Source organism: Odocoileus virginianus, chromosome 12, assembly GCF_023699985.2.
Source record: "Odocoileus virginianus isolate 20LAN1187 ecotype Illinois chromosome 12, Ovbor_1.2, whole genome shotgun sequence".
In the NCBI taxonomy this organism is placed as follows: domain Eukaryota; kingdom Metazoa; phylum Chordata; class Mammalia; order Artiodactyla; family Cervidae; genus Odocoileus; species Odocoileus virginianus.
In genome coordinates this window covers 41,099,110-41,243,288 of record NC_069685.1, presented here as the reverse complement: position 1 = coordinate 41,243,288, position 144,179 = coordinate 41,099,110, and the positions used below count along the sequence as shown (strand labels likewise).

Here is a 144,179-nt window from a genome sequence, read left to right as displayed (position 1 = left end):
GCTTCTTCGGGGTCAAAAACAATACCTGCCCACACTCTCCAGACACGGGCTTCCTGCTGCCTGGCCACTGAGGGTCATTTAGCTCAGGATAGCTCCCACCTTAGAGACAGAGGGAGAGGCATGGGACCCCATGTTCCCCTCCCACCCCCCACCCCCAGAGCTGCTCAGCCTCTGCTGGACATGGGGTGCTGTAACAGGAAAGATTCTTCCAAGTTAAGCAGTTTATCTGCAATAGATTAAGCTGCGGGGCCCAGTGTGGGTCGTACTTGAGCTGCTGGAGACAGCTGTTGAGGTTCTTGAGGGGTTCCTTGCTCACGGCGGGTGGGGGCCGCAACAGCTCCTCCAGCAGCGAGGCCGGGACAGGGCAGTCAGGGATTTTCACCGGTGTCACGGGGCTGGAAGAGCTGGCTTCTCCTTTTGGCTCCTTTCTCTGTTTTTCAAAGCACATGGCTAGTTTCCCACTTGGAGGCTTACCCCCCCACCCCTTCCCCAAGGGTCCCTGCCATCACACGGGGGGTTCAGGAAATGTCTGCTGAATAGAAAATCTTCCTAACCATGTAACAAATACTACAGTCCTGTTTCTTCAGGGACATGGACCTGACCGGAGGCCCCCTAATGACAGCTCACAGGTGGGGCTTTCCAGAGAGACCAAGGCCTTGACTCTGAGTTTCCCTGAGAAATTAAGTCAATTTTCCAACTCTAAGACTCCCCTTCCTTGGACTCCCAACTTTTTCCACAGATAACCAAACCATGCTAAATAAACCTCTGAATCTGTGAGTTCTTTGCACCAGCTAAGTATTTACATAGGTTGAGGAGAAAAACAAACTGTGAGTAAACAGATAATTTGAAAGAGCTCATGACAGCAGTTTCAGGGGTTCCTGGGCCCCCGAGCCTGTTCTGGCAGCTGTGTGTCCCAGCTGGGCTCACCTAGAAGGCCCGGGACTCTTGTTAACACAAGCAAACCATGCCCTCATTTGGTCTGTAAAGCATATTACAATAAAATGGCATCTGAATTCATAGAAAGAGGCCAACGTTCTGTTAGAAAAAGCACTAAATTAAAAAGATTTGGCCGGTGATCCAAAAAGAATATGCCATCATCATCTCACATGGTAGTAGCCCAACGCTGGTTAACTGTAACTTTATGACTGAATGCCTGCCAACCATCAGCCCACACATCTACCACGGCCTACTGATGGCCCGGGCGGTCTCATACCGTCTTAGCTGCTCCTCGCCGCAGGTCCAGCTTGAGCTGCTGGTTTTGCTGGAGCAGTGTCTTCATGTTGTTCTTCAGTTCTGACACTTTAGCTTGAAGCATAAATTTATCTTTCTGGGTCATGGACAGGTCTTCCCGCACCATCTCCAGCTCAGATTTAATATTCTAAAGAAAGTGGAGTCATAGATTTTCAAAAACTGAAAGATCTTAAGCACCCTGCACAAATCTAGTTTGTATGTCACAATTCTAAGGGGCTGGGACTACTAGCCTGGCTTTGTACACCAAAGCTTTCATGTGACACTCCCCTCCCACCAACACTCCTCTCTAGGAGTCTACACTGAAGAGAATCCAGTTACAATTCTGTCCTCAACGTTCCCATGCAAACTTCGGAGCTTCTGTCAAGGAACCAGTAACATTCCCACAACATTTGACAATGAACCCAATCCTTGTTTAAATTCCAAGGTCAGCTACTAGAATAAGCTTAACTATTCCCGGGACAGAAGACAAGGCAGTTCTGATGATTACTCAAGCTGTCTATCCACATGTAGGAATCTCAGAGTCATCCCCCAACCCCCTACCCCGATCCCATCCTCGAGCAGTCAAGAGTCTATGTACATAGGCTTCTTCTCAGAGCAGCTCATCACACACTGGTGAATGGCACTCTCATATACTGGACTCAATGAGATCTCGTTCCTGGGACAATTGCACAGCTCAGCCCAGGGGCTCTGGTCTCTGCTGGGTGTCCCTCAGCTGCCTGATCTGGGCTGCTTTCTGAAACATGAACGATCTGGTGAGAGGACTCAATCCATCAAAAATGCTTGCTGTGCATGTAGCATGGTGCTTGGCATGGTACTGGGAAGAGCTGGGGGAGTGCTACTGGGGCCCTGACACGACCTGTACCTGCAACGACTGCTGTATTCCATCCAACTCCTGTTTACTCTGGTGTTCGGTCAAGTCCAGCTGCTGCTTCAAGGACTGGATTTCTCTCTCTTTCTGATCCACCTCCCATTTGAGATTTTCCATCTAGAGACAGAAAAACATCACATGACCCAAAGAATTTTAAAATGGCTTTCTTGCATTATAAAATTGCTGTAACTCTATCTCTTTGTATCATTTAATACACTTAGGAAAAAAAAAATTTCCTTTCCAAGAAGACAGGGAATGAAATGAATGTGTCAAGCAGAGTCTTGTTCTGTAAGCCCTGTTAACTGGGGAGGGAAAGCTGCCCAGTGAGTCACCTCTTGGTTTCCTACGGGCTCTTTGCTCAGCTGCTCATCCAGCTGTTTCTGCAGCAGCTGGAGCTGGGTCCGGGCCTCTGCCAGCTCCGCCTGGAATTCTGCTATTTCCTGCGAGTGCTTCCCCTCCTGGATTCTAGCACAAAAAACAAGAAGGAGTAAAATTACACTGTTCTTCCAATGAACTTCCCACTCAAAAATGCTTTCAGTTGACTGTTAGATGTCCTAGGTGACATTCGTAAGGACAAAACTCGCATATCGCACCCTGGGTGGGGACTATTCTAGGAGTTGTGAATGCACTCACTCAACTAACGCTCACAACCCCTGGGAGGGCTTCTCCATGAGCGCCCAATCATAGATTACAACAGGAGGGAAAGTGTTGCAGAGTTCAATGCATGTGCACTGCCCAACACATGTGCGCTTACACATGTTCGAGCCGAGGCCCCCCAGTGGGAGCCCACAGTGAGCACCGGTGGTGGGCACAGCCCCCAGGGCTCTCTGTCCTCACAGAAGGACCAGCAAGGCACAGAGTGGGAGCACACAGCATCAGGGCCAAAGTCTCAGTGTTAAGCTGCAGGCATTCTGAGATAGCAATTGGATGCATTTCTCCTCCTTAGATCTACCTCCAGAGATCTGCCCAGCAATTTGCTCGAACATAGGGGACCCTGGTGTTCGAAGGTGCTAACTGGAGATGAGATGGTGGCGGCACCCACTCCCACTTACTGGAGCCCGTCGGCCTCTGCCTGTAGCCTCTGCACCTCCTGCTCCTTGGCCTGCAGCTCCTTCTTCACCTCGCTCAGCTCTAAGGTGGCAGCCTTAAAGTGGCGGCGGTTGTGGCCCGCTTCTGCCTTGGCTGCAGCAACCTAAAACAAAAAACATTAGCATTGTCAAGGACAGAGGCAGAACCTCGCAGCACGTTTGGAGGCAGTTGCCCCAACCGCCCACCTCCTAGCCGCTCTTGCAGGCCTTCTTTCCACAGCTTCTCAAGGTGCCTGTCAAGGATGAAAGTACTGAACACGCACCTGGCCTGAAAGCGTGCAACATGGCAGCAGCACCTGCTGAGCAAACAGTTAAGTTCAACTTTCTGGGCCTCAGTGGTTCTTACAGTCTTTTTCAAGTGTATCTGCTTATTTCTTGTTACTTTTGTTCATAATTCATGTATTGAGGAAGAATCTACCTTTCTATCAGCCCGTCTAAGTGTAATAATGCTACTGCTCATTTTCCTTTTAGGATGTAACTAGCTTTTTCATGGTTACCAACATTTTATCTCAAGGTTTCTGAGAAGATAAGCAAATTCTCAGAATATAACAACATTTTTCATTTGCCTTTCCAATATTTAAGTTTTCTTGTCTAACTACACTAGCAAGTACTTCATGTAAAAGAAGTTTAATAAAAATATTTATAGTATATGACAAATGAATATAGAAAGAACTCATATATACCCGGAAAAAACTCCAATAGAGGGTATTAGCAGTGGTTGTCACTAGGTAGAGATTCAAGATACTTTAATCTCCACACACACTAAAAATTTTTGCTAGTATGTACTGTTTTTACAATGAGGACTATCAGACCAAATGTACTTGGAAAAATAAATAGGCATCTTTTACAATTACTGCCCTTAAAAAAAGAAATCAGAATCAAATAAACATCATCCCCCCAGCACTTCCAGTTAAAAATTGCCTAGTTACAACTTCTTTAAGGTGAGAATAAAACTATTAAGTGATACCTGAGTACAGATCAAAAGACAGGAAGGTGAGGGACAGAAAAGAAGGGAGTGTTGCTGATTCAGTTTAGAACCACCAGATGTGCAGCAACTGCAAGCAAGGATTAAATATGGCAAACGAGATGCATGTGGAGTCAAGAAGAAGCTAATAATTGATCACATTACAATATTCTTAATGTATCTTAAAACTAGTACTACTTTAAAAGAATGTCTGGGGACTTCCTTGGCAATCCAATGGTTAAGACCCTGTACTTTCAATGCAGGTGGTGCGGGTTCAGATTCCTACTTGGGGAACTAGATCCCACATGCTGTGCAGTGCACCCAAAAAATATTTTATAAAATAATAAAAAAATAAATAAAGGAATGTCTTACTGTCTCACTCATGAAATAAAAAAAAACTATTTCCTTCTAGCTCCAGTACATTGTCATGGAGAAATGTAAAAAAGTGGCAAAGCCCAGGTGACATGCACCTACACACGCAGGAGTGTGCCCACAACAAACATGTTCTGCCACTTGTTCTGAGAAGGCCCTGGGGACACGATGGCCAACAAGCCAGACCCTGTCCCAGGATGCTGATGTTCTCATGAGGAAAGAGCTACACAGAAACCACAGACAATGGACCATGATGGTAAAACTTTAAGTCTACAGCCTGAGGTCCACTCTGCTTGTGGGGTGGCCGGGGCAGGCCTGTCTGTGGGTCGAGCCACCTGATGCACTGGTGAACATCTGAGCGTGAAAGGTGGCAGCCAGGAAAACTGCTCTAGATGTTGAGAATGGCACGGATCTCCAGAACCACTGTTCTTGGATGCTTCTTCAACACAAATGGGGTCATCATAGACTGTTCTTCAGTTTGCTTTTCAGCTCCACACCACATGCAGTGCATTTTTCCCAGCAAAGACACAGCTGTGGAGCTCTGTGCACACATCTTAGACTCGCACGACTGCTCCTTAGTTTAATCTAAGCCCTTTCTTCCACTGATGAGTACGGAGACTCCCTCCAGGCTCTGTCACCAACCTTATGACGACACCCAGTCCTTGGAGCCATTAGCCAAGGTATTCACAGAGAAGTTCCTGGAAGGGAACTGATGGGTCAAGGGTACTAATACTGAGTTTTTAGACATTTACAAGTTACATTCCAAAAGGCGCTGGGAGGTTGCAGTCTGATACCAGCTGGAAGTCACACACCTGCTCCTCGAGGCTGTGCACCATCATCTTTTCCTTCTGTAGTGCGGCCTGCAAGGCCTGGACAAGCTGCTTCATCTGGCGGTCCTCTTCTTCCTTGCGCTGCAAAACTGCCTGCACCTACAGCACATTCCAAGAGGGGTAAGGAAAGAAGGACATCAAATTTGCAAAGCCTGAAGAGCCCTGGGAGAAAGCACAGGCCACTCTGATCAGGGTCATGTGAGGGAATCAAGCATCATGTGGGAACAAGACATCATGACATGTTATCAACAAAGGTACAAGCCAGGAAAGGAGTGAGATTTCTACTTCTGGAGAACACTGTTCTCAAAACTGAAATCTCAGATCACATGAGCACAATCATATGATCATATTCAAACATAGGGTTAGGAGCCCAAAAGATGCATATTTAAATCAGGGGTTATCAATGCAGTTGTCTTCATGGCAAGGCAGGTAACTCAGATGGTGGGTACTAGCACACAGGAAAATCTGGAAGCTCTTTAAAGTCTGGATTATTCAAGGCAGGGGTGGGGCGGGGCTGGTAAAAAACCCAGAGGGGCTGCAGAGCTGAGGAACTGACAGTGGGGTCTGTAGGGTGACATCCACCAGGGTTCGAACCCCAGTGCTGAATCACAGGAGGCCCTCAGGTCGGAGCTAGTAAAGGGTCTCCTCTGCACCCCCAGGGAACCTTAGGGACTGAGTCTAGTTCCTTTACAGCTCAGCTCCCCTGCTCCACCCCCACCTCAGGACAGGCAGAAGGGCTGAGGCTCCAGCAGATCCTCTGGGCCTCTGACTCCACGCCTCTACTCTGCAGGTGTCTGTGATGAAGCACAGACGATGCAGCCAAGGCCCTGAGAGTTTGCCTGGCCTGCAGCAGGTCTCCTCCTGCTTCTGGCAAATGAGCTCCAATACCTGAAGGTTCAGCTGAACTAGGTCTGCTTCCCTCTTGGCTAATGCTGTCTCTAAGATGCTGTTGTGCTCCCTCAAGGCTGCATTGGACTGCCCAAGGCCCGTGAGCTTCCCTCTCTCGTGCTCCAGTTCCAAAGCTAGCTTCTTATTTGACTCCTCAAGGCGCTTTATCTTCCTCCTGAAGCCTCTGGACTCTTGAAGCTGAAACAAATCAAAGTTGCTGGTTTGTGGAGCCACTGCACTCCAGGCACAGAATGATTAATACCACAATGCAACAACACACAGATGAGCACCAGATGCAGCGGACCCTCGCTCCACAGCTGGCAAGGCTGCCGTGGCCAGCCTGCTTCTCTCCTAGACCCACAGCCGACAGCCAGTCCTCTCCTGTGGACTTCTGGAGAAGCACATCTAGGTTGGAGCCCAGGTGGGCCCAGAGCTGAGTGTGACAGAGATGACCATGAACTGTGCACGCAGCCTGCAGCTCCCGACAGTCACCTTGGGACTCTGTGCAGAACCCAGGGGACATTACCATGCTGCAGTGTGTGGTATCACCTGAAGCCACAACCATCTCTGAGCCTGAGGGTTACATGGAGATCTTCCAGGCTGGGTTTCTTATTGGCCACACTGGAGCGAGAGCAGGCACAGCAGGCCTCACTGAACTGCATGCAGGGTGTCCAGCAGTGCAGGTGGTCAGACCCAGGGGAGTGGCTGGACAGCCCCCAGAAGCACAGAGTGGAGGCCAAGCACTCAGGCTGGGCTGCGCCCCGATCCTGCACGTGGGGTGGCGCTCGTCCCTGGGCAGTGCAACAGCAGGGCTTGGCCTACCTCATCCTCCAGCTCCAGCACCTTCTCCCGCTGTTCCTCCAGCTCCTGGCCAGTCAGCGAGATGACCTCCTGCAGCTCCCTCTCCAGCATCATCTTGCTGTGGCCGACAGCCTGCAGCTCCGCCTCCAGCGCCTGGACCCGCTCCTGATAGCCGGGACGGAAGGTGTATTCGGTCAGGGTTTCACTAAAGACCCCCACATAGCCCAGCTTCCCACCAACGGCGTGAGCCTGCCAACCACATGAGACAAGCAATAGGCTCTCTATAGCGTTCCCTCTCCTTCAAGAGACGAAATCAAGTACCAGGTGTCACATAGTAATGACTCATAAACTAACTTTTTCAGTTAATGCTTTGAAAATACAGAAAAGTAACAGCTATAAATTATTGTCTTTGGCAAATAAGTGAGTAGATTAAACAGACAGATACTTTAAAACAAAAAAGAAACTGCAAGTAAGTTCTCCTGATACTGTATAAAGTAAGCATGTGAGAGGGAATACTGAATTTATGTATTTTGGCAAGAGAACACCACACTATGCTACAGTGTCCTCCAACTCAGGATTTTTCAATTTGAGAGACGAGAAAAACAAATATGAGAAAAAAAATACAATTACTAAGCTTAAGTGAAATGACTCAAATCTGTGGGTTATAAATGAAATGCAAATTAACTGAGGCAGAGTTTCATACCTACGAGCGGGTGTGAAGGGAGGTGGTAGGCTCCACATTGCTGGGATCTGGGGAACCAGGGCACTTGTGACTGACAGACTGACAGTGCAGCACCCAAGGGAAACCTGAGAGCCTTCACGTGTGAACACACCCCCTACACACACACACACACACACACACGCGCGCGCGCGACAAGCACACCTGCCCTGCTGCCCTGTCCTCCATCCTAAAGGCTCTCCCTCAGGACGCTGGAGTAGGAAGAGAGGTTCCAGACGACTCAGCCCTCGACCCTTGCTGTGTGCACATTCCCTGCTCCTTCTGACCCCAAGCGTTTCATAGCCACTTCCATCCACTATGCTGCACATGTTGTCTGTCCCATGGGCTTGTCTCCAGCACCACCCCCACCCCCATGCCCCTGGGGCTGGCCTCCACGAGGCCTCCCCATCAGCTCCTCCTGTTGCCATCCTGCCACCTCCACTCAGCTCCCAGCACCTCAGGTACCGTTATTACCCCTGCCCACCCCCGCCCTCACCTGGGACTTTCCAACAGGGCAGTGGTCAGGTCTCAGCCTGCTCTGTCTCACGTAAGAGAAAGTCCGAACTAGCCCTAGAGCCAGACACCCAGCCAGCCGCGTGCCCCCCAGACCCAGCGCACAGCACAGCCAGCACAGGAGCACCCCTCTGCTGAGATGCCCTTTCACTGAAGACGAGTTCAGATGTCACCTTTCCCAAAAGTTTTTCTGGACTCCCCAACCCTCATCCTGAACCCTCGCATGCTACACTCGTGTGCTCACAGAACTTCACCTACTTACAGAGCCTCTTCCCCACAATGAGGCAGAGGAGGACTGGAGTGAGCAGGGGGCACTCCACTCGCTTCATCAGGGTCCCTGGTCATTTCATGACCACGAGGTATTTTAGAAAAACACTGCCCACATGCTTGCCCCACACCACTTTTCTAGACCCTCTTAAGAGGGTTTCGGAGGGGAGTTGCCTATAAATGTCACGCCCCTACACCAAGTCTCTGCAAGTGGCCGAAGCAAATGAGTTACTCACATGCAAGGTGAGGTCGCTGCTGCCGGCGGCCGCCTGGGCTCTCAGCTGGCTGAGCTCGGCCTCGGCCGCCTCCTTGGCCGCGAGAGCCTCCTGCAGGCGGCGGCTGAGGATGCCCACCGCGCTCTCGTAGGCCTTGTGCTTGGTCTTCATCTCCTTCTGTGCGCTGGTCAGGTCCGAACCCAGGCGCTTCACCTTCTGCTTCTGCTCGGTGATGGCCCTGGGGCGGGCAGACGGAAGGAGGTTTCAGCTCACCTCAACTCACATGCCACACCAAGCAAGCACGAGCACATGTGCATCCAAGCCCCATGCCTCAGGGCTCTGCAGGGAGGCTGTCTCGGCTCCACCCTGTCCAGATCTGCCTCCCTAGGATGTGGTTGGTGGGTGCCCCTGAGGAGCCCAGCACTACATTTCAACTGCCCCGCTCCCCTTTTGGAGCTGTTTAAATGATTTGGTGGAGGCAGAAAGAGTCCTCTCCTACCAAAAAGAAAGGCTTCCAGTGATCCTCCTGATCAGCAAGAAACTCAACATTCAGGCTCACAGTAAAGCAGCGGCTGACCAGAGCAGAGCGCTGTGGGACACGCCTTGGGAGTGGAAGGGCCTGGCGTGGGCTGAGGGGGACCAACACAAGCGTCCACCCTGGGCAGGGAGCTGGGGCAGGAAGGGCACTGCAACAAGTTCTTGACACGGAAAAGTAACAAAAACAACAACAGACAGGAGTGTTTGTGAAAGGATATGTTAGCACATCCATGTGTAACTGTCAAGTCTGGACAGAATCACTTTTGCAGCTTTAAATCTGGACTCTGACATCTAGGCCTCCTGAGGTAGACCAGTAAGGACTGGACACAGGGTGCTGGGGTCCCCTGCATGGCTCATAACCCCGCCCGGCCTCCCCCACACGCCCCGCCCGCATACTTCGTGGCTTCTTGCTGCAGCTCTTCTATCTGTTTCTTGAGTACCTCATTGGCCTCCGTCAGAGCAACCATCTGCTCTTTATCAAACTGCAAAGACTTCAAAAAAAGACAGGAAAAGACAAAATGAGGAGCGTCAGGCCCTCGACCCGAAGCCCCAATATTGGGACCAGCTTCCTCGCAGGTAAATGGCGCCCTCTCAGGGCTGCCTTACAGGACACGGGTTTTAAGGAAGATTTGGACAGAGGGTCCTGAGGTAAGTGACCACTTTAACAAAGGTTAGGAGCACCCTGAGTTGCCTGTGCCAAGGAATGTGGTGGAAACAAGTGAGAAGAACTGGCCAGGGGGAAAACCTCTGGCCTCCACATCCCACCTGGGGGCCGCACCGGACTCCCTGACAGAGCCCCCGGGCCCCTCCCTGGTTTCTCCCAGCATTCTCGGAGTAGCCTTGTGCCCCCTCCTGGCCTCACCCACTGCCCTGTCTCCTCCTGTGCAGTGAGCACCAGCCCCCAGGCCCAGCTCAGCCCTCACAGACCGAGCCCCTCAGTGAGCCCCGTGCTCCCATAGCTCCCAGCCCTCTTGTCCTGCCTGCACCCTCACAGCTCTCAGCTGTGGCCTCCGGCCCACCTGCCCCCCTAGACCTTGCCTGGTCTGCTTGTGGGATTTCTGACGCATCACATGTAAGACAAAGCCCTTGGTCTGACTCCCTGCCACTGCTCTCCCCAAATCTACTGTCTGCCTCAGTTTCTCACACTTGACATGGTCCTCAGCTGCAGGAATCTGGCCTGAGGTCTCCCTCTCCCCGTCCCATTCCAGACACCCTCTCTGACACTGCCATCACCATCTCTCATTGGCTCCCGCCTCCACGCTTGCCTCCCCTCGACCACAGGGGCCTTCGGGCATGCACAGCAAATCCGGCTGCACCACACTTAAAACCCAGAGCACAAACCAGTGTATTCCTCACACACCCTGCCACACGCACAGAACTCTCTGCCATCCAGCAGCTCCCTGGCTTTCTGCTGACTCTTTAGCTCTCAGACGCTGGTTCCAGGCCTATCTCAGTAGCTCCCTCACAGCTGTATCTCTGCCTGGACCACCCCTCCCAACCCCCCAGCATCTGAGCTCCAGGAGGACTTTTTCCAGGCTACTTTTCTAAAAACCTGTCCACGTGTCCCTGCCCACCCACCACACAGACCCAGGCACGTTCAGCTGAACCCTCACACGTCAAAGACGCCCCAAACCTGTAACTGCGTCTCCATCTCATCACGCTCCCTCTGTGCGGACTGCAGGTGCCCTTCGAGATCCACCACCTGCTGCCGGACCTGCGACATCTCCTTCTGCAGGCGTGAGTGCTCCACCTCCACGGACTTCTTCTCCCCTTGAAGTTTCATCAACTCCTGCCGCAACTCCTTCACCTCCGAGTCCAGCCTCTTCTTTGTGGCCTTCAGCTCGCTGATGAGCTGGTCTTTGGAGGTGGCATCGCGGCGGTAGGCCTCCACCATCACCTGCCCAATGAGACAGAAGCTGCAGCCAGGGGGGTGGGGCTTCCAAACGGTGGAATGGCGTAAACAAGAACACTCACCGCTTACATCTACAACACTTTTGGGGAGCTAAAGATAATGTATTTCACAAAGTGCAAGATACCACCCACTGAGACGTCACAATTTTACACTCCTCAACAGGTCTGGGTGAGTCACATAGCAATTACGCCAGCCACTGGGGGTCCTGACCATGTCACCTTCTTGGGGGAATGTGGCCATTCCTTCTCCCTCTACTTGCTCTGCCTGACTTCTTAAGGCACCCCCGCTTGCATCTCAGTGATAAAACCCCCCACCACTTACAACATTCTCAGTCGCCCTTCCTCAGACCCTTGGTGACACTCTGTGTTCATTCCTCCAGAGCAGAACTGGCTTCACTAATGTGTAACACCTTATTTCAATGCTAGACTGTGGTGTGACTGTTATCAGACACGTTGAACAGGACGCTTGGGGCTCTGTGGAAGCAACATGTGCTCATGCTACATGATGGTAGGGTACACGATCCGTGAGATACAGATGCCAAGCCCACCCTGAAAATGCACCTGACTTCAGAGATATAAAAATGGGAGGGGTGAGATGTGTGTTTTAGAGTCAGTGAAGTGCCTTAAAAAACCTGGAGCCAAGATGTTACAGTCCTCTTGAGTGATTTCTTTCCAGTGAAAAGATTAAACATATAGGATTTTCTTCACACACTTGTTTCATGGCAAGAAAACTAACCATGCATTCTTACCTTTTGTTGAAGAAACTGTTCCTTTATTTTCTGTGTCTGCTTTTTCAGAGCGCCAGCTTCCTGCTGCAGGTGCTCCACCTGAGGGACACGAGGGCAGATGTTACACTGATGGCTCCAGGAGGGCCCTGTGTCTCAGGGAGACACATGTGCACAGAGGCATCAACAACTTGCCTCCGAGCATCCTGTCCTAGAAGGTAACAGTCAACCAGTGTCTGCACAAAAAGTGCACCTACTCCCTGGAGAGAAAACATGTCACTGACTTCCTTTTGATGCTCATCAAACAGGATTTGAAGACAACATTGTTCCCGACATTAATTCTGCTTCCTCCACACCCTACAGCTTTCTTGTTCGGTATTTGTTTACTGGTTGCTTGCATCACAGCATGGCAGCTCCCAGGTGTGGGACCGTCAGGCCATCTCCCCACCCTCGCCCACTCTTGTCGATGTGTCCTGGAGGTCACGCTAAAGTCAAGCAGCCAGGAAGGAAAAAAAATCAAAGTTCTATGTGGCTTTTCCCAAGTCTGAGCTCCTCATTGTAGATAGACTGAAACCAGCATTTCTTGGCAGATTACTTTCAAAGCCTCCAACAACTCAGTTTTCTAGATCTCAGCCATCTCCACACTCAGCCGCTGACCCAGGACTGGAAGCACCACACTAGAGGCTATGGACCCTTTCCCCACTGAGCCCACTGAGCCCTGGACCCTGCCCTGCAAGTGTTCCTCCATGTTTACAAAGCACGGTGTACCAAAACAGGACCAAACAAATAAAACGAATGGCCAGACAATGAGCATTACTTCTCGTATGCATGATTTCCATTCATAACAAACTGACAACAAACTGCATTACCTGGCTGGACTTGATGGCTAATTCTTGTCTCAACTGCTCTAAAGTGTCCAACGTGTCCTGGGCTCCTTCTTCCAGGCGCTTCACCCCTCTATCGAATTCCTCCCTGCTGCTCTGGGCTGCCTGCAGAGCCACCTCCAAGACGATCTTCTCGTTCTGCAGGGCCTGGATGGCATCTTCTCTGGAGGCAGCCTCCCCCTGCAGCTCGTCCAGCCTGGCCTGCAGCTCATCATAGCGCACCTGCAGGTCCCCAAGGGACTGCTCCCTGGTCTGCAGAGTCTCCTGCGTTGAGGTGAACTGCTTCAACAGGTCCAGGTGCTCCTGCTGCAAAGCCTCCAGCTGCTGGTCTCGCTGATGTAAAGTCAACTTCACCTGAAAAGGAACCAAAGTCAATGTGACTGCTCTTGAGCACACAAAAACACTGTGTGCTCCAAGAGTTTACTTTTTCTGTGCTCAGGTTTTAAACAATCTGGATGGATGCTCTGGAGGCAGCCTTCTGTGTAAAGAACATGAGTAGAAGATGGACAGACCAGCACAAACGAGCACCGTGAGGCTGGCCGTGGCACCGGGGCAGTGACGAGAGCCCCAGCGGGTGCTTGCCTGCTCCAGTTGCTGCTCCAGCACTGCTGCCGAGGCCACCATCTTTTGCAGCTGCTCCTTCTCATCTTCAAACTCCTCCAGCCTCCTCTGCAGGTCCTCCTCCACCATCGTCTTTGCCTCTTGAATCTGCACAAAGGCAGCTTCCTGGTCCAACATGTCAGCCTGGGCCCAGAAGAAAGAGCATTTCTTAAAAAGAAGGACTTGGACTTCCCTGGTGGTCCAGTGGTAAAGAATCCGCCTGCGAATGTAGGGGACATAGGTTTGATCTCTGGGCTGGGAAGATTCCATATGACTCAGAGCAACTGAGCCCGTGTCCCACAACTACTGAGGCTGTGCTCTAAAATCCAGGAACTGCAACTACTGAAGCCAGTGCACCCCAGGGCCCGTGCCTCACAACAAGAGAAGCCATGGCAACGAGAAGCTAGTGCACTGCAACAAAGAGCAGCCCCCATTTCCCGCAACTAGAGAAAGCCTACATGTACCAAGGAAAACCCAGCACGGTCAAAATAAAGAAGTATTTTTTAAAAAGCAAGATAACCTGATGGCTACAGATTCAGCAGACAAACCAACCACCCTGGAGAGAAGCCCTGGTCTCCATCACCAACCTGTCCATGACCCACAGACAGAGAGCCCAAAGGTGACAAGAGGGCAGAAAGCTGGTGCCCTCCACTGCCCACGAGACAGGCTAGCTGTTTACTCCTCTACCTACGATTCCCCTGCTGCCTCTTGCCCTGACCCGGCTGAAGAGAGAAGCAAGCAGTCCACCCGGTTTTAAGAACCAGGATAAAGTGATGAATAAAACCGCCACGACGACCACTTGTGTGAAGACAGGCTATACAGCACGTCCCCACTTTGGGGTGTGATACATGGCACACTTTCTTCCACAAGATTATTTCCTGATGCCACGTGGTAAAACTAGAGATCAGGGCCAATGAGGCAAATACGGCATTCATCATGACTATGCAGATAAGACTGCACACCTGGGTGTTTTCTTAGGGAAAAAAACATGAGCTTATAACTTAAAATCTTCTCAGTTCTTTGACACTGAGCCCTTGAAACATGTTTGACAATACATGACTGTCTTTTAACATCCACATCATCTGTGAGGACAAAGGAGCACGTGGGGAGACAGGGACCACCCTTGTCACAGGATGCCAACCTTCCACATGCTCCTAAAAGACCACTGACATTCTCGGCATAAAACTGCCCTGAATACATTACCGAGATGCCGTAGACCCTTGCTCTCCTTTACTTTTCCAACAAGCCTCTTAAGCAGGTATTATTATCCATATTTAATATAAAGAAAACAAAACCCAGAGAGGTTAAGATATTAAGTCCAGGGCCTCAGAGCTGACAAAGAGCATAGTTCAAAGCCTCTGCACCTCCTTCCCCGGGAATAATCCATGATGTCTGAACATGGTCCTAACTACTCCTCGTGGCTGCTGGAGGGTGAAATGTTAATGCAGGCTGAGGGCTGAACTAGGCTGGCCTGCATGGTGGCTCTGAGAAGGGCCACAGGTTACCACTAACAACTCAAGAGACAAGAGACAGATGGGCATAGAGCGAACATGAGGGACAGAATCCCAAAACCTTAGATCACTGCAGATGGTTCAAAAAGGACATTTTAAAAGATATACGGACATACATACATATATGGTACTAATGTTTACATATGTGTGCGTGTATTGTTTTATTTTCTTGATCAACATAAAGGAAAAATACCCAAACCCCAAGACAACACTGACCCAGAAGCAGCTTGGCCCACCTCAATGCCCTGGAGCTGGGCGGCAATGCGCTCCTTCTCCTTGATGGACCTCTGCTGGGTTTCCGTCAGCTGGTGGGACAGGGACACGTTCTCAAGCTTCAGGTGCTCCAGAAGGCCCGCCTGGCTCATCTGTCCAACCTTCAAAGAAAAACAACACAAAGTTTCAGGTTGCTAGATTCCAAACACAAGCCCAGCCTAGTCCGGCCCCTCACTCTGGTGGCCTCAGGGTCTCTGCACAGCGCTGGCACCCAGGAGGGCCGTTCCCCAGGGCCCCTCCATGCAGGGCCTCACTGCTGGCAGCCACTGTGACCCTTGGGCCATCCGGCTTCTGTGTGCTTTAAGAGGGGCTAGCTGGCAGCCCAGACTCAGTGCTCATCACCCCATGATGGTGCAGTCTGTTGCAAGACCTGCACAACTGTTTCCACTGAAGATGCATCCCTGAGCCCCTCAGGTGAGAGGCCTCATTGTGGCGGCAGGGACAGCCAGGAATCTACTCATCAAATGAACTGATCTATGGGGAGACACATCTTGGGCCCTGCCCTCTCAATGTCTGACTACCCTGGACATATCAGGCTGACCCTGGCCATTCCTAGGAAGAGGCACTGGCTATCCACTGTGTCTGACCCAGACCTTCAAGCACATCCCTTCCAGAGCCAACGTGAACACTCCAAGACTTGTAAGGTGCCAGGTGCGGCCAGACATTGTGAGCTTCAGGGTCTAAAATGGAAGGTGCCCAAAGCAAGGGAAAGCATCATTCGCCGGGATTTTATTTCAAGGTAACAAAAGAATAAAGACCACCCTGCATTCTCCTCTCGCCTGAGCATTCCTGGGACACATCTATGCTACTGGGAAAAGAGGGCAAAAACTTATTACACACCCTAATTAAGGAATACTGAATTTGGGTGCCAAAGGTATTTGAATAAAGCAGCTATGCTTCTCAAACTGCCATTCCCTTGGAATCTTCCTTTTTTGTCTTCCAAATGCCATTTCTGACTTATGTTAGGACACATAAATCTGGCTTTCAAAAATTTTTTTATGCATCAAAAAATCCACAATAGCTTCAAAATTGCATTGATTTGCAATGATTTATTTCCACCTACACTGTACGTAAACAAATGCTTATCTATATGGTCCTCTTTTAAACAGCACATGTTGAATCACATTCTGTGCTACTGTTTTATAATTGTTCTCATTTAGCAATATATTGTGATAACTTTTTCTGATTAAAAATTAATTTTTGTGTTAGAAAACTTATGAAAATAAAAATGACCCAAAAGGGTACTGCCAAAAAAACACAAATTTTAAAAAACTGGTTTTATATTTGTAGATTATAGATTTTTTTAAAAAGGAGTTTTTGGAGGAGTAAGTACTTCATATCCTCCACATAAGAAATAAAGTTTCAATGTTTTAAATATTTTAACAAGTTAAATTACAATATTTAATCTGGACCCCCCCAAAAAAGGGAGCCTATAAAACCCACAGCAAAATTCAAAGAGAAGACAGGCTGACCAAGGCACCATCAGCACCTTCACAATTGGTCCAAACCCTGAGATTTGGGGCAAAGTGTATTATAGCAATTTGCTACTACTCCCGAGTGCGTCCAGAGCACCTTGCAGACCTTGACCCACACCTGCTCCTACTGACACAGAATCAGGGGCCAACACGCTTGCACCCTAACAACATGGAAAGACAGAGTGGGAAGTGTTTCCTCTGGGGTCCAGGAAATGAATGTTTTCTGGAAGGATCTGGTGATCACGCAGTTGGAGGGAGGAGCAGCTCTGCTGGGAAGCAGCGTGTACCGTGTTCTCTGCACGAGAAACACGAGACAGGAGGTGGTGATAGGCGAGAGAGCCAGGGTATAAGAGGTCCAGGACCCCAGCAGGCATGGATTTGACAGCTGGGTTCAGACACCAGGCGCCCCCCAGAGAGGGGATGGGATGGACTAGTCAGAGCCAGGAACACAGGACGTCCCAGAAAGGGGGACTTTAGAATTTAAAATGTTCTAGCAGAAGCTGTGTCAGAAGATCACAGAAGGCAGTGACTACACGTCATGGGGTGTGAGCTAGATGGGTGGTCAACGGATTTTAACAAAACCTCTCTGTAAAATATAAACTCAGAAGTCTTTTCAATATGGAGGAAAAGCAAGTGTTCCACGTGAGTCAAGCAGTGTGGCCCTCTGGCCATGGTGGGGGCCGTACCTGGATGTGGGCCATCTCGCCCTGCAGCCTGACCCGGGCCTCCTGGGCCAGGGCGAGCTGCTGCTGGTACCACTGCCGGACACTCTGCAGGGACGCGATCTCGGCCTGGGACGCCTTCAGCTTGCTGGTGAGTGTGGCGCGCTCCAGCTGCACCTGCTGTAGCTGGCTCTGCAAGGCTGTCATCTGCTGCCGCAGGTCGTGCACTGAAACAGGCAAGCACAGTACTCAGGCCGCTGCATGGTCTGGGAAGCCCGGCCTTTGCAGAGAGCGGGGACCCGCTGGTTCTCCTCTTCAGCATCGACGTCTTAAGTGCAAGCGAGGGCACTTAACCCTGGAGCAGGGTGATCCAGGTTGGGGTCTGGTCACTTCTCATCAACTAATAACACAAAACCTTGTTTTACATGGGATTCTGTTGAAAGACAACTGACTTCACTTTCTGTGGATTCATTAACACTGAACTGACAGCCGACAGCACCCAACCTCTGCCTGGATGAAGCTTGTCTAACATAAGGATTTTCTCTGAAAAGCGCACCAAAACCATCCTGCACTTAGGAACACCAGACAGTGTTGGGGTTTATTGTAAATAGCAAAACCACCCCCAAAAGCACAAAAATGAAAAAACAAACAAACAAAAAATGGCACTAAATCGACCACAAAAGGGCACTTGGGGAACAAGAAGTGAACTGGGGAAACTGAGCCTTGTACATCAGGCAACCCCCATGGTTCTCTGCTCTGCACCTGTCTGTAAACAGCTGGAAAGAGCTCTGAGTAGATTAAATTCAGTGAGTCGGTGAATTCACAACTAGGGAATGTGCAAACAGGGAGAGCGACTGTGTGTCTGGGAGCTTTCTGGCTTGAGACTTTGGCCTGATGAAGTCTGTGAGTCATCAACAAACTCAGGAACGGTATCCACAAGAAACTCCACTGGTTTGCTGATACGGTCAACTCTTAACACGGATGATGGCAGGGAGAGCAGACAGGAAATCACAGCACAAACCCAAGTCATAGCCCGAACAAAACCAGTCAAATATTTACAAAATAAACTTCACCAAACATTTAAGAAAAAACTTACAATTTTAAATTCTAAAAATTTAAAATGAAACAAAAATAATGACAGGACTCGACCCCTAACCTTGGGAAATCCAACCTCTGCTCTTGAAATCCTTGGGAACGGATGTGCCTCAAAGTTCAGCATGGCAGGGCTTTAGGAAGGCAACTGGAGCACTCCCCCTGCACCCCAAATCTCCCACCCAGCTGGCGCTGCACTGGGTGCAGGTCACTGTTGACCTGCTCTGGTCAGGCCAGACCTTGCAACCCGAGCAATACAAAACTTTTTGAACATTATATTAATAATTTTCTTAAGGGATTGGGTATCAGAAAATGTCCAGAAACTAAGAACAGTCGGCTGTTATATTTCTCAGCTGGTGTTCCCCACCTCTCCCCTGCTCCCCCAGTATCAGGATAAAGCTCTTGTGACAGCAGTTTGTCACTCTTTATGTCATCAGATCTGAAACCTAGTCTCACAAGGCTTACGACCAAGACTCCACGTGGGCAGACCTGGTCCCTCACAGCCACCCCGCTGCACCACTCCCCATCCTTAGGCTCCCAGAGCTCAAGGATGAGGGTGTCATCTATCCAGGCTTCTGAACGACCAGGATCTGGGCTGACATGCCCCTGGGCTCTGAGTGACCTTCTCTGCATCCCCAACCCCTCACCCTTCTCCTGCCTGCAGTGCACAGGGAGATGTTGAGCCCACAGACCAGGTTCTTGGTGCCTGGACATGTGTGGCTCATGGACTCTGGGAATGGAGTGTGTGTCCCCAGGATGAGCAGAGAGCACGAGGGAAGGATCCCACAGTCCTTCACTTACCACTAGGCTCCCCAACTCCACTGTTTCATTTGTCTATCATTCCAAAGGGGGCTCCCCTAGGGACCCAGCTAGACCCAAAATCTGAACTTACGGAGGAAAAAGAAATATTTACTAGTCACTGGTCTCAGTGTTGCTTTTAAATATTCCAAACAGCATCCGCAATGCTGGAATAAGCAGGCAGATCTAGCCCCCTCAAGCAACAAACGACTGAGGAGGCAGAATGAGTGGAAACAATTACATCTAACCATCAAGGGTCCAAAGTCCATTTCTAAGACCTAAGCCACCCCTTGATGCACATGCAAAAACATGCAGAAGTCCACAAGTTCAACCAAAGATAACACTCCATTAGGCAAGTGGACACTTCATGTACAAATTAGAAGGGACAATAACCCCTCAGCACATTGATGTGACAGTAAGTCAGTCCCCAGAGCAGACAGGGAGAAGGGGATGACAGAGGATGAGATAGTTGGATGGCATCACCAACTCAATGGACATGAATGTGAGCAAGCTCTGGGAGATGGTGAAGGACAGGGAAGCCTGGCGTGCTACAGTCCATGGGGTCACAAAGAGTCAGACACCACTGAGCAACTTAACAACAACCAGAGCAGATGAGACGAAACCTCCAGTGGCAGAGCCCCTGGGCACCTGCATATAACTAAGGGGCAAACGCGGGACCGCTCACCTGTGTTGTCCTTACTGAGGATGCTTCTCTGCATCTCCTCCACTTTGGCCATTAGTCTCTGGTATTGCTCCTCTGCCACCCGCAGGTCACTGTTCGAGGACGCCAGGCTGGCATTTTTGGCTTCCAGCATGCTCTGCAGGTCGGTCATTGCCTGCTCGAGGTCCCAGCAGGACTGCTTCAAGGTGTCCACCTCTGAGCTGAGCGAGTCTTGCCTCTGCTGGCTGCTGTGGCTGTGCTCCAGCTGCGCCTGCAGCCGCGTGTGCAGAGCGGCCAGCTGCGCCTGCAGCTCGGCCTTTTCTTTAAGTGCCTGGAGAGACCCACAAGCAGCCACACTGACTCTCGGGAAAGTAAGTCGCTTCCGCCCTGCCTAATAAGACGGCTGCCAAAACTCAGCCAGTGAGACAAAGAAAGGTGTCCAACAGGTGGCCTTTACAGGAAAGCACCACATTGTACACAATATTCAGGAACTCCAGCATTACAGCTATCCCCAAAGAAGGGGTTTCTCCAACCAGGCCCAGCAGGCAGGTAGGTGGGATGAAGACAGAATGTGCTCATTTTCTGCATGGCAGCACCTGAGCAGGCCAGCATGGGGGGAAGGCTCCGCGATCACCTTCTCACCCACAAGGATATTGGAAAACATGTTTGTTCAAAAAAGAAGAAAGCGCACAAGCATATGTACACACACACACACACACACACACACACTCACAGAATACCTGAGAGCTGAGGGATCTCTAATAGATGAAGAGCAGCCAGATTCAACTTTGGGAAAAACCAAACCCACAGAACACATCAGCCAGGAAAGGGCACCATTACATGAGGCCTTGAGGGCTGTAGGCAGGGGCACAGAGCAGCCTGAGGCACCATCTGTGCTAGGTGGCAGGATCACAGGGACCCCTGTCTGATGGACACGGCAGGAAGTGACAGGAAAGGTGGGGCCAGCAGAAGGTCCAGGCGCCTGGAGCACCAGAGAAGAGACAGGGAGCAAAGGGCACAGTCCCTGCCCATCGGCATCTCTCACCCACCCTAAAGTCAGCCTATCAGAACGTGCATGTACAACAATTTCAAAATGCAAAAAGGAGCAAGACAGCTGTACATCAACATACAATACGAGAAAAACAACCTTGCCAAGACAAACAACAGATACAACAAACAGAAGAACAAATACCCAAAGAAAAGCTAACTGAGTAGATGCAGTAAGATTTTGTAGTAAAAGTATCATTAGTGTCTTCACAGAAATGCCAGCAAGTTTTGCACCCCTAACAATCCACAAAGATCTTGGCTTGGACACAGCCGAAGAGCAAATCAAATTCCAGAAGGATCAGTTCAGTTCAGTCGCTCAGTTGTGTCCAACTCTTTGTGACCCATGGACTATGGCACATGAGGCTTTCCTGTCCATCACCAACTTCCAAAGATTGCTCAAACTCATGTCCATTGAGTCGGTGATGCCATCCAACCATCTCATTCATCCTCTGTCATCCCCTTCTCCTCCTGCCTTCAATCTTTCCTAGCCTAAGGGTCTTACCCAGTGAGTCAGTTATTCACATCAGGTGGCCAAAATACTGGAGCTTCAGCTTCTGCATCAGTCCTTCCAATGAATATTCAGGACTGATCTCCTTTAGGATCGGTTGGTTTGATCTCCTTGTAGTCCAAGGTCCTCTCAAGAGTCTTCAACACAACAGTTCAAAAGCATCAATTCTTCAGCACTCAGCTTTCTTTATAGTCCAACTCTCACATCCATACATGACTACTGGAAAAACCATAGCTTTGACTAGATGGACCTTTGTTGGTAAATTAATGCCTCTGCTTTTTAATATACTGTCTAGGTTGGTCACAGCTTTTCTTCCAAGGAGCAAGTGTCTTTTAATTTCAAGGCTGCAGTCACCATCTGCAGTGATTTGGGAGTCCAAGAAAACAAAGTCTATCACTGTTACCATTGTTTTCCCATCTATTTGACATGACGTGATGGGACCGGATGCCATGATCTTCATTTTTTGAATGTTGAGGTTTAAGGCAGCTTTTTCACTCTCCTCTTTCACTTTCTTCAAGAGGCTCTTTAGTTCCTCTTCACTTTCTGCCATAAGGGTGGTGTCATCTGCATATTTGAGGTTACTGATATTTCTCCTGGCAATCTTGATTTCAGCTTGTGCTTCATCCAGCCCAGCATTTTGCATGATGTACTCTGCATATAAATTAAATAAAGAGGGTGACAATATACAGCCTTCAAGTACTCCTTTCCCAATTTGGAACCAGTCAGTTGTTCCATGTCCGGTTCTAACTGATGCTTCTTAACCTGCGTACAGATTTCTCAGGAGGCAGGTAAGGTGGTCTGGTATTCATTCCCATCTCTTGAAGAATTTTCCACAGTTTGTTGTGATCTACAGTCAAAGGCTTTGGCACAGTCAATAAAGCAGAAATAGATGTTTTTCTGGAACTCTCTTGCTTTTTCGATGATGCAACAGACGTTGACAATTTGATCTCTGGCTCATCTGCCTTTTCTAAATCCAGCTTGAACATACGGAAGTTCTCAATTCATGTACTGGTAAAGACTCACTTGGAGAATTTTGAGCATTACTTTGCTAGCATGTGAGATGAGTGCAATTGTGTGGTCGTTTGAACATTCTTTTGCATTGCTTTTCTTTGAGATTGGAATGAAAACTGACCTTTTCCAGTCCTGTGACCACTGCTGAGTTTTCCATATTTGCTGGCATATTGAGTGCAGCACTTTCACACCATCATCTTTAGGATTTGAAATAGCTCAACTGGAATTCCATCACCTCCACTAGCTTTGTTCATAGTGATGCTTCCTAAGGCCCACTTGACATCACTTTCCAGGATGTCTGACTCCAGGTGAGTGTCACACCATCATGGTTATCTGGGTCATAAAGATCTTTCTAATTTTCTTGAGACCTCTAGTCTTTCCCATTCTATTGTTTTCCTCTATTTCTTTGCATTGATCATTTAGGAAGGCCTTCTTATCTCTCCTTGCTATTCTTTGGAAGTCTGCATTCAAATGGGTGTATCTTTCCTTTTCTCCTTTGCCTTTAGCTTCTCTTTTCTCAGCTATGTGTAAGGCTTCCTCAGACAGAAATTTTGCCTTTTTGCATTTCTTTTTCTTGGGGATGCCCTTCATCACTGCTTCCTGTACAATGTCTCAAATCTCCATCCATAGCTCTTCAGACACTCTGTCGACTTGTCACTTGAATCTATTTGTCACTTCCACTGTATAATCATGAGGGATTTGAATGGTCTAGTGGTTTTCCCTACTTTCTTCAATTTAAGACTAAATTTTGCAATAAGGAGTTCATGATCTGAGCCACAGTCAGCTCCTAGTCTTGTTTTTGCTGACTATATAGAGTTTCTCCATCCTTGGCTGCAAAGAACATAATCAATCTGATTTTGGTATTGACCATCTGGTGATGTCCATGTGTAGAGTCTTCTCTTGTGTTGTTGAAAGAGGGTGTTTGCTATGACAAATGTGTTCTCTTGGCAAAACTCTGTTAGCCTTTGCCCTGCTTAATTTTGTACTCCAAGGCCAAACTTGCCTGTTACTCCAGGTATCACTTATGTTCCACAGGAGGACAAAGTGAAAACCATTTACAACCAAAAGGAACCTTGAAACCTCAGTAATCACCTCTTCAGTCTGGAGTTTATGCAGCAGAGCAAGCATTCTAGTGTGGGTGCCCTCCCCATATCCCCACAGCACAGGTTACTGAGGAGACAGCCCCCACCCCCTACCCCACTGCCTTGACCAGATACCTCCCCAGGCCCTTGCCATCTCCCTACCAAGTGCAGAGAGTCAAAGGCAGCTGAACTGATTTACTCTGATTGTTGATAGGAATGCTGAAAATTAAGGGATGGAAAATGATTTTTCAGGCATATGCTAACCAGATAAAGCAAAATTCATATCAAAAAAGCAAAAACTACTAAAGGGACAAAGATGACAATTTCACTGGGCCAGAAAAAGGTGAAATCCACTCCAAAGATTGAACTGTTATGGACTGTTGGATCTCTAATAGCAGATCTAGGAGGTATCCAAGGCAGATCCTGACAGAGATACAGGGAGAAATCCCACAGTCAGAGTGGGAAACTAGCATACTTCTTTCCAAAGCTGACAAATAGAATAGAGAAAAATAAATGGCTACAGAGGACAAGGCTGCTAATGATGATAAAGCTTCTTCTTAAAGACATGTGTAAAACTTGGTGTGTAGTGAACAGGAAATTGCACATTCTTTCCAAAGACATGGCACATTAATACATCCATCAAATTTCAATTACCTGACTAGCTTCTAATGACAAAGCTTCCAGCTGTCCTTCGAGTCTCATTTTTTCTTTAAGAACCTGCAACATTTCATCATGAGTTTCAGCAACAGAACTTCCCATGGACACACTAGAGGATAAAGACAAAAGGATCAGTTGGGAATATAACTGATCATTATCTTCCTTTATGCTGTCCATACACTCCAGATTTCACACCCCTCTGGCTACTCTTCCCTAATTAAAAAAACTTATTTTTCCTTGTGGTACAGGCTTCTCTCTAGTTGCAGCACTTGGGCTTAGCTGCCCCAAGGCATATGTGACCTTAGTTCCCTGCCAGGGATCAAACCTGTATCCCCTGCTTTGGAAGATGAATTCTTAACCATCTTTTCTAATTTTTAAAATTAGGTCAAGTCCTTAGGTTTAAGCCCTTTTCCTAATTTTTTTTAAAAACAGATAAATAAAAAGATTTAGGCAGACAGTTAAAGCTCAAACTCTTGCCCACAGTAGGGCCTTTACAGCCAGCACAGGGCCAGAACACCTTTATGGAGACATGAGTCCATATCACATCAATGCAACAAATCCTGGAAAGCAGATACCTTAACATTGCAAGTGAGCACTCATCAGACCCAGTTCCTTTTCTAACAAAGCAACAGAGAGCGTATAAATGAAATGTTAAGGACTGAGTGTGGAACTCTGAGGGGAAGCTGGTGTCTCGTGGGCTCCAGCGTCACCCACCTGCTGCAAATGCTATTGGTCCGGCTCCGCGTCTCCCCGTTGACCTCCTGCCTCTGCTCTTGGTGCTCGGCTGCTGCAGCCTGCAGGACATCTGAGATGGAGGGGAACTGGCCCAGGGCTCCAACAGCGATCTCCCTGCCGCTGACCACATAGGGGGCCTCACGCGCACCCCCCATGTTTGCTGGGATGCCTGGTGTCCCGCGGGTGGAGATGCTGCTGTAGGAGGAGCTATCGCTCTCCGTTCCGTCAGCCTCGGACACGTTGTCTCCAGTCAGGGATGCATTCTCCAGGCGGTCGTCGGCCTCGGGGTACAGGCTGACCTCAGACACCACTGATGTCCCGCTGCCTCGGTTCTGCTTCAGGGAGCCCCTGGTAGAGTCCGGAGCTGGAACATTTCCACCAGAATTCCGAACATCTGAATCTTCAGTTCTGTAATCAGCCAGAGACCGAATTTTGCTTGATTTGGAACTTTTTTTCTCCTTAGGATGTGCCAGGAGCCCTAAGCTGCCCACCTTCGGCCCCCGAGGGACACTGGTGCGCAGGAAGGAATATTCTTTTGTCATAGCCACGGCACTGGCCCGCGGTAAGGTTTCTGGGTTCAACATGAGTTCAGGATCAAGTGTGCTAAAAAGTCTCGTTTTAGTTACAGGTTGACTGGACTGAGGAGGAAAAAAAAGTACAAAAATTATGTTTAAAATTGACAAGCAGCATTCAAAAATCGCCACCCAGAAAGGCCATACCGATTACATAAACAGAGAGCCCTCCCGCCATGCTCCCATGTCACGGGCCTTTCATTCTTAACTTCACTCCTCCATGTCCATCCCAGGGAAGGTCCAAGCACAGGCCTGTCATGACTGTGACCTGATGACATCTTAGAACACCTATTAGAGCAAGTCCTTCCTCATCACAAAATTTCACAAAATTTCCCTGCCTATTCTCTCATTTATTCTTTTAGATAAACTCTGAAATTTTTCTTCAAGTTAAAATATTAGTCCTGTTGAATTAGAATTACCATAAACTTATAATTACTTATGGGATAATGAGCAGTTTTTCTCCATTTATTCATATCTATTTGCAAGATCCTCAACAGAGAAACTTATGTAGTGTTTTATCTAGATTCTAAACCACTTTTGTTGCCATTTTGATAGTTATAAAATATTTTGTTGATACTGTAAATATTATTTTTTCACTCTAATTTTATAACCGGTCATACTAGGATAACTACTTTTCATATCTGTATTTTAAACTGACAATTTCTGAACCCCAATTATTTTATAGTATTTTTATAAATTTATAATAATAGCAATTTTCAGTTGATTCGCCAGCATTTTTCTAAGGTGTTACCAACACCTGCAAATAACAATGTCATTTCTCTATTTTTTTCTTTTCCTTTTTTTAAAAAATAATTTTCTTTATATTTTTTGCTGCACTGGGTCTTTGTTGCTGCACAGGCTTTTCTTTAGTTGAGGCAAGTAGGGGCTTCTCACTGTGATGGCTTCTCTTGTTGCTGAACACAGGCTCTGGGGCACATGGGCTTCAGCAGGTGCAGCATGTGGGCTCAGGAGTTGCAGCTCTTGGGCTCTAGAGCATGAGCTCAATAGTGGTGGCACATGGGCTTAGGTGCTCCACAGCACGTAGGATCTTCCTAGACCAGGGATCGGATCCATGTCTCCCACACTGGCAGGCAGAGTTCTTCACCACTGAGCACCAGGGAAGCCCTCTCCTATTTTTTAATACTTATAGCTCTCATTTCTTTTTCTTATATCATTGTGTTAACTAGAACTTCCCAACTGGCCTTGAATGAAGCTGAGGATGTGGGAAGATGACATTCCTTGATGCTAAATCAACATGACTTTCTTCTACAAATTAATGTTCAGCTCATGTTATTCTATAAAGTCAGTGCCGTCCCAAAATGATGAGGGACAAGGTGGGTGAGGATCATCTCGGAACGCTGCTAGGACACAGCAGCAAGGATAAGTGAGTCAGAAAAGGCAGGAAGAGAAAGGGGTGTGGGGTGACAGACTGACCCGGCCTCCCAGACAGTTACACGCACTATGAAGCCGCCATAATTAGAGCCACAGAGACCATGAAAAGCAGCAGATGGACTGATGACACAGAACACAGCCCAAGAACTGGCCCAAGTATTGGTGGCGTCTATAAATATTAAGGGAGAACGCCAAAAAGGGAAAAGACAGACTACAAAATAAGCAATCTGAGATAACTGACCAGCAGTCCACAAAGAGGCTCATTCCTACCTCTCGCCTCCATCCAAGCAAATGGATTATACCTACATAATAAAATAAAAAAAGTAACTTATAGAAACTTTTTAGATTATCTCTTACTTTTAGTATAAAAAAAAAGAGGTGAATTTATGTCCTTCAACTGGGGAGATCTTAAATATGACATAAACCCTAAAAGAAGTAAACAGCAAAGACTGAAAGTTCTGACTGTAAACATTCAAATCCGATGTGCAGGGTCTTCCCTGGTGGTCCAGAGGTTAGGACTCTGAGCTTCCACTGCAGGGGGCTCAGGTTCAATCCCTTGATATTCTGCCAGCCAAGCCAAATTGAACAAAAACAAAAAGCTGATGTGCAGCAAAAAATATACCAGAAAAGAAGTCATGGTGAAAATTAAGAAAAAATTATTTGCAAAAATACTAAAAGGGAATAATTTCCTCACACATAGTACCAACACAGCACAAAGACAAACTGAAAAACAGACAAAGGCTGACAAAGACACTCAGTCAATGTGTAAAAAGGTGCTTATGGTTAGGAAGTACTTTTTTTCTCAGCTATCAGAGAACAAAGATTCAGTTTTTATTATTTCTAATGCTCCCAAAGATGAGAAGTCTAGCAGTCTTATAGACTGCTAAATGGAATGTAAACCAGTCCTTATCAACTAACAAATACATAAAACCTTTAACCCAATAATTCAACAGTTAAGAATTTACCCACAAAAGTATACCAAGACACAAAACATTCACTGCAGCATTGTTTGCAATTTCAAAAAATTAGAAACCACCTAACATGTTGATCAATTTGGGCTGGTTAATGCAATGCTGGCATGTACGCATGGTTACAAAGGATGAGGAGGGTCTCTACTGTGCTGAGGCAGGACAGATATGTGAGAAAGGTCCCGTGAAGAACAGCACAGAAAGGGTGCTCCCACTGCATATAATCTTCGCCTCTACATGAAGGACCCTTGTGGTGATGCTCTCAAAGTACCTACCAGACTACAAAACGGGGGGACTTTCACTCATCCTCTCTACCCTTTAAACATGAAGTATGAACTACACTCCTATTCTTAGTTTGGGCTTCCCTGCTGGCTCAGACGGTAAAGAATCCTCCTGCGATGCGGGAGACCTGAGTTTGATCCCTGGGTTGGGAAGATCCCCTGGAGAAGGACATGGCAACCCACTCTAGTATTCTTGCCTGGGGAACCCCCATGAACAGAGAAGCTTGGTGGGCTACAGTCCATGGGTCTGTAAAGGGTCAGACATGACTGATGGACTAAGCACATTTTTAGTGTAACTGTTTCTGCTTGCTTGTTTTATTTTTTAACTTGCTGCACTGGGTCTTGGTGGCACATGAGACCTGTGGTCGCATCCTGCGGGACTTGTGTTGCAGTGCACAGACTCTCAGCTGTGGTGCGCGGCCTCTATCGTTGCAGCTCAGGGGCTTAGCTGCCTGAACAGGGATCAAACCTACGTCCTCTGCACTGCAAGGCGGATTCTTAACCACCAGACCACCAGGGAAATCCCATGTACATATAATTTTTAAAGATGGGAAATGATGTTAAATTTCACCCTGAACTCCTGACACATTAACTGCCTAATGCTGGATGACCCAGGCAGAGCTTGGACTTGCGGTGTAAACCTGAGAAGCAGGTTGTGGACAGGACGGGGCACATGTACACTGGCTGGTCTGTATCTTGGTTCTGCTACTTTACTGCTAAGTAACCTCTAGCAAGTTCCTTACCTGCTCGAGTCTCACTAAAAATCTGTGGGGAAATTAACATTGCCCGGTGCACATAACTCCTGACTACTGACTGTCACTGTAAGGTTTTCTGACAGGCCGTCTGGACAGATGCCTGAATGCCCCTGACTGGGTGGGAGCCTCAATCAGTTCAGAGCCTGGTGCTGGCTCTTCCAGTCTGTTTACATTGGCTTTGGAGCAGTGACACTTGAAGAGCCAAGGTCCTCTCTGGGGAAAACAAAGGGTCAACCCTGATGAGGACTTGTCACAACTAAATCATTCAGTGAAAGTGTTTTGTTTTTTTAAAACGTGTATTTTGTTAGTTCATTTAGTTTCAAATTCCTTTAATTTGAAATTTCTCAAGTTCATGACAAACTTGGATTAAGACTGAAGTGAACCTTCACACATGCCTTTCCTAGATTCACTTGACTGATTAAAAATATTGTTTTCATTAGTATCCTAATGAGGGTTTCAGATCTGAATAAAACCGATTTTAGCAAAGCTTATGTACATACTTCAGAGAAGGCAATGGCAACCCACTCCAGTACTCTTGCCTGGAAAATCCCATGGACAGGGCCTGGTGGGCTGCCGTCTATGGGGTCGCACAGAGTCAGACACGACTGAAGCGACTTAGCAGCAGCAGCAGCATGCACATACTTTGGAAAAGGAAATGGCAATCCACTCCAGTATTTTTGCTTTGAGAATCCTATGGACAGAGGAGTCCATGCTGTCACAAAGAGTTGGACATGACTGAGTGACTAACACACGTGCACAAACTTATCATGTGTGTGACATGCCACACAGTCTAACACTGTACAGCAAAGCCCAGTAGAAACTCTATCACTTACACAATAAACAAGTCAAAGCCAGGACCGGCTGCTCAAACACAGAGAGCAGTTACACCCACATGTTTGCTGCCTCTGCTTTTCTAATGGCAGATTTAGACATAAAACATGCCTGTCTGGAGGGAAGAAGGACCAGAAGGGTGGGAACCAGAGCCTGTGGAATCTCCTCAAAGGGTGGGAACTGCGTGAGAAAGATGATCTTTGTAGAGACACACACAAGCCCATCCCAGCAAAGAGAAATAAACAGCAGATCCTAGAATTATGTCTGACTGTCTGCTGTTTTTTCCACTAGCTGGTTCAAAAGAGGGAGACTCACTCTTTCCTGCTGGCGTTTCACCCTGTACTGTTTGAGCTGTTCTTCCAGCCGCTTCCGAGCCTGCAGTCGGACCTGCTCCTCCTTCTCCAGGGGCAGCGAAGCCTCTGTGGAGCCTGAGGTGGGGAAACAGCCATTTAGAAACTCACAACATAACAGGGCACAGAAGACAAATCAAAACAGCAGCTTGGCTGTCTTGAGTTTTATTACCAATATGACTTAGCTTTAAATAACACATGGCTGTCTAGTTTGAAAGAACTGTTTGCAGATGGAGAGAGAACTGTAAGCCTTGGACAGTGACCACAGACAGGACCCACCTGGGGGCAGACACAATGGCCCAGCACAGGGGTGGTGCCTCCACCAGCAGCGCATTGCCACCTATGCCAGTAAAACAGGACACGTGCCAACGTGCGCCTTTTAGTAATTAAAGAACTGAACTTGAAGCTGGTGCCAGTGTGAGTGTTCTGAGGCTCCCACCAAGCTCTAACTCTGCTTCCTTACATTACAGAGGAACATGAACAGCAATCCTGATGGAATGACAGGCAGCAGCGGCGAACAGGAACATGCTACCAAACTCGCCTTCTTTACCCAGTAACATCCCAGCAGATTACCTCAGTTTTCTACCCGAGGCGACTCCAGTCCAGAGGCCATGCTCAAGGACAAGACGGGGACTACTCTTGACAATTTTTGGGCAACTAACAAAATTTAAAATATCTAAAACCCAAACTTTCACTTTGGGTATTAAAAAAGCTGAACAGTGAGTGAAAGGTAGGCAAGACCCAGGTCTCCCAGCTCAGGGCCAAGGGGCTGGTGAGAGCAGAGAAATGCCGTTAACTGAGCCCCTTCCTGGGCAGCACCATCCTTAATTATGAATTCTGGGAGGGAAGCTGCTGTTGTTTTAAATAATCCCTAAAACCTGAGCAGTCGCCAAGAATTTCACTAGGAATTCACCAGCATTGTTACTGACTGTGCACTCATACTCTTCATATAAGTTTCATATGAAAGAGCTTACATACTTTTCACATCACTAAGTGGTACAGATGGCAGAGACCACCAGAGGCATGGCCTCAGGGCTGGGCACATTCCTGGGAGGGGCGGGCAGGGGAAAAGCAGGAGAACCTGGGCCAGAGCTCACAAACCCCTCAGGTCAGGACCCAGGATTTCACACAGCATCTGGGCTGACATGCTAACATTTTGTTTACAGAAATATTTAAAGTATACTATGACCCTAACAGCATAATGAAATTATTCCTGTGAACACCCTCTAGTGAGCATGAGAGTACAAGTTGCAAATGAAAGCATCAAGGCAGCATTACTGCACACCCAGCAGACTGGTGAAGACCAAAAGGAAACAGCATCTTTGTCCTCTCACAGGGCATCAGCACCCTTGCAATGTGACCACCCATGATGGAGATAGACACACCCATTGCTTCTGACCAAGAGTTCTGCCCCTGGGATGGAGGGCATAGAAATGAAAACACCAGTGCTGCAACATGCACGGGGAGATGCTCACTGCAGCATTGGTCCCCTGGCCCTGACTCGGCCATGCTCAGGGCTTCTCCAGCCTTTAAAGAATGGACATGGAGCTGCACCAACTGACGCGGGGCAATCTCCAGGCGACAGCGCTGGGTGAGAAGAGCATGCATCGATGTGAAGGACATGGGCCCACTTTAAGAACAATGATCGTCCAAACCTGGCTGTTTCCAGAGGCCTGTAAGGGACTATGTAAGAAGGTGGCTGACCCAGAGGGGAGGGGGAGAAGTACTGAAGCGGGGACAAGGTGTAACAACAGCAGCTGTGAACTGACCCCATCAGGTAAGATTACACAAGTCTGTGTGTGAAAACTTGCATGTTAGAAAAGCCTGGAGGCTTCAGGGCTCTCAGGCTGACAGTTCGCAACTTGTTCGCCGCTGAATCCCCAGGGATTAGCACAAAATAAAGGCTGATTAAAGTCACTCATAAAAGAAAGCCTTCAAGCTGTAACTGTTAAGATCAAATCCCCACTGCTGATTGCTCACCACCCCTGGTGACGGAAGACATGCACTCACAGGCCCTTCAAACTTGGGTCTCAAGTGCCGCTGTCACCATCAGGCTGTGACAAAGCGTATCTTCCCTCTGAAATGGAGCTATTTGTTAAACGCACAACCCACCGCGGTGATAAAACAGCAACGGCAGAGGGGCAAGCCCTTCAGGGCCTGTGCCTTTCAAGGATGGTGAGTGACAGGGGCCCGGGGGGTGGGATGCAGGATGAGGGGGTCGGGGAGAGCCCGGCAGGAAGATGCTTACACAGTTGCGTTTCTTGCATAGGAAGACTGAGTCTGAGGGACTGCAAAGCTTCTTTTCTAACAATGCCCTCAGCACTAGTCCCCTGAGACTTCCTTAGGTTGTCATGGAAACCAGCCACACCTGGAGACGCATCAGGACCCGCTGGCGAGGGAGGCTCTGGGAACTGTGGTGTCGGCCCATTCAGACAGGTGTCCCCCTGGTGTCCTTCATCTGAAGTTCTGTTTACCTTGGCACTGGCACCTGGAAAAGAGGGTGTGTTTTAACAGCTAAAATAGGACAAGAGGGAATCTAGACATGGGAGCACTCTCCACAACTCAGGAACCTGCTCACCCTTCGAGGACAGCAAGCCTGTCCTTCCAAACGGCAGATGATGTGGGACAAGTGACTCAACCTCGCAGAGTAATACCCTCACCTGCAGGATGCCCTCCTCACCTTCCGAACTACAGCTGTAGAATTTCAGTAGTCATGTTTCCTTTTCATTTAAAAAAGACCAGTAAGAAATCTTATGAAAGTCTGTTCTTAAAAAAAAGCAAAAAAAACCTCCACAAATCCTTAAAACGTGGCCAACAACGTTTCTAATGAGCATTGTTAACAGCAGTACTAACCAGTGTCACAGCCTCACATTTACAAAAGGCTGGTTCCAAAGTTATTTCAAGGCATAAGTTTATCATCCAAAATGAGACATCAAAGGTGAAGAGTTAGAACAGCTGATAAGAACGATTACCCCAAAGCTGAGGACAGAACCCAGAGTCTATGCTTCTGACTGACAAACACCTAGCGGGTAAAAACCCAAGTTAACCAGTGATGACTGTTCACCTGCGTATCAAGCTCAGTCTCCTCTACTAACATTACTACAAGTTACCTACACACGAACTGAAACCTACTTTTGTATCAAAAGGAAAGTGCTCTCCCCGACGGGCAGCCAGCTGGCAGCCAACGAGTCGAGGAGATACATGGAGGGGCTCCCAGGCACATTCCGGGGGCTCCCAAGCACTGCAGTGCCCCAGGTCTCCATAAGGTTAGCACCACTTGGTTCTCATGATGTACCAAGTATGCAACTAGGAAATTCCCTCTGTACCCAAGCAAATTGAAAATGGGTTTCTGCCACTTGAAATGTGAGTCCCAACTAACATAGCCACTTACTGTCAGGCTGAAAGGAAAACTAGAATATAAAGTAGGGGGAAGGGGGCAGACATGAGACAGAGTGGGAGGACCCCACCACAGCTCTGACACAACCATCTGTTCTCTTACACAAACAGCTGAGGTGAGGGGTGGGGTGGGGTGGGAGTGGGGAGGAAATCGTGCATTTCAGATGCAAGTTAATCAGGTCAATATCATTTCCTGATGGGCTTATCAAATCTGGGAGAGTCTCTAAAGCATCCTGCTTACATACGAAAGTAATTACTAGAGTGTCACACTGCACTTTAAAAAAAATCTAAAAGAAGGCCTAATAAATAATAAGACTTGATTGTTTCCAAACACAAGCCTCATTATGGATAAACAAATAATGATGACAAAAAAACTGGCCAGCCCCACCTCCTGGGTGCTTCCCAAGGGCTCACATTTCACCTGGGCCTTCACCACCACCCTAAGATGCAGGGTGGAGAAGAAAATGGCAACCTACTCCAATACTCTTGCCTGGAGAATCCCTTGGACAGAGGAGCCTGGAGTGCTACAGTCTATGGGGTCACAGAGTCAGACATGACTGAGTGACTGACACACACAAGATGCAGGGACCATTCATCTTTCCATTTTCCCAGTAAGAGCGCAAGGCGGAAATAAATTAAGGATCGTGGTTAAGGGCTCATTCCTGTTAGCAGCAAACCTAGGAGTTGTTCCAACTGCAGAATCCTTGATCCTGGGCCAAGCCGCATCGGCCTCACCTGGCACTTAAGGAACAGGAAGCAGCAAAGCCATTTCAGGTGCCTGAGCACTGTTTTCCCAGAAGGGAAACGCAGTTTCTACTAGGAAATCAGTGTATACACATGTTACAATGTTTAAGCACACACTGCCCAAGAAGGGGCATGAGGAAGCAGTCATTTATTCTGTGCTTCCAACACACGAGTAACCTACTAGCTAACATGGAAATATGATCCCGTAATCCTCAGATCACTAGTGGCACACTTTCCAGTTAGTAGAAATCCGACAACCAACCAACCAAAAAGGTAGAATGTTAGGCAGGGGACAGTGATGTGTCAGTGAAGATCTGCATGAGCCTTATGGGTAAACCATGCTGCTCCGTCCCTCTGGAGCAGAAAGCCCCAGAAAGTTCCCATTTCATTTAACACACATGGTGTTTGAGTCAAAGTTGGCCTCAACTAAAAAAAAATACATAAAAACACACTCTGAATGAATTATAAAGTTCAGTAAGCTCTTAGACACCACTGTCTTCTTCCAAAAGGCAAGACGACCTGTTCTCCTGTTTAAAGGTAAGGTGTGAGCAGAACACAGAGTAACTGGCAACTTACACTGGGCTTCGTCCCACTGGTCCAGCGGCGCCAGTGAGCCAGGGGGCTTTGGGGGGCCCTCAGGCTGACCCGAGGTGCCACTGCCGGATCTGTCCTCCACCAGGCCCTCCCGCACAGCCGCGGCGCTGTCCATGGTCAGGGTGACACGGGCTGGGCTGACACTCAGAGGCTACAAGTGAGCTGGGAGCGAGTTCAGCTTCTGCCATTAGCAACGGCCAAAAGCTCCTGGGACTGACCACACTGGGTTTGCCATTTTGGCGAAGAGATTTACAGTCTCACAGATGGCCTGAAATCAAACCCGGTAATACCATGCATGATACCTGACAAGAATAAAAAGAGAAAGAAGGTATTATGAAACTTCATTTGTCAGATTTGAAGTAACAAGTCCAAGACTAACATTTGGTTCCCAACATGCATCTGTATAATAAATATATTCATACAACAAATAATCTTTGAGCACCTACAGCATCCTATTTTTTGAGGATAAAAAAACTGACCCAAACCCATTTGGCCCATCCCTGAAGGCCATCTGCACTGATGACTGCTGAAAACCATCCCCCACCAAGTTGAGAAGCTCCTCCATCAACAATGTAATCCGCAGAGTTGGGAGTGGGGCTTGGATGACTGAGGAGCCGAGTCTTTATTTATTTAAACTTGACTTGTATGTAAACAGCGCATGTGGCCAGTGGCTTTAGTATTGGACACAGAGGCCCAAGTGCTCAGAGGGGTCAAAGGGTGAGGTCCTCTCCCAGAAGACCCGGCAGGTCAAGAGCCCAGGCCATGTCTCAGAGCCAGAGGTCAACAAGGAAGACCTAACAGCATGGAGCATGGTAAACTGGACACTAACGGAGGAAGCATGGGGGGATGAGGACACAGGGAAAACAGCCACTGGGGGTATAGGGGGCAGAGAAAGGACCTCATGCAGGTGACCACACACATTCTTCATTTCTCACAAGATCTGCTATCTTTCAGCTTGTTCTGCCAAGCTGAATTGAAGGGAGCCCAAAGCCTGGCAACTGGTTACTGCTTTTGAAGTGTAATGAGGATATTATCACCTCATTTCCTCCTCAACAGATAAGGTGCTGCTGTTATTCTGCAGAAATGGTAGCATTTACTTCCTTGAAGATAAGACTTCATATTATCCTATGTACTGTTTGGTGTTTCACAGGTTCCAGGACAAAAATTTACGGGACTTTCCTCCGCAGCTTCCAAACGCCACACAGATGTTTTTGAAAAAAGCCTAAGCAACAGCTGACTGTCACTGGACGATCCTGTTTCTCCACAGTTCTCTGTTTCCCTGTCACCCATGAACAGGCAGCCCTTAGTGGCTGACACAACATGTGAACACCTAGTGATGGGAACCCAGCAGTGTTTGGCCTGCAGCTTCAATCACCCACACATTTTCCTCAGGTGTCTAGCACCCGACAGGCCAGCAACATCATGGATTAATAAGTGTTGTTATGAATATAAAAAGGCTATGCCGACTTTTTGGTTGCATCATGGCTTGCAGGATCTTAGTTCCCCAACCAAGGACTGAACCCAGGTCCTCAGCACTGAAAGTATGCAGGCCTAACCAGTGGACTGCTGGAGGATGTCCTATGTCTACTATTAAGTGCAGAGCTAGTACTAAGACTGTCCTTGAAAGGACCACAGATAGAACTGCGTGGAAACATGAGTAGCTACAATCCAATGTAGTTAATCAATAAGCACGGGAAGCTGCTGGCTCATGGTGCCTGGTGCGAGGAAATATTTGAGGACTGAAATGATGTCTGAAGGGAGGTACCAAAGTCAACCAAACATGATCCTATGTGCAATGAGGTCTCAACTTAGTTTCTGTCTCTACAATATTTGGTAACCTCTTTCATCCACAGAGACACTTTCCAGGTTGGAGGGCGGGTAGACAAACAGGCCAGTCCACAGGTCCCCCTGAAAATCACCATCTCACAGGGACCTGGCTGCACATGACACCACTGTGACACCTGCTGAGCCTGCCCTCACTCCATGGGCACAGCTGGTGGTAAGCTGGCCAGAGTATCACCACAGAGGAGGTAATGCTCGCAAGGCCAGGCAAGGGCACACCCAGGCTGTCCCCTTATTGCAGGCTTCACTTCACAGACAGGTGACTACAGATGGTCGGGCTGGGACACACACAGTGGGCTGTGGAATCAACTGTCCCTGCCTATGGTGTACGGTATGTGCTGGCCATCCTGAGATGCTCCTTAACAAAGGAATACATTTGCATTTTGCTTTGAAATGCAAATGTTTGTTTGTTTGTTTCTGTCTTGTGGGGGTGGGGTGAAGCTGCCTACACCATCACATGCTCCCTAAGATGCCTGCCTGAGAGGGTAACAACAGACAAGTGCTTTTCAGAGTTGGTCCCTTTGTTGCCAATGCCCTCTTCCCTTTGACCGCCAGGCAAATTCCCCTGGATCCTTCCATGTCTGCCATTAGGCACTGCTCTCAAGTCTCCTGGGTCTCAGGCAAAGCACTCCTCCCTGCCATCATGATACCCCTGCACGCATCAGTTCAGTTCAGTTGCTCAGTCGTGTCCGACTCTTTGCGACCCCATGAACCGCAGCACGGCAGGCCTCCCTGTCCATCACCAACTCCCGGAGTTTACCCAAACTCATGCCCATTGAGTCGGTGAATATTACTCCGCAATTGCGTGTGTGCCTATCTCTTCCATCACCCTGTAAGATCCTAGACACAGAAATCACCATTCCAGGTCTGCCCCTACCCCCTCGAACATCCCCTACACAGAGTGGTGATCAATGCAGGCTACTGACAAATAAGTCTCTGCCTCCACCACCAATAAGTCACTTGCCTCCACCAAGTCCTAGCCCTTAGCAACCAAGCTAGTGCTTCAAAAACAAAATGATACAGTATTTGCAACCTTGAATATCCACAATGCTTAGTCAAATATAGAATAACTCTACTACTCAACGCAGTTGGGAGTCACAGTTCTGGGAGGGCAAAGAACACCTGGGAGCTACAAACTGGGAGAGCAGCATGTAAATGGCCACAGGTCAGAGAAGCATCTAAGGAGCCACAGGGAATGTGTTACTGAGGCAAGCAGTGACAACACCTGACCCTGACACTATGCAGGAAAGAGAGCACTGGCCGAGATGTTTGTGTCCACTGAGGAAGGTACACCAAAGACAGAGAGAAATGTGTCAGGCTGTTTGAGCCTAATACCAATGCACAGTCCGTGCATTTACTTGCTTTTATTTGGATTTCTTGCTAAACAAGAAGTCTTCTGATCCCAAGGAGCCCTAACTGTCCCCCCCAGCCCCACGCCTTGAGATGAGTGGTGCAGCCCTGGAGACCCTGTGACTGTGACTTGTTCTGGTAACTTATGAAGGTGGCTCCTGTTCACACACAGCTCTGCCAGAAGCCAGACAAGAGACGGGATTCACAGAACACCAGAAGCAGTCTCTGGGGAAGGGACATGTCTCCCTATCCATAATACACTGGCATTCTCCAAGTATCCTCAGCCCCATGTGAATTTTACTTAGCATGACTCAGTCATCCAGGCCTCATTATTTCAGACTGCTGACAAAAACAGGACAAGGAGGGTTAGACAGCTGGGAGTACATCACAAGGAAGCTGTTATTAGTAACATGCACTCCATTTTGTGATTTAAAAAAACAGAGATCAGTCTAATCACAGTACCATTTCTGACCACCTGCATTCTGTGTTTCCCGGAGGGAAGAGATAAGCAAACGTATCACTTAGAACTTCAGAAGTATGTTAACTCTAGGTTCACTACTGTCTGACATTAAGAGACTTCAGATTGAGAAACTACCATCTCAGGAAACTATGTGATCTCCAACTTCCCCCAGACAGCACATTACTTAGATCTGGCATAAGCACATCAACAGGTCCATCTACTCCATCTTAAGATGTTCCTACTGGCAATTTAGAAACATCAGAGCATGGGAATTCCATGGCGGTCCAGTGGTTAGGACTTTGCTCTTTCATTGCCGAGGTCACAGGTTTGATCCCTGCCTGGGGAACTAAGATCCCGCAAGCCATGCCGCACGTCCCAAACAAAAAAAAGAAACAACAGAGCATGGCCGAAGTGAAAACCCAGAAAGCCTCATGTCACTGCAGAGCAGTGTAATGTAAAGAATAGACTCAGGCACCAGACATCTTGGCCTCAGGTCCTGAGTCCTCCACACTCAGCTGTGAGACCATGGGCAGATTTCTTAACCACTCTTAGATGCTGATCCCATCAGTAAGATGATGAGAAAAAGACCAAAAAACCTGTGCCAGGATTAAGTGCAACAAGGCACACGCCCCATGACTTCAATAAAGACAGCTGTTATTATTAGCGTTACCTTTTCCTTCAATTGTTGCTTGTCAAAATCAATAGGTAAAAGCCAACTGAAGATATTCTCATTCAAGAAAGTATACTGCTTGGATAAAGAAGATATGGTGTACACACACACAGACACACACTCTGTGATATTACTCAGCCATAAAAAAGAACACAGTTTTGCCACTTGTGACAACATAGATACACGTGAAGAGCATTATGCTCAGTGAAAGAAGTCGGACAGAAAAAGTCAAATACTGTATGTTATCATTGCGGAATCTAAAAAACAGAATAAAACAAAAAAGAAACAGACTCAGATACAAACTACTGGTCACCAGAGAGGAGAAGGAAAGGGGGATGGGCAAAGTAGATAAAGGGGATTAATAGACACTAGGTATAAATAAGTTACAAGGATGCAATGTACAGCACAGAGAATACAGCCAGTATTTTATAATAACCTTGTATGGAATGTAGAGTGTAATCTACAAAAACATCAGGACCCTGGTCGTCCAGTGGTTATGACTCATGCTTCCACTGCAGGAGGCACGGATTCGATCCCTGGTTGGGGATCTCACACGCACGCCTCAGGGTGTGACCCAAAAAAACAAGAAAATTAAAAAAAAAAAAAATCAAATTACTATGTTATTAACCTGAAACTAACATAAGATTGTAAGTTAACTATACTTAAAAGTTAAAAAACTATACTGCGGCTTAAGGCAATGGGCTTAAAAAAAAAAGGCTACTTTTGAATCTGAGTAATGTCAGATGATTTTTATTTCCTTTTCTTGCCATTCAAGGTCCATTGTAACTGAAGGCCATCACTCTAATAAAAAGTTATGTTTGCAATATTTAAGGGACAATTTAAAAAGTAAAAAAACAAACCCATGAGTCACCTGTAAATAGCTTACAATGTCCCAGTGGTTTCCAATCACACTGACAATAAAATCTAAGCCTCTTACCCTGAACTAGGAAACTGCATATCATCTGGCCCCTCCCCACACTGCATCCTTGTCCCTTATCACTTTCTTCCTTTTTCATTAAACATTTGCCATACTTCTTGAAGAACATCAGACTTACTCCTCCCTCGGGGTCTTCACACTTGCTCATTCTGCTTGAAACACTCTTATCCCACCGTTTTTCATGGCTAATTTCTTGTCATAGAAGCCTTAGCTCAAAAGTCACCTTCGCGGACAGGCTTTCCTACAGACCCACCCCAAGCACCGCCTAATACTGTCTCAACAATGTCTCATTTATACTTCACTAAGACGTAAGCTCAGTGACAGCAGGGATGCTGACACGATTTCAGCTCTGGATTCCAGGACCTACAATGAATGTTGCCCATCACACGACCAACAGTTGTTGAATGAAGGCGGAGCTGTTCACGCAACACCTGCACACTAGTGACAACGCCTGGCCTCACTACCTCTGGAAAGTATTACTGCACCGGTGAAATGTCTCTAAGCACCCAGGATCGAGATGGAATCGAGGTGGACTGAGACGCTGAGATCACACGCGTTCTTTAAACCAGGCTTCACACTAACCACCCGACAGGATATCACGCATGTCATCTTGACATAACTTCTGCAAAAGGACAAGAGCTGTTTCTCAGCAGCTCCAACAGCTGCTGCGGGTACCCCTGAACATATCTCTCCCTGGCACGGGTAGACAGAGCTCCGGAAGGGCTCGAATGTATGTTTATTTATGAACCCAGTTCCCTAACAGCTGCACAAGCCAGCTTCCAGGCCCGGAGGCTACCAACGGTGAGGAGCCAGACTAGCGCGGGGCGTTGCCACTCAAGACAGAGTTGCGGTCGGCCTCCCAGTCCGCTCGGGCCCCGCCGCCCTTCTCCCAGCCCATACCCCGACTGTGCTGCGGTTCCCTGGATTCTCGCGCCCTTCGCGACCAGCGCTCCTACCCAGGCACCACCCCGCGACCCTCACCCCGGTGGTGCGTAAGCCGCGGCGAACGCCCGGCCCGGCAGCTCTGGTGGAGACGTGGCCCCTCGAGGGGCGGAGCGCGGAGCAACGACGTAATCTGGCCACCCCCGGAAACAGCTTGTACGCAGTGCCTCCGTTCCGCAAGACAGAAGGTGCCTTTCTGCTAGCCCGCAGCCGCCCTCGGGTGGGGACTGCTTCAACCTCAAGGTCTGGATAGATCCCACTCAAAACTGGTCCGAAAAGGATTTCAGAAAGTAAACCTGGGGCGCCTTTCCTTTTCAGAAACGCAGCCCCCGGACTTGCCGGACCAACTCCAACGGGAAACCGGGCAGCTAAGCTTCCGGCGGAAGTGGCGTGGCCACGCTCCGGTCCCGCCCCCGCCCCGCCCCGCCCCGCCTCAGCTATCAGTGTATGGGCTTGGTCGTTCTGGCCCCGTTTATACCTTATTGGCGGCAGTGCTCGTAAGCACCGTGGTGGGCCTGGGTCAATGTGGGTGGAGGTGGTGGTGCTGGCCGCTGTCCCTCTTCTAAACCCTCCACAACGCTAGTCCTTATCTTTCAGGTACAAATGCAAGAGACTCGTGGACTTTCCCAGAGTTCCGGTGGTTAAGACTCTTCCCTTCCAATATAGGGGGCAGCAGATCCCATCCCTGGTTGAGGGACTAAGAGCTCACGTGTGCAGTGAAACAACTCCCTCCCCGCCCCCAACAACTGCTGAGCCCTCCCTCAGCAACTAGAGAAGCCTGAAAGCCACATCTGGAGAGTGGCTCTGCTTGCCGCAGCTAGAGAAAGTCTGTGCACCGCAAAGAAGAGGCCATCTGCTGCAACAAACACTCATTGACTGAAACATTCGCTCAGTTCTGTCCAACTCTTTGCTACCCTATGGCCTGTAGCCTGCCAGGTTCCTCTGTCCATGGAATTCTCCAGGCAAGAATACTGGAGTAGGTAACCATTCTGTTTGCCAGGGGATCTTCCTGACCCAGGGATTGAACTTGAGTCTCCTGCATGGCAGACAGATTCTTAACTGTCTGATCCACCAGGGAAGCCTAGCAAAGACCCAAAACAGGCAAAATAAAAAGGAAGAAAGAATTGTTGGCATAGGGCATGAGGTGAAGGTTCTTTCTTTTTTTGTCCATGGATATAAAATAGCTGCAATCAATATGTCAGCAAATATGGAAAATTCAGCAGTGGGCACAGGACTGCAAAAGGTCAGTTTTCATTCCAATCCCCAAGAATGTTCAAACTATTGTACAATTACACTCATTTCTCATGCTGGTAAGGTTATGCTCAAAATCTTTCAAGTTAAAACAACAACAAAATCTTTCAAGTTAAAACAACAACAAAATCTTTCAAGTTAGGCTTCAGCAGTATGTGAATTGAGAGCTTCTAGATGTACCAGCTGGGTTACGAAAGGCAGAGGAACCAAAAATCAAATTGTCAATGTTTGTTGAATCATAGAGAAAACAAGGGAATTCTAGTAAAACATCTATTTCTGCTTCAATGACTGCATGAAAACCTTTGACTATGTGGATCATAGAAAATGTGGAAAATTCTTAAAGAGATGGGAATACCAGACAACCTTACCTGTCTCCTAGGAAGCCTGTATGCATGTCAAGAAGCAGCAATTAGAACAGGACATGGAACAATGAACCATTCAAAACCAGGGAAGGAATATGACAAGGCCGCATACTGCCACCTTGTTTATTTAACTTACACGCAGAGTACATCATATGAAATGCCAGGCAGGATGAATTACAAACTGGAATCAAGATTGATGAGAGAAATATCAACAACCTCAGATACACAGATGATACAACTCTAATGGCAGAAAGGGAAGAGGAAATAGCCTCTTGATGAGAATGAAAGAGGAGAATAAAAAAGTTGGTTTAAAACTCAACATTCAAAAAACAAGGATCATAGCATCTACTCCCATCACTTCATGGCAAAAAGAAGGGGGAAAAGTGGAAACAGTGACAGATTTTATTTTTTGGGCTCTGAAATCACTGGGGATGGTGACTATAATCATGAAATTAAAAGACCCCTGTTCCTTGGAAGGAAAGCTATGACGAACCTAGACAGTATATTAAAAAGCAGAACCATCAGTTTGCTGACAAAGGTCCGCATAGTCAAAGCTATGGCTTTTCCAGTAGTCATATATGGATGTGAGAGTTGGACCATAAAGAAGGCTCAGCACCAAAGAATTGATGCTTTCAAATTGCATTGCTAAAGAAGACTCTTGAGATTCCCTTGGATTGCAAGGAGAGCAAATCAGTAAATCCTAAAGGAAATCAACCCTGAATATTCATTAGAAGGGCTGATGCTATTGCTAAAGCTCCAATGCTTTGGCCACCTGCTATAAAGTGCCAACTTATTGGAAAAGACCCTAATTCTGGGAAAGATTGAAGACCAAAGGAAAAGAGGGCAACAGAGGATGAGACGGTTAGATAGTATCACTGACTCAGTGGACATGAATTTGAGCAAACTCCAGGAGATAGTGAAGAACAAGAAAGCCTGACGTGCTGCAGTCCATGGCGTTGCAAAGAGTCAGACATGACTTAGTGATTGAACAACAAACAACAACAACAATCAAATTGTTTCAGACTGTTCATTGAGAAGTCTATCCTTCTCCCGTTAACTTGCTTTAGCACATTGTCAAAAGTCATTTGGATTCTTGTTGGCTCTATCGGGGTTCTCTGCCCTGTTCCATTGGTTGACATGCCTCTCTCTTCACCAATACCACAGTCTCCACCATGGTAGCTTTACAACAGTCTGTAATATGGGGGAGATGATTCCTCCCACTTTACTTTTTCATGACTGTTCTAGCTATTGTAGGGCCCATGTCCTTTCATATAAATTTTAAAAGAAACTCTTTCTCTACAAAAATTGTCTATCTCTACAAAAATCCTTCCTGGGATTTTGATAGGAATTGCATTTAAACTATAATAAATTAATTTGTGGAGAATTGGCATCTTTACTATGTTGAATCTTTCAACCCATGGACATGGTATGTGTCTCCTTTTATTTAGATCTTTGATTTCTTTCATCAGTATTTATAATTTTCAGCATACATGTCCTAAACATGTTTTGTTAAAATTTATACCTTGTTGTGCTTAGTCGCTCAGTCATGTCCAACTCTTTTCAACCCTGTGGACTGTAGCCCAACAGGCTCCTCTGTCCGTGGGGATTCTCCAGGCAAGAATACTGGAGTGGGTAGCCATGCCCTCCTCCAGGGGATCTTCCCAACCCAGGGATCGAACCCAGGTCTCCCAAATTACAGGCAGATTCTTTACTATCTGAACCACTAGGGAAGCCCAAAGTTTGTACTTAAGTATTTCATTTTCTTTGGAGTGGTTATAAATGATATTTTGTTTTAAATTTTGCTTTCCACGTGTTTATTGTCAGTATAGTGTGAGTCCCCTACATACAACAAGTTTTGTTTGTAAGTTCAATTTATTTGTGAGTTTGACGAAGTTAGACTAGGTACCTAATTAACACAATCAGCCATATAGTACTGTCCTGTAATTGGTTTATAATATTGATTACACAAATAATAATCTTTCCCTGTGGCTCAGATGGTAGAGTCTGCCTGCAATTCAGGAGACCTGGGTTCAATCCCTGGGTCAGTAAGATCCCCTGGAGAAGGAAATGGCAACCCGCTCCAGTACTCTTGCCTGGAAAATCCAATGGGTGGAGGAGCCTGGCAGGCTACAGTCCATGGGGTTGCAAAGAGTCAGACATGACTGAGCTACTTCACTTTCTTTCACTTTCATTTCTTTACACAAATGATACACAAAAAAGCAAACACAAAAAAATAAGAAAATATTTAAAATTTTACAATAAAGTACCTTTAAAAGTACAGTAGTACAGTACAACGGCTGACAGACGGGGGTTGGCATCAAGTGAACAGACAAGAAGAGCTACTGACTGGAGGAGGAAGAGGAGGTGGAGTTGAAGGGCAAGCTGCAATTTCAGTGACACCTGATGCTGAAGCACAGGTTCTGGTTCTTTGCAGGGTTCATTCAATTCTACCCTCCTGAAAAAAAAATGATGCAGTGATGTCTGGGTAGTAGTCCTTTTTTTCTTGTCATAGATGGCACAGTAGCACTAGATTGCATTCTGAACGGTGGCTGCAACCTTCATGCACTGTTCTATGTTTGAGTCCAGTGCTTCAACAACTAATGGTGCCTCCTCAAATAAAACCCTCTTGCCATTTCCGGCACACCGAGAAGTTTCTCCATCTCCTCCATTATTTTTCCATGCTTCTTTGATATTTTCGATGTCGTTGACACAGCAGACTTCGCCTGTTCTGTGATCTTGTCCTTGTTCTTTAGAATCGTGCCAGTGGTTAAATGATTAATGTTATAAGAATGAGCGAAGTCTACCATCATTTTGCCTAGCTCCACTCTCCCAATTGTTTTCACCTCTTGTTGCCATCGTTGTTGCTTGGTGCTTCTTACCAGCACCAACTACATTACCACAGCTTTTATGCTTACTTTTGGACATCCTGGGCTTGAAATAAAGATGATGCACTACTGTACTCTATACAGTGCTGTATGGTAAAGTACACAAAAGCACTTGTAGAGGATGCACACATGAGACAATACATGCCAGACATGGGACTAACTTCTATGGTTGGATATGTGAACACACGTTTGCATATTTGGAAGTTTGCAACTTGAAGATTCATATGTCAGAGACTTACTTTTTTGATACGCGCAACAACTTGGATGAATCTCATAGGCATCTCATCAACATTAAGCTGAGGAAGGAAACAAATATCCAAAGGAATATATTGTATGATAGGATCTCACACATAAAACATTCTTGAAGTGACAAAAGTACAGAGATGGAAAAGAGATTAGTGGTTGCCAAGGAATAGTGGAGGTGAGTGTGGCTAGAGGGGTAGGATGAAGGAGGTCCTTATGGTGATGAAGCAGTTCAGCACCTTAACTGTAGCAGTGGGTTCACGAAACTGCACATGGGATGAAAGGACAGAGGGCTGTGCCTGCAGTCTGGACCAATGTCAGTTTCCTGTTTTTTAAAAAAATTTAGTTTTTATTTTTGGCTGTGCTGGATCTTCATTGCCGTATGGGCTTTTCTCTGGTTGTGGCGAGTGGAGGCCACTCTCTATTTGTGGTTCTTGGGCTTCTCACTGTGGTGACTTTTCCCGTTCCTGAGCATGGGTTCTAGGGCACACAGGCTTCAATAGTTGTAGCACATGCTCTTAGCTGCTCTGTGGCACATGGGGTCCTCCCAGGTCAGGGATCGAACCCACTGGCAGGCAGATTGTTTACCACTGAGACACCAGGGAAGTCCCAGTTTCCTGGTTTTGATGTAGTACCACAGCCACGTATGACACAACCAGTGGGGGAAATGGAGGAAATAATTAAATTAGCAATTAGGGTATGACAAACACTGAATTTAAAAACAAACAGAAGCAAATGAGCCTAATTATATATTAAATTGATAGAATATCCACACACAAGAAAAAAAACCTAATCTAATACATTACAAAAGTTTTATTAAAGTATTATTTACATACCATATACATTATTTATACTATGTGTGCACTTCAGTGATTTTTAAGTATTGATAAATTCAGTTATACTCACTAAATTTTAGTAGATAAAGCTGGGTGCATCACACTTAGTAAGTACACGAGATGTTTCAGGACATTCTGATAAACCCCAAAGGATCCCTCTAATCCATATACATGCAGTCACTGCCTGCTCCTCCTTCACCCAGCCCTTGAAAACCACTAACCTACTATCTTTCTCTATGGGTTGGCCTATTCTGGATATTTCATATAAAAAGTTTCACACACTATGCAGTCTTTTGTGACTGCCTTCTCTTTTAATTAGCATGATGTTTTTAGATACATCCATGCTTGATGTGTATCAGAACTTTGCTCCTTTTATGGCTATGTAATTCCGCTGTCTGGATATACACCATTTTATGATGCATTAATCCATGGATGGACCCATTCAAGTGCCTCAAATGTGCTGGTCAGTGTTCTCAGGTGGGGGTTTACATGAGGGGTACAGGAGACACAAGATCCCTGCTCTGATCCAGCTTCCTTTGTGTGGAGAAGAGCAGACCTTTAGAGTGATAACTCACAAAACTGGTAGGGTGTTAGGGTGGGACAGACCGCCGCTTCCACTGCGTCATCCTTCCTTCCTTCTTTCATTGTGGTCTACTATATACCAAGTATACCGTGCTAGATGCCATACACAATCCTTGCTGTCATGGGGCTTACATTCTATCGCAGGACCAGACAATGAGCACAGAAATATAGGACAGGAAGAACTGAGTTGAGAAGAGAAAAGGGCAGGGTGAAGAGAAGGGTGGAGCTGCATGCTGCTATTTTAGATAGCAGTTTAGGGAGGCCCACTAAGCTGAGTTGCTCAAAAACATGAAGAAAGTAAGAAAAAAGTTCATGAGGGTAATTGTGGGACAGCAAAGAGAACCATGTGCTTGGGATTTTTGTTTTTTAACTTTATTTTTAATTAAAAAAATTGAAATGTACCTAATTTACAATGTGTTAGTTTTAGGTATACACCAAAGTGATTCAGTTATACATATATATATATTAATATATTCTTTTCAGATTCTTTTCTATTATAACTTATTGCAAGATATTCAATATAGTTCCCTTTGCTATGCATAGGTCCTTGTTTATCTGTTTTATATATATCACTGGTGTGTATATGTTTTTTTTTTTTCCTTTGGTGCTCAGTTGTGTCTGACTCTTTGCGACTCCATGGACCAGGGAATTTTCCAGGCAAGAATATTAGAGTGGGTTGCCATTTCCTTCTCTAATGTGTATGTTTTTTTGTGTTATTTATTTACTTGGTGGCACCAGATCTTAGTTACGACATGCAGAATCTTTGATCTTTCATGAGGCTTGTGGAATGTAGTGCCTTGACCAGGGATCGAACCCAGTCCCCTGCATTGGGAGCATGTAGTCTTAGCCACTGGGCCACCAGGGAAGTCCCTGGTGTGTATATGTTGACCCCAAACTTCAAAAGTTTCCTTGAGGAAGTCACACTTGTGTTGACCTTTCGTGATAAGGAAGCAGGCATGCACACAGGTCTATGGAGGAGTTTTACAAGGAAAGGAGTGGGAGGGGTCTGAGATGATGCAGAGAGGGCACACAACACAGGATCTGTTGCTGCGGTGGGGCCACTGGCAGGTTTCAAGTGAGGGGTGACATCACCTGTCTGGTGTTGGAAGAGATGGCTCAGGTGCCGTGTGGACTTGGGTTGTGGGCAGCTTGAGACTGGCAGCCCTTATGACCAGAGCACAGGCTCAGCCACACCCTGCCAATAGATCAACTAGCTAAGGCATCCATCGGGGCTCAAGGGAGAGAGAATTCTTCACCTCTTCCTACAGTGCTTCAGAAAACATTGGCCCCTTCCTAAAGACTAAAAACCAAAGGAGAAGAGGATGGGGGTGTCTTAGCTTCTTGTGGCCAATATAACAAGCTGCACAAATTTAGTAGCTTAAAACAACACGGATTCATTCTCTCATGCTTCTGGAGGTCAGATGTCTAAAATCCAGGTGTCACCAGGCCATGTTTCTTCTCCAGGCTCTCAAAGGAGCTGTTTCCTTTGCCTTTTCCAGCCTCTAGTGCATCTCTTGGCTCGTGGCTCCTTCCTCCAACTTCTAAGGCATCACTGCAGCCTCTAGTACTCTCACATCTTTTTCTGCCTGACCTTCTTGTCCCCCATTTATTAGGACCCTTGCAATTTCACTGAGGACCCACTGAACAGTCCAGGATGGTTTTACCTCCTGCAAATCCCTTTTGCTAGATAAGGTGACATTCACAGATTCCAGGGGTCAGGACATGGACTTCTTTAGGTACAAGGGCAGAGAGCGTTATTCAGCCTGCCACAGGCTGTTAATAGTATATAAAGTGTGGTTGTTTAGTTGCTAATTTTTGTCTGACACTCCACCTCCATGTCCCCAGCCCACATGTTCAGGCCTGAGGGCTTTCCGAATCTGTGGCTGTGGTCACTGAGAACCATTTCCCAAGTCACAGCCATGTGCATGTCGCCATGTACCTGGATCTACCTGTGGTGATGTGATGGCTAGAGCTCTCCCTGGGAGTTTCCCATGGGGTCTTTAGAGGCTGTTCATGTTGACATTCACGTCACCACATGCGGTCGCCTGTAGGAGTAGATCGGCCTCTGCTTTGAAACCATGAGGAAAGTGATCGCATAAGTCAGTTTCATGGATTGATGCTGTTTGCGGTGACTGATCCCAAACAGCCATTTGAGATTCAAATTAAAGGAACTGGTTCAGGAGTCATCATGAGGACTCGGGTAAAGGCAGCCGCCCCTGAGAGAGTGATTCTGTAGAATAAAAATCTTGGTTTGTATTTGAGCATAAACTGTGTGGAAGAGATCATTTTATTCTAAGAAAGAGATTTCACTAGTAACAGGCTAACCTGGCTCTATTAAAGCGTGGGGAAGGGGGGCAGCAAAGGCACCCTCGTCTTCTCAGAGAGGAGGTCACCCATGGTACCTTGGGGATGCTCACAAGGCACAGGTCTGAGTTTCTGGAAATTACCCAAACGTTCCACTTATATTTTACATTTAGAAAGGAGGGGTCACAAAGGAGTCAGACATGACTTAGAGACTAAACAACAACAAAATGGGACCAGGGGTTACATGGCTGTATGCTGTGATGTGAGGGGGGTTGCTCTCAGTAGCGGTTCTGTGTGCCGGTCCTGGAGCCTGCGTAACACTCAGGTGAGGAGGCTGAAGCAACAGACATTTACAGTCCCGCAGTTCTGGAGGCAAGGTATCACAGGGCTGGTTCCCACTGAGGCCTCTCTCCTTGGCATGCAGACAGCTGTCTCCTCCCTATGCCCTCACATGGTCGTCCCTGTGTGCCTGGGTCCTCATCTCCTCCTCTTATAAGGACACCAGTCCACTGGGTTGGGGTCAATGCATACAGCCTTGTTTTACCTCAATCACCACTTAAAGGCCCTGTTTCCACACACAGTCACATTCTGAGGTCCTCTGGGTCAGGGCTTCAACATGTGAATTTGGGAAGGGACACAGTTCAGGTCACAACACTTTGTCCTCAGACATCAAGCACCACAGGGTTTTATAAAATCAGATGGTTATTTTTTTTTTTGGGGGGGGAAACCCCACATCCTATAAAGAATCTGCATACAATGCAGGAGACCCAGGTTCAGTCCTCGGGTCAGGAAGATAACCTGGAGAAGGTCCCGTCAGCACAAAACCGGCTTCCTGCGCTCGTCATGCCGGGCTGCTCCATGTGGGCACGGGAGCACCAAAGATAAGGGTGTGTTCCAGGCTCACTTCTTCAGAAGGAAACACACAGAAAACAAAAGAAGAGGATGCGTTCACTCGACAGAGACAGGGGAAAGAGTCATCGCCTGTGCCTTGGGGAAGAGACCCAGCAGAGGGATGTCTCAGCAGGGTCTTTGCGAGGACCAGTCAGCCCTGTGATTATCAGACATTCCTGCTAGTGAGCAAGCCGGGAGGGGCCCTGTTCTGGAATTCTGAAGGGGAGAAAAACAGTCAGGATATGCTTGCTTTCAAATGATTGGTCAGCACCAGGAAGAAAGCCAAACAGTCTGATGCTAGAACGCTGGTTGGGAGGCTCCCTCCAGGAGCAGGTCTGAGGTGAGCCCAGAGTGGGGCAGAGGCCTGGCCACCACTGCAGAAGCGGGCGAGGGCCCAGCTTTGAGTGGAGCTTCGGAAGGCCCTGGGGTGGGGTGAGTGGGAAGGGCGGGTTGCTCAAGGAGGGGCAGGGGCTTTGTAAGGGCATGTTTCTCATAGTCAAAGACACTAACCCCAAATGCAACCTTCTTTGTTTCAATGTCATTGAAACAGTCTTTAACAACCTCCTCTTCAGAAAAAGAAAAAAAAAAATGACCCTATTTGCAGCATTTATCAGCTTCCATGTTGTGAATATAGTGTGGCAGGTGTCAAGCTGCCAAAGGTGAGGTCCACAGACCAAACCAAAGGCAGCACTGCAGAGAACCTGTAAGTCCAGACAGGTAGATGCCTGTGGGAGCAGAGGAGCAGTCAGATGCAAGCTTCATCAAGAAGGGCTGAGTCCTGAGTGCTCATTACCTTTAATTATAATTTGGGAGTTCCAAGTTTATACAATTTTTACGGCAGTTGTATTTAAGTTACTGGTTGGAGTCATTCCTGGGACTGTGACATTTGTTTCCTGGTTGCTGGCTGGGTGGCTCATCTGCAGGTCAGGACTTTCAGCCAGTGGATCCGTGGGGCTGGGCCTCCTTCCAGGTTCTCCGGGGCCTGGGGTGGCAGCTGAGAGTGGGAGGGAACGCGCACATCTCGTCTCTGTTGCATTCTATTTGCTCACATCCCGAGGGACAGGATGGAAAGGGTGTCCACTTGAGATAGAGAAATGAGCCAGCAGGTGGCACAGCCGAGCAAGTGCTGGGCGGCTTGGCTGGGAGGCTGGGCAATCGCCAGCTCAGCCTTGGCCTCGCTCCTCAATATCCCTCACAGTGAGTTCTGCACAGCTTCATCTCACAGAGGGGCCAGGAAGGGGTGGGAATGAGGAGACAGAGCCACGGAGGCCAGACTGGGTGGCACCCCCATGACCCAAGGAACTTCGACTTACTTCTGCTGGAACTACAAACGCCATCCCAGGCTGGCACTTTCAGGGAGAGTAGTTGAGACCCAGTGGCACATTCCCGTTAGGGTCAGGCCTGGGAGAGCAGGCCTGAAATGAGGATGGGCTGAGCTCTGGCGGGCTGTCTGGCCCACAGCAGCCAGTCCGCTTTCTTGATGGTGACACTGGAGCCTGCCTTCCCCAGCCCCACCTGCTTCCCGGGTGCTAGTAGCCAAAAGGTGGTGGAAAGCTCAGGGTCTGCCAGGTCATCAGCTTTGGGGTCAGGGATAGCCTTCTAATTGAACTGGTGGAGAAACCACCAGTTCACCTGTATCTGCTAGGAGGGAACCTGAGGTCTGGGAAGCTGCCACCATACACAGGAAGAGAAGGATCCTGCATCCAGCCACCCTGGGCTTTCTAAACCCAATCCACCCCCCCTTTCTCTTCCTTTCTCCAGAGCACAGGTCAGTTGTCTGGTGCGCTCCACAGCAGCAATCCTGATTCAGAACCTGAGCTTCGTTGGATTTCTTCTCTGCATGTTGTGCGAGAGCTGGTCTGGCTGCAGGGCCTCCACTGGTAGAGGCCTGGCTACTCTGCTCTCTCCGTGGGGTACTTCCCCTGGGCCCGTGATCCCAATCCTATTGTTGTTTAGCTGAAAAATCATGTCCAACTCTTTGTGACCCCATGGACTGTAGCCCATCAGGCTCCTCTGTACATAGAATTCTCCAGGCAAGAATACTAGAGTCAGTTGCTAGTTCCCTCTCCAGGGGATCTTCCTAAGCCAGACACTGAACCCATGGTCTCATGCATTGGCAGGTGAATTCTTCACCACTGCGCCACCAGGGAAGCCCCCAATCCTGTTAGCTATGTGGTATTAGGATGACCTACTGGGTTCCTGGTCACTGGCCCAAGGAGGAATCCATTTGGTCATCTGGGAGCCAGGACCCAGGCCAGAAAGGGCTGGTGTACAGCCCTAGGAGGCCCAGCAGATGGGCGGTGTGGGCAGGGCCAGCCTCTCTTGACATAGACACCAGGCGCCCAAGAGGGACTTGGGTCTTCGGTAGCGAGGCTGTGAGAGGACATGAGCTGGGCCCAAGGACACAGGAGTCGCCCAGTGCCAGCCAAACCACCAGGATAGGAGCACACAGCAGGCTCCAAGCCACTGTAGGCTGGATGCTGGAGGGGTGGTGGTGGTGGTCGGGGAGGGTGCCAAGGAACAGGAAGTACAGAAAGTGATAAAAAAACACCGCATGGTGCCCAGCCTATAAATGAGCTGGTCAGCAAGCCTGAGTCCGGTGGCTCCTCTTCAGGTCAGGGCTGACAAGCTCTGTTCTGACCCCATATGGCTCATCAGAAACAGGGAATCTGAGTTCCACTGGAGTTGGCGCGCACCATGGACCAGCTGTCTGAGGTGGTGTGAGCCCTTCCCTTCACCTACGGATCCAGTGTAGTCCAGGGAAGTTTGCATGTTTAGACCTCAGCCAAAAAAGCGGCTACATCTGCTAAGGGTCCTGCCTCTCTGTTCTTACTTCAGGAGGAGAGGTCCAGGTCCAAAGTGAAGGGGGTGATGTGCCAAGGTCCTAAGCTTGGAGGGCAGCCTTGTGCCTGCATGAACTGAGCCAGAGCTTAGACACAAAGCTGTGGCTTTAACCAGGGACCAATAGGCTAAGGCTTGGGCTGGTGGATCCCATGGAAGACATGCCTTTTCCCAATTGTTCAGACCTGGCCCCACCCCCAGGTCACCCATTCCGGGAGGCAGGAGGCGAGGCTAATGAGTGCAGCGGCCCCCCCGCCCCCCCAACCGGGGGTACACTAGGTTAGTTAAGCAGGTTACCAGTGACCTCCACAGGCGGTCCTACCAAAGGAACGTATCACAATCAACACAGATGAAGGTGCCAGGGAGAGAAACAGACACAGCATGTTTATTAGAATGCAGGAAGGAGGCCTTCTTCCCCAGAGCACTGCTTCTCAGAGTCTGTATCAAGAGCAAGACAAAGTTGAAAATTGTATTCCTGAGAAGAAGCAAAAAAGGTACAATTTTGCAAACAAACGGGTGGCTTTAACAAATGATTAAAAAAAAAATTTTTTTAAACAACAAAATTTCAAGTATTATTCCAGATGACACGGCAAACCCAACGCAGGAGGAAAGGCTAAGGACTCGCAGAAGCTATTGGCAGGAAGGGGCTGCTCCGGGCGGGCTGGGGCGTCACCAGGGACAACCTGCAGCCTGGCCCCAGGCCACCCCAGCCCCGAGGCTGGGAGAAGTGAGGGCGGACAGCTCGGTGGGCTGCAGTTGTGCCAAGGAGGAGCCCTGTGTGTTAGTGACCCAAACACGCCCTTGGCACTGGGGAGTCCTGGACGTCTGATGATTTTTTTTCATAAACAGAAACATATGCTTATTCTTTCAAATATCAGTGTCTCCAATTTTAGTCAATTTGTAAATATAAATCATATCATTTGTGCTACAGTTCGTGATATTTAAGTCTCATTAGGAGATGAGCACCGAAGCTATGAAAACACACACGTGAGCTGCTGTGCGTCCTGTGGCTGGAAAATCCCTTTCCTCACAGCACAGTGTTTCTGACAAGCTCCCCTTCCTCTCCCAGGACACTCTTCTTGAAGAGAGATTTCTGCTTCGACTGTGGTTGTGGGACAGATACACAGGGGACGGCTGATGGCTCTTGTTCCGGCCCCAGGGCTCTGGGTACCACAGGTGGGGGGGGGGGTTCTCGCCGAGAGGGTCTCACTCCACAAAAGAAAGGTCACACCAGAGTGCCCGATGCCGAGACCCCAGTGCCCCCTGAGGGGGGGACTGTGAAATGCCCTTAAAATGTCTGTTTTCAGTATTTTCTGAGACATGTGTCACTGACTGCCAACACTCCTGAGCCATCACGGTGCCTCCTTGGACGCTCAGTTCTTGAACCTCGTCTGTTCACAGATGTGATTGAATTTCCTGTGGGGGAAAAAACAGTCAAATCATACGAGAGGGCATCACAGATGCAGTCAGTAAAGGAATTCTGTACTTGCACCCAAAGGCGCTACAGGAGACAGTGACCCTGTGCTTGGGGGTTTGCAAAGGCATGTTTCTCATAGTCAAAGACACTAACCCCAAATGCAACCTTCTTTGTTGTTTTTTAGTCTCTAAGTCATGTCTGACTCCTTTGTGACCCCTCCTTTCTAAATGTAAAATATAAGTGGAACATCTGGGTAATTTCCAGAAACTCAGACCTGTGCCTCGTGAGCATCCCCAAGGTACCATGGGTGACCTCCTCTCTGAGAAGACAAGGGTGCCTTTGCTGCCCTCCTTCCCCACGCGTTAATAGAGCCAGGTTAGCCTGTTACTAGTGAAATCTCTTTCTTAGAATAAAATGATCTCTTCCACACAGTTTATGCTCAAATACAAACCAAGATTTTTATTCTACAGAATCACTCTCTCAGGGGTGGCTGCCTTTACCTGAGTCCTCATGATGACTCCTGAACCAGTTCCTTTAATTTGAATCTCAAATGGCTGTTTGGGATCAGTCACCGCAAACAGCATCAATCCATGAAACTGACTTATGCGATCACTTCCCTCATGGTTTCAAAGCAGAGGCCGATCTACTCCTATGGGCAACCGCACATGGTGACGTGAATGTCAACATGAACAGCCTCTAAAGACCCCGTGGGAAACTCCCAGGGAGAGCTCTAGCCATCGCATCACCACAGGTAGATCCAGGTGCATGGCGACGTGCACATGGCTGTGACTTGGGAAATGGTTCTCAGTGACCACAGCCACGAATTCGGAAAGCCCTCAGGCCTGAACATGTGGGCTGGGGACATGGAGGTGGAGAAGGAGACGAATGTGTGTGGGCAAACATTTCATGAAATGACATAATGGAAGAGCAGAATTTCTAAGTGATGAAGACTTTTTTATATACTACATGACTTTATAAAAGCATGACTATTAATGAATTATTTAGTATATTTTTAAGTAGAGAACTGATTACTTCATGAACATCCCTAAAAGCTTCAAAATCAACATGGCCAAAAGATTTAAAGAAAAGCAGTTCCTGTTAGGAAACCGCAGGTTTGTCTGCCTTTCTGCACTCACTCCTCCAGCCCGGCCCAGCCCCCACCCTGCATGCACACTCACATTGCGTGGTGGGCCTTCACCTGAGTGCGGCAGTTGCGGCCCCAATAGCAATCAGGACGGGATGTGACGGCCACTGGGAAGAGAAAAAAACGAACACACATCATGCACGTGTCTACAGACTTGGCCGAGTGAATTTAAGCTGAGAAACAGAGACACTGCAGCTGAGACACACAACGCTTTGTCCCACTTCATAGCCTGCTTCCTTGTTCTCCAGGAAAGGAAAAAAATCCTTAATGGAAAATCCAGTTTAGAAATGAGATGACGCCAGTTGCCATCATGTTTCAGGAAGCCGCCTCACCAATCCAGAGCCTGTGCAGGCACCAGGCAGGGGTGCTAGAGTAAAGTGTGGCCTTCGTGCCCCCACCCACCAGGCTGTGTCCCTGGCCCTGCTGTGAACTCAGAGCAAAGGCCCACACGGGTATTGAGCTACTGCAAAAGAGTGTGGGAGCCCATGCAAGCAGAACTGAACTGTGGGCCTGGAAGGGGCCAGGTGGCTCCTCACCTGGTAGCTCAGAAGCAGGAATGTTCTGCCGATACTGGTAGGTGAGCTCGCGGAAGCTCCGCAGGCCGCAGCAGTAGCACAGCACGGTGTTCCCGGTGATTCTGTAATCTGGAAGGAACACGGCCTCTTACAGGCGCAGCCCGCCAGTGGGTAGCATCATGTGGGGAGCACAGCAGTGGGGAGCACAGGAGAACAGACGTGGCTTGCACGCTGCTGGGGAACTAATGCACTGATCCATAGACAGGGTGGAGACAAAGGGCTGGGCGTTTGGAAAACAAGAGCAAAACCAACCTAGACGCCAACTTATTTCCTTACAGCAAAATCATTCCATCTAGATAAAAAATTTAAATATTTAGAACAATCTAAAAAAGTACTAAGAGGAATGAATATTCTTCTCTTGAGCTATTTCTAACTATGACATGAAAACAAAATGGCACAAAGGAAGGGATTTGTAAATGTGACTGCCTCCAGTTTACACATCACAATGGAAACACATATAACAAAGGAGAAATACTAATGAAACAGTAATGAAATAGTAGAAATGACTGATGTCACTTTTAACACAAATGACAATGTGTTGTACCCTTAATTAACAAAGATATCACACAAATAACTTCCCAAGTCCAAAAATGAACCAAGGACACAGACAAGCATATATATGTCCCATATAAGAAAAAGATTTTCAATTTCATTAATCATCAAACATGGGCAGATAAAATATCCCACCGTTTGCCTATTTCATATTTACAAGACCTAGAGGGCAAACATTCAGCTGATGGGCTTAGGGTATGCTGGCACTCAGGCCCCAGGGCATGCCTCAACCATGCAAGCCAGTGACAGTAGTCCTGTTTATTATTCTAAGGGGACAACTGTGTTTTTTTTAGGGGTGGGGGTCAGGGTGGGGATGGGGACTGATTGTGAAACCTACAGGACTGCATGCTCGACAGCTTTAGTGGTGGTTCAAACAGTGAAAAGCTGGAAAGAACTTAAATATCCTTTAGTAACAAACTGGCTAAATGAACGACGGTATCAGAATGCTAAGTAATAACACACAAAAAATCAAGGCCTAGATCTTTGTTGATGTAGGAAGAGTCTGAGATATACTGTTGAGTGAATAGGTTATTAAAAGTATATCTGGCAGGATCTCATTTATGAACATGATGCACAAACATGGGTACATGCACTTAGAAGGGTGGCTGTCAAAGTATTATGACTGGGTATATTTTAGGTGGTGGGATTTCCAACGATTTTCACTTTATCCTTCAGACTTTCTTGTACCACTTACGTTTTCTTTGTGAACCACATCATTCTTATAAAAATAGCCATTAAAAAGCAAAAGAAGTTAAGACCCAACCACATAGAGCTGTCCCAACAGAGAAAACTCAAGACACTATAATGTGTCTGTGAGACAAAATAACTTAGTACCTTTCAAGTCTTTGATAATAATTTATGCATTAGGGAAAAAAAAAATCACTCACTGATTTTTCTGCACCCTCCATTAGTGACAAAAGTTCACATTTCACAAAGCACTAGGTGTCCCTGGGAGAGGTGGCGAGCCTTCACTGAGTCACTTGATGCACTGAGGGAGAGGCCAGCAAAGACCCTGACGAGCAGCCCTAGAATGTCAGTGCTGACAGTGGTGGGGCCAGCACCTCGCCAGCCATGCCCCTTCCCTCCACTGTGCAAGAAGACTCTGGAACATATCGTGTCCAGAGGACCTTTCTGTCTGTCTCTGCCAGGGTGGGCAGAGGTTGCAAGAGTGAACGCGGGAAAGCCAACAAGGCCAGTGTGTGGACAGGCAGGAGGGACTGCTTGGCCAGAGGCAGAGGTGCCCCTGGAAAACACCACCATCAGTGGGGGGCAGGCAGGCACAACAAGGCTTACCAGACAGCAGGAATACTCCCCTCTGCAGAGCCCCAAGGCTCTCAATCAACATGTTTTTCCATGTCAAACCCCTGGTGGCCAGGTAATTCTGTAACAGGGAAATGGGCAAAAGAAGAAGCATGAGCTTGGAGAAGGAAATATTAAAAGGGCAAAGAGGGAGCTTCTCTGGTGGTCCAGTGATTGACAGTTCGCCTTGCAATGTCGGGGGACACTGGTTTGATCCCTGGTCTGGGAAGGTCCCACATGCTGCGTGGCAGCTGAGCCCATAGGGCCACAACTACGGAGCCCATGTGCTGCAACTACCGAAGTCCCCACACTCTAAGCCCGTGCTCTGCGATGAGAGAAGCCATGGCAACAGGAAGCCCATGTAGTGTAACTAGAGAGTAACCCTTAGTCTCTGCAACCAGAGAAAAACCTTTGTAGCAATGAAGACCCAGCACGGCCAATAAATAAATATTAAAAAAAAAAACAACCCACAAAAAAACCAAGAACAAAAACACACGGCAAAGAGGACTGACATTTCATAAAAGGCCCTGGAAGGTGGGTAGAGACAAAACACGTAAGTGTGGTGGGCACTTGCAGAGGGTGAGTGTTGCATGAAGTTAGGGGACCTGCTTCCAGCTCAGCTGGGCGGCCTGGATGGCCTGTTGGAACAGGAGGCCTGGGACAGACATGGTCTCACACCCACACACGGAGGCACAAACTTTTCGACCAAGGAGCTTCTTCTCAGTCTCAAAGGGCAGGCTAGCTTTAGAACCTTGAGTGTAAGAGTTGGCACTCTCTTTCTGAAATTCTGCAAAGACATTTCTACAGCATAGGAGCAGTGAGACCTAATCTTGGCCAGAGCGGCCACAGTGTGTTGACAGGCCCATGACCTCGTGACAAGGAAGCCAGGGTTTACATCTGGGTGGGCTCTGCCCTCAAGACACATGGAGCTGCTTGGTTCTGTCTGTGTAAACCTACAAAAGCGTGCCTGTGAACACCTAGCCAGAGAGCAGTGGGGTGGAGGAGGTGCTGTTCAGATGAGAAGGGCCTTGCCCTGGGGGTGTCACACCGCACATAATTGTAGTGAAGGGAAGACCCCTGGCAAGCGAACCATGTGCACGTTAAACCCTGAAGTTCTAAGAGCCAGCTGCCTCCTGAAATGCATGAAGAGGGCCAGAGGGCAGTCCTGGTTCCACCCAAAGGCCAGCCGCTCCCCCTGCCTGCCCCGGGCAGGCTGAGCAGGAGCTGGAACTGTGTAACACAATTCCTGTGGCTTCTCAGTGTGAAGGGCAGGGAAGAATACCTATCTGAGGGGATACAGGGATAAACAGACATGCAGAGTCACAACACTGGACAGTCCTGGGAGGCCTCCCACTGGCCTCCACCTGGCCTGTACCTTCAGGACGTCTGACTCGTAGTTGTTGTTGCTCAGCACCCCATCCAGACACCGGTCACCCAGGTTGAGTTCTGTTGGGATGGAGGGAAGCACCATTACCCATTCCATATACACTTTATGAAAGCACTGCTCACCTGACAGGATAACCAAATTTCATTCATTATGGATTCTATGAGGAATGAAAAGTTATGTGACATTATGGTCATGGCGTGGGGGGGCGGGGGTAGGGGAGGTGATAGTAAGGAGTTTGGGATGGACATGGACACACTGCTGTATTTAAAATGGGTAACCAACAAGGACCTATAGAATAGCACAGGGAACTCTGCTCAATGTTATACGGCAGCCTGGATGAGAGAGGAATTGGGGGGAGAAAGGATACATGTATATGTATGGCTGAGTTCCTCTGCTATTCACCTGAAACTATCACATTGTTTGTTAATCAGCTATATCCCATAATGAAATAGAAAGTTTAATAAAAAAAAAAAAGTTCTGTGATGAAATATAATTTCAAACAGAGAAAAAGTAAAAGGCATCTATTCCACTCCCCCCAGAAATGGTCCAGAATGCACAGTCCCTGGTCTGGTGTTGTGAAGTCCAGACATGTGTTTTTAGTGGGGGTGGTCCTTGTGCACAGCTCAGAGCTCCCCTGCTGCTGTTACTGCTAGCTTGGAGCCAACACTCACTGACACTTGCAAACCTATGCAGACCTCCAGGAAAAGGCAGCTGATTCATGGCGACCAGCGTGGCCTTTGCCTGCTCAGGCACACAGCCAGCCCACCACTGGCCTCAGGTGCACCAAGCGAACGAGGAAAGGTGGTGGCGATCGGTGGTGGGGCCGGCATTACCGCAGAACGGGGCCAGGCAGCCGAGGCAGCCAGTCCGGGCACAGCCCCAGTATAGGTGGCAGAAGGGCTGCAGGCAGATGGCACCTGTGGACACAGAGCACATGCACCAGTCACGCCACACGGCGAGGAGGAAGTTCATGTAACCATGAAATAAATGACACGCTCGATTTTCACCATCATCTGGAAACTGTCAAAGTGCCGTATAGTTCAGCTGTTAGATTTTAAAATGACACCTTGAACCAGGTTCAATCCTTGCTCGGGTAACTGAGATCCAACAAACTGTGCAGCCAACAGAATAGAATAGAATGAGACACTAGAGAACTACTGGGGTGATGTGTCAGATACAGGATCTACAAAGAGAGTCCCCTGTGTATCAACTGGTGACCAAAGATAAGATTATCAACACAGTCCTGCAGGGATACGTGATGACACAGGTGGAAACACAGAACTGTATCTTTAGCTCAAATCACACACAAAAGTCCATGACACTTTGAAAACCAGGCTGGAAGAACACAGAGGAGTGGCTCTGAGGTGGGGAGGGGCCCCAGGCAGACAGTGTACACACACACCCACACCCTCACTCACACTGCTGGGGGGCGATGCGGGGGTCCCGCTCGCGCTCCGCCCTCCGGTCGGGCATGGGCTGGAAGCAGCAGGTGCATATGGCGTGGCTTCCTTGCAGGGCGCACACGTAGTCCTGGGCTGTGGGACAGACAGGCCGCTCAGGCTGGTGCTGCCAGCGCTGTAGCAGCAGCACGAGTGGTTCAGCCACACCTGGAGGGGCAGCTACAGGATACACAAGAGGACACAGACCTACAAGAAAACCTGGACAGATCTCAGGCCAATTTTCCTAACAGCCAAGTAACGGTCTACCACTCCAACTAAAAGGTTTAACGATGGAAAAGTGACCGAAGCTATCTTTTGGTTCAGTAGCTGGAGCAAGATTTCAAAGGCCACTTGAAGGTTTTCTAGTATTCCCTGTAAAGGAAGGACAGATCATAAAACAATAAAGTGATTTCTCTAGTCTCTGCTGGCTAACTCTGCACCAGGAGCTGTGTCAATGTGGCCTGGCCCTGGTCACTCACACACCACGTGAGGCTCTGTCTATGCACTGGCCATGGTCACAATGGGGCCTTCCACGCATCGCCCTGGCCATCCCCACCTGTAGGGGCCTAAAAGGACACCCCCGAGAGCCATGGCATAGCACATATGGTAGATAGTTAAGAATGTGGCTCTGGGTCACAATCACGAGGTCAGTGGCCTCTAGACAGGCTCAGGCTGACAGTGGCAAGGAGGCCAGGCCCTTCAATGTAGGGCCACAAACCACAGTCCACACATTCACTTTCCCTTTCTTAATGGCACTTAGGAACTCACCCACTGAAATGGACAGTGAACAGACAATTCAGGGCAGCTCTGGTAACATCATGTCCTGTTGCTGGAAAGAAGCCAGTCCCTCACTGGAGGGGCCCATGTGTGATGGTCACTTCGGCTTTGGCAAGTATCCCAGGGCATGCTGACTGCCCCAAGGTAGTAGCGGGGAGGGGTGGGGAAGGGTAAGTGTCAGAATTAGGACTGTGTGTTCAAGAGCAGAGATCCACAAATAGAGCTGATTATCTGGTTCTTAGCTCATGAAAAGCAACGAGTTATCTGAGCAGAGAAGAGCCAGCAGAAGCACCACCTACACCCGGAACGGTCAGGACAGCAAGGAGGGAGTGGCCATCTCACCTGCTGTGACATTGGCGGATGTGGACGGTGCATCCCCGGGGGCCTGCGGTGCCCCTGGCTCGCTGCCGGGCCCTGGATAGGGAAGGGGCTGCCCCGCCTGCCTGCGGTACTCAGGGCACTGTCTGCACACGATGGACGGCTGGCTGCAAGAAAAGCACAGAGCTCGGGGGGTTGAGATGACAGCCGCTCTGGTTGGTGTGTGAGGCTGAGGGCAGCGACAACAGCCCCAGCCTGAATGACAAGCCAAGACCCAGACCCCAGCTCATGGGCCTCTTGCCCCCTCCATGTCTCAGCTCTGCATCAGCTGCTGGACCTGGTATGTGCAAAGGGCAAGGACAGCTGCCCTCATCTGGCACTGGCACTCCCTACACTCACCCTGCAGAGCAGCAGTCGAAGGCTCTGCTCCCTGCCACCTCCCAGCCCCTCTCTTCCCGTACTTCTCCAGCACTCTCTCCCTCAGACACTCCTGGGGTCTGGAGACATTTCCTGCCTGCCCCTCGCCCCCCTGAGCCATCCCCTGGGAGCCGTCCTGTCCCCACACTGGGCAGGATGCCCTCTCGCAGGGCTGACGCCACCCAGTGCACACCATTCCCCTCATTAAAATCTGAGAATGTGCCAGGGCGGGGAGGCCGGCGTCCACAGGGGCTTTCAGCTGTATGCTCTTCAGCTGAGCCTTCAAACCTGCAGACGGTAAAACACAATCCTCAGGAAAGGCACATGTGGACTCCCCTCTGGTCTCAGTCAGAGGATACCTGCCCAAGTCTGCCACCCATGGGAAGGACAGGCAAGACACGACCAGAAAAGGCAGAAATGCTGAGAAGATGCTCAGCCATGTTTGTAAGAAAAACATGAAAAAAAAAAAAAAAGAAAAACATGTAAATGGGAATAAGTTACCTGCCTGTCCCAATATCCCGAGTGTCTCGGGGATCACTGCTGTCCCTCCGCACACCCCGGGGAGTGCCGCCACCCACACTCAACAGCAGGCATTTGATGACAGACGTCAGAAGTACAGCAAGGTATCCTCTCACTGAGACTCCTGACATGAATATCCTACTTCCGCATGCTTGTCTCCAAGAAATAACTTGACATGTGCACTAAACTGTAAACACAGAATGTGCATTGCGGTTTTGTCCCAGGATTCAAAAAAATATTACCAAAAAATGCCTTAAATGGTAAAAAGAAAAAAAAATTAAGTATGTATGACTACACGTGTGTATAACTGGATGAATATATAATAAAAACTTCACACTAAAGTGATTTTTGGTTTTCTTTGTGCTTGAACATTATGTGCTAAATTTTGTGAAAAGAGACAAACTGGGGGTGGGGGTTTGTCTTTTTAAATATTATGGCCTCGACACAAAAATTCACACCCTGGACTTCTCAGTCAGGAGACATCAGCCGATAAAATAAGGTCTCCTAGGGCTGCATCCTGTCTACCAGGTGGCTGTGGCTTTTCTGCAATAATACCCTGATAGATGATAAGTAACGCAAGTGAAACTCTAGGACGTATGTTCACTAGGTAAGCTGCGGAGAGTGAGTGTGCTCATGTGGTATTTATATCAGCTGGTGAATCAAGGCACTTGAGGGCTCAGCAAATGAAAGAGTATCATTTCCTGTGGTCAGTCTCTCACAGTAATTAAGCCCAAGCATATGCTACACACCCTGAACTTCTATAAGGCTGCATGTCAGTTACATCTTAAAAAAACTGGAAAACAATACAGATAAATAACAAAAAAATAGAATAAATGTTCCACTGCATAACAAAAGAGAAAAAAAGAGGCTATCACAGGAGGCAGGGCAGTGAGCAAGCCTTACCACGGTCACCTGAATGAGTGGCATGCTTGGCACAAGGCAGGCAACACGACTGCCGGGTTGCGCCTCAGCAGTGGCCTGGACCAGCAGGTCCTGGGGGGCGGTCAGACTGGGGCCGCCCACCCCACTCCAGGCCCAAAGGGCTCACCTAACGTCCGAGGACTCGCTGTCCACGTCCGACAGCTCCAGCAGGTCCTCGGAGCTGCCCTCCTCGTCAGAGAAGGCCCTCCTGACCTTGGGCTGTAGCATGTCTTGCGTGATCTTGTTCCTGGCGGCCATGCTGCGCAGGTCCTCCGCGCTGCGCCTCTTGTCTGGGTGCTGCAGCAGGTACGCCTCCACCAGGTTGTTGAGGATGTGGTTTTTACAGATGCGCTCGACCGGACAGCGGCAGGTGGGGCACAGGGCAGAGCGCTCCATCCAGCCCGAGTAGCAGGCAGCGCAGAAGGTGTGCATACAGGGCTGCAGGCTAAGGGCACATGATGGGCTGCAGAGGCCTGGGGCGCTCGTGGGCAAAGCGTCTCCCCAGCAAGTACAGCAGCCCCCCCGGATGCCAGGGCCCCAGGGGCACGGCTGGCCTGGGGCGTGAGGAGCAAGGCCCCAGGGTCATGCTGCCTCTTTCCTCGGAGGAGGAAATGGTCCTGCTCAGACTGAGATTCGGTACAAAACAGAGAAATGAGCCAACTGCCCATCCCCAGCCCCCATGCTCTTTTGCCTCAGCAGGGCCTCGAGGCTGTGCTTCCTGGGCATTCCACCCATACAAGGTGTGAGGTCTGCTGCTGGGGGAAGCCACCTGCCTTCCAAAACCCGCTGGAGAAACAGTCCCTATGCAAAAACACAGCACCCACCTCAACTGCTCTAACTCTGCCTGTCAACTACAAGAAGCTAGAGAAAAAAAAAAGAAACTAGGGGTCACATGGCACCCTAGGGAGGATCAGGGAGGAAGAGCGGGGACACAGGGTGTGGGTGGAACGGACACCCATTTCAGCTGAACTTCAGACAGATTAATTCCAAGTTCCCAGAGAAGCAAGGAGTGATCTCCATTCTGGGAGGCTTGCTCCATGCTAACCGCCAAGCTTCCTTTGCCAGGAGATACCGAGCCCTCGGTGCAGCTCTCCTGCTCCTCCTGAGGCCAACCCGAGCTCAGAGCCACCACACCCCAGTCTCTCAGGCTCCTCTGAAGCTTCAGTCAATGGCCCGGTTTCTGGCTCATCCGCCATACAAGGAAAATGGCTATGGCACCCTCAGGGGGTGTAGCCCCTGACCTGACCCTAAGGTCCGCCCCACCCTTGGCTTCCCACAGGACCCCACTTGGGCGCACCTCACACAGTCATGCAGCAGGTCCTGGCAGATGATGCACGTGAGTGTCTCCTCCATCTTGTCTGGCTTCATGGCCTCAGCTCTGACGTCGAGGGCAGCGGGAGGGTCTCTGCCTGGGTCTGTGACCAGTATGGGTAGGTTAAGGTCTGGCTCCCCATCTGCAAGGGAAGGGACACATTCTGACCGTCATGACCACGGAGGCAACATGACTCTTGGATTTATAGATGTCTTAAACTGTGGACAAAAGACCCCGTCCTCCGTGTATTTCAAAGGGTATTTTTAAGAAGGTTCAAAATAAGTCTCATAATTTGGTATATTTAAGTTTTGTTTTACAACAGTTAATAGCGTAAGAAGACACTCAGGATACATAGGTAAGAGAAAAGGCCAGTTGTCAAATAGCATTTGTGTATGAAGTCATTTTTGTTTTAATAAAAAAAATGTGACTCATATGCATACAGCAAAGTGCTGGAGAATACAGACCATCAGATGTTACCAGGAGCACTGATAAACCTATTTGCAGGGCAGGAATAGAGACAGAGGCCTAAGAGAGACTTGCGGACACAGTTGGGGAAGGAGAGGTAGGGCGAACTGGGAGAGTAGCGCTGACATATTTTACATGTTACCATATATAAAATAAATAGCTAATGGGAAGCTGCTATGTAGCACGGGGAACTCAGCTGGGTGCTTCAGTGGTGACCCAGATGGGTGAGACGGGGTGGGGGTGAGTGAGAAGGAGGCTCAAGAAGGATGGGATATATATGTATATACAGCCGATTCACATTGCTGCACAGCAGATACCAACATAATGTAAAGCAACCATACTTCAATTAAAAAATAATTAAATTTTTAAAATGTTACCAGGAGCTTAAAATCACTTCTTTTTTTTTGCTGGTGTGTTTTAATTTTTCTATATCACAGAATAATTTTTAATTTATTAGAGAGATATGATTTAAAAAGTCAAATATTTAAAAGAAAACAAAACGGGTAGAGAGGGAGGTGGGAGGGGGGATTGGGATGGGGAATACATGTAAATCCATGGCTGATTCATGTCAATGTATGACAAAAACCACTACAATATTGTAAAGTAATTAGCCTCCAACTAATAAAAATAAATGGGAAAAAAAAAAAAAGGAAAACAAAAGCAGCAGCCCTCTGCCCCAGCCTCTGCTCACCTTCACCATCCCCTCCTTCTCTGAGGAAAGGGCTTTCTTTCTTCCTAATAGTGTCTTTTAGCTGTTTCTTCTGGTCCCAGCCTCTGTGCTTCTGGACTGTCAACACTACATTTAGGCTGAAGATTTTAGGTATCATCTCCTGATATCCATTAAAACAGAGAAGGATTTTGCCCTCTGAGTAGCCGTCCCAATATTATTCTAACACAATTATTGGCTCAGTATATTGTATGTATATTATTATGCTTAAATAGTCTGTTCAGTCAAACAGCCTATTAGAATTTTCTTCCTTATATAATTTTTCATTTCTGGTAATTAAAAATGGCTTCATTTTTACATACTTGTTTATGTATCTGTTGCCAACTGTTGGACTGGACTTCTAAGGCAAGAATCCCTTAGAAGAAATGGAGTAGCCATCATAGTCAACAAGAGAGTCCAAAATGCAGTACGTGGATACAATCTCAAAAACGACAGAAGGATCCCTGTTCGTTTCCAAGGCAAACCATTGATATCACAGTAATCCAAGTCTATGCCTTGACCAGTAATGCTGAAGAAGCTGAAGTTGAACGGTTCTATGAAGACCTACAAGACCGTTTAGAACTAACACCCAAAAAGATGTCCTTTTCATGATAGGGAACTGGAATGCAAAAGTAGGAAGTCAGGAAACACCTGGAGTAACAGGCAAATTTGGCCTTGGGGTACAGAAGGAAGCAGGGCAAAGACTAATAAGAGTTTTGCCAAGAGAACGCACTGGTCATAGCAAACACCCTCTTCCAACACCACAAGAGAAGACTCTACACATGGACATCACCAGATGGTCAACACCGAAATCACACTGGTTATATGCTTTGCAGCCAAAGATGGAGAAGCTCTATACAGTCAGCAAAAACAAGACTGGGAGCTGACTGTGATCATGATCTCCTTATTGCCAAATTCAGACTTAAATTGAAGAAAGCGGGAAAACCACCAGACCATTCAGGTAGGTATGACCTAAATCAAATCCCTTAGGATTATACAGTGGAAGTGACAAATAGATTCAAGGGATTAGATCTGATAGACAGGGTGCCTGAAGAACTATGGATGGAGGTTAGTGACACTGTACAGGAGACAGGGATCAAGACCATCCCCTGAAAAAAGAAATGCAAAAAAGCAAAATGACTGTCTGAGGAGGCCTTACAAATAGCTGTGAAAAGAAGAGAAGCCAAAAGCAAAGGAGAAAAGGAAAGATATGTCCATCTGAATGCAGAGTTCCAGAGAAGAGCAAGGAGAGATGAGAAAGCCTTCCTCAGTGATCACTGCAAAGAAATAGAGGAAAATAATAGAATGGGAAAGACTAGAGATTTCTTTAAGAAAATTAGAGATACCAAGGGAACATTTCATGCAAAGATGGGCATAATAAAGGACAGAAATGGTTTGGATCTAACAGAAGCAGAAGATATTAAGAAGAGGTGGCAAGAATACACAGAAGAACTATATAAAAAAGATCTTAATGACCCAGATAACCACGATGATATGATCACTCACCTAGAGCCAGACATCCTGGAATGAGAAGTCAAGTAGGCCTTAGAAAGCATCACTACGAAAAAAGCTAGTGGAGGTGATGGAATTCCAGTTGAGCTATTTCAAATCCTACAAGATGATGCTGTGAAAGTGCTGCACTCAATATGCCAGCAAATACGGAAAACTCAGCAGTGGCCACAGGACTGGAAAAGGTCAGTTTTCATTCCAATCCCAAAGAAAAGCAATGCCAAAGAATGTCCAAACTACCGCACAACTGCACTCATTGCACATGCTAGCAAAGTAACGCTCAAAATTCTCCAAGCCAGGCTTCAACAGTACGTGAACTGTGAACTTCCAGATGTTCAAGCTTGATTTAGAAAAGGCAGAGGAACCAGAAATCAAATTGCCAACATCCGCTGGATCATCGAAAAAGCAAGAGAGTTCCAGAAAAACATCTATTTCTGCTTTATTGACTATGCCAAAGCCTTTGACTGTGTGGATGACAAGAAACTGTGGAAAATTCTTAAAGAGATGGGAATACCAGACCACCTGACCTGCCTCTAGAGAAATCTCTATGCAGGTTAGGAAGCAACAGTTAGAACTGGACATGGAACAACAGATTGGTTCCAAATCAGGAAAGGAGTACATCAAGGCTGTACATTGTCATCCTGCTTATTTAACTTATATGCAAAATACATCATGAGAATTGCTGGGCTGGATGAAGCACAAGCTGGAATCAAGATTGCCAAGAGAAATATCAATAATCTCAGATATGCAGATGACACCACTCTTATGGCAGAAAGTAATGAAGAACTAAAGAGCCTCTTGATGAAAGAGAAAGAGGAGACTGAACAAGTTGGCTTAAAACTCAACATTCAGAAAACTGAGATCATGGCATCTGGTCCCATCACTTCATGGCAAATAGATGGGGAAACAGTGAGAGATTGTGACTCTGACATCACTGCAGATTGTGACTGCAGCCATGAAATTAAAAGATGCTTACTCTTTGGAAGGAAAGTTATGACCAACCTAGACAGCGTATTAAAAAGCAGAGACATTACTTTGCCAACAAAGGTCCATCTAGTCAAAGCTATGGATTTTCCAGTAGTCATGTATGGATGTGACAGCTGGACTAAAAAGAAAGCTGAGCACCGAAGAATTGATTGTTTTGAACTGTGGTGTTGGAGAAGACTCTTGAGAGTCCCTCGGACTACAAGGAGATCCATCCAGTCCATCCTAAAGGAAATCAGTCCTGAATATTCATTGGAAGGACTGATACTGAAGCTGAAACTTCAATACTTTGGCCATTTGATGTGAAGAACTACTCATCTGAAAAGACTGTGATGCTGGGAGAGATTGAATGTGGGAGGAGAAGAGGATAAGATGGCTGGATGGCATCACTACTCAATGGACATGAATTTGAGTAAACTCTGGGAGCTGGTGATGGACAGGGAAGCCTGGTATGCTGTAATCCATGGGGTTGCGAAGAGTCAGACACGACTGAGTGACTGAACTGAACTGAACTGAATGTATCTTTTGCCAATTCATTCCACACCTTCCCAGGCCAATCAACTCACTTTTCCACTCAATACACTAGACAATACAGTTTCTTTCTAAGGCCCATCCTCCTTCCCATCACACTGCTCCAATTCACGGGTGGCCCTCAGGTCTGCCTTACAGCTACTGTCTTACCAACTACATTCCCAAACATTTTTTACAATCTTTTTAACTTTGGCTTTTAAAGCATAGATTTTTCTCTAAACTGTCTTTAATGTGAAGTTTCAAACTATCACTTAAAGATAACATACTCTTAAAAATTGGCTGTTGTGACAAAGGATTAATCTCAAAAATATACAAGCAACTCCTCCAGCTCAACTCCAGAAAAATAAATGACCCAATCAAAAAATGGGCCAAAGAACTCAACAGACATTTCTCCAAGGAAGACATACAGATGGCTAACAAACACATGAAAAGATGCTCAACATCACTCATTATCAGAGAAATGCAAATCAAAACCACAATGAGGTACCATTATACGCCAGTCAGGATGGCTGCTATCCAAAAGTCTACAAGCAATAAATGCTGGAGAGGGTGTGGAGAAAAGGGAACCCTCTTACACTGTTGGTGGGAATGCAAATTAGTACAGCCACTATGGAAAACAGTGTGGAGATTTCTTAAAAAGCTGGAAATAGAACTGCCATATGACCCAGCAATCCCACTTCTGGGCATACACACCAAGGAAACCAGATCTGAAAGAGACACGTGCACCCCAATGTTCATCGCAGCACTGTTTATAATAGCCAGGACATGGAAGCAACCCAGATGCCCATCAGCAGACGAATGGATGAGGAAGCTGTGGTACATATACACCATGGAATATTACTCAGCCATTAAAAAGAATTCATTTGAATCAGTTCTAATGAGATGGATAAAACTGGAGCCCATTATACAGAGCGAAGTAAGCCAGAAAGATAAAGACCATTACAGTATACTAACACATATATATGGACTTTAGAAAGATGATAACGATAACCCTATATGCAAAACAGAAAAAGAGACTCAGATGTATAGAACAGACTTGTGGACTCTGGGAGAAGGCGAGGGTGGGATGTTTCAAAAGAACAGCATTGAAACATGTATATTATCTAGGGTGAGACGGATAACCAGCTCAGGTTGGGTACATGAGACAAGTGCTCGGGCCTGGTTGTACTGGGAAGGCCCAGAGGGAGGTGGGAGGGGGGACTGGGATGGGGAATACATGTAAATCCGTGGCTGGTTCATTTCAATGTATAACAAAAACTACTGTAATGATGTGAAGTAATTAGCCTCCAACTAATAAAAAATTTAAAAAAAAAAAAAAAAATTGGCTGTTGTATCAGGGCAGAGTCGCAAACTCAAGAATACAGTTTCCAGGGGCTTCCCTGGTAACTCAGTGGTAAAAAATCCGCCTGCTAATGCAGGAGACATGGGTTCAGTTCCTGATCTGGGAAGACCCCTGATACCACATAACAGCTAAGCCCGTGCACAACTACCGAGCCTGTGCTCTGGAGCCTCAGAGCCACAGTGACTGAAGCCCGCAAGCCCCAGAGGCTGAGCTCGGCAATGAGAAGCCACCACAGTGAGAAGCCCACACATGTGACTAGAGAGTACCCTGCTTGCTGTAACCAGAGAAAAGCCTGTGCAGCAACGAAGACCCAGCACAGCCGGAAAAAAAAGTATGCAGTTTGCAGACTGATAGCATACCCTGACAATAAACACAATTCAATCCCAATGGTACAAACAGGGAACAAAGGGCCCAGGCTGCCACCTGCTGTCAGCCTAAGACAGCATCCTCAGGCTTTGGCAGACGGTGGGGCCCCAACAGGTGCAGATCAGATGGTTCTGCTGGGGCCCTGAGGTTACATGAAACCTCAAGATTCTGACCTGCTTTTACTCTCTTCTTAACAGGCTCCAAATCCTCCTGATCCTGGGGTTCCGAAAGAGAAAAGGAAGCCCCCTCTCTGTCTGGGAGAGTCGAAGGGAAGCTGGAGATTTCATCACTTGTCACAGATGGACCACACCCCTTTGGAGAGACGTCTGCACCTCTGGAGCCTGTGAGAGGGACAAACAAGAAAGTCTGATTCACCTGCCTCAGGAGAAGAGACAGCAGATCGAAGTGTCACTGATTCAAACTAGGCGCAGATGACACAAGATGCTGTTAAAAAAACCAGAAAACTGGAAGGGTTCATTCTATGAGATTTTTACAGTATATGAATTACATAACCTGTAAAAAATACCACACTGCTATAGTCCCCTATCTCTAGGCTTTCTCTTGAGGATGGAGCAAGACAGCAACTGCTAGAGAAATCTTACTACTGACAGTCTGATGCCTGACACCACCTCTGAACTCCTCAGTGGTTTGTCTGTCTCTGTAACAACACAGGGCAGCACTAGTGAATAGAAAGCGCTGCAGCTACCGCCCCGAGACCCCCATTCTCACTGGAGCTGGAGGGAGGCCCTCGGCCTGCAGAGGTGGGCTCCATGGAAGAGGTAGAGGCCGTGGGGAAGAGGTCCGACGTGGACGTTGATGGCTGTGGTTCCTCAAAGCACACCTGAGTGGCGGGCGATGACAGCAGGACCTGGGGATCCTGAGGATCGTCACCTCGCACTGCACCTGAGGTATCTTTGGTCACGTGGAACATATTTTCTTTATTAGCTTCTGTGAGCACAGAAGGAGCAGGAGGAAAATACAGTCAGGGCACAGATGGGCACCACCGCCTCAGGCAAGCTATTCCTGTTGACGGAGACAGTCAACACAAGGACCCACTTTACACACACCCACTCCTTGGAAAATCCCACTTACCAAAGGAGTCTTGTGTTACACCTTGCTTTTCATTTAGAGATTCGTAGAGGTATGCCACATCTAAAAGAAATTAACCAAATCAGAGCACTGTCAGTCACGTGCCAGGTGAGAACTCACATTTCTCTTCTGTTCTCTCCCACTACCTCACAGTCACTTTGTCCTTGTCGACTATTTTGACTTCTCAGCTAGTAACCACAGCTGCCAGTGTAAGGGAATTTAAAGCAAGTGATCCCAAACATCTGAACCAAAGCCAAAATAAACAAGCCTCAAGAAACTCATCTGGCAAGAAGAGGCTGACTAAGGGAAGCAGAGCAGCAAGGAGGGATGAGTCTATGCCTCGCTTATTTCAAACCACCAGAAGCAGACACGAGATCCTTATGTGTGGCCACAGGTGGCTTTGACTATGCTGAGGACAACCTGGGGAACACCCGCCCCCTTCTTCCTATTTTGGGGGTACCATGTGAAGGACTTCCCTAACTCTGTCCTGCATCATTCTTCTTCCACAAACACAAACGTGGGTGCTCAGATCAGGACACGCTCCAGTAGAATCCTGTCTGACCTCTGCTGTCTACTATCAAGTGTCCCAAAGCAGAGCCATCTGTGGATTCCAGCCCCCATTCTAGGTCCTGTTCTCAATTTAGGGGTCTTCTTCTGCCAGCTCACCTCTCCCCATTCACTCACCTCTCCTTGGCTACCATTTTGAGACCTGTGGCTCATGACCACGGTGGCATTTCTGAAGAATGGCTCAGAAACTGCAAGGCCAACACTCCCATTCTTCAACAGACACTACCCATACCAAGAATCCACATCAACACAAAAGGGATGCAGGGAAGCTAACATTCCTTCAGGAAATACTGGCTTCAAAAAGCCTCTTCCCACAGTGCTTTCCAGCTGTTGCAGGGCCCCCGGACACACCTCACCTGTGAATCCAGCCCAGGAAACCCCCCTCTTACTGTGTTCTGGCTCATTCTTCCTGTACACCAAGTAGATGACATCCCCAGTCTGTAAAGGGCAAGTTTGCTTCTTAACAACCTTCAGCTTGTTAATGACAGTTCCATTGGCACTGTAAGGGCAACAAAATGGAATTTATCCTACTTAAAGTAACTTGGAGTTAAGTTTCCTTTTCTACAACCAGTAGGAAAGCAGTTCAATATTACCAATTTATTATTTTTTTTAATTTCAAAAAGTTTTTGGCGGTGGCGCACAGTACATGGGATCTCATTCCCCAACCAGGGACTGAACTGACACCCCTGGCACCAGAAGTGTGGAGTCTTAATCACTGGACCAACAAGGAAGTCCCTACCACTTTGAAAATGATAAATAATCATAGGAATAATATAAACATTTGTGCCACCTTACAGTTCTCTCAAGAAAAACCTTGCCTGTTGCTCTGTCACTCATAGCCAAATGTTGTCATCAAGTGTTTGAACATCTCTACTGTTCCAAACTCATGTTCTCCTCCTGGTGAAGCCCTAGAATCCACCAGCAGCATGTGCTTTGACTTCCAGCTTCTCTTCTGTTTCTGCACCAGACTCCGTCCACAGACCTACCCCTTGCTCCAGCAGCCTCAGCCCCTCTCAGTTCATTCCTCACATGAGCACCGATGCCCACCATGAGACAAGCTCTGCGTGCTAAGTCGCTTCAGTCGTGTCCGACTCTGTACAACCTTGTAGACTGCAGCCTGCCAGGCTCCTCTGTCCATGGGATTTCCCAGGCAAGAATACTGGAGTGGGTTGCCATGCCTTCCTCCAGGGGATCTTCATGACCCAGGTATCAAACTCATATCTCTTATGTCTCCTGCACTGGCAGGCAGGTTCTTTACCACTGGTGCCACCTGGGAAGCCCTGAGACAGGCTCTGGGCAGAAGCAAATCAACACACAACTACCGACGACAGGATGACAGTGTGGTTCCTGCGCTCGGGAGGCCACTCCAGTTAATCAGGGACCATGGGCCTTCCCTGGTGGTCTAGTGGTTGAGAGTCCGCCTGTGAATGCAGGGGACACAGGTTGTATCCCTGGTCTGGGAAGACTCCGTGTGCCATGGGGCAACTAAGCCTGTGTACCACAACTACTGAGCCCGGTCTCTTAGAGTCTGTGTGCCGCAACTATAGAAGCGGAGAAGCCCCAAGCTCCACAGCAAAAGAAGCCACTGCAATGAGAAGCCCACACACAGTAAGGAAGAGTAGCCCCCACTCGCCACAACTAGAGGAAGCCTGGTACAGCAACGAAGACCCAGCAGAGTCTAAAATAAGCGAATAAATATTAAAAAACCAGGGACCACCCTGCTGGGCGGGAGGGCAGCGGGCACTACTGGGAGAGACAGAAGCCTGAGTCAGACGGGACAGGTGGGGCCTCCCTGAGGAGGGCCTCCTGAGTGGACAGAGGCCACACTGCCACCGAGGGGAAGAGCGCCCCTGAGCTTAGCCAACTGTGGGCGCTCACCCCATGGCTGCACTCTTAAGGCCCCCAGGGAGGAAGAGGCTCTAGCCTAGCCTCTGAGCAGGCTTCCACTACCCTAGATTTCTGTTTAGGGCCAGACAGTAAACAGTGCGGGCGGCGCTGTCACACCGTCTCTCTTCCGAGTCCTCAGCAGCTGGCAGGGTCCCCGCAGGGCTGGGCTGCCTTCCCAGTAAAAGCCCACTTACAGAGACCGGCAAAGCTGTCTCAGCAGGGCCACGGCTCCGCTGCCAGGCTCTTCTCAAGATCCATCCTCAAGCTCCTTCTAACCCAAAAGCCTGATTTCACTTTTCTGCTTAAAAAGTGAAAGGGAAGCCACTCAGTCGTGCCCGACTCAGCGACCCCATGGACTGCAGCCTACAGGCTCCTCTGTCCGTGGGATTTTCCAGGCAAGAGGACTGGAGTGGGCTGCCATCGCCTTCTCCAGGGGCGCTTAGACCCCTTGGGGACTCCTTACTGTTCTCAGGCTAGCATCTGCTAGCTCCAGCATGGACGCCGGGGTCTCCCTGCTGCCGCTTCTGGGCCTTCTGCATGGAACACCCCTGCCCCTCCAGCCACCTCGGCCAAGGGAGGCAGTGGCTTCTGGAATCCGGGACAGAAGACAGCTTCCCTCTAGAGCCTCCAGAGAGAGCTGACACCAATGAGACCTGAGGTGGACTTTGGGCCCCGAGGCCTATAAGATCCCAGATTTCTGTTGTTTTCAGCTACTGAGCTTTTGGTTATTACAACAGTATAATAGCATAATCCCATTAATACAAAATAAATATGTATACCTTTTCAGTGGGTGAGTGCAATTTGGAAAGCTTTTCACTTTCACACACTACTTATGTGGTGTAATAGTAAAAAAGAAAGGGAAACCTCTTTATTTGGGGAAGTCTAACTTGCATATGTTTGTAAACACCCAAAATGTATCACTCCCTTTTAAGTCTTATTTCTGAGACATTTTTGCTTTAATCTGAAAATATTCAAGAACTGTCACAGGCACCAGTGTCACCAAGTAGCCCATCCTAGAAACCAGAAAATATATCTCCCAATACCCAGAGATCCGAGCAGACTTCTGAGCTTAGAAAGGGGGTCTATGTCTCTTCTCTGCAGTCACTGGCTAAAGTTGCCTTCCTGAATCTACAAGAGGAAATAGGGAAGAAGCTCAGAAAGGGCTTACCTGGTATCTTCCAGTGATACCTGACCAGATTTTTCATCCACTGTAATTTTACAGTGATCTCCAGAGACCAATTTATTGCCAGGGAATGAAAGGTCACAACCTAAAACAGAGAGGGAGGTGTGCAGAGAAGGGGAATACAACTGTGGGTACTGGGCACAACACTACATTGGTTTAGTGATATCAAATGACGAGAAGTCAAGACCCACTAAGTCAAGACCCAAAAAGCATTTAACTGTTAATCCAAAGGGAAAAGGGTCTATGTCTTGAACCTTTCTGCTTCCTCATTACCCAGAGGATATACCCCATCAACACCTCTAGCTACACATCAACTGCTTCATGGTGATGTTTTTACATTATGCACATGTATGCAGACAACCTGACAAGTATTATAGAACTTTAAGAAAAAACCTAAGGGGCTTATTAAATATCTTCAGTATCATAGTCCTGAATTTCTTCTGTGTAATCTAAGGTTTCATAAACGGTCACAAAATTGAAGCAGTGACAGAGTCACAAAAAATATGACTGCGTGAGTTATCACAGGCACACGTACATGTTTAAAAAAATTTAAAACAAAACGGGGATGTATCTATAGCTGAATACAATCACTGTATTCTCATTAAATCCAAGGGGGAAACCCTCAAATACTTTGTTCTCTCCTAAAATCAAAAGAATAAATGCTTTCAGGAGTGTTTTAATACCAAGTCACTAATCTGCCTATGATAGGTCTGCACCATAGCTACTAATGTTTATAGTAGCTTTATTTTATTGTTTTTGGGGCCATGCCCTGCAATTTGTAGGATCTTATTTCCTCAACCAGGGACTGAATCTGCACCTTCAGTAGTGAAAGCACACAGTCCTAACCACTGGACAACTAGGGAATTCCCTACAGTAGCTTTATTTTTAATAAACAAACATGGGAAGCAGTACAGAACAAGTATCCATCAACTGGTGATGAATTAATACACACACTGCAGAACACCACCCAGCAACAAAAAGGAACACACTTGATACACATAACTGCCAAGGATGAACCTCAAAAGCACCAGCCAAGAGAAAGAAGCTGGACCCAAAGACAGTGTTGCGATAATGTATGATTTCCCTTAGATGGCTTTAGATGGTCTTCTGGAAAAGACCAAACTACAGGGAGAGAAATCAGATAGGTGGGTGTCACAATTTGAGGTTGAAGGGGCACGGACAGACTCCAAAAGACCACCAGGAACTTTTGAGGTGATAGAAATGCTCTGTATCTTGATGGTAGTGGTGCCTCCATTTCTCAAAACTCACTGACCACCTAAAAGGGGCAAATTTGACTAAGTGTGAACTATGCTTCCATAAACCTTAAATCTTATTTGCCCAAACACTCCACATTATGGGAAGTATTTTGCTACATTTATCTGAGGTGTATTTCACCTGTGCTCAAGACTGTCCTATTACACTGGGCAAAACCACCAGGATGGTCTCACAGCCCCAGAGCCAGGCTGGTCACTGTGGCACTGGAGTGGGGTTTTAATAGGCTTCTCCGTGCCAGAACATCAGCATTCCCATTGAGAACTGGAATATTGTGCATTTGTCTTTCAGTTGGTTAATCTCTCCATGGCTGGTATGTATTTCTGTCACTCCCCAAGAATGGGGAGCTCTTTAGGAAGGCGAGGACTCCCACTCCCCCTCACACATCAACTCAGCTCTCCCTTTTTCTCAAAATAATGCCTTGTACATAGCAGGTGTGTAACAGGTTTAAAATAATCAAGTTCTATAACCTGTGTGCCCCCCAAAATTAATACACTGAAACCCTATCCCCTAAAGTGACTGTATCTAGACAGAGTGACTGTGGATGATAAATAAGATCATTAGGGTGGGGCCTTAATCTCAGAGGGTTGAGGTATTTATAAGAGGGAGACACCACAGGTCTCGTGGTCCAGTATGAGCGGACAGAAAGAGAAGGCAGCTCTCTGGGATCCAGGAAGAAGAGTTCTCATCAGGAAACAAATCGACTGGCACCTTGATCTTGGACTTCCTAGACTCTAGAAGTGTAAGAAATAAATTTCTGTTGTTTAAGCTTCCTGATCTGTGGTATTTTGTTATGGAGGCCTGGGCAGATTTTTAAACTCTACATTTTGCTGCAAAGGTTAATACATTTAAGGAAAGGACTTTCAATAGAATCAGCTCAACTACATATTTATGTTCCTTGCTGTTGTTGTTCAGTCACTAAGTCATGTCCAACTCTTTGCGACCCCATGAACTGCAGCACACCTGGCCTCCTTGTCCCTCACTATCTCCCGGAGTCTGCCCAAGTTCATGTCCATTGAATCAGTGATGCTATCCAACCATCTCACCCTCTGTTGCCCTCTTTTCCTTTTGCCTTCAATCTTTCCCATCATCAGGGTCTTTTCCAATGAGTAGATAATTGTTCGCATCAGGTGGCCAAAGTATTGGAGCTTCCTTGGATTAACATGTAAAGTGATACTATAGTGTTGTGTTATAATAACAATGGCTAACATTAAGTGCTAACTCTTAGCCAGGCTTCTTTAATCTTCACAGTGACCCTATGAAGTAGGTACAAAGGCACTGAAACGTAAATTTTTAACCTAGAATAAGTTGTGCTGTGCTGGTGGTGCTGCTGCTTCTGCTGGTGTCATGGTGGGCCTGGAGGTGGCGGTCTCCAGGGCTTCTGCTCTTCATCAAACATCCATTTACACCAATTAATACATCTTGAAAAGTTTCTAATAATACATAAATATTTTTAAAGTTGTAAAAAAAAAATAACTTGATGCTGGGGTTTAAGACTGTTTTCCAAAAGACCCCAACAGAAAAACAGGTACAGGTACATCGTACTGGGTAAAATGAGGCCAAAAAATACTTGCTTTTAAGTAGTAATCTTTCTCATTCTCTCTCGTTTAAAGTATAAAGTCAGAATAACAATGTATTCATTTTTAAAAATATTTATTTATTTGGTTGCATCAGGTCTAAGTTGCATCAGGTCTAAGTTGCATCATGTGAACTCTTAGTTGTGGCATGTGGGATCTAGTTCCCTGACAAGGGACGGAACTCTGGTTTCCCTGCATTGGGAGTGCGGAGTCTCAGATGCTGCACCACCAGGGAAGTCCCAGAGTCACAATTTATTAATTTGCATAAAACCAAAATATTTTTGTTGGCCTCAGTGCACTGCACTCTTAGTATGAAAGCTACAAGGGAGGTTAAATTATCAGAGGTCTAGAGACAGTAAGCATCGAGGGTGAGGGCTCTTCCTCTCACTACTTGTGTGACTTTCTTCAAGTCCTTAGCTTCCCCTTTCATTAAGTCAACAAATAATTGAGCAACTCTGTTCTAAGAGCTGGGACCTGAGATCTTTTTTAATGTAGTGGTTTACAGATAAGCACTGCTTATCTGCATCCCCTAAGTTTTGGAACATTATAGTTTGGGGCTTCCCTGATAGCTCAGCTGGTAAAGAATCCTCCTGCAATGCGGGAGATCTGGGTTTGATTTCTGGGTTGGGAAGATCCCTTGGAGAAGGGAAAGGATAACCACTCCAGTATTCTTGCCTGGAGAATCCTATGGATGGAGGAGCCTGGTGGGCTGCTGTCCATAGGGACGCACAGAGTCGGACACGACTGAGGCGACTTAGCATGCATGCATATAGTCCATGGGGTCGCAAAGAGTTGGACACGACTGAGCGATGTTTACATATGATATTTTTACTTATGTCAAGATATTTTCTAATTTCCCTTTTGATTTCTTCTTAGACCCACTGCTTCTTTAAGAATGTTATTTAATTTCCACATATCTGTGGATTTTCCAGTGTTCCTTCTGCTTTGCTTTCTAATTTCATTTCTGGGTAGTAATAAACTTGAGAAGATTGCATTCCCGGGGATAAATTATTATATCTACTTCATAAATTTGTAGGGAGGCTTAAATAACCTGAATGAAGCACTCAGAAGTGACTGGGCAGACCATTAAGTGAATACACGGCAGCTGTTACACCAAAGCCCATTCCACTGGAAAAACTGGACGGCAGAATGCGCCCCGCCCAGGGGCCTCCCATAGCCTGGTGGGCCCGGTCTCGCCGTGCTCCTATCACCAGGCTTCCGCTCTCAGCCCCCGGGTTCTATCCTTCGGTCCCCGTCTCCCACCCCCATCCCGGGTCCCTGGTCCCCGCCCCCGTGCCCTGACCCATCCCCAGGCTTGTCCCCCGCCCGTCCCACGTTTCCCATGCCCGCTCGCCGCCGCGCACCTCTTCTTCGCCCGATGGTCCACTCCCGTTTCCTCAGGAGGACGTGCGGCTCGCCCTCCTCGGCGCCCAGGCGAAGAAGCCTCCCCCAAGGCTGCTGCTGGGGCGGCTGCTCGCCTTCCCCCGGCCGCTCCATCGGATTCACATCTGACGAGACCCGGAAACGTCGGGTGAGACCCGGACCGCAAGGGCAGAGGCTGCGGCCTGCCGCTCCTCCTCGGCGCCCGCGCCCCGCCGCTGCGGCCCGCGCCGCGAGCCTCCCCAGCGTCCCGCCGGACGCCCGCGCCCGTCGCCAGCTTACCCCCCGCCCCGCGCCGAACCCGGAACCGGCCGCGCCGCCACCGCTGCTGTCAACAGACATCGCAGATCCCTCAGCTGATCCACTGGGCGGGGCCGGCGGCGTCCTTGCCCTGCGATTGGCGGGCGGTGGCAACCACTGAACACAGCGGCTAGAGTGGAACCTGGAGGACGGGCATCGAGAGTGGACACGTGGAGGCTAGCAGAGCGTGCGCAGAGGATAGGCTGTGGGCTTGGATGCCATCTTTGATGCTGGCCGGGACGACTTGGTGTTCGCGGATCTCGGAAGTAGCTGAGGTCAGCCTCATGTTAAGTCCTCGCGAAGGGGACAGAGTAGCGAGCATTGGGCACCAAAGCAAATTCCCAAAGCTGCGTTGGAAGTGTCGATGGCGTTTAGAAGTGCGAAGCAACGGTCTGCCTTACATCTGCCGAGGTACATGCAAGTTGAAATTTTCCAAAGCCAGTTTTCCGGCGATCGGAAAGTTGATAGTACCCTGGGAGAGCTCTGGAAAGCGCGAGCATCTCCGCATTGGTCGGCACCTCTTGGAGGCCGTGATGCAGTCTTTCCATTTTAAACGCACGTTTCCTGGACTGAAGCGATTCCGCCTTTTGGGATCTGGTGGCGCTGCGGTGAGTGTTCCAAAGGAGAATGATCTGGGATCGTCCGTGCTGGGCGCGTGAGAGTGAAGGTGCCGAGTCCTGGGAGCCGACCGTGCGGCCTCGGGCCGTGCGAGGCCACGTCTGACCGACCAGGACGTCTACAGGGAAGTAGCCACCGGTTGGTGTAAGAATAAATGGGTCCATAGTTTTGTTTCACAAAAACAATGTGAAAGGACAGGAAATGCCTTGTGAAGAAAGAGTAGCAGTCACGGGAGTGAGGGAGCCATCTTACATCATTTGTAGTTTTTACCGTTTTCGTTCATTACATTTTCCCCTTCAAATAAGAAAATGCAAATATTTTTTCTCTGAGACTGTTTCTCAGTATTATTTTGTGGGGGACTTAGGCTACTGCACTCGTTCTCTGAACCAGGGCTTATTAGCCTGGCATCGGGAGTTCTTTGAGGGCTTTTTTCAGTCTACACAAGGCAGACTTTTCATAGAACCAGGATGAAGCTGAGCCAAAGGAACAGCCCACTCTTCATGGGTGACAGTTTTCTGAACCTCGGGGACAGTGAGCCAACTCAGGCTAAAGCCCCATGGCAGCTAGTGGTAAAAAAAAGTGCATCTCTCCTGTTAGTCGCAGATTCAGTACATAGGAAAGGCCAGAATTGAAAATTCCTCTTTTAGATGGAAGAGAATCAAATCACAGCACCCTATTGGACATTTTGGGTATTGGAGACACTATTGAGAGGCTAATCAGGCCTTTTTGTTCAAGTGAAAATACGATACTCCATAACATGGCTGGTCTAGCTGCAGCAGCAGCTTGGCTTTACAAGGACTGGCAGCTACTGTCAGGTTGAAACCTTATCCTCTCTGCCCCCCCCTGCCCCCAAACCCTTTCACCTCAAGCAAATTCACTGGGTCAATAGGGTCCTTGATTCACAGATATTCTCTTAAAGTCTGGACTTAATTCACTCATGGTTTGGTTTTGGTGTCGAGCAGGTCCCAGTGGCTCACCAGCTATGTAGATATGAAAGCAGTCATACTCTACTTAATGGCCAGAACTGAAGACTGTTCTCAGAGCTCTGGCCAATACTCACCTTGATTTTTTGACCCTCAAATTGTTGCCAGTGGTGTGGTTGTCTGATCTGTCATTTTGAAGAGTAGACCGACAGATTAAAGACATTAGTCTTTGGGGTTGCAGTCTATTACAAATGGTGGCAGCTTATCAGACTGTCTGGGGCTTCCCTGATAGCTCAGCTGGTGAAGAATCTGCCTGCAATGCAGGAGACCCAGTTTCAATTCTTGGATTGGGAAGATCCCTTGGAAAAGGGATAGGCTACCCGCTTCAGTATTCTTGGGCTTTCCTGGTGGCTCAGATGATAAAGAATCCACCTGCAATGCAGGAGACCTGGGCTCGATCCCTGTGTTGGGAAGATTCCCTGGCAAAGGGCATGGCAACCCACTCCAGTATTCTTGCCGGGAGAATTCCCATGGACAGAGGAGCCTGGTGGGCTACAGTCCATGGGGTTGCAAAGAATCAGAGACAACTGAGCGACTAAGCACAGCACAGCTTCAGACTGTCTAGATCAGTTATAGATGTATTGGGGCTTCCCTTTTAGCTCAATTGCTAAAGAATCTGCTTGCAGCGCAGGAGACCTGGGCTCAATCCCTGTGCTGGGAAGATCCTCTGGAGAAGGGCATGGCAACACACTCCAGTATTCTTGCCTGGAAAATCCTAGGGACAGGAGCCTGGCAGGGCACAGTCCATGGGATCGCAAGAGTCAGACATGACTTAGTGGCTAAACCACCATTTTTTTATGAAAACAAACAGAATTAAGCTCTCAAACCTGCCCCTTCCTGATCACTGACTACCACCTGCAATAGAAATCAGCCTCAAAATTCCAGGGTACCCCCCATCATAGGCTGGCAGACGTAAAGGATTTTATGTTCCTGATGTAGAAGCCAGCAGGTAACTTGGGAGGTGGCAAAGCTTATGCTTTGTTCTGTTGAGGGGGACTTGTATCTCCTGGCAAAAGTTGCCCCACTGATTTTGTCTTAAAAGAGGACAAATAACTTGGGGTGCTGACCTCCCTATTCCTGGGAAACGATCTGCCCTTTGACCCCTTCTCAGGGCTGCCAGTGATGTCTCACTACTGTTGACATTTTTTCAGAAGAAGGTGGTTTTTCATCTGATCAGCCAATTCTGGACACATTGACTTGGCCCTTGAAATGAAATGAAACTGAACACATGTTTTTGATTGGCCCATTTGCCATCTAACAATGATCCATTTTTTGTAATAAAGTTTATACAATGATTGATAGACTTGGCCCTTGAAATGAAATGAAACTGAATACTTGTTTTTTATTGGCCCATTTGCCATTTAACAGTGATCCATTTTTTGTAACAAAGTTTATACAACAATGACTGATAGTCAAGGTATTAAAGGGACCTACCAAACTCCTTCATCGTTTCCTCTTCTCACCTAAATTGGGTTGTTTGGTTACTGTATTAATTTCCCATTACTGCTGTAACTAATTATTGTAAATTAGTGGCTTAGAATAATACAAATTTAACAGTTTTTGAGGCTAGAAGTCCAAAATGGGTCTCCTTGGGCTAAAATCAAGGTATTGGCAGAATGTATTCCTTCTGAAGTTTCTAGGGAGAATATGTTTCCTTGTCTTTTCCAGCATTCCTTGGCCCATGGCTTCTTCCTCCGTCTTCAAAGCCAGCATTGCCCAGCTAAGTGTTTTTCAACATGCTATGTCTGTTTCTGACAAGTACCTCTATCTTTCACCTATAAGGACCCTTGTGATTAAATTGTACCCACCTGGATAATCCAGAGTATTCTCCCTATCTAAAGGTTCATAATTTCATCACATAAAGAGTTACTTTTGCTGTGTAAGGGAACATATTCACAGAGAATAGGAAGTGGACATAGTTGGAGGTCACTATTCTGCCTACCCCAGTTTCCAAACTCTGTTGTTTTTAAATCTCTACTTGCCTGACTCCTGAATAATACTTAAGAAAAAATCGTAGGGAACTTCCCTTGGGGACCAGTGGTTAAGAATCTGCCTGCCAGTGCAGGGGAGGTGGGTTCAGTCCCTGGTCTGGGAAGATTCCACATGCTGTGGGGCAACTGAGCCCATGCTCTAGAGTTTACAAGCCACGACTACTGAAGCCTTCGTGCCCTAGAGCCTGTGCTCTGCAATAAGAGGCCACCACAATGAGAAGCCCTCACACCACAACAAAGAATATCCCTTGCTTGCTGCAACTAGAGAAAGCCCGAGTGCAGCTGTGAAGACCCAGCACAGACAAAAATAAGTAAATAAAGTTAAAAAAAAAAAAAAAGAGTGGTAGGGAAATATGTGAGATTATACAGACTATTTTTTAGGTTTCCACCCTAACCATTCCCTGGAATGGTGCTTCCTTGTTTCACTGATGAGCAACAATAAGCAGGCCTGAGTGTTATCCCTTCCAGGTGGCTATCCAGAAGTAATCCTAAGGGATGAAAACAAAGTTTAATTCTTCTTTGTTCAGCTGAATTTTCTTGTTGGAGTAAGACAGTCTTGAATCATGAGAATAATTATCACTTGATCAAGTGCACTGGTTTCTCACTCCCCCTTCAGTGGCCTACATAGGCGAAAGTAGGAGATACGGTGAGTCTCTGAAATTTTTATAAAAGTGCTTTTGTCTCAGTCCACGACTTCATATGAAAAGCCTGGGTGTGAAATTGAGTTAATTGTTGGAAAGATAAAGATATAACTTCTGAATTGGAATACACTGAAGAGAGAGCAGCAGTGTTGGTCATTTGGAGCATGGTGACCCTTATGTCCTGCGAGGTCCAGGGAGTTAATGGAGGTAGCCAGTGTTCTCTTTGCCCCCCTCATTCAGCACTGATTCAACAGCTGTAGCTGGCAATCTGACCTGCAGGCAAATTTGTCATGTTCACCCGTACCCGTTAAAAGCAGAAAAATTTGGCTGATTCATGTCAATGTATGGCAAATACCACTACAATATTGTAAAGTAATTAGCCTCCAATGAGTAAAAATAAATGGAAAAAAAATAAATAAATAAAAGCAGAAAAAGTGATTTCCAGATTCCAGGCAATGTGTAATGAGTTTCAAGTTGTCTCTCCCAGCCTCACAACAACAACAAAAAAGAAAGCTGAAGAAGCTGGGAATCAACTGTTCTTCTGAGATCTAATAGATAATCGATCCTAAAATTGTAGAGATAGGCAAATAAAGGGAATCAAAACTTACTGGTGCAGAAGCCACTACTGGAGGCAGTGCCTGTGTGCCTACTCGGTTGCTTCAGATGTGTCCTATTTGCGACCCTCTGGACTGCAGCCTGCCAGGCTCCTCTGTCCAAGGGATTCTCCAGGCAAGAATACTGCAATGGGTTGCTGTGCCCTCCTCCAGGGGATCCTCCCGACCCAGGGACTGGAGGCAGTACCAGGATATTAAAACTACAGTTTAATTGGAAAATTCCTGGAGGCTCAGTGTAGACAAGCTTGAAAGTTAACAACTCCAGAGAGTGCCAGTTTTAGAGGGGCCTTTACACTCATGAATTTTACCCCCAGCGACCAAAGCACCCCATGTGCTCCTTGTAGGGGTAGGAGAAAAGTAACCATTTTGAATACACCCTGAGTATTCTGTTCTCCTTAACAAAAGTCTGCCCTCCAAGGGAAACTGTTCTACCAGAATTTAACCTACTGCGGTTTACTGGTACCTACATGACATAGGGGAAGGAAAAACCCCAATTTCAACCTCCTCCAGCCTGCCTGGCACATGTGGGAAGGGAAACACCCAATCCTAGTCTTCTCTAGCCTGCTTATCTCACCTGAGGTAGGGAGCAAGGAATAGAACAAAACCTGAGAAACACTTGTAAAATCATAGCCCAGGAATACAGACTCAATTAAATACTGAGACTTAATCGTAAGTTATATAGAGTGCCTCCCCAGCACCACACATTAACTACACTCCATTAGGGACCCTGTATCATAAGAGGGGATTATAACTGTAAGAACTGCAGAGCTAGACCTTAAGAAGTAGTCTCTAGGGAAACCCAAGGACAAAAGGGGAAACAGTAACGAATACACCAGAGAGAAAATTTTAGCCTCTATTACATACACCTATAGCAAACAGTAAGTAAGTACCTTCTAACCAGAAAAACATAAAACCTCACACTAAAAGCCTATTTACCTCAGTTTCTTTTACCCAATATGTCATGTTCCACTTTCAACCAAAAATCTACAAGGAAGACTAAAAGACAAAAATGGGTTGAAAAGTCAGGGTAAGCATCAGGATCGTACTTGGACATGGCATAGATTTTGGAAATACAAGGGCTCTAATGGAAAAAGTGGACAACATGCATGCTAAGTTGCTTCAGTTGTATTTGATTTTTTGCGACCCTATGGACTATAGCCCATCAGGCTCCTCTGTTCATGGGATTCTCCAGGTAAGAATACTGGAGTGGGTTGTCATGCCCTCCTCCAGGGGATCTTACTGACCCAGGGATTGATCTTCCTTCTCTTACATCTCCTGCAGTGGCAGGCAAGTTCTTAAATGGGTAATATAAACAGAGAAGTGGAAGTTCTAAGAAAGAATCAAAATGAAGTGCTAAATGTAAAAACAAAACAAAAACCAGAGATCAAGGATGCCTTTGATGGGCTCATCAACAGACTGTATACATCGAAGGAGAGAATCAATCCACTTGTAAAAATATGCCAAAAGAAATTTCCAAAGCAGAAATGAAAAGAGAAAAATGTTTTAAATGAAAGAGACTATCAAAGAACCTTGATGAAATAACAGATGTAGCATACATGTAAGGGAAATACCAACAGGAGGGGAAAGAGAAAAGAACAAAAAATATTTGAAATAATGATGGCTGAGACTTTCCAAAATAATGACACCAAACCACAGGAATCTCAAAAAACACCAAGCAGAATAAATACCCCCCAAATCACGAGACATATAATATATAAAGAAAACGAAAATTAGAGAAAACCCTGAGGCAAGTAAGGAAAAAAAACCTCATCTATTGAGAATCAGCACAAGAATTGCTTCAGATTTCTCTTCAAAAACCACAGAAGGAAGGAGAGAATGGAGTGAAATATTTAAAGCATTGAAAGAAAAAAAAAAAAAGCCCCACCAAATTAGAATCCTGTACCCTGAAAAGTTATCCTTCAAAAGTGAAGGAGGTACAAGGTTCACTACACTAACAGCTCCAGGGAGATTCCTGAATTCCCAATTGCACCTGAAATTGCATTGTAACTGCTGATGGCTGCGAACTTCCTAGATTGTTAAATAAAATAAATTGTACTAAACTGTTAAAAAAAAAAATAAGAAAAAAGTGAAGGAGAGGAACTTCCCTGATGGTCCAGTGGCTAAGACCATGCTCCCAATGCAGAGGACTAGGGTTCAATCCCTGGTCAGGGAACTAGGACCCAGTGCAGCCAAAACAAAGTGAAGGAGAAGTAAGTACTTTTTCAGGCAAAAATTGAGAGGACTTGTTGCCAATCATCCTGCCTTGTGAGAAATATCAAAAGTTTTTTAGAGAGAGAAAATGATAAAGGTTAGAAACTCAGATCTAAATGAAGATTATTAGAGAAGAAATAAGTGAAGGTAAAATGAAAACCATTTTTTTTTCCTATTCTTCAAAGAGATAACAGCAACAATGTAGTTAGTAATCATAGCTGTAATAGAAGCTAGGAAGAAGGAATTGGGAGTATTTTAAGATTCTTGTGTTACCATAAGGCAGTACAGTGTTATTTGAAAATGAACTTGGATTAGTTATAAGTACTTGTAGCAAACTCTAGGGCAATCAGTATAAAAAGATTTAAGTATAATATGCTGAGAGGAGAATAATCTTGTAGAATCCTCTATTAAAATAAAGATGGTAGAAAAAGAATATGATAAAAAAGGAAAAAACAACAGTGCATAGAAAACAAATGGTATAAAAAAAAAAAAGAAAGAAAACAAATGGTATATATTAACCCAGCTATATCAATAATCTATTGTCTAATTTGTTAATTGTCATCAATTAAAAGAGACTATCCTTGTGAGTTAAATCAAGACCTGATGACTACAAGAAATCTTTTATTATTAAGACACAGATACATTAATGGTAAATGAATGGAGAAAGATATACTACATTAACACTAATAAAAAAGAAATGAGTAGTTATATTAATTTCATACAAAGACTTCAGAGCAAAGTAAATTATCAGAGATATTAAGGTATATATACTAACAACAGCATCAAAATGTGTGAGGGAACAACTGATAGAGTTGCAAGGAGAAGTAGATTAATCCACTATTATATTTGGAGATTTCAACACTATCAGTTCAGTTTAGTTCAGTCGCTCAGTCATATCCTACTTTGCGACCCCGTGAGTCGCAGCACGCCAGGCCTCCCTGTCCATCACCAACTCCCGGAGTTTACTCAAACTAATGTGCATCGAGTCGGCGATGCCATCCAGCCATCTCATCCTCTGTTGTCCCCTTCTCCTGCCCCCAATCCCTCCCAGCATCAGGGTCTTTTCCAACAACTATCAGTAATGGGCAAATCCAGGAAAGGCATAGTTGAACTGAACAGCACCGTCAATCAGCTGGACTTTATAATAGATTGTTTACAGACTACATCATTTAACAAGGGCAGAAATCACATTCTTCTGAAGTTTGTATGGAACATTCACCAAGAAATGCCACATTCTGGGCAATAAAACACACTTGAACATATTTAAAAGAAAGTAAATCATGCAAAATATGTTCTCAGACTGCAATGGAATTGAGCTAGAAACCAGCAGGTAATTGGAAAATCCCCAAATACTTGGAAATGTGAACACACTTCTAAATGACAAATTGGTAAAAGGAGAACTCTCTCCAGAAATATTTTTTAAATATTTCAAACTAAAAATGAAAATACAGCTTATCAAAATTCATGAGATGCAGTGAAAGCAGTGTTTAGAAAGAAATTTATAATATTGAATGAATATACTAGAAAAGAAAAAAGAACTAAAATCATTAATATACCACCTTGAAAGTAAAAGTGTGAAAGTGTTATCGTCAGCTGTGTCCAACTCTTTGGGACCCCCAGGGACTGTAGCCTACCTGGCTCCTCTGTCCATAGGATTCTCCAGGCAAGAATATTGGAGTGGGTTGCCATTCCTTTCTCCAGGGAATCTTCTCAACCCAGGGCTTGAACCTGGGTCTCCTGTATTGCAGGCAGATTCTTTACCGTCTGAGCTACCAGGGAATCCCTCATATAGGTAACTAGAAAACTAAACACAAAAACAAACACAGAAAGATGAAGGAAATGAATTAAAATTAGATTTGAAGTGAATGAAATTGAGAACAGGAAAACAATAGACAAAATCAACGAAACCAACAGTTGTTCTTTGGAAAGATAAAATGTCTAAACAGGCTGTGTAAGGAAGAAAAAAAAAGCTAGAAATTACTAACAATCAGGAAAGAAGAGCCATCACTACTCATTTCACGGACAGTAAAAGAATTAGGAATATTATGAATAACCCTATGCCTACAGAATTTAAGACCTAGATGAAGTAGACCAGTTCCTTGAAAGAAAGAATGCCAGAACTCAACAAAAGGAGAAATAGATCTATTAAAGACTGAATCAGGAGAGCCCCTCAGGAGGGAAGGGCTCTCTGCTGCTGTGGTGTTTGTTCTGTTGTACAGGAAAGATTTCCAATCACACAGGTGGTTACCAGCAGAGAATACTCCTTCAAATATCCTTCCTCCTATTAACCCATTGGGATATAAAGGTGCCGAGACAGATGTCTGTGGGCCATGGGAAGAATTATCTTGATAAATCATTACAACCAATAATAGTATTCACCAACCAAGTCCTTTTAAATGGTGTTTTGATTCAGTTCCAATGTCTACTACACAAACAATGAAATTTGGCCATCATATGCCATGACACATCCACACTATATGCTTTCACTACAGAAGCCCGTCTTTAACTGAGTCTCATATGTAGTGCATATAACAACGATATACTTAGTGCATATAAAGTACATTTTGTGAGGGTTTTTGCAGCCAAACTTGAATAATCTTGAGTGTGTGTCATCACACATTCTGTAGATTTTTCCTTTTCCAACATCTGCATGTAAGATGGAAACAATACGTTTTAGGATTTCACTAACAACACTGTACTCGGAGGAGGCAATAGCAACCTGCTCCAGTCCTCTTGCCGTCAAATCCCGTGGACGGAGGAGCCTGGTGGGCTGCAGTCCATGTGGTCGCGAAGAGTCGGACACGACTGAGCGACTTCACTTTCACTTTTCACTTTCCTGCATTGGAGAAGGAAATGGCAACCCACTCCAGTGTTCTTGCCTGGAGAATCCCAGGGTGGGGGAGCCTGGTGGGCTTCCGTCTATGGGGTCACACAGAGTCGGACACAACTGAAGCAACTTAGCAGCAGCAGCAGGACTGAGAGGAAAAAATGGGGGAAGAGGTGTTTTTAAACTTATTTCAGCTGTTAGTTATAAACTAGTGAGTTTTAGATTATAATATCTTATTCATGACTAAGTTTTAAAATACAAATATGAGGGCTTCCCTGGGCTCAGTGGTAAAGAATCTGCCTGCCAGTGCCGGAGACACGACTTGCATCCCTGGTCTGGGAAGATCCTACATACCATGGAGCAACTAAGCCTGTGCACCACAACTACTGAGTCTGTGCTCTAGAGCCTGGGAATTGCAACTACTGAGTCCTCACACCTCAAGTACTGAGGCTCATCTGCAACATAAGTCACCGCAATGAGAAGCCCACCCACTGCAACTGCAGAGTAGCCCCTGCTCTCTACAGCTAGAGGAAAACCCACGTGGCAACAAAGAAGCAGTACAGCCAAAAAAATAAATGAATAAACAAACAACCAAAAAGATAAAATGCAGTCATGAGATCAATGTCTGGATGCCTTAAGTGATGAGATGTCCATCTTGATTCTTGACCCTCTGATTTCCTTCTGATTCCAATAGAGCACACATACTTCGAGTTCTGACACCAGGACTTTAATTTCTTCAGCTGTTTTGATGTTATCTTACACAAAGCATACTGAGGTCAGTAATGAGTACTCATTGAATTTACTTCTGTTTTTGAGAATATAACGCAGGAAAATGAAGGATTTTTTTTTTATCTTTAATTCATTTGCTTTACCAGAGAAAATCATATTGATTTATTTAACATGTTTCTTTGCTTCATTAGTATATATATTGTTAAAAAAAATTCAGCTGAGTAAATTTGAAGATCTAGTTGGCTTTATTCAACAATTCACAAATGGGACAGCATCCCATCTAGCAACTAGGATGGAGCTCCAAGGCACTGTACAAAATGGAAAGTTTTTAAAGGCAGAAAGGGAGTGGGACAAGAAAGTCATAAACAAAAGGAAGGGTTATTTCAGGCAACATCACTTTCCTTTGAGGGAAGGCAGAGAGGCAGATTACCTCCCTGGTGCTTGCCAAGAAATTTCATATTGACTGGTTAAAGGCCACATTCCTGGGAGTGGCTGAACTGCAATTGGACTAGGTATTAAGTCTTGCTTTGCTGACGTGGGGCTTAGCACAACTGACTCCATTTCAGGCTTGTTCTTTCTTTCTTTAACAATACAAATATGTTAAAAGAAGGATTTAGAGTTCAAAAATAAAAGTTACAGTGGTATCAAAACCTCCCCACAAGTGGATGGGCCCTTTCCAAGCTGAAAAGTGCGGTACTGCTACTCAGAATAGAAGCAGCAACAGAAGAGTCAGCTAATATCTTCGGGAGAGGGCAAAATATGCTTCCTGAACCCCTATCGTTCCTAGGAAAGATCTCTAATTATATAATAGTATCATCCAGTAAGGACCATCTTTAAACACCACATGAAATAAGTTTCTCATCATCTGGAACATATTTCTTTTCTCAAATGTTATAAGTGGTGCCATAAGTAATGTTGAGGCCAACCCAAAAAGCTTGTATAAAAGTTTTTTACATATTATATATATATATATATATTTAATATATTTTATGTATTATAAAAACATAATAAAGGAATATAATTGCAGTAAGGAAACACGTCTTTTTTTTTTCCATTTATTTTTATTAGTTAGAGGCTAATTACTTTATAATATTGTAGTGGTTTTGCCATACATTGATATGAATCAGCCATGGATTTACATGTGTTCCCCATCCCGATCCCCCCTCCTGCCTCCCTCTCCATCCCATCCCTCTGGGTCTTCCCAGTGCACCAGCCCTAAGCACTTGTCTCATGCATCCAACCTGGGCTGGTGATCTGTTTCACCCTTGATAGTATACTTGTTTCAATGCTATTCTTTCAGAACATCCCACCCTCGCCTTCTCCCACAGAGTCCAAAAGTCTGTTCTGTACATCTGTGTCTCTTTTTCTGTTTTGCATATAGGGTTATCATTACCATCTTTCTAAATTCCATATATGTGTGTTAGTATGCTGTAATGTTCTTTATCTTTCTGGCTTAATTCACTCTATATAATGGGCTCCAGTTTCATCCATCTCATTAGAACTGATTCAAATGAATTCTTTTTAATGACTGAGCAATATTCCATAGTGTATATGTACCACAGCTTCCTTATCCATTCATCTGCTGATGGGCATCTAGGTTGCTTCCATGTCCTGGTTGTTATAAACAGTGCTGTGATGAACATTGGGGTGCGCGTGTCTCTTTCAGATCTGGTTTCCTCAGTGTGTATGCCCAGAAATGGGATTGCTGGGTCATATGGCAGTTTTATTTCCAGTTTTTTTAAGAAATCTCCACACTGTTCTCCATAGCGGCTGTAGTTTGCATTCCCACCAACAGTGTAAGAGGGTTCCCTTTTCTCCACACCCTCTCCAGCATTTATTGCTTGTAGACTTTTGGATAGCAGGCATCCTGACTGGTGTGTAATGGTAAGCCAGACATTTAAAAGATTTCCCCATCCCCATCCCCAAAGGAAAAACTGCCACTCCCAAGTTTCTGGAAAATTAATTTTCTTTTTTTTTTTCCATTTATTTTTATTAGTTGGAGGCTAATTACATCATTACAGTAGTTTTTGTCATACATTGAAATGAATTAGCCATGGATTTACATGTATTCCCCATCCCAGTCCCCCCTCCCACCTCCCTCTCCACCTGATCCCTCTGGGTCTTCCCAGTGCACCAGGCCCGAGCACTTGTCTCATGTATCCAACCTGGGCTGGTGATCTGTTTCACCCTAGATAATATACATGTTTCAATGCTGTTCTCTTGAAACATCCCACCCTCGCCTTCTCCCAGAGTCCACAAGTCTGTTCTATACATCTGAGTCTCTTTTTCTGTTTTGCATATAGGGTTATCGTTACTATCTTTCTAAAGTCCATATATATGTGTTAGTATACTGTAATGGTCTTTATCTTTCTGGCTTACTTCGCTCTGTATAATGGGCTCCAGTTTCATCCATCTCATTAGAACTGATTCAAATGAATTCTTTTTAATGGCTGAGTAATATTCCATGGTGTATATGTACCACAGCTTCCTCATCCATTCGTCTGCTGATGGGCATCTGGGTTGCTTCCATGTCCTGGCTATTATAAACAGTGCTGCGATGAACATTGGGGTGCACGTGTCTCTTTCAGATCTGGTTTCCTTGGTGTGTATGCCCAGAAGTGGGATTGCTGGGTCATATGGCAGTTCTATTTCCAGCTTTTTAAGAAATCTCCACACTGTTTTCCATAGCGGCTGTACTAGTTTGCATTCCCAGCAACAGAGTAAGAGGGTTCCCTTTTCTCCACACCCTCTCCAGCATTTATTGCTTGTAGACTTTTGGATAGCAGGCATCCTGACTGGTGTGTGATGGTAAGCCAGACATTTAAAAGATTTCCCCATCCCCATCCCCAAAGGAAAAACTGCCATTCCCAAGTTTCTGGAAAATAAATTTTCATAAAAATTTCACTCAGGGAGAGAACATGGGTTAACTTACGGCTGACACATGTTGATGTTTGGTAGAAACCAACACAATACTGTAAAGCAATTATCTTTCAATTAAAGATGAATTTTAAAAATTCACTTATACAACAGAAGGAATCTTTTCGTTATTAAAGTATAAATTAGGGCTCTAACCATTCAGAAAAGCAGGAACCTTAGAACACTTTTAACTCAACTTAGACCCTTCCCGCCTTTGTGCTACTGATGTCAACTATTTTAATACTCCTTATTCTTGAAAGCCCGCGTACCCCGCCCAAGGTCGCTGCTTCACTGGTCTGCGCCTCTAGGCTGCTGCGCCCAGTTCGGTGGTCGTCTGTCAGAAACGCAGGCGCAGGAGGAATGACCGCGGAGGCTTCTAAGAGTTGTGGTTTGTCCTGCCCCTGGTTGCACTGACGCATTTCCTCTACATCCCTAGTGGCAGCCGTCTACTCGGCACCGGCTGGGAGAGCTCTGTCGGCCTGCGGCGTCCCTGATCCAGGGCATGACCTGAGCTTGAGCGGGCCCACCTCGTCTGCCAGAAGGCCGTCCCTGAAGCACCCCGGAGGGGGAGACGCAAAGTCGAGAGCGAGTACCGACCGGATCTGCGTGCAGATCCGGGAGGTCTGCTCCCAGCCGGTCTCCCTCCAAATTCCCGCGCTTCCTCAAAATCCCTCGGAGGAGCCCCGTGTGCCAATTCCCTCCCGCGTCCAGGCGGCAGGACAGTGCAGACCAGTCTGGCCTCCTTCGCATCTGCTCTGACCCGGTCGCGTTTGTGTAGGTTGGGGGGCAGAGGTGGGGAACCCTGCGGCTGCCTGAGAGAAGGAGGCCCAGCCATAGGAAGGGAAGTGCGGGTTCTCTGGGTGGTAGAGGGGTCCCGCGTGGGCATGGACGCGGCAGGGAGTCTGTTTCCTCAAGGTTCTCTCCTCCCGCGGCTGTCCGGTTCTGTAACCCCTCCGCAGGAAGCTCCAAACTGGCCGTGGGGATGGCCATCAGGGTCTGGACAACAGCTGTCTGGGTGTAGAGTTTCAGTTTTGTCAGAGGATGTAGAGTTTCCGTTTTGCAAGCTGAAGAATTCTGGACACAAATATGAATGCGGGTAATGGTTACACAACACTGTGAATGTACTTTATTGCAGTTAATTGTCCACTTAAAAATGGTTAAGATCATAAGATTTACATTATGTATTTTGTGTTATCACAAGATGATCTGTGACTCTTATGTCACCCATAACAAAAAATTTACTCAAAACAGAACATAGACTTAAAGAGGAAAAGCTATAAAATTTCTAGAAGAAATCACAGAAGAAAATATTCATGACCTTCTCTGAGTCTAAAGTTCTTAAAAGCTCTTTTATAGATTGTGCTTTTAGAGTTAGAAATTGGACTGCATTAAGATAAAATCTTTTGAACTTCAAAATCACCATTCAGAGAATGAAGAGAGAAGTCACAGACTGGGAGACAGTATTCACAAATCATGTACCTAATAATGGATATATCCAGAGCTTATGAAGAAAGCTTACAACTCAGTAAAAAGACAACCCAATTTTAAAAATGGGAAAAGGATTTGAACAGACAGTTCATAAAAGAAGATGGATAGATGGAAGTAAGCACCTAAAAAGATGATTAACATCATGAGTCATTAGGGAAAGACAAATTAATGTCATAACGAAGTCCTAGTTTATACCCAGTAGAATAGGTATAACCAAAAAGAAAGTGTTGACAAGGGTGTAGAGAAATTGGAACCACTATAGACTGCTGGTGGGAATATAAAATGGTGCAGTCATTTTGTAAAGATTTTGGCAGTTTCTTTGAAGGTTAAATATAAAATTAAATATAAACTTACTGTACAGTGCAGCAATTTTACTTCTAGGAATTTACCCATGATAAAGCAAAACATGTTCACACAAAGACTTGTATAATAACTCAAAAATATAAGTAATTTAAATGTGGATTAAAAGCAAGAAGAACAACACTACAACCTGAAGAATGAAAACCACAATCACAGAAAGTTAGACAAAATGTTCCAAAGGCAGAGGCTTATGTCCCAGCTGAATAAATAAGATAAAACCCCAGAAAAACTACTAAATGAAGGCAACCTTCCAGAAAAAGAAATCAGAATAATGATACTGAAGATAATTCAGGATCTCAGAAAGATAGTGGAGGCCAAGATTGAGACGCAGCAAGAAATGTTTAACAAAGACAGAAGAACTAAAGAACAACCAAAGATGAACAATATAAGAAATGAAATGAAAACAGAAGGAATCGTTAGCAGAATAACTGAGGCAAAAGAATGGATAAGTGACCTGGAAGCAGAATGGAAATCACTACCATGGAACAGAATAAAGAGAAAAGAATTAAAAGAAATGAAGACAGCCTAGGAAATCTCTGAGACAATTTTAAATACACCAACATTCACATTATAGGAGTTCTAGAAGGAGACCAGAGAAAGAAAGGCCCTGAGAAAATATTAACTAATATTAACAAATAACTAAATATTAACATAATAACTAAAAAGTTCTGTAACACCGGAAAGGAAACAATCAAGTCCAGGAAGTGTACAGGATACCAGGCAGGACAAACAAGGAGGAACGCTCTGAGACACATAGTAATCAAATTGACAAAACTTAAAGAAAAAAAATCAAAAGTAACAAGGGAAAAATGTCAAATAATATACAAGGGAACTGCCATAAAGATATCAGCTGATTTCTCAACAGAAACTCTGCAAGCCAGAAAGGAGTGACAGAATATATTTAAATTGATGAACAGGAAGAACCTATCACCAAGAGTACCCAACAAGACTCTCATTCAGACTTGATAGAAAAAAAGTGACAAGCTTTACAGACAAGTGAAAGCTAAGAGAATTCAGCAACACCAGACCAACTTTGCAACAAATGCTAAAGGAAGTCCTCTAGGTGGGAGAGAAACTAGCAACTGAAACAAAAGAAAACATTGTGCATATATAGACGGCTCTGTGAAAACCTCATGGGAAAAGCAAGCCCCCAAACTGCAATAGATACATACACAAAAGAGAAAAAGCAACCCAAATACAACACTGCTGCTGCTGCTAAGTCGCTTCAGTCATGTCTGACCCTGTGCGACCCCATAGACGGTAGCCCACCAGGCTCCCCGGTCCCTGGGACTCTCCAGGCAAGAATACTAAAGAGGGTCATTTAACTGCAAGAGGAGAGAATAAGAGAGGAAGGGATGAAAACAGACCTACAAAAACAAACGGAAAACATTTAAGAAAATGGTAGTAGGAATGCATGTATTGATAATTACCTTAAACGTAAATAGATTAAATAGGCCTACCAAAAGACGTAGACTAACTGAGTGTATGCGAAAACAAGACCTGTATATATCCTGGGCTTGCCAGGTAGCTCAGTGGTAAAGAATCCTGCCAGTGCAGGAGGTTCAGGAGATGTGGATTTTATCCCTGGGTTGGAAGATCCCTTGGAGGAGGAAATGGCAGTCTGCTCCAGTATTCTTGCTGGAACAATCCTATGGACAAAGGAGGCTGGTAAACTAGAATCCATGGGATTGCAGAGAGTGAAATGTGACTGAGCAACTGAGCACATGCACATACGCGTGCGTGCGCACCCACTCTCTCTCTCTCTCTCTCACACACACATACACGCATCCTGTCTACCAGAGACCCACCAAAGACCAAGGTACACATACAGACTGAAAGTGAGGGCATGGAAGAAGGTATTCAACCCAAATGGAAATCAAAAGAAAGCTGGAATAGCAATACTTATATCAGACAAAATAGACTTTAAAAGACAGACTGTTATAAGAGCCAAAAAAGAACCCTATATAATGATCAAGGGATCAATCCAAGGAGAAAATATGACAATTGTAAATATATATGCACTGAGCATAGGAACATGTCAATATATAAGGCAAATACTAACAGCCATAAAAGGAGAAATTGACAGTAACACAATAATAGTGGCAGATTTTAACACCCGCCTTTCAATGGACAGATCCTCCAGACAAAATAGTAAGGAAACACAGGCTTCCAATGACACATTGGACAAGATGGTGGACCAGATGGACTTAATTGATCTTTATAAGACATTCCATCCAAAGGCAGCAGAATACACATTCTCAAGTGCACACAGAACATTCTCCAGGATTGTCTCATGCTGGGCCATAATGTGATTCTTGGTAAGTTTTAGAAAATTGAGAGCATATCAAGCATTTTTCTGATCATAACATTATGAAATTAGGAATAAACTACAAGAAAAAAACTATAAAACACAAACACACGGAGGCTAAAAAACATGCTACTAAACAGCCAGTGGATCACCGAAGAAATCAAAGATGAAATAAAAATACCTAGAGACAAATGAAAATGAAACAATCCAAAACCTATAGGATGCAGCAAAAGCAGTTCTAATAGGGAAGATTAGCAATATGTTCTTACCTCAGGAAACAATAAAAATCTCAAATAAACAACTAGCCTTACACATAAAGCAACCAGAGAAAGAAGAACAAACAAAGCCTGAAGTTAGGAGAGAGATCATAGGGATAAGAGCAGAAATCAATGAAATAGAGACAAAGAAAGCAATAGTGAAAATAGCAAAACTAAAATCTGGTTCTTTGAAAAGATAAACAAAATTGATAAAGCTTTAGGCAGACTCATCAAAAATAAAAAGGAGAGAACCCAAATGCATAAAATTAGAAAGAAAAAAGAAGTTACAATTGACACCACAGAAATTCAAAAGATCATAAGAGACTACTATGAGCAAATGTATGCCAATAAAATGGACAACCTGGAAGAAATGGACAAATTCTTAGAAAGGTACAGATTGCCAAGACTGAACCAGGAAGAAGTAGAAAATATGAATAGACCAATCAAACACTGAAATTGAAACTGTGATGAAAAAATTCCAAACAAAAGTTCAGGACCTGGGGACTTCACAGGCAAATTCTATCAAACATTTAGAGAAGAACTAACACCTATCCTTCTCAGACTACAATGAGACATCACCTCACATCAGTCAAAATAGCTATCATCAAAAAACCCACAAACATAAATGCTGGAGAGGGTGTGGAGAGAAGGGAACCCTCCTACACTGTTGGTGGAATGTAAACTGGTGCAATCACTATGGAGAATAATATTACTGCTTAGTCACTTCAGTCGTGTCTGACTCTGTGCAATGCTGTGGACTATAGCCCACCAGCCTCCTCTGTCCATGGAATTCTCCAGGCAAGGGTACTGAGGTGTGTTGCCATGACCTGCTCCATGGGATCTTCCTGACTCGGGTTGAACCCGGGTCTTCTGCATTGCAGGCAGATTCTTTACAACTGAGCCACCAGGGAAATGCAGGAGAGCAGTATGGAGGTTCCTTAAAAAGTTAAATGTAGAGCTACCATATGATCCTGAAATTCCAATCCTGGGCATATATCTGGAGAAAAATATGACCTCAAATGATACATGCATCGCAATGTTCATTGCAGCACTGTTTACAATATCCCAGACATGGAAGCAACCTAAATGTTCATTGACAGAGGAATGGAGAAAGAAGCTGTGGTAAACATACACAGTGGAATATTTCTCAGCCAGTAAAAACATGAAATAATGCCATTTGCAGCAACATGGATGGACCTAGAGATTGTCATATTGAGTGAAGTAAGTCAGACAGAGAAGGAGAAGTATTGCATGATATCCCTTAAATGTGGAACCTAAAAAGAAATTATATAAATGAACTTACTTACAAAACAGAAATAGACTCACAGGCTTAGAAAACAAACTTATGGTTGCTGGGAGAAAGGGGTAGTTAGGTAGTTTGGAATGGACATATGCACACTGCTTTATGTAAAATGGATAACCAATAAGGACCTACTGTATAGCACATGGAACTCTGCTCAATGTTATGTGGCAGCCTGGATGGGAGTGGAGTTTGGGAGAGAATGTATGTGTGTGTGCATGAGTGCCCAGTTGCTTCAGTCATGTCCAACTCTTTGTGACACTATGGACTGTAGCCTGCCAGGCTTCTCTGTCCATGGGATTCTCCAGGCAAGAATACTGGAGTGGGTTGCCATGCCCTCCTCCAGGGGATCTTCCCAACCCAGGGATCAAACCAGTGTCTCATGCATCTCCTGCATTGCAGGCAGGTTTCGTACCTCTAAGCCACCAAGGGAGCCTCTGTGTGTGTGTGTATGTGTGTGAGTGTGTGCATGCACGCACGTGTGTGTATATGTATGTATGACAGTCCCTTCACTGTTCACCTGAAATTCTCACAATATTGTTAATCGACTATACACAAATACAAAATAAAAAGTTAAAAAAAAAAACTCCCAACAAACAAAAGTCCAGGACCTGATTACTTCACAGGCAATCTCTATTAAACATTTAAAGAAGAGCTAACACATATCCTTCTGAAACCATTCCAAAAAACTGCACAGGAAGGAAAACTCCCAAACACATTCTATGAGGCCACAATCATACTGATACCAAAACCAGACAAAGATATTGAAGAAAAAGGAAAATTATCGGCCAGAATATGGAGCAGATGTATACAGTCAGCAAAAACAAGACTGGGAGCTGACTGCAGCTCAGTTCATGAACTCCTTATTGCAAAATTCAGACTTAAATTGAAGAAAGTAGAGAAAACCACTAGGCCATTCAGATATGACCTAAATCAAATCCCTTATGATTATACAGTGGAAGTGACAATCAAATTCAAGGGATAGATCTGATACAGTGTCAGAAGAACTATGGACAGAGGTTCATAACATTGTATAGGAGGTGGTGATCAAAATCATCCATGAGAAAAAGAAATGCAAAAAAGGTTGTCTGAGGAATCCTTACAAATAGCTGAGAAAAGAAGTAAAAGGCAAAGGAGATAAGGAAAGATATACCCATCTGATTGCATAGTTCCAAAGAATAGCAAAGAGAGATAAGAAAGCATTCCTAAGTGATCAATGCAAAGAAATAAAGGAAAATAACAGAATGAGAAAGACTAGAGATCTCTTCAAGAAAATAAGAACTGTTAAGGGAACATTTCATGCAAAGATGGGCCCAATAAAGGACAGAAACGTTATGGACCTAACAGAAGCAGAAGATACTAAGAAGAGGTGGCAAGAATACACAGAAGAACTATACAAAAAAGATCTTAATGACCCAGATAACCACGATGGTGTGATCACTCACCTAGAGCCAGACATCTCGGAATGTGAAGTCAAGTGGGCCTACACTACGAACAAAGCTAGTGGAGGTGATGGAATTCCAGCTAAGCTATTTCAAATCCTACAAGATGATGCTGTGAGAGTGCTGCACTCAATATGCCAGCAAATTTGGAAAACTCAGCAGTGGCCACAGGCCTGGAAAAGGTCAGTTTTCATTCCAATCCCAAAGAAGGACAATGCCAGAGAATGTTCAAACTACCACACAACTGCACTCATTTCACATTCTAGCAAGGTGATGCTAAAAATCCTTCAAACTAGGCTTCAGCAGTACATGAACCGAGAACTTCCAGATGTTCAAGCTGGATTTAGAAAAGGCAGACGAACAAGAGATAAATTGCCAACATCCATTGGATCATAGAAAAAACAAGGGAATTCCAGAGAAACATCTACTTCTACTTCATAGACTACGCCAAAGCCTTTCTCTGCGTGGATCACAACAAACTATGGAAAATTCTTAAAGAGATGGGAAAACCAGACCACCTTACCTGCCTCCTGAGAAATCTGTATGCAGGTCAAGAAGCAACAGTTAGAACTGGACATGGAACAGTGGTGGTGGTGGTTTAGTCGCTAAGTTGTGTCCGACTCTTATGACCCCATGGACTGTAGCCTGCCAGGCTCCTCTGTCCATGGGATTCTCCAGGCAAGAATATTGGAATGGGTTGCCATTTCCTTCTCCATGGAACAATGGACTGGTTCCAAATAGGGAAAAGGAGTACATCAAGGCTGTATATCGTCACACTGCTTATTTAACTTATATGCAGAGTACATCATGTGAAATGCCAGGCTGGGTGAAGCTCTAGTTGGAATTGAGGTGTCCAGGAGAAATATCAATAACCTCTGATATGCAGATGATACCTCCCTTATGGCAGAGAACAAAAAGGAACTAAAGAGCCTCTTAATGAAAAAGTTAAAGGGGAGAGTGAAAAAGCAGATTTAAAACTCAACATTCAAAAAACTATGATCATGGCATCTGGGTCCATCACTTCATGGCAAATATATGGGGAAACAATTGAAATAGTGACAGATTTTATTTTCTTGGGCTCCAGAATCACTGCAGACAGTAACTACAGCCATGAAATTAAAAGATGTTTGCTCCTTGGAAGAAAAGCTGTGACAAACCTAGACAGTGTATTAAAAAGCAGAGACTTTACTTTGCTGACAAAGGTCCATATAGTCAAAGCTATGGTTTTTCCACTAGTCGTGTATGGATATGAGAGTTGGACCATGAAGAAGGCTGGGTGCCAAGGAATTGATGCTTTTAAACTGTGGTGCTGGAGAGGAGTCTTGAGAGTCTTTTGGACAGCAAGGAGATCAAGCTAGTCAATCCTAAAGGAAATCAACTCTGAATATTCATTGGAAGGATTGTTACTGAAGCTGAATCTCCAATACTTTGGCCACCTGATGCAAAAAGTTGACTCACTGGAAAAGACCCTGATGCTGGGAAAGATTGAAAGCAAGAGGAGGAGACAACAGAGGATTTGATGGTTGGATGGCATCACTGATTCAATGGACATGAGTTTGAGCACACTCCAGGAGATAGTGAAGGACAGGATAGCCTGGTGTGCTTCAGTCCATGGGGTCACAAAAAGTTGGACATGACTGAGTGACTGAACAGCAATCACTGATGAACATAGACCCAAAATTCCTTATCAAAATACTAGCAATCTGAATCCAACAATATATTAAAAATGTCATACACTCTGATCAGGTTGGATTTATCTCAAGGATGCATGCAGTTTTCAATATCTGCAAATCAGTTGCTGAGTTATATCACATACAAATTGAAGAATAAAAGACACATGAGCTTCTCAATGGACTGGCATGATGCAATCCATGGGGTTGCAAAGAGTCAGACATGGCTGAGTGACTGAACAACATTTCAATAGATACAGAAAAAACTTCTGATAAAATTCACCCATTTATGATAAAAAAAAAAAAACCTCTCCAGAAATGGGAGGTAGAGGGAACATACCTCAACATAGTTAAAGCCATATATGACAAAGATATAGCTAACATACTCAATTGTGAAAAGCTGAAAGCATTCCTTCTGATTTCAGGACCAAGACAAGAATATCCACTCTTATTCAACATAGTTTTGAATGTTCCATGCGAAGTCCTACCCATGGAAATGAGAGAAGAAAAGAAGTAAAGGAAACCCAAAATGCAAAAGATGTTAAACAGTCACTATTTGCAGATGACATGATATTACACAGAGATGATACTAAAGATGCTACCAGAAAACTACTAGAACTCATCAATGAATTTGGAAAAGTTATAGGTTACAAAATTAATCCATAGAAATCTATTCTGTTTCTATACACTAACAATGAAAGATCAAAAATAGGTATTCAAGAAACAATCCCATCTACCATCCTATCAGAATAAAATAACTAGGAATAAACCTACCCAAGGAGACAAAAGACCTGTATTACAAAAAGGGACAGATGCTGATGAACTTGAAGAAGACAAACATTTGGAAAGATATACCATGTTTGAATGACTATATTACTCTGGGCACCAATGAGTGCCTTGAGAATGACTATGTTACTCAAGGCAATCTGCAGACTCAATGCAATCCCTATCAAATTACTAAGGGCATTTTTCACAGAAATGAAACAAAAATCTTAAAATTTGTATGGAGACACAAAGCACCCTGAATAGACAAAGCAGTCATGAGGAAGAAAAGCAGAGCTGGAAGAATCAGGCTTCACGACTTCAGACTATAGTGCAAAGCTATAGTCACCCAGACAGGATGGTGCTGGCACAAAAAATAAGAGCATGTATCAATGGAACAGGATATAAAGCCCAAAAATAAACTCATGCACCTGTGATCAATTAATCTGTGACAAGTGAGGCACGACTACACAGTGGTAGAAAGACAGTCTGTTCAACAAATGGTCCTGAGAAAACTGGAAAACATGTAAAAAACAAGATGATGATCGTCCTGTAACAGCATATACAAAAATAAGCTCAAAATGAATTAAAGACCTAAATGTGAGACTGAACACTGTAAAATCCCTACAGAAAACTTAGGCAGAACACTCTTGACATAAATTGCAGCAATATCTTGTCTGATTTCTCTCCCAGAATAATGGAAATAAAACCAAAAATAAATAGACGGGACCTAATTAAACTCAAAAGCTTTTGCACAATAAAGGAAGCAATAAACAAAATGAAAAGACAGCTCACAGATTGGAGAAAATATTTGCAAATGATATAACCAACAAGGGATTAATCTTGAAAATCTATAAACAGCTCATGAGACTTAATATCATCAAAACAATCCAATCAAAAGAAATGGTGGGAGACCTAAAGAGACATTTCTCCAAAGGAGACACAGATTGCCAAGAGGCACATGAAGAGATGTTAAAAAATGCTATTTTTTTAGAGAAATGCAAATCAAAATGACAATGAGGTATCACTTCACACCAGTCAAAATGGCTATCATCAAAAAATTCACAAACAATAATGGAGAGGGTGTGGAGAGAAGGGAACCCTCCTGCATTGTTGGTGAGAGTGTAAACTGGTGCAGCCACTATGGAGAAAAGTACAGAGGTTCCTTAAAAAACTGAAATTAGAGCTACCATATGACTCTACAATCCCACTTCTGGGCATATATCTGGAGAAAAGCATGATCTGAAGTGATACATGAGCCCCAGTGTTCATTGCAGCACTATTTACAGTAGCCAAGGCATGGAAGCAACCTAAATACCCATCAACAGAGGAATGAATAAGGAAGATGTGGCACATACACACAATGGAATGCTACCCAGCTATTAAAAAAGAATAAAATAATGCCATTTGCAGTAACATGGATGGACCTAGAGACTGTCACATCGAGTGAAGTCATACAGAGAAAAAGAAAAATCATATGACATCCCTATATGTGGAATCTAAAAAGAAATGATATAAATGAACCTTAAAAAAATGTATTTATTTTTGGTTGCACTGGGTCTTTGTTGCTGCCCTCGGGCTTTTTCTAGTTGTGGCAATGAGGAGCTACTCTCTAGTTGTGGTGCATGAGTTTCTCTTTGAGGTGGCATCTCTTGTTGCAGAGCACAGGCTCTGGAGTGCTTGGGCTTCAGTATTTGCACCTCCTGGGCTCTCGAACATGGGCTTAGTAGTTGTGGTGCCACAAGGCACGTGGGACCTACTGGACCAGGGATCAAATTCATGTCCGCTGCATGGGCATGCAGACTGTCAACCACTGGACCAGCATGAAGTCCCCAAATGAGCTTATTTACACAAGAGAATCAGACTCACAGACTTGGAGAACAAACTTATGGTTGCAGGGAAGGATGAGGGGAAGGGATGGTTAGGGAGTCTGAGATCAACATGTACACACTGCTGTATTCAAATTGGATAACTAGAAGTGTCTACTGTATAGCACAGGGAACGCTTCTCAATGTTTTGTGGCAGCCTGCCTGGGAGGGGAGTTTGGAGGAGAATGGATGCATGTATATATATTGCTGAGACACTCAACTGTGCATCTGAAACTGTCACAATATTGTTAACTGGCTATACTCCAATATAAAATAAAAAGTTAAAAAATATATAATAAATGTGGGCTTAGTGGTGAATGTTTAGACAAAATGGAACACTATTCAGCAATAAAGAAGCAAACCAGTGGTGTGTCTGTAACATGAATAAATCTTCAGAGCATTGTGCTGAGCAAAAGAAGCCAGGCACAGTATCTATTGTGGTCCGCATCATATAAAATGTCCAGAAAAGGCAGGTCTATGGAGAGAATCAGAGTAAAGATTGTCTGGGGGTCGGAGATGAGAGTGGATCTTGGCTTCAGAGGATCTTTGAGACAGTAGGAATGCTGCAAACCTGGATGAGACAACTGTTGCAAAACTTCCTTTATTAAAAATAATTGAATTAAAAAATTACTTTTACTAGAAGCTTTATTGAGGTATGATTTATATACCATAAAACTCACCCTTTAAAAGTGTACCTTCAAACTGGAGCCCATTATACAGAGCGAAGTAAGCCAGATGTACCTTCAGTCATTTTTAGTATTCTCAGACTTGTCTACATATTACCATGTCCAGTTCCAGAACATTATCATTACTTCCAAAAGAAACCCTTTCCCCATTCACAAGCCACTCTCCATCCCCTCCTTCCCCGTCCCCTTGACTGCCATTTGATCATGAATTTCCCCATTCTAGATATTTATATGTGCTTTACTCAGCCATGTCTGAGTCTTTGCAGCCCTAAGGACTGTACCCCACCAGGCTCCTCTGTCTGTGGAATTTTCCAGTCAAGAAAGGCTCCTCTGTCCTTAGAATTTTCCTGACAAGTATACTGGAGTGGGTTGCCATTTCCTACTCTAGGAAATCTTCCTTACCCAGGGATCAAAACTGTGTCTCTGGCATCTCTTGCATTGGTAGATGGTTCTTTACCACTAGCACCACCTGGGAAGACATTTATATAAATAGAATCATATCACCTATGGACATGTATATCTAACTTCTTTCATTTAGCACAGTGTTTTCATAGTGGCTTTGTGTTGGTCTCAGCCTGTCAGTAATGATGCTGTGACTAGGAATATCTGAGATGGGGGCTTACCTGGGCCCCTACTAGTCACAGCCCCCACAGACATTTCACCAATGAGCCATTGCCATGGCTGGACCCATCCTTATGGTTCTTACTGTGATTGCAAGATGCATCTCAGCAACAACCATCAGGAATCTTTGAAAACATAAGGTTTATTACTGAGGATCCTGGGGAGTAGGTGACACACCAGGGTCATACAGCAGAGAGAGAATGAGAATGTGGACTGGGAGTTCTGCCCATACTTGGATCATGGGGGCTTACAGGTTCATTATTTATTGATGAATTTAAGATATAAAGCTAAGGATTAAGGCACAGGAAGGGAAGAGCACAGTTCACTTCAGGGAGCAGTCATTCAAGTCACCCAGGGCTTTCTATGAGGAGACCGTTGGGCGGAGGTGGGGTGGGGGCATCCCATCCTGGCTCTTTATCTAGTTGTGTGGCTAGAAATGAACTTACCCAAGATTGATGTTTAGTCGTGCCTCAGAAATCAGAAGCTTTCAGTACAATCAGGTATTTGCATTATGGTCAAAAAAAGGTAATTGTCGGATACCCATATAGTGTAGTACAGAAGTTCATCATATAGTAGCATTCTTCAGTGCTTCTTTCCTTTTTATGACTAAATAATGTGCCTTTGCATGTATAGATCACTTTTGGTTTATCCATTCATCCATTGATGCTTATTTGGCTGTTAGCAGTCAAGTCATTAAAAACATTTGTGTGCAATCATTTCTATGTACACAGGCTTTTAATTCTCTTGAGTGTACACCTCGGAATGGGATTGCCAGGTAATACAGTGATTCTGGGTTTAACACCTTGAGGAACTGCCAAGCTGGGTCCAAAGTGATTGCTCCATTTTACGTCCCCACCAGCTGCGCAGGAAGGTAAAAAACTTTACTCTTGCATCTTTTTGTCGTGTGCTAGATATCTTGGTCCTTAATAACAGTGATATAACTGTCATGTCCTATAGCAAACACAAGATGGTTTTAAAATAATAACAATTTGTTACTATTAACTAGGATACTAAATGAAGTTCAGTTAGTCTTTATACCTCATTTTATCCAAAGAATACATAGTTAAATACCACATGTTAAGGTCAGGTAGAAAACTGATTGTCTCTTGTAGTTTTGTTTCCAATTGCATAAACAAAAATGTATTTGTTGACATTTATTTTCAACTTCAGGGATTGCCCTCCCTCCTCCTTTTGATCATGTAGCATATTTACATGATTCAAAAGTAGAAAGTGTATAAGGGTGCATTCAGACAAGCCTCCATCTCTCCTCCTTCCCTCCTCCCAAGGTAACTTAAGTTTCTAGTTCATCTTCTCAGTGATTCTTTTGGAAGTAAAGATACACACAGAGACATAGCTGATCAGACTCAATGCTAAGCTTTGTCAGGAAGCCTTTTTTCTGCCTCTCACCCTGGGTTTCCCAGAGCTCAATATGCCGTGTTTCACTCATTTTTACACCATGTATTTTGTTGTTAAAGTAACTTCTGAAATGAATTCCTCTGACCCTTTGCTCTGATTGCCTAATGCCTTTCTCTCCTCCCTTTTCTCCCCTCTCCCTCTAACCCTCTGAAGCTTCTTTCTGTTGTTTCTCTCTGTGCCCGAACCTTGTTTTCTCACTTCTCGTGCTGATCACTTGGGGCTTCATTTCCAGCAGCTTTCTCTCTCAGGGAAGACCCAACCTCCTATGAGGGACTGTTTGCCCATTATTTCTCAGACCATTGTGTTCCCAGATGGCCACAGCACTGTTAGATCATTTAGCAACTTTGGGAACATCTTTTTTAGTCACCTGCAGCCCTGAGCCTGAGAGGCTCAGATTCCACTTGGGAGCTGCTCTCCTCTTGGGGATGCTTGTTAACTGGTGACTTTGGAGGTCAGCAGCCTGTGGCCCCCACTCCCTCAGTTGTACTGTTAGGTTGCATCTGCCTAGATTCTGAGGTTTGTGGGGAGCCCTGTCACTTGGGTCTGTTTTTCTGGCTGTGGACATCTCTGACTTCTTCTTTTACTATTTCTGTAGGCCTCTTGTTTTTATTGGGACATTAAAAGACTACACTGCCACCCTGATCTCATCCTACTCTCAATGTTTCCCAACAAACAGTAAGACTCAGTGAGAGAGATTAAATGAGTTGTTCGTGGACATCCAGATATTGAGAGAAGAAACTCTACTGAAACACAGATTATTTCATCCAAGATCTATTTCTGGTGTGCACCCACATAAAGCAGGGTCATTTACTCCTTAGCACCTGGCATCATGTTCTTCATAACTGTCTGCCTGAAACTGTTTAAATCTCAGTGTGGTTGCTGCTCTTTCGGGGTTCCTGGGGGCCTGTGCAGAGTCTGTGTGGGGGGCTGTAGTCAGTGTGCTGGGCTCCCTAGTTCCATTTCCTCTCACTTCTGCCCCCCAGCAGCACTGACCACAGTCTGGAGAACCCCTGGCGCAGCTGGGGTGAGTGCAGTCACCAGCAAGAGACCAAAGTTAGAAATGTGCTCTCAAATGTGTGTTTGCTCTACAGGTGCCACCTCTCCAGGAGCGAGACAGTTCATGCAATGCGAGCAGAAAGCATCAAGGTGAAGAATCCACCTTGCGTCAAGGGAGCCCTGACCAGAGGCCTCTCCCTGGAGACCTGGGACAGCGCAGGTCCTGGAGTGGCTGCTTATTTCCCAGGAGCAGCCGAAAGCCAAGAAATCCTGGGTGAGTCCTTGTTTATTTCCACTTCTTTTCTTTATTCCTCTTTAATTTTTTTGGTGGGGAGAGGTCCTTAGATGGGAGCATTTAGTTAACTTCTCCTTAGGTCATGGAAGGTCCCTGAGGTCCCTGTTTCCTGGTTTCCCCAGACTTGATTTTTAGCTTCTTCTCCACTCCCACAATTTTAAAATGCATATTGTTCTTTTTATGTGTGTACAAAATGTGTATTTTTGTTGGTGTGAATGCATTTTTAATTTATGTTCATGGCATGTACACATGTGTCTCCTGCTCTATTGCTTATATTTTTTGTTAAGTACTTTGTTTCATTAAGCACCATCCTCTTATATGGCCATAAGCAATGTCTAGGTGTCCACTTGCCTCACATTCTCCACGAACTACTGTTATTCCTTTTTTTTTTAATTGGAGGGTAATTACTTTATAATATTGTGATGGCTTCTGCCATACATCAACATGAATCAGCTATAGGTATACATATGTCCCCTTCCTCCTAAACCTCCCTCCCGCCTCCCTTTGCCTCCCATCCCTCTAGGTTATCACAGAGCACCAGCTTTGGGGTCCTTGTGTCATATAGCAAAGGACTCCCTATTACATTTTATGTATTTAATCTTTGCTTTTCTCTGCAATGCTGAACACTTCTTTTAGGCAAGACTGTCTTTCATCCATTTTATATTACCTAACATAGTTGAATACCTGTGTCGACTAAAAAAAAGATATACAACTTGAGAGTTGTGAGTTAAGGTTTATTTGGGGCAAAATGAGGACTGCGGCCTGGGAGGCAGCATCTCAGGTAGCTCTGAGAGATGCTCCAAAGCGGCAGTGGGGGAACGTCAATATACAAGGTTCTGGTGAAGGGAGAGTTCAATACCATGAAGCACTCAATTTACAAAAGGATTTTTGTTAGTCATGAGGGTCTGATGTCACCATGAAGGGATTTATTGCTTCTCTAGATATGAGGAGATGCAAGGACTGAGATCATAAAATCTGTTTCTAAAAACATCCAACTATCTAAAGACCTGTCCCACCAGATTCCCTTGAGCACAGAGTGCCTCACTCCACCTCAGGGGTTGTTGAAGGTCAACAGCTATAGCAGCGTGGGGTTCAATCTCTGCAGAGGCAGATTTCAAATGCCTTTGTTGTTCAGTCTTCGGCAATGCTCTTGGTAAGTGCCAATTTGTAGTTGACACCTGGCACATGCTATTATATGTTTAATGAAAAGTTAACTGATTTAATGCATATTGATGGGATATTTTCAATGAATGTTTGCTTTTTCCCAAAGCAGAATGTAAATAATTGGCTCTCTTGGCAGCCGTTTGTTTACTCCAAACTCAGTAAAATGATTTGAGATTGAATGGAGATATGCTTTTTTCAGGGACCATTGTCATTCATGGTTGTGTTTGTGGACTTTACTTGGGAAGAGTGGCAGCTGCTGGTCCCAGCTCAGAAGCACCTGTACAGGAGTATGATGTTGGAAAACTACAGCAACCTGGTGTCCCTGGGTGGGTAATGCCTCCCTGAAAGGAGTATGTATAATCTCCAGGCTTCCCCTTCTTGGTGGCTGAAAGCTGGGGCACTTTTGTAAAATACTTAATGATTTGGGGCTTATATTTAGAGGTCAGATTTTCTTATTCTCCCTTTGACATCAGAATACACTGGTTGAATGGTGTTTACTTTGCCAAATGCAAAAGAGCAGCTTTATCATGCCACCTCTAGACTGAGTCTTCCCTGTTCTTCTGAATCCCTGAGTCCCAGGAAGCCTTGGTCCAGATTGTCTGTGATTTTCCATTCACAGGGTATCAACACACCAAACCCAGTATCATTTTCCAGTTGGAACAAGAAGAGCTATGGATGATGCAAATCCTGAGTCAGGGCCATCCAGGTGAGTGGCCAGGACATTTAGCTCTTTTCCTCCTTCCTCAGAATTGCTGTGAGTTCTTATATGATGTTTCTTTTGTGTTTGTGTTTTTGTGTTATTTGTGACCATTTTCTCTTCATGCTCTCTTTTCTGGCATTCTCAGCTTCCTTCTTTCTTTCTCGGGGTGATAGACTCATTTCATCCTGCATTTAAGCAGCTTTTCCTCTTTACTTCACTGGATGTGACTTTCACACCTCTTCTACTTTCTCTTTTTTTAAAATTACTCACATTCATATTTAACAACCACAGGTCCAGTTTCCTTCTCCTGGAAACCTGTTAGGAGATTCCACCCCTCTGTTCCTCCTTGCTTGTCACTCTGTCATCACTGTTTTTTCTGAGGTTATTCCTGCCTCATTTGATGATACTAGTTATCTTACCTGAAGCCTTTCCCTCTCTCCACACTCAGGTGACACTCCACTGAACACCCTGTCACACTGCATGACAGAGTGCTTATTCTTATGCTTTACTGACCTCACTTGCTCTTCTCTCTGAGTCCAAAGGGGTCTTTTCTATATTCCCTATTTTTGTCATATGTTTTAAGTTTTAGCAGACTCCCACCCTGAAGATTTGAGCTCTTTCTTTCTCTGTTTGTGACTGACAGTCCTGTCCACCTTTCATCTGCCCTTTGGTACTGGGTTTAATTGGTTCACAGGGTGTCTTCCCTACATGGGCCACTCCATTGTCTAATTTTTCAGAAATTGGAATTGAAATGTCTCTTCCCTGCCCCATAGCTGTATGATAATGTCTTCTTTCCTTCCTAATTGTTAGTTCTGCTGTGCTTTGAATTCTTTTTCCTGACACTGGAGAGTGGGCTTAAAACTCCTTTATATGCAGTTGTCTTCACTAGTCTTGTTATAATCTGCCGTATTTTGCTCCTTTAAAAATAAGTCTTTTAAAACACCATCTTCTCAATTCCTACCCCCAACAAGGCTAGTATTATTTCATTTCTTGCTTGTTCTACTTACCAGCCAAATTTATAGCTTTTACTCTTTTTATACTATTAGTTTGTCCTGAAGTGACTGTCAGATATGTTTCCCTAAGCAGCTATGTATTTTTTAATAAATGTGGCAGGGTAAATCAACGGTAAATCTTCGTATTATTAGGATTGTTTCACCTGAAATTTTTTATTAATCCTGAATGAACCTGTTTAAGCAGAAGTGATTTATTACTACACATCACAAAATGTCTTAACATGGAGCAGCTCTAAGGATGACTAAATCCTTAGTCATTGCCTTACTAAATCCCCGAAGGTCTGTCTCTTCCTTGCCATTATAACTATGTCAGTATTTTCCTCAGATTAACTCCCTCATGGTCATTAGATCATTACAGTTTCACCTGACACCCGCAGATATACCAGTGGCCAGTGGGGCAAAAAAGACTGTTCCTTCCCATGTGGCCCTTTTTTTATCAGACATTAAAATCTATTTCAGGAAGCCCTAACTGACTTACCATGTTTAACAGGCTAGATTTTTATCACCTACTCTGTCTAAAGAAGACTCAGGCAAGGGAAATGAAACCATCACTGTTGGCTCAGATAAATCATGCTTCCCCTTCAGCAGCGGGTATGGAGATGGGTCTCCAGTTTCCTAGCTGAAGCACATGGCCTTACAGATGGAGGTAGGACATAAAATCAGATCTCAGCCAACCAGGAAAAGGACAGCAGAACTGTCAGGTAGGCAGCACTGTACACCTTCATCTTCCTCTTTGGTGAGGGAGCATCCAGTCACATCCTTCTTTCCATCCATCCACCTTCAAAAATATCCTATCATACCTCTATCCATTCTTAATCATATTAGTACAAGTCTAGGATTATTGTTTCTAATTAGACCTGGTGGTGTGTCTTCCTGGTCTGGTGATCTATAATTAAAGATAAGTTATCCACATACAACTAGCCAGACAGGCTGAGTGGTAGAAAGACGTACAGAATGGTTACAACAGGAACCTTGTTCTGGGAGAGCAGCAGCGGAACCACAGGGAAGCCACTGGTTACAGTGCATTGGAACTGGGCTGCGCAGGCTGTTCCAGGGCTTCTGCCGTGGCTGTGGCCTGGTGAGCCCCGAGTTCTCTCTCTTAGCCTGAGTTCCTCTTCTTTTGTCTTCTGTAGCTAAACTCAAGATGAGCCACAGCCAGTAATCATGTTTAATATAGTCTTGAATCATGTTTAAACAGTTTTCAGTCTTGCGAATTCCTGTCTTCTGCTCACTGACTCTGGTATTCTGTGTTTATTTCTTGAATTCTTTGTGTCCCTTGAGATACCAGCAATGATCTGATTTTCTGGAATTACTGTTGCAAAAAAAAAAAAAAAAATGCTCCATAGCAAATTCATTAGATTTCCTGGGAAATAAAATGAAGGAAACTAGAGATGTGAGAACCAAGGAAAAACAAGGAGTGTGGTGCTAGCAACAGAAAGATTGGAAGGGTAAAGTATAGAAATTGACAGATTCAGTATCCATGAACTTTGACGTCTACAGTAACATCACTGACAGCCAAACGTGAGCAAATCTGATTCAAGGGCAAAGATGAATTACTCACTGGCCTGGTTTTTCCTGATGGAAACATTTATGACTTTAAGATCATTTAGTTGACAGTAATACTCCCTTCAAAGCCATTGTAATAGTCAAACATGCTCATATTCATTTCTCGGTACATGGGAATGGATATTGTCCTAGTTGGGAATCGGTGTTTAGGAACATATAACTTGGATGTTGTGTACAAATGAGTAAGAGAGTTCAAGTTTAGGCTTTAGAGGAACCTGGAATGAGGTATTAAGACCCTGCCATGGCTAATTCATTTCAATGTATGACAAAAACTACTGTAATGATGTAAAGTAATTAGCCTCCAACTAATAAAAATAAATGGAAAAAAAAAAAAAGACCCTGTGATATTGCAGTTTTCAAACCTGACCTGCTTCTGTCTTCTCTCAATACCCTGTTCTGTCCATCACTTTGGTCAGCATGTTACTTTGAGATACCTAGGTCCACTTAACCCATTCTCTCTTCTCTTCAGCCTCCAAATATTTGTCATTGTGCCTGAGGACTTAGTCCTGTGTCTTACTCTTTATTTATTTTGTATATTTGGAATTTGGCAGCAGTGTGGGATGGTTAATGTTTAACCAGTGTCTGTTCACCTTGCCCCTCTGTTTTTCATTCCTCTTGGAGAAAAACAATTTCACCTCTTAGCCCTTTCTTAGTGAATTTTCCTCCATGATTTCTGAATAACCAGCGCTTGTTCTGTTGTACCTAGATTTTCTCCTAATTACTCAGTGTAAAGGATAGATTTACTTCTCTTTCATCCTCCTCCCCTCATATTCCTCATGATATACACACTGTCTTCTCATACCCACATGATCCTAATAAAGCTACTTTATGCTTTTGCTTAGAACAGTCTTCAGTTTTTGCATCTTCATGACTATGTAATTTCCATTCACAGGCAAATCATACAAGTGTACAGTTGTTAGTTTTCATTCATAAATCACTTTTTCTGTTGAGTTGTTTTACTTGCCTTTCCAGTTTTCTCTGTTATTGCTCATATTTTTAATTAATTTAGCCCCAGATTCTTCTTCACATGTCTAAATATTCTTTTGGTACATTCAGCTAAATTAGTGATTCTGTCAATTTCATCTTCCTGGTGACATCACTCCCAGGTCTTGTGACTTCCTCTGGTGTAACCTAACTTTTCTCACCACCTGGTTGTACAGTTTTTATCCTGAAATCTCCTTTCAAATTTTCTGGGTTTTTTTTTTTTTTTTATGGTGTGTGTCCTCTTTTTTCTAGATTTGTTTTGTTGGAACATCTCTCACAGTATCTTCCTGTGAAAGGGTGCATTTGATATAAATGTTGGACCTGAACCTCTGAAAATGTTTATACTTTACTCCTGAATGCTCTGTTTTCTTTATTCTACTGATGCCAGTGAGAAGTTAGATCCATTGTAAATTTTGATTTATTATATGAAACGTTTTTGGTTTCTCTGGAAGTTTTACTGGCTGCTGCTTGACAGTGTTCTGAAACATCATGATGATGTTTCTTGTGAGTTTATTTTCATCTATTTGGGTATTCAGTGGACCTTTATTCCCAAGAGGAGTGTAAACCAATCTGCAATGGTTCTGCTCTTTCTCCTGAGCTTAACAATATTTGGCAAATAATAGGTATTTAATAATTATTTGTTAAATAATTCTAGTGCTTAGAGATCTTTCCCACTTTATGTTTTCCTCATTTTACCTTGTGCTTTCTAAAAAAGGTGTAGTACAAAAATTTGAAATTCAAGACTCTATTTATTGGCAGTTCCCTATGCCTATGTTCATGTTTTGAGTTGCTTTGTTTTCCTCAGTGTCCAGGAGTTGTCCAGGTACCAGTTGTCCAGTACTCCAGACACTGGAGTCCAGTGACCAGTGTCCAGGTACCTTAACTCTTGAGATTTTATTTATGTTCAGAACTGATATCAGAAACTAAGAAAAACCTCATGACATGGCATTTTTAAGGTAATTTTATGCTATACCAAGATCATGTTACTATTCACAACATGAGTATTTTCATTTCTAGATAAAGTCTGGGAAATTAATGATTGTATGGAATGGCATCAGGAAAATTAAGGCAGAAGACTATCCTTGTACTGCATTTGGAAAACTATTTTCTTAGTGAAGATTATATTTCTTCAAGACAAAGACTTCATAAATGTGTCACAAATGGAAAGAATTTGAAATATAATATAGATTTTAGTAGTAATTATGCTGGAAAGAATCCTAATGGGTTTTGTGTACAGAGAGAATCACCCTTCCATTCTAAACATGAACAAGATATTATTGGCATAAAACACTGTGAAAGTATTGAATCTGGGAAAACTGCCAACAGAAAGTCATAGTTCATTTGCCAACAAATGCATATAGGAGGAGAGCCCTTTGACTACAGTTCTTGTGAGAAGGCGTTCAGTAGCAAGTCATACCTTGTGGTTCATCAGGAAACTCATGCAGAAGGAAAGCCTTACAAGTGTGATGGATGTGGGAAAGACCAGCAGCAAGTCCTACCTCATTGCACATCAGAGAACTCACGCAGTAGAGAAGTTACATGAATACAGTGACTGTCAGAAAACTTTTAGTTTCAATTCACAACTTGTTATACATCAGAGAATTCACACACGGGAGAATCCCTGCATGTTGTGAATGTAGAAAAGTTTTCAGTGGAATAGACCAGCTTGTTTCCCACCAGAGAACTCATTCAGGACAGAAACACTGCAAGTTTTGTGCATTTGAAAGAACTTTTGATTTGAAATCACAACTCATTATACACCAAAGCATTTATATAGGAGAGAAACCCTATGAAGGCATTGATTGTCAGAAAGCCTTTAATACAGTCTTAATTCATGGTACATCAGAGAACCCACATGGGGGAGAAACCTATGGTTGTTGTGAATGTGGGAGATTCTGCAGTGAGTCACAGCTCATTGTACGTCAGAGAGCACACAGTGGGGTTAAACCCTATGTATGTAATCAGTGTGGAAAAGCCTTCAGTTTGAAGTCACAACTCATAAGTCATGAGAGGGTAACAGGCAGGAAGGCCAGGGGTCTCCAAACGGAGGAAATAGGCTGCAAGTGTCAGACAATTTTATCTCTCTCTTAAGCGGCAGGAGGAAATAAACTAAGTGATATATGTGTATATATATATATATTTCCCCTTCTCTATACAAATTTAAAAGGTTTCTCTTAAAATACTGTGTTGCTGTAATGACACCTGGTTCCACCTGAAGTTAACTGTTCTCAAACCTTGAGTTAACCAATGCATTTTCTTATGGAAATGTCTTAAGCTATGTTAATGTACTATGCATTTACCCCAGACTCTGTCTTCAAGTCAGTTCTGCCTAATGGCTCAGAACTTACTTGACAACCATTATATTATACTCAGACATTGTTCCCCCTAATCTATGTAAACAAAACTATTTGTATGGTAATCCACCCTTCTACAAGATTCAAGTCAATTGTTTTATGGCCCAGGATGACTCATTTGTTGCCAAGATTATCCCAAAATACATCTTATGGATGAGGGGCCTGGTGTCATTCTGAGTTTTAAGACATTCCTTTCTTTCATTAACAAACTGCTAGTGACTGTATAACGTCCAGCTGTATAAGATTAGGAGGGGGGTACTCTTTCTGCTCCTTTCTGATGCCTATGTCAGAAGCTTTCTCTATCTCCTTTATACTTTAATACAACTTTATTACACAAAAGCTCTGAGCAATCAAGCCTCGTCTCTGGCCCCAAATTGAATTCTTTTCCTCTGGAGGCCAAGAATCCTGGCGTCTTTTTGTGGTTCAGCAACAACCTTTCAGTCACACAGGAGTGAAACCCTATGGATGCAGTGAGTGTGGGAAAGCTTTTAGAATGAAGTCCTACCTCGTTTTACATCAGAGGACTCACACAGGAGAGAAACACCATGAATGGTGTGAATGTGGGAGAGCCTTCAGTTTGAATTCACAACTCGTTATACATCAGAGAATTCACACAGGGGAGAAGCCCTATGAAGGCAGTGATTGTGGGAAAACTTCGTTTGAACTCACAACTCGTGATATATCAGAGAATTCATACAGGAGAGAAAACCCATGAATGTAGTGAATGTTGGAAAGCCTTTAAAACAAAGTCTAACCTTATTATACACTGGAAAACCCACACAGGAGAGAAACCCTGTAGTTGTAATGAACGTGGGAAAGCCTTCAGTTGGAACTACCATCTCATTTCACATCATAAAACCCACACAGGAGAGAAACCCTATGGTTGTAGTCACTGTGAGAAAGCCTTCAGTTAGAAATACCATCTCATTTCACATCAGAGAACTCATACAGGAGAGAAACCCTATGCATACAGTGAAAGTTGAAAAGCCTTCAATACAAAGTCAAACCTCATTGTACATCACAAAACCCACACAGGAGAGAAACCCTATGGTTGTACTGTATTTGGGAAATCTTTTACTTTCAAGTTATGGCTCATTGTACATCAGGGAGCACACACTGGGGTAAAACCTATCAATGTAATCGATGTGGAAAGGCTTTCAGTTTGAATTCATACCTCGTTGTACATGAAAGAAGTCAGACAGGATGGAAACTCTATGGGTGCAATGAATATGGGAAAGCTTTTAGGAGGAAGCCCTACCTCATTATACATATGAGGACTCACAGGAAGGAAACTACATGAATGCAGAGAATGAAGGAAATCTTTCAGTTTTAATTCATAACTTGTTGTATGTCAGAGAATTTACACAGGAGAAAATCTCTATGTATGGAATGAATGTGAAAATGCCTTTAATAGAGAAGACCAGCTCATCTCACATCAGTGAACTCACACTGGGGAAAAATCTTATGGGTGCAATGAGTGTGTGAAGACATTTAGTAGCAAGTCATGCCTCATTATAAACATGAGAACTCATTCAGGAAAGAAACCATGTGAGTGTCACAAATGTGAGAAAGCCTTTATTTGGAAATCACTACTCATTGTACGTGAGTGAACCCATGCAGGGGAAAACCCTTATGAATATAGTCAATGTGAAAAAATCTTTCAGTGGAAAATTCTGGCTCCTTGTATATCAGAGGATGGAAACAAGAGAGAAGCCCTATGACTGCAATGATGTGAAAAAGCCTTCATTAGAAAATCTAAGCTCATTGTACATCAGAGGACTCATTCAGGGGAGAAACCCTATTGATGCAGTGAGTGTGGAAAAACCTTCTCTCAGAAATCAATTCTCAGTGCACATCAGAGGACTCAGACAAGAGAGAAACCCTATAAATGCAATGAATGGGGGAAAGCCTTTGGTTGGATCCCAGTTCACTGTACATCAGAGAACTCATGCAGATGAGAAATTTACCAATGAATTATATGTAAGAAACTTTCTCTGTAAAGTGAATTTCTAGGAATTCCCAGAAAATTCATGCAGGAGAGGAACTCTGTAAATCATTTCATTGTACACCATGTATGTATGGCATGTTGAAGGATATCCACAGAAAGTTGTTTTTTATACACACAATAAAAATAAGTAAACATAGGACCTCTATGAATTCAGTGAACCCTATAAAAGTTCTCAGCAGGAAATTGTACCATTTCTTTAAGTTTGTTCAGGTGAGGAACAATATGAATGAAATGAATGTCAGAAAGTAATTTTTAATATGGTAGCATTCATGGAAAGAAAATTCCATAATGCAAATGAATATAGAATAAAATCCTTTAAAATTCATAATTTATTAATAATTAGGATTTTAGTGAGAGAAAATATAAAATGAATGAATTGTAGATATCAGAAACTTATACTTGGGAGAAACCAAGCCAAAAAAAAAGAAAAGAAAAGATGATTTATGATTGTTTTTGTTCAGATGAGGTAAAGCCTCAGTAGAAATGTTTGCTTCACTATTTTTAAAAATAAATAAATATGGAGAAGGAAATGGCAACCCACTCCAGTATTCTTGCCTGGAAAAGTCCATGGACAGAGGAGTGTGGTGGGCTGAAGTCCATGGGATTACATGATTGAGCATGTGTGCATGAGGGTGGAGGGAAATGGGTTGGTAGAAATAAAGTGGTAGAACTAAAAATAAAAAGTAAATAAAAATAAATTTATATTTTAATAAATATATATTATTTTATTATAAAATTTATTATTTATATTATATAAAAATAAATATATATTTATTTTAAAATAAATAAAAAATGTGTTTATTCATTTATTTATTTGGCTGCATTGGGACTTAGTTGCAGCATGTAGGATCTTTTTTGCATCATGCAGGATCTTTTATTGTGGTGCCAGGACTTGCTAGTTGTGACATAAGGTTTAGTAGTTGTGGTGTGAGGGCTCCAGAGTGCCCAGACTTCAGTAGTTGTAGCAGGCAAGCTCTCTAGTTGTGGTTAATAGGCTCCTGAGTGTGTGGGTTCAGTAGTTGTGGCTTACAGGCTTAGTTGCTCCACAGCGTGTGGGATATTACTTCCCCAACCAAGGATCAAACCTGCATCCCCTGTATTGCATGGCAAATTCTTAACCAGTGGACCAACAGGGAAGTCCCTACTTCACTATTATTTTGGTTCACTTGGACAAAATAATTTCCTTTAGAAAGGACTTTAAGGTTATAAAGATGTCCCAAAATTTTAGGAAAAGATTGGAGAAAGTATATAACTATCAGTGATATACATGTTCATAATACAACATAAAGACTTTTTAAAGTATATGATTGAATGTAATAACCAATATAACAGTAAGGATTGCATCATAAACCCTTGGATGTTTAGGATCTTTCTCTCTGTACTCTAAAATATGCTTTGTGTAGTTTGCTGCAATTATTAATTAGTTCCTTCTACTAGGTTACCCTAGTAACTAGTTACCCTAGTAACTAGTAACTTCTACTAGTTCCTTCTACTAGCTTAAATTATTATCACTTTTTAATCAAATTATCAAGTTAAAGAATGTTACACCCCTTTAATTATAGCAAGGTAATGGCAGTTCTAAGGGCTCCAGGTAGCTCAGTGGTAAAGAACCCAACTACCAAGCAGGAGACTTGGGTTTGAAGATCCCTTAGAGAAGGAAATGGCAAACCGTCTCCAGTATTCTTGCCTGGGATTTCCCATAGACGGAGGAGTCTGGTGGACTATGGTCCATGGGGTTGCAAAGAGTTGGACACAACTGTGTGGCTAAACAATAATAACAGCAATGGCAATTCTAGCCAATATGTGAGAACAAAAAGTTGTAAGGAATTGGGGCTGAGGCAAAAATCCTGTTGTTTGCGGATGTGATTGTCTATTTAGGAAAACCAAAATAAACTACAGGCTGTAAGGCAGGGTGATGTTTTGCAAAACTCTGAAACCAGGCAGCTTGGCTGTGAACACAATCATATCTCTTCAATGTTTCCACACTCAGATTCCAGGCCCTGCTGAGGGAAACATCCTGGACTGCCCTTGAGATATCTGTAGACAGTTTTGTACTAATCAGCCAAAAGCTTCAGCAAACCTCAGACAACTGAAATACAGATCAGATTGATTTATCTGTACCTTATCTCCCAGCCTAAGAGCTCACATTGGAAAATATGTGCCTTTTTATGAAAGTAAATATATATTAAGTGCAAAGAAAATTATCAGGAATATATAGGAACATTATATAAGGAAAAGCATAATTTTACAAAAAAAAAATCCTAAATGTGTGTACTTAACAAGAAAGCTTCAAATTATGCAAAAAAGAGCTGAAAGAAGAAATACACTCTACCATTTTACTTCAGCATTTATTTCTCAGTAATATAGCTTTAAGATCAAATATCAGGAAGGCTATAGAAGGACTTAATAATGACATCACCAAACTAGACCTGGTAGACATATCTAGAACATCCAACAACAGGATACATGTTCTTTTCAATTGCATATGAAACATTCACCAATACAGGTCATGTCCCAGATTATTAATCTTAAAATGTTATAAATAATTAAAAGCATACAAAATTTCTTCCATCTATAGTTTCCCTTTTGGGGAATTAAGATCCTACAATCCATGTGGCATGGCCAAAAATTTAAAAAAAGAAGAGGAAGAATAAAACAAGATACAGATTGGAAAGGAAGATGACAACTGTGTTCAGAGACAGCATTATTGCTTTCACTGAAACTCCTCTTAAAACTACCCCCGTCAAAAAAGGGGCACCAATGTGGAGAGGGAATAAATTGGGAAATTGGGCTTGATATATATACGGTGCTATATATAAAATAGGTAGCTAATAAGGATCTACTATATAGGTCAGGAAACTGTATTCTGCAATGATCTATATGGGGACTAAATCTAAGAGTGGATATATGTGTATTTACAAGTAACTCACTTTCCTGTACAATAACAGAAACTAACACAACATTGTAAGTTAAGTATGCTCCAATAGAAAAAAAATTTTTTTAAGTCACAAGTCATTTCAACAAGATAGCAAAATATAAAATCAATACTCACAAATCAGTTCTTTTTTACATACTCAACAGCTTCCTTGGTGGCTCAGATGGTAAAGAATCTGCCTGCAATGCGGGAGACCCAGATTTGATCTCTGGGTTGGGAAGGTCTCCTAGAGAAGGAAATGGCTACCTGCTCCAGTATTCTTGCCTAGAAAATTCCATGGACATGGGAACCTGGCAGGTCACAGTCCATGGGGTCACAGAGTTGGACATGACTGAGCAACTAACACTTTCACACTTTCAGCATTCAATGGGAAATCTGCGTTAAAATGCACCACTATTTATGATAACACCAAAAAACAAACCAGCAAACTACCATGGAATCATTAAATGTAAGTCAAATGAAATGTATGCTAGTAACAACAATGAAGAGGGGAATAATGATGACCTAGATATTGGGAGGATATGCCCTGTTAAAGAATTGGAAGATTCAATGTTGTTAAAGTTTCAGTGTTCTCCACACTGAATTTTAGATTGACTCTCTTTCCAATCAAATTCCCAGGAAGATTTTCTGTAAAAATAGACAAACTTATCTTGAAGTTTATGTGGGATAGCAAAGGAACTAGAATACTCATAATTTTGAACAGGGAGAATATTCGCAAGACTTGTACTATTTGATTTCTAGGCCTATCATTAAGCTGCAGGTAGCTAAGACAGTGTGGTCTTCTGAAAGGACAGAAGATTAGTGAAACAGAAGAGAGTCCTGAATAAAATGACACACTACATAGTGAATTGATTTTTGTCATTATTATAAAATCAGTTCTTTGGAAAGTGGATAGTTTTTTTTTTTTTTTTTTTTTCAAAAAATGGTGCAGAAACACTTTCACATCTGTTTGAGAAAAATATGTATCTTGGTGTATACTTACACTGTACACAAAAATGTAGAGGTTGAGGATCCAGCTAAAGGGCTGATTAGGACTAAAATGAGGGTTGAACAAAGATTGTTGTTGTTCATTGTTGTTGTTCAGTCACTAAGTCATGTGTGAATATTTGCAACTCCATGGACTGCAGCATGCCAGGCTTCCCTATCCTTCACTATCTCCTAGAGTTTGCTCAAACTCATGTCCATTGAGTTGGTGATGTGATCCAACCATCTCATCCAGCAAAGATGATAAAATACTATATAAAGATATTTTCTGATAAAGCAAGAACATGAGTTAAGCATAGGAAGAGGAGAGAGAACGGTTGGGGGAAGTAATAGATTGCCATTGATTATTAAGAGGAAACCAAAGGATACTACTTTAACTGTTGTTGTTGTTCCATCAGTCAGTGGTGGCCAACTCTTTGTGGCCCAGTGGACTGCAGCACACCAGGCTTCCCTGTCCTTTACCACGTCCTGGAGCTTGTTAAAACTCATGTCCATTGAGTTGGTGATGCCATCCAACCATCTCATCCTCCGCCATCCCCTTCTCCCTCCTTCAGTCTTTCCCAGCATCAGGGTCTTTTCTAATGAGTCGACTCTTCACATCAGGTGGACCAAGTATTGGAGCTTCAGTTTCAGCATCAGTCCTTCCAATGAATATTCAGGACTGATTTCCTTTAGGATTGACTAATTTGACCTTGTTGCTGTCCAAGGGACTCTCAAGAGTCGTCTCCAACACCAGAGTTCAAAAGCATCAGTTCTTCAGTACTCAACCTTCTTTATAGTCCAGTTCTAACATCCATACACATGGAAAAACCATAGCTTTGGCTGTATGGATCTTTGTTGGCGAAGTAATGTCTCTGCTTTTTAATATGCTGTCTAAGTTTGTCATTGCTTTTCTTCCAAGGAGCAAGTGTCTTTTAATTTCTTGACTGCAGTCACCATCTGCAGTGATTTTGGAGCCCAAGAAAATAGAGTCTGTCACTGTTTCTATTGTTTCCCCATCTGTTTGCCATGAAGTGATGGGACTGGATGCCATGATCTTAGTTTTTTGAATCTTGACTTTTAAGCCAGTTTTTTCACTCTTCTGTTTAACTATTAAGCTGATAATAAAAGATGGAGAGAAGGGGGATTCGAGGCACTATGAGAAAATATAAAAGTACAACTGCAACAAAACCATGAAGCTTCCTAAGTTAAAAACAATAAATTATTTGAAAGAGAAAATATGACATAGAACACTGAAATAACAGGGGAGAAAGAGAAAAACTCTTTATAGAATTCCAACTGATAAATGTAGACGAAATCATGAAATTACAAAAAAAATTTTGGCTGCCTCTAATGGATTGTTTCAGGCAGGAATTAATTCATGCCAAACCTTGTATGCAAGAAATATTATAAGGAACAAATAGACTCAAAGTATTTTCCTCCTTGGTGCTTCTTAATTACAAAAAGTAATTTCAGAGTGATAAATTTTAGACATTAAGTATTTTTACATATATGATTATAAAATACAATTTTAAAAGTTGTTTGAAGGAAAATGCATGGTAAATGTAAATATATTAAGAAAAATGTTGAAAACCTATTATCTAGCCTTTTATTTCAGGCAGCCAGAAAAAGGAAATTAAACACAAAGAAAGTAGGAGGAAGGAAGTAATGAACAGCAGAAATCAATTACATAGAAGCCAATGTACAGACCCTTATAGCTCAGTTGGTAAAGAATCTGCCAGCAATGCAGGAGACCCGGGTTCAATTCCTGGGTCAGGAAGATCCCCTGGAGAAGGAAACGGCAACCCAATCCAGTATTCTTGCCTGAAAAATCCCATGGACAGAGGTGCCTGGCAGGCTATATAGTTCATGGGGTCACAAGAGTCGGACATGACTTAGCGACTAAGCCACCACCAATGTACAGAAGCTGATGGAGTGGGAAGACATAGAATCTGCATCTCCTCACCACTAGGGTACCTACCAGACATTGTTGGGGGACCTTGTTACCCAGGTGGATGGGAGCAACCTCCAAGTGATGGGGTCAGACATGGGTGGGTAGGAAAGGGCAGGAGAAGTGGAAATATGACAGGTGCCATGTGAATCCTGGGGATTTGAGAGGGGGTTGAGAAGGAACAGTGGAACTAGACAGGGAGGGATCCTCAGGGATTGGAGGATCAAGGGGGAATGCATCTACCATTTCCCCCCACCCACTCTTCCCCTGGGAGCCTGCTGAGGTCCCTGGCCTGATCCTCCACCCTTTGAAGCAGCAGGCACCCTGGGGTCCCCTCTGGGCTGTGCTGGGCCTAGGCCCTGCCCCCACCATTCCCAGGGCCTTTTCTGGCTGTACAGATCATGAGCCTACACCCTGCCCCTAAGCCCTGTTCCCCACAGCCAAGGTTTTTTTTCCAGTAATCTTTTTTTTCTTTTGTGGTTCTGTTAAAATTTCTGCTGGTTGTTTCATTTATATTTTTATTTTTCTAATATATCACTTAATTTCCTAAATTTATTTTATTTTTTATGCTTTGTTGTTGTCCACTCCCCCTTTTGTTTTGTCTGTTTTTGTTTCTGTTTCATTTTGCCATGCTTGGTTCATGGGCCAGAGGTCGGGCCTGAACTCCTATGATTGGAGCACTGAGTCTGAACCGCTGAACTAACAGAACCTTAGACCACAGGGACTGTTAATTGAAGTGAGGTCTTCCAGAAGTCTGCATCTCAACCCCCAGACCTGTTTCTGCCCAACTGCCTACAAACTCTAGTTCTGGAAACTTCAGGCCAAACAACAGTAAGACAGGAACATAGACCCACCCATCAAAAAAAAAAAAAAGAGAGAGAGAGAACAAAAAAGTATGTTACAGATGAAGGAGCAAGGTAAAAACCTATAAGACCAAATAAATGAAGAGGAAATAGGCAACATACCTGAAAAAGAATTTATAGTAATAATGATCCAAAATCTTGGAAATAAAACAGAGGCACAGATAGAGAAAATACAAGAAATGTTTAATAAAGACCTAGAGGAACTAAAGGACAAACAAACAGAGATGAACAACACAATAATTGAAATAAAAATACACTAGCATGTATCAATAGCAGAATAATTGAAGCAGAAGAACAAATAAGTGAACTGCAAGATAAAATGGTGGGAATAATTGCTGAGGAGAATAAGGAAAAAAGAATAAAGAGAGTTGAAGACAGTCTCAGAGACCTCACTATGCTCACTAACATTCAAATTATAGAGGTCCCAGAAGAAGAAGAGAAAAAGAAGGAGTCTGAGAAAATATTTGAAGAGATTATAGTTGAAAACTTCCCAAACATGGGAAAGAAATAGCCATCCCAGTTCAGGAAGTGCAGGGTCCCACACATGATAAACTGTAAGACAAACACACCAACACACATATTAATCAAACTAACAAAAGTTAAGCACAAAAAAGTATTAAAAAGCAGCAAGGATAAAATAAAAAATAACATAAAAGGGAATCCCCATAAGGCTACAAGCTGATTTTTCAGCAGAAACTCTGTAGGTCATAAGGGGGTGGCAGGATATGTTTAAAGTAATGAATGGGAATAACCTACAACAGATATTACTCTATTCAGCAAGGATCTCATTCAGACTTGACCAAAAAACCAAAAGCTTTACAGACAAGCGAAAAAGAGAATTCAGCACTACTAAGCCAGCTTTACAACAAAAGCTAAAGGAAATTCTCTAGGCAGGGAACAAGAAAGAGATACACAAAAATAAACCCAAAACAATAAAGAAAATGGTGATAGGAACATTCATATCAATAACTACCTTAAATGTAAATAGATGAAATGCCCCAACAGACAGACGGTTGAATGGATACAAAAACAAGATCTGTATGTATATTGTCTACAAGAGACTTTAGACCTAGGGATACAAACAGACTCAAAATGAGGGGATGTACAGATATTCCATGTAAATGGAAATTTTAAAAAAGCTGCAGTAGCAATACTTGTATCAGATGAAATTGATTTGAAAAGAAATACTGTTACAAGAGATAAGTAAGGACTACGTAATGATCAAGGGATTACTCCAGAAAGAAGATATAACAATTATTGATATAAACATTTATGCACCCAAGGTGGCACTAGTGGTAAAGAATCCGCCTGCCAGTGCAGAAGATGCAAGAGATGCAGGTTGATTCCTGGGTCAGGAAGATCCCCTGGAGAAGGAAATAGCAACCCACTCCAGTATTCTTGCCTGGAGAATTCCAAGGACAGAGGAGCCTGGCAGGCTACAGTCCATTGGGTTGCTAAGAGTCAGATGCAACTGAGCACAGCCAATATGCACCCAACATAGTAGCACCTCAATACATAAGGCAAATGCTAACAACCATAAAAGGGGAAATGGACAGTAATACAATAATAGTGGGGGACCTTAACACCCCACTCTCATCAGTGGACAGATCATCAAATAAATAAGAAAACACCAGCTTAAAATGACAAAATAGATCAGATACACTTAGCGGATATTTATAGTATATTCTACTCAAAAATGGCAGAATACACTTTTTTCTCAATCGCACATGGAACATCCTCTAGGATAGACCACATTTTGGGTCACAAAACATGCCTTGTAAAATTGAAGAAAACTGAATTTATGTCAAGCATCTTTCCTGACCACAATACAACACTATGAAATTAGAAATCAATTACAGGGGGAAAAAGAACTGTAAAAGTGCAAACACATGGAGACTAAACAGTGTGCTGCTAAATAATCACTGAAGAAATTAAACAGGAAATAAAAAATACATAGAAACAGATGACAACAAAAACATAACAACCCAAAACCAATGGACCACAGCAAAAGCAGTTCTAAGAAGTTTATAGTAATTCAATCTAATCTCAAGAAACAAAAAATATTTCAAACAATGTAATCTTCACCTAAATCAACTAAAGAAAGAAGCATGAAGAAAACCCAAAGTTAGTAGAATGAAATAAATCATAAAGATCAGAGCAGAAACAAATGAAACAGAAATGAAGAAAACAATAACAAAGATCAACAAAAGTAAAAGTTGCTTCTTTGAGAAGATAAACAAAACTGATGAATCTTTATTTAGCCAGGCTACCAAGAAAGAGGGAGAGGACTCAAATTGATAAAATTAGGAATGGAAAATTTCCAATAAAGGGAAAATTCCTAAAAGGAGAAATTACAACTGACACCACAGAAATATGAAGGATCTTAAGAGACTACTATAAGCAACTATAGCCAATAAAATGGACCACCTGGAAAAAATTGACAAATTCTTGGAAAGGTACAACTTTCCAAGACTGAACCAGGAAAAAGTAGGAAATATAAACAGACCAATCCTAAGTAATGAAATTGAAACTGTAATTGAAAGTCCTCCAACAAACAACAGTCCAGAACCAAATGACTTCACATGTGAATTCTATTAAACATTTAGAGGAGAGCTAACACTGATCCTCCACAAATTTTCCAAAAAATTGTGGAGGGAGGAACACTCCCAAATTTGTTCTATGAGGCCACCATCATCCTGATACCAAAGCCACACAAAGATAAAACAAAAAAAAAATTATAGATCAATATCACTGATGAACACAATAAAAAATTCTCGACAAAGTATTAGCAAAAAGAATCCATTAAATTAGCAAAGAAAACACATTAAAAGCATCCTACACCATGATCAAGTGGGTTTTATACCAGGAATGCAAAGGTTCTTCAATATATGCAAATCAGTCAATGTGATACACCATAGTAACAAAAAATAAAACCAACATGTTCATCTCAATAGATGCAGAAAAATCTTTTGACAAAATTCAACACCTATTTATGAAAAAGTGTGCACAGAGGGAACCTACCTTAACATAATAAAGGCCATATATGACAAACCCACAGCAAACATCATTCTCTAGCAAACATCATTCTCAAAGCTGAAAGCATTTCCTCGAACATCGGAACAAAGACAAGGATGTCCATTCTTGCCACTCTTATTTAATATAGTTTTGGAAGTTGTAGCCACAGCAATCAGAGAGAAAAAAGAAAAGGAATACAAATTGCAAAAGAAGAAGTAAAACTGTCACTGCAGATGATATGATAATATACATAGAAATCCTAAAGATGCCACCAGAATACTACTAGAGCTAATCAATGAATTTGGTAACGTTGCAGGATACAAAATTAATGCAGAGAAATCTCTTGCATGCCTATATACCAACAACAAAGAACAGGAACTGAAATTAATGAAACAATCCCATTTATTATTGCAACAAAAAGAAGAAAATTCCTGGGAATAAACTTACATAAGGAGGCAAAAGACATGCACTAGAAAACTATAAAACACTGATGAAAAAAATCAAAGATGACACAAACAGATGGAGAAATATACCATGTTCTTAGATTGGAAGAATCAATGTTGTGAAAATGAATATACTGCCCAAATATTCAATGCAATTCCTATCAAAATACCAGTGGTATTCTTCACAGAATTAGAACAAAAAATCTTACAATTTGTATGGAAACACAAAAGACTCTGAATACCCAGAGTAATTTTGAGAAAGAAAAACCGAAGTTGGAGAAATCAGGCTTCCTGACGTTATACTACAAAGCTACAGTAATGATAGTATGCTACTGGTACAAAAACAGAAATATACACCAATGGTATGGGATAGAAAGCCCAGAGATAAACCTACGTGTCTATGGTCACCTAATATATAACAAAGGAGGCAAGAATATACAATGGAAAAAAGACAGCCTCTTCAATAAATGGTTCTGGGAAAGCTGGACAGCTACATCTAAAAGAATGAATTTAGAACACTAACATCATGTACAAAAGTAAACTCAAAATGGATTAAAGATCTAAATGTAATAAGACTGGTCACTATAAAAACTCTTAGAGGAAAACATAGGAAAAACACTCTGACATAAACCACAGTTGGATCTTTTTTGACCCACTTCCCAGAGTGATGAAACAAAATCTAAACAAATGGGACCTAATTAAGCTTAAAAGCTTTTGCACAGCAAAGGAAACCATAAATAAGACTAAAAGACCACCCTCAGACTGGGAGAAAATATTTGCAAATGAAGCAATGGAGAAAGGATTAATCTCTAAAATATACAAAGAGCTCATGGAGCTCAATATCAAAAAAACAAACAATCCAATCAAAAAATAGATGGAAGACCTAAATAGGCATCTCCCCCCAAAAGACATACAAATAGCCAAAAGACACATGAAAAGATACTGAACATCACTAATTATGATCATTATATTTCTATCTTATATTTCTATTATTTTACTGTAATTCATAGTATACTAATTATAATTATTAGAGAAATGCAAATCAAAACTGTAATGAGGTATCACCTCACACAGGTCAGAATGGCCATCATCAAAAAATCTACAAATAATAAATGCTGGAGAGGGTGTGGAGAAAAGGGAAACTTTTTGCATTGTTGGTGAGATTATAAATTGATACAGCTACTGTGGAGAACAGTATGGAGGTTCCTGAGGAAGCTAATAGAACTACCATATGATCCAGTAATCTCACTACTGGGCATATACCCTGAGAAAATCATAATTCAAAGGGACACATGTATCCCAATGGTCACTGCAGCACTATTTACAGTAACCAGGACACAGAAACAATCTAAATGTCCAATGGTAGATGAATGGATAAAGAAGATATGGTATGTATATACAGTGGAATGTTACTTAGCCACTAAATGGAATGAAACAGGGTCATTTGTAGAGCTGTGGATGGACCTAGAGTCTGTCATACAGAGTAAAGTAAGCCAGAAAGAGAAAAATAGATATCATGTAACAATGCATATATGTGAAATCTAGAAAAATGGTACAGATGAACCTATTTCCAAGTCAGGAATAGAGACAGATGTAGAGAATGGACATGTGGACCCAGGGGAGGAAGGGGAGTATGGGAGTAATGGGGAGATTAGGGTTGATATATACACTGTGCTATGCAGTGCTTAGTTGCTCAGTCGTGTCTGACTCTTTGCGACCCCATGGGCTGTAGCCCTCCAGGCTCCTCTGTCCATGGGGATTCTCCAGGCAAGAATACTGGAGTGGGTTGCCATGCCCTTCTCCAGGGGATCTTCCCAACCCAGGGATCGAACCCAGGTCTCCCACCTTGCAGGTGGGTTCTTTACCATCTGAGCCACCAGGGAAGCCCAGGAACACTGGACTGGGTGACCTATCCCTTCTCCAGGGGAACGTCCTAACCCAGGAACCGAACCAACGTCTCCTGCACTGAAGGCGGGTTCTTTACCAGCTGAGCTACCTGGGAAGCATGATATTATACACTAGCGTGTGTAAAGTAGATAGCCAGTGGGAACCTGCTACAAAGCACAGGAAGCTCAGCTCAGTGCTCTGTGATGACCCAGACGGGTGGGGTGTGGAAAAGAGGTCCAGAGAGAGAGGAGATAGATGTATGCATATGGCTGAGCACTGCACTGTACGGCAGACATTAACCCAACATTGTAGAGCAATTTTATTCCAATAAAAAACCAATCTAGAAGAGAAAAATAGTACTGAGAGTTGACCCTTTGATTAGTAAAACTCACTTCTGGTCAAGAAGCAGCAAGAAAGAGTATGTGCTTAAGTTAAGAATGTAAGCTTTTGAGTCTTACATTTAAAGGAGGTCACTTATAGGTGGAAACGATTTTAAAATTCACTGGACCCATGCTAAGAGAACATAATAAGAGAACATAACTCTCACCCAGAGGGGGGTTGGGAGGCTCAAATAAGACAATGTTTATAAATAGTAACTTCTTATCTGGCAGCCAACAACAACAACAAAAACAACTGACTTTATAGAAATGAATTAGAATCATAACATTTGTTGAATTACATTTAAATTTAATTTTATAATGTAGGTACGTGGACATTTTGGGTTCACTGGTGCTTAATGGGTGGACAGCAACCAGGAATGTTGTCACTGAGCTCCCAGCTGGCCCTGGAGAAAGGACCTGGGAATGCATTACCACAGAGGCAGGGTTTCCTGCAGGAAACCTCTCATTGCCTCTGATCACCCATGTCTGCTCTAGTATACTGGGGGTTGGTGGTGGGGATTGCTTCCTCCAATCCTGTTGTCTGTGTTTTTTCTTTCACTTGAAAAGAAACTTAAAAGAAGAAAAACCAATTATCTTTTTATAAAAAGTAGAAAACATGAATAAGCAAAAAGAAGAAAATTTAAAGCCAAATAAAAATGATAAATAATTTGTCACCCAGTGGCAACAGTGTTTAACAATGTGGCATGTATCATTTCATGTCTGTACTTTTCAGCAGGGGCTCATAGCACTCACCTTGTTTTGTAACAGGCAGTTTTTGAGAAACAATGTATCACTAGTAGGGGTCAGGAGACACTCTTTCTCTGCACAACTACTAATTAACCTTCCTGAGCCCACCTTCTTTCTGAAGTTTGATGTATTTACCAAAAATTTCCACCAGATCTGGGATTGTTTCTAGATTGTGAACAGACACTGAAATGTTTCTCTTTCTGCCAAAGTCTTGCCCATAAGCTTAGGCGGAAGCTCTGGCGTCAGAGAATTTTTGCCTCCACCTCCATTTAAAAGCCAACTTACAGGACTTATCTATTGGTCCAGTGGTTAAGAATCCACTTTGCAATGCAGGAGACACAGGTTCTATTCCTGGTTGGAGAACTTAGATCCCACATGTCACAAAGCAACTAAGCCTGCCCTCAGCAACTACTCAACCCACCTGCTCTGGAGCCTGCAACACACTCTGAAGCCCTGGCGTCACAATGAGAGAATTCGTGCGCCAATAAATAAAAATTCATATTAAAAAAAAAAAAAAAACAAACTCGCGGGACTTCCCTGTCAGTCCAGTCGTTAAGACTTTGCCTTCTAATGCAGGGGGTGCAGCCAAGTCCCTGGTGGGACAGCTAAGATCTCACCTGCCTTGGAAGGCGAAAAAACCAAAACTTAAAACAGAAGCAATATTATAACAAACGCACTGAAGACTTTAAAACCGGAAGAAAGAAAAATCAACTTGAAGTCTTCCTGGCCTCATCTCTAGGGCGCCTTCCATCTTGCTGTGCAAAATTCACAAGACTGTAACCTGTACCAGATGTGTCTCAGCAAGGACGGCGCAGTTCAGTGATTTCCCCTGCGTGTGGACCAGGGGTGTGGAGAACTCGGGTCCTGAGGCCCCCACCGTGTGAAGGCCTCTTCACGGCGCAGAGATGCACCCCCAGGATCACAGGAGGTGGGATCTACAGGGGCCTCCCCTACGATCCCAGCTCCTTGAAGGTAAACCCTCCCGCGCGGCCCAGGCTGGGGTGCGGATCCCTCCGGCACGAGGGGCAGGTGGGGAGTGTCTGCCCCACGGGCTGCGACCTCAGCGGGGCTTTGGCCCCGCAGAGCTTCACGGGTTGCTTGGGGTCAGCCCAGGGTCACAGCTTCCTCCTGCTGCAGGGGTTGGGGGTCGTGACACCCTCTCCTCCAACCCAGCCTAAGGGCCTAAGGGCCTAAGGGCCAGGCTAGTTGGAGCCTCCGACGCCAGCCCCCCAAGGTCTTGGCTTCCATGCAGCCTCCCGCCCCCCAATCCCACGGACCCTCAAGAACCTCTCGGCTCAATAACAACTGCCAGAACCACTAGAACCCCCCGCACCAAGGCTGATCCCCAGGCCCCCTGGATTTAGGAGGAGAGGGCGAGGCCCGGTCGCCGGGCCAGGTACTCAGGGATTGGCCAAGTCCTCGATACTTTGTAGCTACCGCACCTCCGAACCGCCTCCGGGGATTTGCATGCTGAGCCTGAAGGCTGGGAGCCGGTGCCTGGCTAAGGGGTGAGTTGGGGGCGTCTGGATGAAGGTGGGTGAATGGGGGCTGTCTGGGAGGGAGTTTATGGGGTACTGTGACTGAGTTTAAGTCCAGGTGGGGGGCCAGGGAGGCCTCTTGGCGCCCACGGGGAGCAGGGCACCCGGAGAGGTGGGGCGGCGCAGGGCCACAGCCAGGCAGAGAGTGTTCAGGCAGGCTGGCGCGGTAGAGCCGTCCATCCCCGCGGAGCCGGGTCCCCTCAGTGTTCCGGGCGCCCCTCCCCAGTCCATTTCTTTCCCCAACTCCAGGATTCTCTTCGTGTGAGTTTGGCCCTTAGCCTCCTCCCTTTCCTTCCTGGAGCCCGGTGGGGGGTGGGATGGGGCAGTCGTCCCGAGAGGAAACCTGGGTCTCCCGAAGGATGCGAGGTCTCGGACCCCCTGCCCGTTGTGCCGGGAAGAAAGGTGGGGTCCTGAGACAGGAGCCCGTCTCAAGGCGCTGAGGTCCGGGAGCGGCGACGAGGGCGCGTCCTGCGTCCCTTTCGCGCGCGCGTTCCTGTAGGTGGTACAGGGCGGCAAGAGGTGGAAACAGGCCAGACCCTTTGCCAGGGAGCGTGGCAAGTCTGTTCAGATTCTCACATCGTGTGTGGAAAGTGGTTTGGTAGCATCTGCTAAGTACACCTTTAGTTTGGCTGCCAGCAGCCTGTTCCATAGCCCTCAGGTAATTGGAACACAGGTCTGAACCTTACGTTTGAGAAAGTGCTCACTAGTGTGGGGCTGGGGAGGTGGTTACAGCTCCTCCTTCCACCGGGTCCTTTTCAGAACCTAGTGGAGACTAGGGGTCCTTCCTACAGTGCTGCCAGACTTAAGTATTGCCATAAGGCATAAGAAGGCTCTCTCCATTTGGTGTAATATATACATAGTCAGATTGTAGTATTAAAATATGAGAAACAGAGAGGTGGTAATGTGGGCAAGGCGCACGAAGGGAACAGAGGTTCCAGGAGTGAGGAGCGAGGAGGAGTCTTGCAGCCACAGCACGCAGCCAGGATCGGGACTGTTGTGGAGACTCATGGGAAACTCTGCCAGTCCCTGCTGCCCCTGCCTTCTCTTGCTGTCGCCACAAGTACCTATGGCAGGAGAGGCCTGGCAGACTTGGCTGAATATAGATATGCGGCCAGCTGATCAGCATGGGCAGGCCGTGGTCCTGACTTGTCATCTTGTTTGCAGAGGGGCCCAACCCGCCTGGCGATGCAGAGCTTCCTGCAACTGCTGAGGGGAAACGGGGGCCCCAGCCTGCCCTTGCCGGAGCTGGTGACCCTCGCAGGCAGGCTGTGCCGGGACCTCCAGGATGACCCCATCCAGGTGCAGCCCTTGGTCACGGCTGTGCTGGACAGCCAACTCCGCCTGTACCTCTTGGACAATGCAGATGTGGCCCTGGTGTGCGCCAGCGTGCTGGCCCAGCAGGAGCAGCACCAGGCCGCCTGTCGGCTGCTGGAGGTAGAACTGGTCTGTGAGATGGGGGTTGGGGGGATGTAGGGGTTGAAGAGAGGGGAAGCAGCCACCACCATCCTAAACACCGCAGAAATGCCCAGAGTCAGCAGGAGCTTGTGGAGAGGTGCCATAAACCAAGACGGGGTGGCCCACTCTCTCTCTACTAAGTTTTAACTTGCCTAGTAACTGAAGATGAGACTGTCCAGTTTTGGAATCTTCGTGGTCCTGGCTTGAAAAGATGGCATCCCAATTAGTGAGACAAGCAAACAGATCCAGTCTCTCAGTCTGCATTCAGGAACTCTGAAATCACAAGTATGTTTGTTAGTCTTCTGGTGGCACTTTGAACCTCAAGTCATTTGGCATGAAAACCTGAGCTATGTCCACATGAAGCTCTTGATGTCTTTATCCACTTTATGTTACTGCGGTACGTTTTACTATCCAAATGTTGGTATGTTTGGTTGCACGATGCTGCCTGTCCCAAATCATACTGGAGTGGTGCAAATTCTGTAGTGTATACCTGTGTTACTTCCTAAAATGTGTGAAGTTCTGAATTCCAAACTATGTGTGGCTCAAAAGGTTTTAAAAAGAGATTTGGGGGCCAGTGTTTCTCTTTTTCACTCCATATACATGTATGCATGTACATCTATGCATAATTCATGCTGTGTTTACTTTCAAGATACTCAGTTCTTTCCAGTTCTTTCTGTTTCTGCTCCCTCTCCCCCAAGCCCTGTGGCATCCACCTGGCTCCCTCTCCCGCCCCCCCCCCCCCCCCAACCATGTTCTCTCCTACCCCCTCCATCTGTTCCTCACCTAGCAGCTAGAGGGAGTTTTAAAACTGCAGATGGGACCATGGTGTGTACTGAGGCGGTGGCCCCAGAGCCTGCCATCAGTGCTGGCTTGCTCTCCAGTCTTTGGACCCTTCCTGCCCCCCTTTTGTCATGCTGGCTTTCTTGATGTTTCTGGAACTCCTGAGATCCTCTTCTTTTGAAGTTTGCAGGTGTCATTTCCTCTGCCAGAGGAACTGGAGCCCCATTCTGTGTGGCTGGAGCTTTCCTACGTGTCTGGTTTCTGCTTTAAATGTCACCCTGTGTAGCTAGTGCCTCCTTTATTGTCAAGGATACAGAGGAGTCCTCATCCCCCTCTATGGCTCCTTCCTCAGCTCATAAGTAGAAACCTGTTTATTTTTCAACCTGTGTTCAGTCTGCCTCCCCTCCTGCACTGCAGGCCCCAGGAGCAGGGGGCGCGTCAGTTCTGCTCCTTAAAGGATCCCCAACACCTGAAACATAAGAGAACTCAGATTTCCAGTGATGTCAGACAAAATGAATGAACATACAGTGTTGTCATAGCTGCTGTTAGGCAGTCAAGGATGAAATGTGATGAAAAACTCCCAGGAGAGGGACTGTATCTCACTCGGGATTGTCTAGAAGTAACGTGTTCCGAGACCTGAGAGAAGCCATGGGGCCACCACCTCAGAAAAGGGCGTTTCCTGCCAAGGGCCACTCCTGCAGGTGGGGAGGCCCCACGTGGTTTCTTTGCCCATAGGTTGTGCCCTGGGTCTGCTGCTTTATCCTGGCAGGAGACTGCAGGCTTCGACCCAGCAAAATGGGCTTTTTCTGTTGCTGTGGAGAGAAAACCAAACGATTCTCAGCACCTCCCTCACCAAAATGGTCCTGAGAACACTGGGGTTAAAGCACAGGGGATGTGTCTACGGGAGGCCTGTCCTCAGCATCCTTGGCCATCTCAGAAGTCTGGTCACATGACCATGTTACACTGGGTCAGGAAGCCATCAGTGGCATGACCATGACCCCTTTATCCCCTTCAGCTCAGAATGTGCTCTCTGAGACCCAGGGACCCACCCAGCTGATGGGAAAGACCTCTCATACAGGATGGGGTCACGCCTCAGGCCCCTAAAATCTGATCTTTCATATATGGTCCTTAGCCCAGCTCTGCCTCCTATATGCTGTGGCCACAGCCCAGAGGTGGCCTTCCCGTTGCCTGCTCCTCATTTGTGGGGGTGGAGGAGAACTGTGCCCCCCAGGGGCTCCCTGAAATCCTGGTGGGGACTGGAGCCCAGCCATGGCGCTCATGCCCTCACCATTGGGTGCCAGTGGGAGGCTGGTCTTAGGCTCAGGCAACTGGATGATGGGGCTCCAGGGCAGGGGAGGGTGCGGGTCTCAGGAGGCTCTTGTCCACAGGGGTGCCAGGTGCCGGGCGGCAGCCCCAAGCTGGTGCAGCTCTGGCATGACATCCACTACCGTCTGGCAATGAAGAGGCTCGGCGTGTCCACACTGACACCGGTGCAGAAGTTCCGGTGCAGGAAGAGGTATGTGCTGGTCTTGGCGCTTATTCCCCGGGGGCTCCCAGGGGATTTGCCTTCCAGAACCACAGAAGGGCTGAGGCGAAGTAGAAGGAGGGAGGCAAGATGAAACAGTGATGTCAGTGCCCGACACTGAGCCACCTCTCCGCCTGCTCGGCTGTGGGAGCACTGTCCCACCTCTGCCCATAGGGCAGGATGGAGAGCCGTTCCCAGGACCCAGGGCAGCGGCGTCAGTGAGGACCTTGCAGGGAGGGAGTCAGTAGGTGGGCATCCCGACTTCACTTTCCTCCTGTGGGAGGGATGCCCCTCATGTCAGCTAGTCCCCACGATCTGCCAGTGGTCTGGCTGGGATTTCAGCGCAGCTCCTCGGGGCCACAGGACCTTTTAAAGACAGATGGAGATGCGGGTGCTGTACGCACCATGTGAGATGCATGCAGTGCTTAGAACAGTGGTCCCCAATCTTTTGGCACCAGCGGCAGGTTTTGTGGAAGACAATTTTTCCGGGGACCAGTGCATGTGCAGGGGTAAGGGGGATGGTTTCGGGATGATTCAAGTATGTTACAGTTATTGTGCACTTTACTTCTATTATTATTACATAAGCTTTACCTCAGATCATCAGACATTAGATCCCAGATCATCAGACATGGGGACCCCTGGTTAGAAGACGGTCTGGCACATGATAGCTGCTGAACAGATGTTAATAACAATCACCACCATGACCATAATCAGCACTAAGTAAACATTATGACTACCAGTTACAACCATCACCATCATCACCATTCGCGTGGGTGAGGACACCGAGGCACAGACAAATTAGTGACTCACCTGGTCACACGCTGGAGAGACGCAAAGGCAGGATTCCAGCTTAGACGTTGAGGCCGCAGAGCCTCTGTTCCTTATGTGGGTGATCTCCACCGGCCGGAAGAGGCTGCAGGTCTCGCCCTGAGCTCCTGAAGGCCCAAGTGGCAGGAGTTGCTGAGCCCAGAGCCTGGTTGATGGAGGAAGAGATGGATGGATTCCTTTTGGATCAGGCAGAATTTGTCTCACAGTGCCCACCAGATAACGTCCTCAAAACCCAGAAGTTAATCAGCCTGGAGGTTGTCAAGGGTTGCCATCCGTCCCTTCCTTATAGGTTTTTAGGGCCTGCCTGAGGGTGGTTCAGCAAAGGGACTTGGGGAGCAGCTTGCCGTGTTTGTGAAGAGGCCCCTGGGCTCTCCTGGAGCTGCCCTTGGATGTGGATGACGGACAGGGGACTGGGAAACAAAGCAGATCCCCTAATTCAGAGCAAGGAATGCCAGACAGGACAAGCTCAGTAGAGGGTGGTGGTCCTTTGTTGTGGGGGCTGCAGCACAGGGCCACAGAACCCGAGTGAGGCCTGAGCACAGGGACGGTGCCCTCTGGGCATGAGGAGGGGTGATACACACTGCAGCTGGTGGTCAGTGCGGGGGCAGAGACAGGAGGTGCTTGGAGGTTCTGAGAGGGGCGTGACTGGGGAATGGGCTGTGTCAGGATGGACTCAGGAGGATTTGCAGCTAGGTTGAACGTATTGTAGAAGGTAAGATAATAAACCCAGGCTCTTGGCCTGATTGGCAGGGACATGGTCATCTCTCAGTGGGATGAGCAAGACAGGCTGGGGGTTGATGTGAGAAGTGGGAAACTGAGCTTCACTGGGATGTATGGGGTGTGTTCTTGACAGTCATGGGGATTTTTTAATCGGTATTTGGATATCAAATCTTGTAGAAAACCGGTGTTGTTCACTTATATGACATTTTTTAAGAAAAATTATTTTTGGCTCTGCTGGGTCTTTGTTCCTGTTCAGGCTTTTCTTTAGTTGCAGTGAAAGTGAACGTCGCTCAGTTGTGCCCAACTCTTTGTGACCCCAGGCAGTCCATGGAGTTCTCCAGGCTAGAATACTGCAGTGGGTAGCCGTTCCCTTCTCCAGGGGGATCTTCCCAACCCAGGGATCTAACCCAGGTCTCCCGCATTGCAGGTGGATTCTTTACCGGCTGAACCATGAGGGAAGCCCAAGAATACTGGAGTGGGTAGTCTACCCCTCCTCCAGGGGAACTTCCCAACCCAGGAATTGAACCAGGGTCTCCTACATTGCAGGTGGATTCCTTATCAACTGAACTATCAGGGAAGCCTTAATTGCAGTGAGTGGGGGCTACTCTCTGGTTGTGTTCTGCAGGCTTCTCATTGTAGCTTCTTGTTGCAGAGCACAGACTTTAGGGTACTTGGGCCTCAGTAGTTGTGGCTCCCAGGCTCTAGAGCACAGGCTCAGTAGTTGTGGTACCTGAGCTAGGTTGCTCCGCGGCATGTGCGTTCTTCCCAGACCAGGGATCAAACCGGTCTCCTGAATTGGCAGGCAGATTCTTTACCACTGAGCCACCAGAGAAGCCCCCTGTCATTTTTTCTTTTGCAAAAAATTTCCATTGTACAGTCAGTAAAGCGGATAGCATAACCCATCTCAATATCTTCATCATCCAGCTTCAGCAGTCAGGGCCACTGGTCAGTGAGGGGTGCTGGGAACCCTGATGAGAGTGTGGAGTGTGGGCCCAGGCACCACCAGGCCCCTCCCTGCTCAGGGCTTGGCTCCAGGGCCTGCAGCACACGCTGGGGACGAGGGTGGCTGGTGAAAGGAGCAGAGTCCAGGGGGACACAACAGGTGCATCCAGAGGAGCAGGGGTCTGTTACCACCTCCTCAGTGTCCTCCTCTAGGAACCCACCACCCGCCTCCCTCTGCCCCGACGGCCTCAAGAGCCGGAACTTCCCCAGAGAAGTTCGCCAGAAGCTGCAGGACTTTGCCTCGGGCGTGAGCACCAACCCCAGCAAGGCTGAGCGGGTAAGAGCAGATACGAGCGTGGCCAGGCACCCTCCCCTTCGCCAGCACTCCCTATCCTTAGGGGAAGCCCACCCTTGGGTGGCTCACCCTCACTGTTAGGTGGGGGACTAACACCCTTGGGGGCCTGCCACCCTTAGGGGGGAGATCCACATCACCACCTTAGGGGGGAGACCCACACCCTCACTGGTGGCCTATCTGCCAGGGCGGTGGTGGGCTCTGAGCTCCCTTGGGGATGGCGCCCTTTGGCCGGCAGCCCTTGCATGTCTAGCCTGCACAGGCTGGGAAGTGAGTTTCATCACAGGCATCTTATACCCAGTCAGCCGGTGTGACTTTAGAAGACACTCACTGAGCACTCGCTGAGGCCGGGGCTCCAGCAGGAGGGGTGGAGGGGGGCGCCCTCCAGGAGCGGGTGGAGGGGGCAAGAGTCTGCCCCCTCAGATCCTGCTGCTCAGAAAGCTGGCTTGCTCCCTCCTCCCCGCGTCCAGTCAGCTGGGCTCCCCCAGAGCAGGGCACTGTGGCCAGTGGTGCCAGTTCACATCTGAAAGGTGCCTGGTCGCAGGGTTGGTTGTGGCCAATACCCTCTGGCACGGGCGGGCGGAGGGTGAGTGGTTGGGTGGCACCTCGGGAGGATCTGGTTTGCCAGCTGCTTGGAGCCCCCGTGGCTGTGAGTGGCCGTTGGCTGGGTGGTGGCTTGCCCCCTTGGTGCCCCAGCCTCTCGGCTTGGGAGTGGGCTGGGCTAGTGGCGGGTTGTTTTGGGGCAGGAGGACCTGGCCTCTCAGATGCGCCTGACCACGGAGCAAGTCTACAACTGGTTTGCCAATTACCGGCGGCGCCAGAGGGCCCTGATGCAGCGTGCGGCGCCAGCCCCAGACTCAGGAGAAGACCTTACGTCGGGGGAGGCGAGTCGGCACCCCCCCCCGCAGCCAACAGGCCACCCCCACCTTGGCTCTGGGCTTGTGGACAGGCCTCAGTGGTCGAGTGAGTGGCCCCTCTGACAAAACCGGTATCCAGGACCAGCCAGACCCCCTCCTCCAGCTCCAGTCTGCATGTTCAGCACCTCACCCTGTGGGAAGTGAGATCACTGACGCTAAGGGTCAGGTTGGGCTCAGGGTGGCCTGGGTGGGCTGCAGCAGCATTTTGCGTAGAGAGATTACTGTGAGGTCAGGCCCAGGAGTTGGGGAGGTGAGCCAAGCACCAGAATTGGGGTGGCCTGGGTTCCTAATCACGGGTTTTAGTCCAGAACAAAGACAGATCAAGGGTCAAACAGAGCACCAGGCAACCAGCGTGACTGCTCTCAATCTGCTGGGAAGAAGGCTGGGACTCCAAGCATCACCCAGCCTCCCCTCCCGTTTGATTGGCTTTTAGCAGGACCTGAGGAAAGTGGGCCTCCACAGACCCTGGAGACCACCCAAGGGCCGTGGGAGCCGCTGGCTCTGACCCCAGACTTCTCTGGAGGCGAGACTATGCCCAAGTCACTGGCTCCCAGGTACTGCCACACACATAGGCCAGGGGACTGTCTCCCTGTTCAGTTCCCCACACTCAGTGGGAGACCAGGATTGGGGTGGGTGTAGGAATGCCAGCCAGACCCTAGGACCAGGTCTGTGATGGCTGAGGGCAGAGACAGCTGTGACCCCAGGTAGGAGGGGGAGCCACGGGCAAGGAACCCACGTCATGTGCAGCACACTTGCTTCCTGGAGCCTGACTCACAGCCTGACTTCATGTAAATTTTGGAGGATGGGGAAGCAGACTTAGAAAAACATGTAGACCTATCTCCTAAAGGCAAATGGCCGTCCTCTTGGTTTGTTTCTCTCTAACATTTGGTGTGGTTGGTATATCTCTTAAGTTAGTAACCCCTAAGTTAGTAAGTTCCTCCCACAGCCCAGGCAGTGTCTCACTTTACCTTGCCACTCCTGTGACCTGCATAGACTGCTGTGAGCCAGCAGGAGTGCTGGCCAGCAGGGGAACTGAGTCTAAGTGAGGGGTCATGTCCATGCTGTGTAAACCATCAAGCTGTGCCCACTTTTCCCTGTTACCCTTGTGTTATTAGCATCTCGCATGACATTACCTGGGCTGGCACCTCACATTCAGGCCAGCACTACCCATGTGGCCTTAGGCAAGTTCCCATGACCTCTTGGTGTCTCACTCTTCTCATCTGTGAAATGGGGACAGTGATAAGCCCTGCCATGCAGGTCGTCACACAGATGATAGAGGTGGGGGGTTGTTAACAAAAGCCCAGAAGCGCCATCTGAGACACAGTGAGCATTGGTGGAACATTAATTCTTTGAATTATTAATTTCTGCCTAATAGTCCTATAAGATTGACCTTCATATAGTCACTCAAATGTTAGGTTTTTCCTAATCATTTTCAGCTTTCAGTATTGCAGAACCATGCTTCATTGAAAGCACTTGTAAATAAACTGCTAATGTATCTTAGGTTTCTAGCAGTAATATTTTTTACTCTTGCAGCCCCAGGGAGGATGGTGAAGGCAGTATGACTGGGAATGTGGTGGGCCCCACAGCCATCCATCCGAGCCCAGATTCCCAGACTGAGCTGGAATGTCCTCCCAGGCCCCCCTACCCGGGCCTGGGGGACCCTCTGCCCACCAAGGGGTGGTGTTCCCTGTGTCCCCCCAGGTCTCTGCAGGGTGGTGAGATGTACCAGGAGGGGCCTAACCGTGACCCAGCCACTCTGCCCCCTGTCTGCTCTGGCCCTGGTCTCTGTCCTCTGGCTGCTGCCAACGATATGCTGGACCCCTCTCTGGCTGCCCCTGAGTCATGGCTGATGTCTCTGGCACTGGCATCCTCCAAGGAAGCTTCCTTCCAGACTGGGCAGCTGATCCACAGTCATGGGCTGAACCTCACCACGCGCCCTACAGACGCTGCTCTGGCTGTGTCCCTCACCACCCTCAGGGAGCCCAGCCCCTCAGGTGGGTCCACTCTAGACAGACCACATGTTTCTACATCAGATGCTTTGACGGCTTGTGTCTCATTTGGAGGGGCAGGATTTTGAGGGGCGAGGACTTTCTGCTTGAATCCCATGTATTTTATTAGACCCACAAATCAGTGCAGTCGGAACAGGCTCTTCCCATGAACAGCTGGATGTTTTTTTCATTTATTTTTGTTTTCAAAGTAAAATGTGCACGTGGCTAAAAAAATAGGATAGTGAGGAAAGAGTTGAAATGAAATGGAATGGCTGCCAACCCTGCATCCAGTCCCCGTGACTAGCTTGCCCATGTCTGCTAGCACAGAGGAGGGCTGAGCTGCTCAGACTTCTACCCTCTTGTCCGGGTTTCTTTCTTAGTTGTAATTGTAGCTATACATACCCCCCCCTTTTTTTTTAGATATTTGAAATACAACTTTATTCTGATTCTAAACGAAAAGGAATGGGAATGACAGTAACAAACAAGATTCCACCTCTCAATATTGTCATGTGACTATAGCAGTCTTATATTTGCTATACATACCCTTAACGAAGATGTATTCAGGTATATATTTTGTGCACCAAACATGATAGCATCTTGTGACATCCAAGCATATAAGGAGGATATTGGCACTGAATTCAGCCTGTCACCTAAATTTCTTAGTCTTCTGTGGTTATGCATGCGTGCTAAGTCGCTTCAGTCAT

General features: G+C 45.5%; 3 protein-coding genes and 3 pseudogenes across 8 annotated transcripts in view; 4 read left to right on the top strand and 2 right to left on the bottom strand.

Annotated features, from left to right (window-relative positions):
* The window catches only part of GOLGA3 (golgin A3), a 45,023-nt gene extending 3,634 nt beyond the window's left edge, over window positions 1-41,389 (bottom strand). The window contains exons 1-23 of one of the 5 annotated variants that reach the window (XM_020905698.2): window positions 41,068-41,389; window positions 34,810-35,129; window positions 32,342-32,581; window positions 30,059-30,171; window positions 24,924-25,582; window positions 24,207-24,318; window positions 19,929-20,235; window positions 17,378-17,580; window positions 15,180-15,317; window positions 13,415-13,576; window positions 12,818-13,186; window positions 11,973-12,050; window positions 10,946-11,209; window positions 9,709-9,803; window positions 8,797-9,013; window positions 7,084-7,227; window positions 6,262-6,459; window positions 5,356-5,472; window positions 3,172-3,311; window positions 2,452-2,584; window positions 2,114-2,236; window positions 1,214-1,378; window positions 267-430 (exon numbers count right to left, since the gene is read on the bottom strand). In XM_020905698.2, coding sequence (XP_020761357.2) covers window positions 267-430; window positions 1,214-1,378; window positions 2,114-2,236; window positions 2,452-2,584; window positions 3,172-3,311; window positions 5,356-5,472; window positions 6,262-6,459; window positions 7,084-7,227; window positions 8,797-9,013; window positions 9,709-9,803; window positions 10,946-11,209; window positions 11,973-12,050; window positions 12,818-13,186; window positions 13,415-13,576; window positions 15,180-15,317; window positions 17,378-17,580; window positions 19,929-20,235; window positions 24,207-24,318; window positions 24,924-25,582; window positions 30,059-30,171; window positions 32,342-32,581; window positions 34,810-34,942 — 4,274 coding nt within the window. In that variant the 5' untranslated portion in view covers window positions 34,943-35,129; window positions 41,068-41,389. Of the gene's footprint in view, window positions 1-266; window positions 431-1,213; window positions 1,379-2,113; window positions 2,237-2,451; window positions 2,585-3,171; window positions 3,312-5,355; window positions 5,473-6,261; window positions 6,460-7,083; window positions 7,228-8,796; window positions 9,014-9,708; window positions 9,804-10,945; window positions 11,210-11,972; window positions 12,051-12,817; window positions 13,187-13,414; window positions 13,577-15,179; window positions 15,318-17,377; window positions 17,581-19,928; window positions 20,236-24,206; window positions 24,319-24,923; window positions 25,583-30,058; window positions 30,172-32,341; window positions 32,582-34,809; window positions 35,130-39,585; window positions 39,671-40,204; window positions 40,916-40,986 lie in introns of those variants that run through there. The other 4 variants (XM_020905702.2, XM_020905701.2, XM_020905699.2 and 1 more) reach the window with 4 other exon arrangements.
* A 12,190-nt stretch (window positions 41,390-53,579) lies between these two features.
* Window positions 53,580-80,529, bottom strand: CHFR (checkpoint with forkhead and ring finger domains). The gene is made up of 17 exons (XM_020905703.2): window positions 80,441-80,529; window positions 80,143-80,286; window positions 75,915-76,014; window positions 73,249-73,358; window positions 72,296-72,355; window positions 71,933-72,151; window positions 71,377-71,544; window positions 65,286-65,442; window positions 64,116-64,433; window positions 62,156-62,298; window positions 61,016-61,132; window positions 60,431-60,514; window positions 59,586-59,656; window positions 58,205-58,292; window positions 56,321-56,428; window positions 55,819-55,891; window positions 53,580-54,639 (listed from the first exon to the last, which is right to left on the bottom strand). Exons 2-17 carry the CDS (start codon window positions 80,273-80,275, stop codon window positions 54,597-54,599), a joined length of 1,992 nt encoding a protein of 663 aa, XP_020761362.1. The 5' UTR covers window positions 80,276-80,286; window positions 80,441-80,529; the 3' UTR covers window positions 53,580-54,596.
* Window positions 80,530-80,594: 65 nt separating this feature from the next.
* LOC110145425 (uncharacterized) lies at window positions 80,595-117,577 on the top strand (annotated as a pseudogene).
* Window positions 115,928-117,577, top strand: LOC139037755 (zinc finger protein 268-like; annotated as a pseudogene).
* LOC139029653 (zinc finger protein 268-like) lies at window positions 117,175-119,704 on the top strand (annotated as a pseudogene).
* A 13,242-nt stretch (window positions 119,705-132,946) lies between these two features.
* Window positions 132,947-144,179, top strand: part of ANHX (anomalous homeobox) — a 17,228-nt gene continuing 5,995 nt past the window's right edge. For both annotated transcript variants that reach the window (XR_011490644.1, XM_020905705.2), the window contains exons 1-8: window positions 132,947-133,402; window positions 133,864-133,938; window positions 135,133-135,402; window positions 137,592-137,719; window positions 140,432-140,555; window positions 141,317-141,533; window positions 141,921-142,041; window positions 143,189-143,481. Coding sequence is in view for 1 of the 2 variants with exons in the window: in XM_020905705.2 (XP_020761364.2) it covers window positions 135,154-135,402; window positions 137,592-137,719; window positions 140,432-140,555; window positions 141,317-141,533; window positions 141,921-142,041; window positions 143,189-143,481 (1,132 nt within the window). In the remaining variant the exon portion in view is untranslated. The remainder of the gene's footprint in view (window positions 133,403-133,863; window positions 133,939-135,132; window positions 135,403-137,591; window positions 137,720-140,431; window positions 140,556-141,316; window positions 141,534-141,920; window positions 142,042-143,188; window positions 143,482-144,179) is intronic.

Coding starts and splice junctions, on each gene's coding strand:
- CHFR (XM_020905703.2), bottom strand. CDS start 80,275: ATGGAGCGGCCGGGGGAAGGCGAGCAGCCGCCCCAGCAGCAGCCTTGG. Junction 61,133..62,155: donor ATCCGCCAATGTCACAGCAG/GTGAGATGGCCA, acceptor TCTGTCCCACAG/CCCAGGACTACGTGTGCGCC. Junction 55,892..56,320: donor TCCTGCTTCTGAGCTACCAG/GTGAGGAGCCAC, acceptor TTCTCTTCCCAG/TGGCCGTCACATCCCGTCCT.